The 127,545-nt window shown below is 42.7% G+C and overlaps 4 protein-coding genes and 1 pseudogene across 18 annotated transcripts; 2 read left to right on the top strand and 3 right to left on the bottom strand.

Moving 5' to 3' along the window:
- Nucleotides 1-9,217: 9,217 nt before the first annotated feature.
- NFYA (nuclear transcription factor Y subunit alpha) lies at nucleotides 9,218-46,132 on the bottom strand. 6 transcript variants are annotated; one of them, XM_055144353.1, is made up of 10 exons: nucleotides 45,971-46,132; nucleotides 40,594-40,726; nucleotides 38,871-38,954; nucleotides 35,525-35,671; nucleotides 26,956-27,087; nucleotides 26,680-26,785; nucleotides 25,955-26,121; nucleotides 24,568-24,741; nucleotides 20,854-20,955; nucleotides 9,218-11,855 (listed from the first exon to the last, which is right to left on the bottom strand). In XM_055144353.1, the coding sequence occupies exons 2-10, from the start codon at nucleotides 40,666-40,668 to the stop codon at nucleotides 11,802-11,804; spliced, it is 1,041 nt and encodes a 346-aa protein (XP_055000328.1). In that variant the 5' UTR covers nucleotides 40,669-40,726; nucleotides 45,971-46,132; the 3' UTR covers nucleotides 9,218-11,801. The 6 variants fall into 6 exon arrangements, with proteins under 6 accessions (XP_055000328.1, XP_055000330.1, XP_004621405.1 ...); XM_055144355.1 differs by having other exon boundaries at nucleotides 38,871-38,951; XM_004621348.2 differs by having other exon boundaries at nucleotides 38,868-38,954; nucleotides 45,971-46,130.
- OARD1 (O-acyl-ADP-ribose deacylase 1) lies at nucleotides 45,024-67,041 on the top strand. 10 transcript variants are annotated; one of them, XM_004621351.2, is made up of 6 exons: nucleotides 46,436-46,554; nucleotides 46,923-47,002; nucleotides 47,262-47,406; nucleotides 49,796-49,854; nucleotides 52,992-53,104; nucleotides 56,834-57,452. In XM_004621351.2, exons 2-6 carry the CDS (start codon nucleotides 46,964-46,966, stop codon nucleotides 56,934-56,936), a joined length of 459 nt encoding a protein of 152 aa, XP_004621408.1. In that variant the 5' UTR covers nucleotides 46,436-46,554; nucleotides 46,923-46,963; the 3' UTR covers nucleotides 56,937-57,452. The 10 variants fall into 10 exon arrangements, 8 of the variants coding, with proteins under 8 accessions (XP_055000334.1, XP_055000338.1, XP_004621408.1 ...); XM_055144361.1 differs by having other exon boundaries at nucleotides 46,496-46,554; nucleotides 47,305-47,406; XR_008631021.1 differs by lacking the exon at nucleotides 46,436-46,554 and adding an exon at nucleotides 66,648-67,041 and having other exon boundaries at nucleotides 46,561-47,002; nucleotides 56,834-57,154.
- Nucleotides 59,256-76,521, bottom strand: APOBEC2 (apolipoprotein B mRNA editing enzyme catalytic subunit 2). The gene is made up of 3 exons (XM_004621346.2): nucleotides 76,301-76,521; nucleotides 63,189-63,744; nucleotides 59,256-59,601 (listed from the first exon to the last, which is right to left on the bottom strand). The coding sequence occupies exons 1-2, from the start codon at nucleotides 76,429-76,431 to the stop codon at nucleotides 63,201-63,203; spliced, it is 675 nt and encodes a 224-aa protein (XP_004621403.1). The 5' UTR covers nucleotides 76,432-76,521; the 3' UTR covers nucleotides 59,256-59,601; nucleotides 63,189-63,200.
- On the bottom strand, nucleotides 63,624-86,699 carry TSPO2 (translocator protein 2). Its single transcript, XM_004621350.2, has 4 exons — nucleotides 86,520-86,699; nucleotides 85,744-85,885; nucleotides 85,359-85,567; nucleotides 63,624-63,744 (listed from the first exon to the last, which is right to left on the bottom strand). The coding sequence occupies exons 1-3, from the start codon at nucleotides 86,693-86,695 to the stop codon at nucleotides 85,367-85,369; spliced, it is 519 nt and encodes a 172-aa protein (XP_004621407.2). The 5' UTR covers nucleotides 86,696-86,699; the 3' UTR covers nucleotides 63,624-63,744; nucleotides 85,359-85,366.
- On the top strand, nucleotides 64,907-68,537 carry LOC129406481 (heterogeneous nuclear ribonucleoprotein D-like; annotated as a pseudogene).
- Nucleotides 86,700-127,545: the final 40,846 nt, after the last annotated feature.

Raw genomic sequence — 127,545 nt, 5'->3', positions numbered from 1 at the left:
ACAAATAGCCCAAAATAACAGAATCTAAGAAACAGTCTACAGAAAGTAGACCCCAACGTATCTCAATCTCGGTGATACTTTGTGGAGGCCTGGGGAGGGTTGTGGAGGGGGGCTTGGGGGCGATCAGGTGACAATAGTTGAAAAACACATGACTAGTGGTGTGGGTGTGATGCTGGAATGTTGTATGCATGAAATCCTAAAAACTGTAGCACTGTCTTCCCTTTCATCGATTGCTCGAGTGAGCACCAGTAATGTCTCCATTGTGAGACTTGTTACTGTTTTTGGCATATCGAATACACCATGGGTAGCTTGCCAGGCTCTCCGCGGGGGATGGAGGAATCAAACCCGGGTCAGTCGTGTACAAGGCAAACACACTACCCGCTGTGCTATCACTCCAGCCCAATGTGCTATTGCTCCTAGAATGACAGTATTATAAAATTATAAAGCAGTGACTAAACTAAATTCAAAAAGAGGTTTTCCCTGTGTGGAAGGCCCTCTTTCTTGGTCAGGGCACCTCAGGAGGAAGGACTGGCAAGGACTATAGTCGAGATTCCATGCACAGAAGCCCAGTGATGCCATCTTCAGGAAGCTCTGACAGGATGTAACGGTTTCCTCTGATAGACTTGGTCTGTGGTAATACCTTAATTTACTTCTGTTGTCTGTGGAAGCAGAAACTGCTCACCAAACAGCTAAGTCTTCCTTTCTCTGGGCTAAAATGACCAGACTTTTCCAATAGGGGGGTCTAAGGAGAGGTGGGGAAAGGCAGGCAATGCACAAACCGAAGTCTAAGAAGCACCCCCCCTTTTTTTTGCTTTTTGGGTCACACCCAGCAATGCACAGGGGTGACTCCTGGCTCTGCACTCAGGAATTACCCCTGGCGGTGCTCAGGGGACTATATGGGATGCTGGGAATCGAACCCGAATCGGCCACATGCAAGGCAAATGCCTCACCCACTGCGCTATCACTCCAGCCCCTAAGAAGCCCCTTTTAAAAGGGAAAAGCTGGCCTAGATCTGAATGTATTTTAAGCATTTTAGAACAGAAGTAATGGGATATTTAGCAAAACAAAGGATTGACAAACCACCAAAGAAGACTATCAACTGGATGGTGGAAAAAAAGGAGAAAGGGAAATTAACATATCTAACTATTGTTCCTGTAGAAAGTTTGAAAATCTCACCCAAAATTATACAAGTAACTACTAAAATGAAAATACTGCTCTTATTTTTATCAGAAAAATACAAAAATACAAAGAAAAAATCTGGGCAATGTGATGTAACAATTGCTTCATTTGTCTTGCTTCACAAGAACACGAGATCCAACTACAGCAACCCAACTTTAAAAGTTACCTGCCAGTCAAGGCGGCAGGCCTGGTGAGGTGATGGGACAGGGGGAGTTGGGAACACTGGTGGAGGGACACTGGCATTGATGGTGGGATTGGATCTAGAATGTTATATGTCTAAACTTAGCTTTGTAAATCATGGTTCTTTCATAAAATAACTTTTGTAGTTTAGCTTAAACAAGTTCTCAGGGAAGAATTCACATGCATGTAACAAAAATTAAGTATCGCATTCAACTAATCTTAAAGGAGAAATATGACACCAATACATAAACAAGTTATTTGAAATTATGAGACAAAACATTAGTTAACTTAGTAGAAAGTGCAAAATAAAAAGGGAAGTCAACAGTTACAAATCAATGGGAATAATTAGTATTGTGTGTTCATAATGGTGATGGGTTAAAAATGATTGCAAAGGGCCTAAAAAGCTTTGAGGTTCTTAAAATGTCATCATGATTATGTTACTGCTTAAGAAACACTAGTTTAGAATTTGTCAAACCTATCATTAAAGTAGGTACACTTTATGTTACTTATGTACTTACGTATTTACTTTGGGGCCATAATGTGCTCAGGGATCACTTTTAGTGGTGGATCGTAGGTGGTGTCTGGAATCAAACCTGGACAAACTGTGTACAGCAAGCATGCCATCTGCTATACTATTTCTCCAGTCCCTGTAACTTATATTTTGATGTTTATTTAAAAAAAACCAAAACAAGACATAGGAAATTGTTCAAATAAAGTAGCTATTAATAATTCTAGGTACGTTAAGACATAAAAACAATATATTTTCCCCCATGACTAGAAGAAAAACGAGGGCTGGCGCAGGTAGGGTGCTTGCCTTGCACGCAAGATTCATGTTTGACCCCAGCACTCCATGTGTGTTTCCCAAGCACTCCAGTCAATCTGTAAGTGCAGAGCCAGGAGTCAGCCCTGAGAAATGCTGGGCATGGCCCAAAAATGGGGACTAAAAAGTTGTAATTTATACAAAGACAGGCTTCTGTTCCATATGATCTTTTAAGTCCTTTGTTAATTTTACTAAATCAAAATTAGTAGTGTTAAAATATAACTTTTATGATGATAGCATGAAAGAAGATAGAAAATAAGGCTATACAGAAAGTTTCTGCATATTACTAATATTAAGATGATAGTAATCTGGATCTGTAGCCTCTGGTCCCACAGGAAAGCGTGAAGCTCCCACTTCCCCCAACCTGCTATAAAAGCTACCGATACTCCCTTCTTTCTTACCTTAAGAGAGAACATACTTGAGATTTCTTCCAGTGAACCCAAAGACTCCAGAGTGAGTTAACTGAAATCCCCCAACCACATAATTCTAATAATTTAGGCTTAAGTTCCAATAATCTATTCCCATAAGAACTCACAAAATTAGCCATGGCATTAATAACAATCCTGAATTATAGTTGAGAAGCAGGGCCAATGACATTGTAAATCACCTTGGAATCCTCACACAAAACTCCAAAACAACCAGACACAAGTGGGACCACAGCGGTAGTACGGCAGGTAAGAAGCATGCCTTGCACGCAGCTGACGAAATTCAATCCCTGGAATTGAACCAGATGGACCCCCAAGCACCACTAGGAATGATCACTGAGTGTTGGGTCAGGAGTGAGACCTGAGTACCATCAGAAGTGCCCCCAAAAAGCCCCATTCATCTGAATCCCTAGGAGACAGATCTCCCCGGGTGGAAGGGGGAGAAAGTTCATTTTAAAGACTCACCCCTGGACTGCAATAGAAGTAATGGGGGAGCAGCACAGAACCCCAACAAGCTTAGTGATTGAAGACAGTAGTGTGGAAGACTCAATCAGAATTACCTGTTGGACAAGGATTTTAGAAATAAATTGTTGAGGATTTTTTAATTTAATTTTTTATTTAAATTTTTTTTTGCTTTTTGGGTCACACCTGGCGATGCACAGGGGTTACTCCTGGCTCTGCACTCAGGAATCACCCCTGGCCGTGCTCAGGGGACCATATGGGATGCTGGGATTTGAACCCGGGTCGGCTGCGTGCAAGGCAAACGCCCTACCCGCTGTGCTATCTCTCCAGCCCCGCCCCCCCGCCTTTAAAAAATTTTGTTCATACCCTATGGTGCCAAGGGGGTGGGTTACCCCTGGTTCTGCACTCAGGAATCACTCCTGGTGATGCTTGGAGAAAACACATGGGATGCTGGGACTGAACCCAGGTTGGCCATGTGCAAGGCAAATTCCCTCCCCACTGTACTATTCCTTAGGCCCTGATTTTTAATGAAACCAAAGAACAATGGCATGGGTTTAAAAAAGTGTGAGGTCTTAAATGAGAAAACTACAACTAGAAGTGACAGAACTAAAAGTTTGGTAGGTGAAATAAAAAACTGAATGGAAGGCCATGGCAACAGAGTAATAATCCTTGAGGATAAAGTCAGTGATCTCCAAGATGGGGTGGAGTAAACATCTAGAAAATAACAGACCAGTGTCTCAAAATAAGTTAATAGCACATAAGGAAAGTAAAAGAAACAGCATAAAAATCAAAGGAATCCGTGAGGATGAGAAGATTTTAATGAAGATTCACTTTCCAAAGAAATCATGAGTTGAGTATCCAGATCCAAGATGCCTGAAAGGTCCTAGACAAAAGAGACCCATATAAACATACTCTTAACACTCTAGGACCAGAATGATAAAAGCCAAAGAAAGAATATTGAAAACAGCAAAAATCAAAGGAGCTCGGCAAGAAGTGTTGATGGGACTTCATTAAGAAAAATTTGTAACATGCATAGCTTCTACAGAATGATGGCTCCTTATTAATAATTTCACTCAATGTCAATGGCCTAAATGCACCAATCATGAGACAGTGACATGTAGGAAGAGAAAACTGAACCTAACTTTCTGCTGCCTACAAGATGGACACAATTTAACAGCCAGGGGAAACACAGGCTCAAAGTCAAAGGATGGAAAAAAAAAATGCTTAGGTATATTTTGTTAAAAAGGTTGGGTGGTACAAATTTAAAGAACCAAATTCACAGGGCCGAAAAAATGGTACAGTAGGCAGTACAGTATGCTTACTTTGCATACAGTTAACCCAAGTTCCATGCCTGGCATCCCATACGGTACCCCAAGCACTGTAAAGAGTGATTCCTGAGTGCAGAGCCAGGAGTAAGCCCTGAGCATTGCTGGGTGTGACCCAAAAATCAAACAAAAAGAAGAAATGCACCAACTGAAACACAACAGTACTGAAAGACTTTGACTACTAGATAGGTGAACAGAAAAACACCAGCAAAGATGCAAGAGCCCTAAATGTTAAGTTAGAACTACTAGGATTAGGGACCTGATGCCAGGTTCTGGAGCCAGAGTCCAATGGAGTTAGAGCCCCAGCCCATTGATCCCTCAGTGAGACCTAGAGACCACCACATTACTAGCCCATGCCATGCCGGAGGGCTAGCAGCCTTAGAGCAGCACTACTGTCGCTGTGCACCTGGCCGGGATCCAGGGCCCAGTCGCATGGCTTCACCTGTGCCCCGGTGCTGAGGCCACAGAGCCTGCACACAGGCAGATCTCTTAAACAGTGATCAGGCCATGCCTCTTTGGGATTTAATCCAGTCATCATCAGCCTCAACTTTCAGTTATGGAATCAACAGGTGAGAATGATGTGATGGTAAAGCGAATGAAGAGAACAATGTCCAAGGATAAGTGTTCTAGATCATCACAGAAAGAATGTACCTTCAGCAATGGCACAGTAGAGAAGTAGGTGAGGGTAAAGGATAAAGTTTCCCTGACCAAGAACCCAAAGCTGGATTGCAGTGACTCACAAAGACCAGTAACAACCACCAAAACTCCAACAGACAGATATAATGAAACTATTACACAGCTGAAAGAAGTGAAATCATGCGATTTGCTTCAACGTGAATAGAACTGGAGTATGGCAGAAGGATAAACACAAGATTATCTCACTTACATATGGAATTTAGAATAACTGGATGAGAAAATGAAATTGCTTAAAGAGTGGGTGATGTCTAAATCACCCCTGGCTTGAGTATAAGGAGAAGGAAAGAAACTGAGTGGGAGGAAGAAGAGAAATTAGAACAGGGGTCAAGAGTCAAGGGAATTCAGGTACACTGGCGGTGTCAAGGAATGATAGAGCTAAATAGTCAACAACACTGAAATTCTAAGACAAACAACTGAACTTAAAAAGGTGCCTCTCGGGGCTGGAACGATAGCACAACGGGTAGGGCGTTTGCCTTGCACGCGGCCGACCCGGGTCCGATTCCCAGCATCCCATATGGTCCCCTGAGCACCGCCAGGAGTGACCCCTGTGCACCGCCGGGTGTGACCCAAAAAAGCAAAAAAAAAAAAAAAAAAAAAGGTGCTTCTCAAGATGGTAGCTGGGGGTGGGACGGTAGGAGATGGAACCTAGGAGCACTGGTAGAGGGCAGCTGACAATGGCAGAAAGAGCAGTGTTGAACATTGTGTATATATATTTTTTGTTTTTTGGGTCACACCCAGCGATGCACAGGGGTTACTCATGGCTCTGCACTCAGAAATTACCCCTGGCGGTACTTAACTTTGTAAATCAGTGGGCTTCTTCACCCCCAAAGAGTCAAGTACACATGGAACACTCTCATGGGTAGATCACATACTAGGGCATAACTCAAACAAATACAGAAATAATACAAAGTACACTCTCAGATCATAATACCATGAACATAAAAATCAATCACAAAAAAGGGGGAAACTTCCAACATTTGGAAGCTGAACAAATCACTGCTAAATAACAACTGGGTCACAGATGAAACAGGAATAAAAAGATTTCTTGAAAACAATGAAAATGAAGGGAAATCTACCAGAATCTATGTGATACAGGAAAAGCTGATCTAAGGGGGAAATTCATAGCAATACAGACCTACGTTAAAAAAGAAAAAGCCCAAGTCAACAATCTAAACACCTATTTCAAAAGTCTGGAGAAGAAACAGCAAATTAGCCCGAAAGTACACAGGAAATAATAAAAATTAGAGCAGAAACCATCTACATAGAAACCAAGAAAGCAGTTCAAAGAATAAACCCAGAGGTTGATTCTTCAGAAGAGTAACAAGACAAACCTTTAGCTAGACTCACAAGGAAAAAGAGAGAAAATATCCAGATAAATCAAATCAGAGACAAAAGGGGAGAAATCGCAACAGACCTATGAGAAATCTTTCAATGTTTTGAGAGGTTACTATGAACAACTGTATGCTGTTAAACTGGAGAATCTAGAAAAAAAAAAGGACAGATTCTTAGAATCTCATTCTAAGAATTTCCTCCTCATTCCCAATACTGAATGAGGAAATAGAAATCCTCATCAAAAAATGCTAAGAGGGGCTGGAGCAATAGCATAGTGGGTAGGGCGTTTGCCTTGCATGCGGCCGACCCGGGTCCGATGGTTCCCTGAGCACCTGCCAGGAGTAATTCCTGAGGGCAGAGCCAGGAGTAACCCCTGAGCATCGACAGGTGTGACCCAAAAAGAAAAAAAAGAATAAAAAACGGTAAGAGGAAATGAAGAGATGCTTCTCAGAGTAAGATAGAACATGGTAAGTAGGCACATGGAAAAGTGCTCATCACCACTTAGCATTAGGGAAATACAAATTCAAGACAACAAAGAAGTACCATCCCACACTAGTGAGAACTGACACCTATCAAACATACTTAAAACAATCTGAGCTGGTGGGCATGCAGTGAAAAAGGAACTCTCATCCACTGTTGGTGGGCATGCTGTCTGGTTCAATGCAAGTGGAAAACAGTATGGAGAGTTCTCAGTGAGCTTAGAATTGAGCTGCCATATGACCCAGTAATCACACTTTTGGACATCTATCCCCAGGGCAGAAATGCTCAAAAGGAAACACACCATTATTCATTGAAGCACTTAGTATAATAGCTAAGATGTGGAATCAAGCTAGGTGTCCATTGACGGATGTACAGGTTATGAAGACGTGAGACACAAACACATAATACTATGTAGCTGTAAGGAAAGATGAAACCATGCAATTGGCTGCAATATGGTTGAAACTGAGGTATTATGTTGTGAAGTAAGCCACAAAATAAGACAAACAGGATATCTCACTTACCTGTGTTTAGAATAACTGGATGAAATGTAATGTAGTAAAGGGGAGATGTCTATTATCAGTCTTGAGTATATGAAGGAAAAGGTCTAAGCAGCAAAGAAATCAAGGGGGTAAAAAAGATGAGAAAGGGAAGTATCGAGAAAACACTGACGGGGGGAGGGGGACCTCAGTCACACTGGTGATGTGGGAGAGTGGTAGAGTTCTATGTCCAAAGCACAGACTCAACAGCACTGAAAACATGAGACCTAAACAACAATCATGTGCTACTCAAGATGGCAGGGTGGTGGCAGCAAAAGGCAGCATAGGAACAGGGGTGGGGGAAAGAGGACACTGCTGGTGGGACTGGTGCTGAAATACTCTATGCCTAAAACCTATCAATACTTTTATAAATCACAGTTCTTTAATTAAACAAAAACAACTTATAGTGAGTGGGATGTTTGCCTTGCACATAGTGACCTGGGTTCCATCTCCTGCACACCATATGGTCCCCTGAACAATGCCAAAAGTAAGCCCTGAGTGCAGAGCCAGGAATAAATCCTGAGCACCATCTGGCTATGTGCGCCCCACCCCCCCAAAAGTTGGGGTGGCTAAACAATATAGCAAACAATAGATTTCAAGTTTTAAAACACTGTAAGCAACTGGGATGATCATTTCTTAATAATCAAGGAATATAAACACCACAGAGAACTTATATTGCTATTTATGCATCTGAGTTCATCAAATGATTTAAAGCAACTAGTGACAGACCCGAAGGAAGATAGTAAAAACATCACAATAGTATCTGGAGATCAAGACAACTCTACCACCAGTGGAGAGATCAATTAGACTAAAACCTAACAAGGGAACACTGGATTTGAAGGAAGCTATTTTTATCCTTAAATCACAGAAATGCCAGTCCAGTGTTCTACCTGTATATTCCCATATTCCTACTACTGACCACACAAAATACTGCTCCATTGGTGATATTAATGAAAAGAAGCAACAAGGGTTAAAGTAGGCAGAAACCTCCAAGTGAGGCACAATATATGTTACTCTTTAAAATCAGAGGCTTGGAAAGGAAAGGTTAGAGGCTCCTGTCCATCTGTATCATGGTTCCCCAGCTCTAATTTTCCTTGTGATTTATTAGTAGTTAGACCAACAAACAAAAACACCCCTAAAATCACATTACACCTGTCAGATACTTCATATATCCCTCCCCACCCCCCGTTTTGGACCACACCTAGCAGTGTGAAAAGGAATTACTCCTGGCTCTGCTCTCAGGGAAATCATTCCTCGTGATGCTAAGGTACCAGGGGTTGAACCCAGATCATTTGCATGCAAGGTAATACTACCTACAAAGTTGACTTTGTCCAAAAGTCACAATTTCAAAGGTGGGATTGGGTTCTGCAAAAAGGAACTCAGATAAGCTGTTCCAAGATATCCAGAAAAGGCAATTTCCAATATCTCTGACATGTGGAACTGAAAGACAAGCTCTTATCTCCTCCAATTTTAGAAGTAAGCTCGATTTTCCCTTTAACCTACAGAAAGAGAATCATTCATATGTTTTTTGCTAACCATGTTGCCTGAAAAATTATGGTAACTAACACCCTCCTTGTCCTTGTAATCCTCTTCTTTAAAACCCTGGTATAATCCATTTTTTAATGTATAGTTGTTATTAAATTTTGACCTTTCCTATTACCTATTTGATGTGAATCTGTCCATCCAGTCTCAAAAAAAGAGGGGCAAGGGAATCCCTCTTCCATCCCCAAAGCCCTGAGAAACTATCACACCTAGAACAGAGGCAATGCAAACTCCTCGAAATTCAAATCACTTCTTAATGTTTTTATAAATTTATTTTAAAAAATAACAATTGCAATGACATCAATGATCAATCACTTGTACTCCTCCTATTGCTGGGAAAAACCCTATATAGTTAAGTCCCAAAGGAAAATCAAGACATTATCATCAGGCACTCCAAAGCCAGAAATTGCTGTTGGTCCAGTGGTATGGACACTGGTATGTTCAATGTACCAGTGCAATTAAAATATATACATTTACAATTTTCTTGGAAAAAAAAAAAGCACTCAAGAAGTGAAATAACTATGCTTTTGAACAATTATTCACTTATCCATTCACTCTTCCTTTCTGCATCTAAGAAGTCATCACTACTGTCACTAGAACAAAGGAATAAAGGAACCTCTAGTAACAAAAAAATCCAAACGCCAACCTTCCACTTTCTGGGTCATAATGGTATAGAATGACCACAATAAAAAGTCATGAGTAATCTGAAATGCAGTGGCAAAATTAAAAGGAAGCATTTCATTCCAAACAAAACCCCAAACACACGGGAAAAAACCCTTGGAACAATGAGGTTGGCATTACTATGTACAGACTTACACAAACAAATATTTTAGAATTGTTGGCTTAAGTCCTAGAAATTAGGTTTGAGTAATTTTATTTCTAAATTCTGCATCTTAGACTTCTAAATGAACCAAGGGATACAAATCCCTATAGTATCATCTGAACCTACTGAATAAAATGAGTACATGAAATGCATGCAAGGGCCAGAAATTTCTGAGTCTACCAAAATCACAGCTTCTCCTGACATGGAAACCAGGTTAGAGGACAAGAAACCAGGAAACCAGGTTAGAGGAACAAGAAACATGGAAACCAGGTCAGAGGAGCTAAGGAAAAATTTTCTGCTTCCTCTGCATAGTTCTGCAACTGTATTTCTGCAATTAAAATATCTTCCCTTTGTACTGTTTTCTTCAGAAGGGCTTTTTCCTCTATTAATATAATTATAGATGATACAAAAGAGCCAATCTTATTAGTCAAATAAAATCCAAATGTTCTTCAAAAGAGGTTAGGTTTCCTTTGTATTCCGAGAAGATAGCCTCTTTTATGGAAATACTATCTTTGTTTTCCAGGACACAGCATCTAGAAAAGATGTCTGAGGCACAATCAGTTCTGTAAACTGTGGGCAGAATCTGACTCCGCAGGGATCTCTTTTAGTATACAGTTTATCCCTAGAACATAGACGTGATGTGGAAACCTTTTTAAAAAAAAAAAGACTGTGGAAAAATAGAGAAACACATGGAAACTGGCACCAAAGATTTAGCTGCCATGTTTGCTCCCTGGGCAAGCACAAGAGGGCCACAGGAGTTAAGAAGCCAAAAATCCACCTCAAACTTTACCTGAAATATGTCCAAAAAGGCTTCAACGGTACTTTCCAGAAATTGTAAAGGACTAAATATGACCCTTCTCCCTTTTTGTGCTTATATATAAGGGTTATATAAGAAATGTAAATGATTCCCTTCATTTCATTGATCCAATCCAGGCATCAACTAACTGGGAGAATAATGCTATGACAACATATAGGCATTTATAACTACTCTCTTTTCTAAACTGAACCCATCTAAACCCATGAACCCATCGATTCCCTAATGCTGTCACAGAGTCTGTGATTGAAATCTCTAGTTTGGGTCTCTGTTTAAGAGTTACTACAAATGTGCTCAGCACTTAAACATGGTTTTGCTCTTTACTAATGGTTCAATATCCTCTAAATTTTCTTGAATGTTTCCACAGCAAGAACTATGGTCCAAATGACCTGTTTAGAGACAAGTCACAACTCATCAAAGCTTAAAAAAAAAAAAAAAAAAGGGAGAAAGAAAAAAAAGAGAAAAAAGTGAGATTAAGTGATTTCTATTTTTAGTGCTTGAGTCTTTTATCATTCATTCTCCCCTCAGAGTTAACATATTCTTGGCTGGAGTCCAAAATTACCACCCTATCATCTGGGCAGACAGATTATTATTAGTACCACAGATTAAATGAATATATCTAAGATAATTTATTGTTTTCATGAGATAAATTCCCTTCCCTGGAAGCGATCTCTGAATACAAACTGTCCATTCAGTTCAGTTCAGTTCGTCAGCCTGAGAGCCCCCCCATTGGAGGGACAGATGATGTTTATAGATTCCAAGGGAAGGAGTGGGCTGTATCTTCCCTGATTGCAGGTTAGGCTGAGAAGGTTTATTCCCCGCCCCGACCCCCCCGCCCGCTGAAATGGCTGGCTGGCTTCACCAGTCAATGTAAGTGCTATGTATGGTACTGCTGGCTTGACATGGGTCCCTTTTCATCATCCTAATCCATGAAATGTCAATGTCATCAACACTCTGAAGTAAGTCCTGACTCAAAGAGTGAGACAAAGGCTTGCCAACTTCAATTTGCTAGACATCACTGCAGTTATAATACTTAGCCACTTATTAAAAACTAAGTGTTTTCTGTCCTGTAAAAAAGGGCAGAATGTGATCGTCAATGTTCTGCTGGCAGTCGATCAGTTTCCTGGAACGGTAGGAAGCAGTGTGAGAAACAGGAACTTGATCCGGTTTCATCATGGGCCCCAGGGTTAGGACACTCGGATGATCTGTGTCATTGCTTCTTCATCTGCTTGGTTTGGATCCTAGAGACAAAGAAAATATAAAAATTATAAAATCAACCAGGACCCCCTGCCTCAAATATTTATCTTCAATGGAATACACACAACTTTCCTGAAGGCTATTGACTACGAATCCCTGAATTTAAGTGCAATCAAAATGTAAAAAGAGTCACTTCAAGTTTTAAGTACTACAAGTCTGGCTTAGGACTCTACTACAAATACTCCAAAGCTGATATAGCACACACTTCTTTCCTGAGCATCCATGTTAACCTCTATTCTTAGGTTAAAGGGTATGTATGTAAAGAAAAAGACCCAGAGATCTATCATATCAAGTTGTATTTTTATGCTCTTTTCTGATAATCATATTTAAGTGCTGGAGAAATTAGGAGGATTGGAAAGAATACTGAAAGTTTAATATATCCCTTCGGTATACATACTTGAAGCTTAAATGAACGAAGTGGTTATCAGGACCTACATTCAAAATTTAGCCAAGAATCTATCAAAAACTACTTCTAAACTTCTTGATTCTCACTTACTCTTCTCAATAAAAGCTGCCTACTATCTAACTTAAACTTTGCAGTGTTTCACAACCATCAGTTCTTAGAAACCTTTGAAACACTCCATAATAATCACATTAGTAGTAGTTTTAAATGCCTGAAGCTTAAACTAGTAGGTTTTTGGAAAAAAAAAAAATCCAAAGATTTCAGTCGTTGGTACTAGAGCTAGGTTTTAAATCAACAAACAATGGCATGGAGGGATGGACAAGTACTCCTTTATGGAGGTCCCTGAGGAATCCCAGTCTGTTTGGAGGGCTGGGGAGACAAAGCTCTTTCAAAATCACATGGAAATAGCCTCAGATTTCATACAGGAAAAAATAATGAACTAGCTCTCATTTATGAGTAGGTAACTATCACGTCTAAAACACAGTCATTAGTATTTGGTTCTGGAATGGACACTATGCTAACTGAGTACAATAAATACAGCAGAGCATGCTACAATTTTCTACTTCCTACACAGCATATAGTTGAGTGAAAAGACAATCAGTACATATTTGTACAAATAACACAATTCAATAGTGATTACACTTGATAAAGAAAAAGATGTGACAGACCTGAATCTGTAAGTTATATTGTAAGAAACATAGGTAATACCCTTCATGACAGTGAATCTAGACATTATCTTCAATGATTCAATGCAACTGGCTGAGCAAACAGAAGCAAAAATTCAACAAACTGGACTATATCAAGTTAAAAATTTTGCAACACAAAAGAAACAATGACCAAAATAAAAAGAGAACACACAGACTGGAAGAAAGTATTTGCCCACCACTTATCTGACAAAGGCTAATTAAAAACAAAAACAAAAACACTGGCAAACAACAAAAACAACCAACTTCATCAAAAAATGGGAAAAGAGATGAGCAGAAATTTCCTCAAAGATGTACAGATTACTAGCAGGTATATGAAAAGATGCACACACACACAAAACCAAACAAAAAAACAGTGATTGCATGGGTGTGAGAAAAAGGAACCCTTGCTGGTAGGAATGTTTACCGACTCAATTGTTTTTGAAAACTATATGAACATGTCAAAAAAACTAAAATTTGAGCAATCTCACTTGTGTGCATCTACTCCAATGGCCCCAAAATGAATCAGGAAAGATGTTCATTGGAACATATTCACAATGGAAATAATCCTCATGTGCCCAACAGCAGATGACTAGAAAAAGAAATTCTGAAGAGATACCAGAGGGGTTGCATGGGGTGAAGTGGTTTGATCCCTTGTGCCACAATGGATCCCCTAAGCACCGCCAGGATCATTTTAAGAGTGCAGAGTAAGACCTCAGCAAAGCTAGGTGTGGCCCCAAACCCTAAAGACTTAAAGGTTTATTCTGGATAAGTTGGCCTTAGGGTGGCTTCAAGACCTAAAAGGTCAAAGGGAGAGAATTCTTCAAGCAAACAACTTCCTTAAAAAGGCTGGGTGGCCATATTAACATCAGAGGAAATGAGACTTCAGGCTCAGAAAGGAGACAGCAAGGATCATTTCTTAACGACCAAGCAAGGAATGTGTACAAGAACACTTCTAAACATAAACATATGCACTTAATGAGGGTCTAGCAAAATATTTAAAACAACTGCAAATAGACTTAAAAGACACTGACACCAACACAATAGTAGCCGGAGACTTCAACACTACTCTGCCAGCTCTCAACAGATCAAGTTTGGTAAGGAAATAGTTCTTTGAAGAAATGGAAAAAAAAAAAGGGGGGGTGTCTTAGCATATTTGCGTGTGTGTACATGGCTTTTCATCTGCAAAAAATTATTATACATATTCTTATGCATGTGAACAGGACATTCTCCAAGACAGACCACATACTAGACACAAAACATACCTCCACAAAGTCAAAAGAACAGAAATTACACTATCTTCTCAGACAACAATACACCGAAAATAGAAGTAAATCACAAACAAAAACAAAGAAAACAGCTGAAAATGCTATCAGCATTTCTATTTCTACGTTCATTGTAGCATTATTCACAATAGCCAGAATCTGGAAACAACCCGAGTGTGCCTGAGAACAGAGGACTAGACAAGGAAACTACGGTACACCTACACAACAGAATACTACACAGCCATTAGGTAGAATGTCTTGAAATTTGCTTATAAATGAATGGACATGGAGAATATCATGCTGAATGAAATGAGTCAGGAGAGGGACAGCTATAAAATGACTTTATTCATTTGTGGGATATAAATATAAACATACATAAATATATATACGCACACACACACAAACACACACACATACATAATGAGACTAATATCCAAGACCAGGGTAAACACAGGACAGGACTGGTCAATGAATGGCTGGAAGCTTGCCACAAGAGTGTGTGAGGCAAAGGGCAGTTAGGATAGAGAAGGGACCAACACGACAATAATAATTGGAAATAATCACTTTGGACAGGAACCGAGTGATGAAAGTAGATAAACGGATATACCTGATAACCTTTAATAACCTTTCAGGGAGAGGGGAAGGGGGGAAGGAGAGAGGCGAGGGAGTGGGGGGGGGGGAGAGAAAGAGAGAGAGAGACAGAGGCCGGGTAGGTGGGTGGGAAACTGGGACCACTGGTGGTGGGAAATGTACACTGGTGAAGGAATGGGTGTTGGAATGAACATGACTGAAATCTAATCATGAACAGCTACTTTGTAACTGTATATATCGCTGTGATTCAATAAAAAAACATAATAAATTAAAAAAAAGAGCTAAAAAAAATCTAGCATCTAGGAAATCAGCTTTTAACTAAGAAAGTAAAACACCTATACAAAAAAAAAAACCTACAAAACACTACTTAAAGATAAAACTGTACAAGAGGAAATGGAAACATACCCCCTGCTCTGGGAGGATTAGCATTGTCAAAATGGCAATACTAGATAAGCATTACACAGATTCTATGCAGTGCCTAAAACGATACTTAAAATGTTTTTCAAAGAAATAGATCAAGCACAGGATCCTGATACTCATATGGAACAATACAATCTCCCACCCCCTTAAATAGTCAAAGTTACCCTCAGGAAAAAGATGAAGGAATCACATTCCCCAAATTCAAACTGTACTGCAAAGCAGTAGTAATTAAAACAGCATGGTACCGGAATAAAGACAAACCCTCAAGCATAAAATTAGTTGATCTTCAACAAACCCTACATGCAAAAAAAAAAAAAAAAAAAAGGATGAATTCAGATCCCTAACAACATACAAAAGCCAAATCAAAATGGACTGAAGATCTTGAAATGAGACCTGTATCCATAAGGAACTTTCCATGACATCTAGGCTAAAGGCGCTGTCAAAGATGAAACACCACTGACCAAGTGGAAGCAAAGATAAACAAATGGGACGGCATTAAGCTAAGAAGCTTCTGCACCTCAAAGAAACGGGAAAAATTCTTTACTCAACAATCTGACAGGAAGTTAGTTTACAAGGAGAAAAATCCACCCCCATCGAAAAATGAGATGAACAGAAATTCCCTTCAAGTAATACAAATGGCTACAAAGCACATGAACAAGTACTCTGCATCACTAATCAAGGAAAAGCCTATTGAAACAGTGAGATATCATCCCACATTATGAGGCTGGTACACATCAAAAAGAACAAGCATGGTGTGGAAAGAGGGAGAAAGGGACCCTCATTCACTGCTGGTGGGAATATTGATTAGTCCAGCCTTTCTGGAAAAAAATCTAGGAACTGAACTTCTATTTGACCCAGCAATTCCACTTCTTAGCAAATACTCGAAGGGCCCCAAAACAAAATGGAGAAAAGACGTTTGCACTCCTATGTTCTTTGTAGTGCTATTCATAAAAGCCAAAGTCTGGAAACAACTCTAGTGTCCAAGAAAAAGATGACTAGATAAAGACACTATGGTATTTACACATAGTGTAATAGACTGTTACCTGGCTATAAGATAAAGTCACGATATTTGCTGCTATGTGGAGGGACTTGGAGAGCATCCTGCAGTTAGAGGGAGAAAGACCAATGCAGTATTGCCCTTATAAGTAAGACATAAAAGGAACATAAAGGTGGAAAGTAAGAAATGCCCAAAGGCAATGGAAACAAAGTACATGAGAATTGGTATCCAGTAGGAAACATGCCAGTAGAGGGGGCTGGGGGATGCCACTGTGAAGGGAGAGACAGACACAGAATCACTGCTCCCATATGTGGGGTATAGAGAAATTTAATAGTGGAATAAGGAATGCCCAAAGGCAATGGATACAAAGATCAGGAGAACTGTATACAGTAGGTAACATAACACCTGAGGAGCGTGGTGCATAGGGCAGGGAGCAGGTAAAGCTAGGGTGGAGGAAACATTCAACCAGGAGGAAGAGGTGGGTACTGAAAGGTGAGGAAGTGTTACTTATGAAGGAAACTATAAGCAGTACTAAAATCACAGTGCAAAAATTTAGGATTACAAAAGAACCACTTATAGAAGCAAACTCTTCGGGGAGGGGTGAAACTGGTGGAGCAAAGTGGACACTGGTGAATGGACTGGTGCTGAAACTATATATGCTTGAAACCCAATCATAAATAACTTTGACCTTTGATGGTGACTTACATGATAAAAATAGGATCACAGTAAGATGTAATGTTTCCCAAAGTGGGGAGCTAACATCCCTTGTGGGGTACTGAATCTAGGGGATAGCTTTCTGTTTGTTCACTTTAAAAAAGTACATTTTCTGGGTGGCAATGAAAAAATATTTTTTTTCCCCCCTGAAAAAGGGAATAGGAACCTTTCATGCAGAGAATGGACTAGATGGTAACAGTTATGGAAGAAGAAACGAGAGTACGCTGCAGGTATATTAATCCAAGCAAAATTAGGATTAGGCAAAACTGGCAACAGCATAAGGGATTTTATTTATTTATTTTTTGCCTTTTTTTTTGGGGGGGTCATACTCGGCGTTGCTCAGAAATTAACCCTGGCGGTGCTCGGGGGACCATATGCGATACTGGGGATTAAACCCAGGTCGGCCGTGTGCAAGGCAAACACCATCCCCGCTGTGCTATCGCTCCAGCCCTGGGATTTTATTTTAAAGGAAAAGCCAAGAGAACATCTTTACAGATAGGACAATTTTACAGCAACCTCTTCCATCATCCCAGCAGGGAACCTCCACATCTCAATTGCACAACTCACATGTTGCTCACGCTTATATGTCCTGCCACTGGTTGAAGACAGAGAAGGAAAATATCAACACACTGCTCAATCCCTCCATCTCCCAGGAAATCTGACTACAAGGATTTCATCTTCAGCATAGCAGGCACACCAGCAAACGCAAACGGGAAGATGTGTAGAACCAAGCTTTACTGAGTGAAAAAAGTAACAAAGAAGGGCTCTACCGGAATCAACCAATTCTGAAAGCACTCAGAACTTTAGTGATATCATGTTGGGAAGTTTGATTAGAAAAAAACCAACAAAAACAACAACAAAAGATGGAATAGGGTAGTTAGCAAACATGGGAGCTAATGACAAAACTAAATTCTAAAGTTACAAAAATGAATATGGTGGTGATTAGAACAAACAGAACTCCAACGCAATAGAAGGTCTGAGTAGTAGTAAGAGTGATGCCAGCTGAGGAAAAAGATCAAGAAACTCCAAAATGAGATGCAGTAAATGCTAGAGAACAAACGATGGAAAAAATGTCAAAGAAAATAAACAGCAATAAGGTCAAAATAAGAATTATTGGACTCACAGAGAGCAAGAAGGTAAGTTCAATGAAGAAATACTAAAGAAATAAGGGATAGAAACCGCCCAGAGCAGGGGCTGGAGCGGTAGCACAGCGGGTAAGGGGTTTGCCTTGCACGCAGCCGACCCGGGTTTGATTCCTAGCATCCCATATGGTCCCCTGAGCACCACCAGGGGTGATTTCCTGAGTGCAGAGCCAGGAGTAACCCCTGTGCATTGCCAGGTGTGACCCAAAAAGAAAAAAAAAAAAGAAAAAAGAAAAGAAACTGCCCAGAGCTGAGGAGCGCAAATCTAAGAGGCCCAAAAGGCCTCAGCAAAGTAGATCAAACTGAAACACTGATGAAGGGATTAGTGCTGAAATAAAGTAAGCCTGAAAATCATGAATATCTTTGTAACTTTGTGATTCAGGATGATTCAACTTAAAAAGAGAAAGAAAACTCCAAGGCATATTACAATCAGAATTACAAAAGGCCTGAACTCAGAATAATGAAAGTCGCACGACTGATTAAGAAGCATACACACATGAGAGTGCTGTAAAATCAGTCTCTACAAGCAGGAAGAGAATGGTGAGCTATAGTAAAAAGCAAAAAATCTGAAAACTTAACACTGTAGCATTATCATTCATGTTTGCTGGAATGACACAAGGCAAGTGCCCTGTCTGTTATTCTATCTTCCTGGTCCCCAGTATTTTCTAACATAAAGCCTATCTTCCCTTCTTAGTATAAAATACCTTTATATTTGTATACCCATTCAGAGATGATACCTTAATATTTTATTTTCCCTCTCCTCACTTTGCTACATCTTATATCTGTAGGATTTATCTATTTCGTTAATTTTGAAATGCATTAACAGAATTATTCAAAAACTATATATTTATATACTCACAAAAAGAGAAAGATCGCTTTTTTGGCTGTTTTTCAGGCTTTTGGGCAACACCCAGTGGGTGCTCAAGGATCAGTCCTGGCTGGCTTGAGGGGACCATATAGAGTGCCTGGACCAATCCTGGGTTAGCCACATGCAACACAAGGCCCTACATGCTGTATTGCCAATCCAGTATCTTTTCTAGATTGGTAGAAAGATAGTTTGTAACTTAAAGAAACAAAGTAAGGGAGCAAAGTCATCAGAACTGGAGCTTTTGTCTATAGAACCTAGCTTACATTTAGAAGAAAGGGTTAGATGGTGCTGGCTGGGAGGGGCCCAAGACACTGGTAGAGAGGAAAGCAAGTACTCAGGTGGATAGGTAGATGTGGTACTGGAATTTCTGCATGGAGTTAATGTAAATGGAGGTACTATATTATAACTCTCAACAAAAATGATTTAAAAAAGGAGAGAAAACAGCAATTTTAGCTTTATTAACTAGGTATATGGACATTTGATTAGATGAGCAAAACTGGTTTATACAATAAAAAGAATCAGTTTTTTTCATATATAAACTCAGAAATGCTAAGTGATACAATCAGAAGAATGAGATGTGAAAATTAGTACCATAGAGTTGTAAAAAGCAAGATCTGGAACTATACTGCTAGGGTTTTAATTCTAGTTCCAACAATTTTAATTCTATTTTAATTTAATTTTAATTCTAGTTCCAACAATTTTAATTTTGGTATTTAAACAATTTTAAGTTTATCTTAGACAAACTGCTTGGCTTCCCTAAACCTCGAGCTTCAAAAATGGAAACAGCAATTCTTACCATTATGGGGCTTGAGGTTACTATATAAAGTCAATGAAAATGAAAAGTGTTCAAGAAAGCACAGTGGCTGTGGCTAGAGAGAACACTGGGGGTGAAATCTTGGGTCAATCCCCAGCCCTGTATAATCGTTCCTTGAGCACCACAGGCAGTGCTGGGGACTGACCGGGAGTGACCCATGAACACAAGGCTTGGAGTATGCTCTGAGTACTGCAAGTTCTGGCCTAAAAACAGTAAGAAGAGCGGGGGATTGCGAAGGCGGGTGAGTGGGAAATAGAGTACAGAAGGCACTCAACTTGTATGCAGCCAACCCCAGTTAAATCCTGACAGTCCGTATGGTCTTAGCAATACCAACAATTCTGACCCCAAAACAAAACTAAACAAAATGTACAATGGCTGGTACATACCACCTAATGTTAGCAGTAGCTTCTACAGTAAAATTTGTTCTTTGAAAATCAAGCAAGAATTTTTAACAAGAAATTAACTGTAATAAATAAATAGCAAAGATCAGAAGAAAGACCACTGAATAAGACTATCATTCCTTTAAAATTCAAAGGAATTTAAGAGACAGTTTAATACTGAATTCAGAATGTGATTTGTACCAGGTGTAAAAAGTGTCAAGAGGATGAGAAATACACGTTCCGGGGAAAGGTCAACTCAGAGAAGCGATCACCAACTACATTGTAGTCGAAGGCCATGTGGGGGAAGGGAGTTGCGGGCTGAATGAGGGCTAGAGACTGAGCACAGCGGCCACTCAACACCTTTATTGCAAACCACAACAGCTAATTAGAGAGAGAAAACAGAAGGGAATGCCTTGCCACAGTGGCAGGGTGGGGTGGGGGGGAGATGGGATTGGGGAGGGTGGGAGGGACACTGGGTTTACGGGTGGTGGAGAATGGGCACTGGTGAAGGGATGGGTTCCCAAACTTTGTATGAGGGAAGTATAAGCACAAAAGTGTATAAATCTGTAACTGTACCCTCACGGTGATTCTCTAATTAAAAATAAATAAATTAAAAAAAAAAAAGGAGGATGAGAAATAATAATAATAATAATAATAATAATAATAATAATAATAATAAAGAATGAAAGGTTTAAATATCCTTACCTGCATATGGGGACTATCCTTTTCCTTTGGAGAGAAAAATCTTCCCCCTTCACCACGCTTCCGTGCCATGGCATGACGGTGCCGAGACTCATGTAGGTATTTCTAAAATGAGAGAAATAAAACCATTAACAACTAGGAACCAGTATAATGATCTAAAGCACAAATCCCATCCTCTGAAGTGTAGGACAGGGCTGGGGATATGGTTCAACAAGTAGGCAAACTTCACGATTCTGCTCCCCACAACACAGAAGAGTTATAGCCAGCTATGATCAATATCTACAGGGACAATTATGACAAATTATAGAGAAAGTTTTGTAGAAAACACTAGGCAACAGTTACTCACATAGCATACAGGATATACTCATATACAGCTGCTCAACTAAAACCAAAACAAAAAAGAAGACAGAATCTCTGGTTGCCTGCCTGCTTCCCAGTGGCTTTTCTAGTCCAGCAAGTTTACTGGGAAATGATGCACCTGAGCTGGATTCTTATGGACCAGCCTGGAGCCTCTGAAAATGGAATTGTAGCCTAAAGCCTCAGTCCAGACCCAGCCTCTGAAGTACCTCACTTGCCTCTCTGCTGCTCTGGTGACTCTGTCATTTTTAAAGAAGCTCATTTAATACTTCTTGAAAAATTGGTTTTGAGACTATGAAGTTCCCTAGCCTGTTGCTTACTTGTAAAAATTTGCATCAATCATCAAATCTGAGTGATAACCTATGTGGATAAGTGAGCATTTAATTCAGCTTGTTTATTGTATCCCACCATTATCTTTTGGCTTTACAGTCTCATTCCCCGAATCCTTTTTCTGATCTTGCTGCTTATAATAATGTCTTTATCTCTTGTCATTTTGACTGCAATGTGTCTTGGCAGAACTCTTATGGCCTCTTGAGTACATACATGTACTCCTCAACCCTTGGGAAAATCTTTGACTTCTTGAACTTTTGGTTTTCCATCCAATTCTCCTTCCTGTTCCTTGGGAATGCTAATGATTCTTACATGGTTTTCTCTAATCCATCCCATAGTTCTCTGGCATACAGTTTGCTTCTTTTCAGACTTTCTTTGGTTTCTAGAGGTTTCCTGCACTCCATTTGGAGTGAATAATCGTTTTTACCTTTGCTCTTATATGTTTCAAATGTTGTTGAGACATTCCATTCACATTTTTGTGGACTATCCCCATTGTGTCTGCTGTTCTCTGGTGGGTATTTGTAAATCACAACTGTGTGTGCTCTAAGTGATTCAGTCCCTAGCTTCAATAAATGGTACTCTAGGATTGTTGACTTCTGTGGGAATACTTATGTCTTCAGTGTTAACTTTAAGTAACAGAAGTCACGTGGCCATGCTGTTTAGTATTGCATCAGTGGAGGATGAAGTTAGGGCTCCCTTCTGGTCTGTTAGCTGGTGGGCTGGAGAAGCTGATATATCATACAGGCAAAAACTCAGTAAGGGAACACAAGCCTTGAAGAAAGAAATGGGCCTAAAAGACATATATAGGACTTTCCGCCACTCCAAATTTCAGTAGACATTCTTCTCCAGGGCAAGGGAACACTCACCAAGATAGATCACAAACTGAGACACAAAACATATCATCATAAAATCAAGACAGAAATGGTACCAGCTATCCTCTCATATCATAATGCTCTGAAGATACAAATTAATCATATACGGAAAAGGTAAAAAAATAAAATTACTACAAAAAAAAAAAGTGGGGCCAAAGAGAAAATTAAGACTCCTGGAAATAAATGAGAATGAAGATATAAATTACTATGACATATGGGACACAACAAAAGAAACATTAAAAGGTAAAATTCAGAGCAATGCCAACATTCCATTAGGAAGAAAGGGGAGGGTTATATATAAAAATATGAACTCAGTTAGAATCTCTGTCACACTGCACAAAAGTCAAATCCAAATGGATTGAAGACTTTGATATCAGGGCCAGAGATATAGTACTGTGTATAAGGTGTTTGCCGTGCATGTGGCTAACCTGAGAACTTGCCAGCACCACTGAAGTGGTCCACCTCATCAGGAGTGATCCCAGAACAGTCAGGAATAAGCCCGAAGCACAATTGGTATGGACCAAAGATCTTAGTATCAGATGTGAGTCTATAAATTGTATCGAGGAAGACTTCATTAAACTGAATCTAGAACGATCTTCAATGACTCAACTACTGGCCAGCAAACAGAAGAAAAGATACGGGACTACATCAAATTAATAAGCTTCTGTATCACAAAAGAAATGATGAACAGGGCAGGAGCTATAGTAAAGCAGGTGAGGTGCCTGCCTTGCACACAGATGACCCAGGTTCAAGCTTGGCACAATATGGTCAGTATCTTAAGCCCCACCAAACCAAGACTGATTCCTGGGCAGAGCCAGGCGTGCTCATCCATTCCCATCCCCAACAAAACCAAACCCCAAACAAAAGAGAAATGAGGACCAAATTAAACCTCACTGACAAGGAATAAATGAAATGAAAGGGTATCATGATCAGTGATGTCAGTAAGGAGAAAAGAGATAGAGTAATCTCTCTTATGTAGGACTGAAAGATATACGCAAAGAACAAAGTTCCAAATACAACATAATGGTGAACTAATCTATATAACTGAATTGGTGGTACATGGGGCTTTGGGATCCTCGGGGGAGGGAGATGGATCCACTGGTGATGGGTATAGTATCAGAATTATATGCAAGACAAACCACTGTTAACAGTATTGTAAGCCATAGACTTCATCAACAGATTTTAAAATGGGGGGATGGGGATAGCTCAAGACATAAACAGATACCTCCTCAAAGAAGACCTACAGATGCCAGTAGGTATATGAAAAATGCTGAGTCAGTTATTGTCAAGGGAATGCAAATAAAAACGTGAAATCATCTCATAGCAATGAGTGATACATCACAAAGATAAAATGGAAAGACTCAACTATAAGAAAAGATGAAATCACACAATCTGTTACTATATAGATGAATCTTGAAAGTATCATACTAAATGAAGCAAAATCTCTCTTATAGATGCGATATAAAAAAACACAAAGAGAAAAAAAGTCCAAAGGCAACAGAAACTAAGAACTGGTCTTCAGTAGGAAGCTTACCATAGGTGAAGTTGATGGAGAGGGAAGGAGGATAAGGGAGACACAGGGACAATGGTTGAAGTAAGTGGATATTTTGGTAGAGGGTTTGGTGCTGAAATATTTTATACATGAAATTCTTTCACTAAGAGTATTGTAATTACTGTTTTTAAAGTGAAGTATAAAGGAAGTTACAGCTGCTAGTCATTTGCAAATGGGTAGTTATGCAATTATCTGGCTAATGAGATATATAATATATATGTTCCTGGAATTTTTCCGGAAAGAATGGCACATTTTTTGCTCACCTTTTCTCCTATGCTAGTGGCCAAGGAACTCCTCTGGACTATGGCAAACAGTATTAAAACTGGAAAACAGATCTTAAGGATTGTGCCAATATTATCAGCTCAGGAAATTAAATTTTGTCACTGACTTTTTTGCAGGGGAAAAAAAATGTAGCTTTAAGCTCAGTAGTTTTTGTTAAGAGTTGTAGTGGTATACAACAACAGTAAAGAATGAGAACTTTCACAATTGGTGATGGCTATCTGATTCTGATTGCTGAAACATACTGAAGGAAGCAAACCATTAAAGGTATTTTTAAAAGTAGAACTATGCTGTTCTCTTTCTATATCCATCGAATGCTAGACATACCCTTCTTTCCTTTGGAATTTTTCCTTCTGCCTCTAATTTAGCCCGGGCTTGCCTCCTTTTTAGTATACGGTGGTACTGTTTGGCATTCACATAGAGAGGCTCTTCTTCAAGCATTTCTGCACCAGGTAGAGGGATTCGTTGGATAGCAGGTACTGAGCCAGCACCAGGCACCATCTTTGTGAAGAAAAAAAGCAGACTTTATTAAATAGTGGAATGGAGATACAGAAAGTAACTTTACACTCACCATAAATTTAATTTCCTGGATACTACAGTACCTAGCTTGTATAGGGCAGTTAGTTAAATGCAGATTGCCATAAACATTTACACCAATGATTGATATTTGGAGGTGGGGACATTTTGGGCCATACCTAGCTGTACTCAGGTATACCATACCTGAGGGTATACCATACCTGTGTTGAGGATCAAACCTGAGTTGGCCATTGTGCTATCTTTTCAACATGAAAGCTATGTATATTAAGTATATATTCCAGATGACTCTAGAAGGGGAGTCTCTGTGCATTCAGGGAACAAAATGAAAAATGTCACCCCAGGTTCAAATTCTCCATGTCTCTACTTTCTAGCATGTGCTGCCATCTAATGGTTAGGAAGAGTAATTGTATGACAATAAGTAGTAAGGTCCATAAAATACTACTGACTATAGTTACCTAAATGATTTAAATAATTATGCAATCCAAGACAAATTTTCCTGTGCCCGACCCTCTTCCCAACTTTAAATCTGCTCTGTCTCTTCTGGTAGTGAGGTTCCTCCCTCCCCCTTAGTGCAGATTTCTACCACCCACTGCTGATTTTCTGGTTTTCACTATTGTACAATAGTGAAAATTGTACATCCTTTCTAATTGGATGGTCGTGTTTTGTTTTATGGCAATGCCAAATATCAAATCTAGGCCTTACCACTGAGCTACATCCTTGGCTGACACCATTCTGGAAGTTTAAACTCACACAGCCAACAATCTCCCCTTTATCCAACACATTCAATGTTATACTTTGTTTCTTGATTAATCATAATTTTTCTCATCAACTTATGACTTGCTTTCTCCAGTACTGGAAAAATATCTCCCACTTCCTAACTAGTGGTCTACCCTTCATTACTTGAATTTTAAGAAAGGCCACAGGAAAGCAAATATTATATTCACGTATTTATTCACTACTAAATTCCCAGACCTAAGAATAATTTCAGGCGTTGAAAAACAAATTATGACTTTAATACTGACTGCAAAAGTAGATCTTCTTAAATGCTTTAAGGATCAATTGCAATCCTACTGGGACAATATAAATAAGCTTTATCAGTTTTTTTTAAATTTCAAATATAAAGAAATAAAAAACTTAATTAGTGAGAATAGTGAGCTAAAGAGATAATTTTTCTTACCATGACCATTCCTCCTGAATTGACCACATTGCCTGCTACAGGAAGTGTTACAGTGACAGTCCCTTGTCCACTGCTGGTCGTGTTAGTATTGGCTCCTGTCTGAACAATCTGTGCTCCTGCCAAACTGGCTGCTGGGATGGTGATCATGCCTGAAACAGGGACTGTAACTTTAAGAAAATAAAATATAAAACAAACAAAAAACAGGCACACAGAAAAAAGGGAATACAGTTAGTCCCTCTTCTGTCTGGCACAAATTCATTCACCCTGGAACACAAACAGTGCACGGGGAGAAAAAGCACTCTCCTCTGTAAATAATCCATGTAATAACAACAAAATTCTATTAACTCTTAATTTCATCTCTGAATAAAGCTGTTGTTGAAACTGACACTTCCATTTAGGTGGAGATATTCTAACTATAATTCCCATAAAAATTTTCAGTACGTGACGAGAATCTGGAGGCCTCCCCTTATCGGTTTGTTAGTCTAACTCTAGCTACCAGCATGTTCTAGCACTGCCACTGTAGTTAAATCCTACAAATCTAACCAACTTTGACCATATACTGATAACACCAGAAAGCAATAGTGGAGTCCCAGGGTCAATCAATTCTTTTTCCTTCAACTAAAAAGTATGTCCTATAATAGAGGCCTAAATTTTAGAGCAATCTTCGATTAAAGGATGAAACAGACAGCCCAACAAGTACCACAGAAACGACCGAGCACACTCACCTTGCTGGAGAATGGTGCCGTCTGCATTTACTGGCTGATAGACGATGGTCTGCCCTTCAGCAGTCTGGGCCACTTGTTGCCCCTGCACTGCAATCTGTTGCTGTGTCTGCAGAAAATGAAACATTAGAATATTAATTCAAAGACATCACAAAAAGTGAAATGGATTATACAACCCTGTTGTGAAAACACTTTTGATGATCTCTACTTTCCATTTCTACCACATGTGAAGCTTCCAAATCGGTTAAGCTCCTATGCCAACTGACCCGCCCGAGTTACCTGGGTCTGGCCTGCAGTGACAGCGGTCTGGGGCTGCTGGATGATGATCTGCTGGGTTTGGCCCTGTTGCCCCTGCACCTGCACAGCCTGCCCACCCTGGATTTGGATTTGGCCAGGTGGGACCAACTGGATCTGTGAAGAGAACACAAAGAATACCTTGTGGACACTGACCTCTTTTGGTCAGTGTTATTCTTCTAGAAAGCATAAAATGTTCTAATAAGGAAGATACAGAATGCTCTCTATTATGCTCTCTTATAAGTCATGAAACAACGGGGGAGTTTTGATCACTGCCCAGAAAGTTTAAAATAAAGGATCCAGGTACATCAGTGTTGTTAGGGAATTGTAAAAATCACAAGGGCAGCACAAGCGCGGGAGGGGGAGACACGATGAATGTGTCGTGTCGTTCTGTTGTCCGTGGGCACTCGGGGCAGCTCTCAGGCACGCACCGCTTGCACTCGGTGTTCCCGAGCCACTGTGTAAGAACCAGACTGGGACGGCTCCTCCTTGTTGCTCTGCTCTGTGTGTGCCACTGTGCTCTCTTCTGCCTGTCTCTGCAGTCTCTGCTCTGGTCTCTTCCAACCTCTCTGTCTCTGCTTCTGTGTCTTCTCGTGTGACTGCTTCTCTGTCTCTTCTGTCTACTTCTTCTGTCTCCCCCTGTCTTCTTCTTGTCTCTCGTCAGTGCCCCCTTCTTCTTCTCAGTTTATATAACAAATTACATAGGGTGGTGACACAAAGGTGGGTTTAACATTAACAAATCAACAAAGAAGGGTAAGACCATTTCTCAGAGATTAACAAAATCTCATCTAAGGATTTTGATATTACTAGGAGATCCGCTCAAGGGTGGGGTCCAAACAAGGGTGTGTCAGGGTGTCTCTTTCTTCCTTCCTCAGCTAGTAATCCATTTAGTTATAGTAAATTTACTTCTAATATTTCTAGCAATGTCATTCTGTATGAGCACAGTAAGAGATATATCAGACTTAAAGTTTGGTTCTTCTTGAGGACATTCACTATATATTCCAGACCACAGTCCTCAGGCCAGGTTAGTCTTCCTAACCCCAGCAGGGTCCCAGTCTCGTCGTTACTTTTGGATCATGACAGCATTTGTCTATGACCATGCTCTCAACTTATAGTTGAGTATTGTGGCTCTTTGGCCTGGCCCATTTCGATGCCAGGGTAGCTCACAGCTTGCCCTGGGTCCATTTCGTCCCTCATCGGGACCCTGCTTTTGGGGTGTTAGGAACTAAGGGCAACTGAGTGGAGAAAGCAGATGCCCGGGAGTAAATATTATTGGAGTCCATCAGCTCCCAAGTTACAAAGTGTATTATTAACTGTCTTCCTGTGTCCATACAGAAAGGCCATTGCTCTAAGGTAAACTAAGTTCCCTACAGCAAGGCTAAAAGGACAAACCCCATGTTATCCTACAGGGAACAGTAGAGATAAATATACAAACCAAAGAGCCAACAAACATGAAACCCAAACGTCATTTTTTTTTTTTTTTGGCTTTTTGAGTCATACCCAGTGGTGCTCGGGGACCATATGGGATGCCAGGAATTGAACCTGGGTCTGTTTGTTCAAAGCAAACGCCCTACCTGCTGTACTATTGCTCCGGCCCAACGAGACCCAAACTTTAATGACCAAATTTAAAAGGTGCCTGTCAAGATGATAGGCTGGGGATAAATGGAGGAGAAGGAATCTGTAACACTGGTGGAGGGAATCGGTGATGAACACTGTATCACCAAAAATGCAATGATGAATAACTTTGTAATTCACTGGTGCTTTAATAAAACAAAATCTTAAAAAAGAAAAGATTTTTAAAAAAAATTTTTGTTTTTTGGCCATACCCAGCTCTAAGTTACTCCTGGCTCTATGTTCAGGGATCACTCCTGGAGGGTTCAAGGGACCATATAGGGTGCTTGGGGATTGAATATGGTTCAGGCACATGCAAGGTAAATGCCCTATTTTCACTGTACTATTGCTCTGGCCAATGGGATTTGTTTTCTGCAGCATGCACATTAAAAAAAATCTCAAGATGTTTTAAACAGAAAATGACAAAGAATCATAAATACATACACATGCACACAAAATAATTTTTGAGAAATACAGATTAAACTAGACTGTTTTAAAGCTGGCCAATAGGAATTCATCATACCATTCTCTTTATATTTGTTTGAAGTTTAACACGACACTGAAAAACAATTCTAGTTTTCCTAACTCTATGCGAGCACCCTATAATTGTATAAACAAAATCCTGACACGTACAAACTAAAGATTATAGTATAAATACCCCTCAGCAGTTATATCATACAGATTCAACACATTAACATTCTGCCATATTTGGTTCATGCTTTTAACAATTCCTTACCATTTAAAAGGTCATTCATTATTAATTTGAAAACTGGTGCCCAACTTTCTGGAACATTTTATACATGATGTTCATAGAATTATACAGCACTGCTTTCAAATGTCTACAAAATTCCTATGTGGCAGGATTCTTTTCAACTGACAGTGCTTTGAACTCACAGTCAACTAAAATATAATTAGTTCGTTAATTTTAAGTGGTGCAAAGTATTGCATTAAGTTTCTCTAATTTTCCTCTTGGAAACATAAGTCACTGGATCTGTCTTATAAAAATGTACGAGTTTCTAAAGACCTTAGAATTCCTCTGTTAAAAAAAGTATGTGTAGCAGTCTCTGAAATGTTTCTTACCCTCACCCTTTATATATATAGTCTTCCGCATAATGTATTGGAAAGAGGGACTAACTTGTAACCAACAGAGAATGATTAAGAATAGGTCACAAAAAGACTGTCTTTCATCTCTAGTATTGTCACTGTCCCATCTTCCACCCCTCAGGGAAGAGCCAGCTATCACGTTATGAGTCTCTGTGGAGAGGAGCACAGGATAAGAACTGCTATCTCAACACAATCCAAGAGTTACCAAAATCAAATAAATGAAATGTAATGGGTTCTTCCAACTGAATCTCAAGGCGTATGCTTATATTCCACATAAAGATAATGAAAATTTAAGTTATTTCTTTACTCTCTATATTTTTACCTCTATTTCTGCAACTTCCATATGTGTATGTTGATCATCTACAGATATCCTACTAGTCCCATATATTCTCATTAAAAAAAAATTAAAATACAGTTGTTTCTCAGTTTTTGTCATTTCCACTGACCTATCTTAAAATTCATGATTCTTTTCTCGACCCAAAACTATCTTTAGATATTTCCACTAGAAAATTTATTTTAGCACTTTTTTAAGGTTTTTAAAAAAAACCTTCTTGATCTTATTTTAGTTTTCCCACATCTTTCTAGTTGAGAATAACTTTATGACAATTACTTCAAAGTGCTTTACTAATAATCTTTCTCAAAGCAGTTTGATGTTTTGTTTCTTTCCATTGAATAGGCTGTAATTTCAAAAACTTTACATGCTTTCTTATGCCTTTTTCTGCTGAAAACAGTCATTTATACCTAATAATGTGGTAACTGAAAATTGTATTCTCCAGGATTTGCTATTACTGTTTTTGTTTCCTACCAACCTAAGGAATAAACTTAAGGTGTTCTCAAGTTTTTTCTTAGCCAGATACATTTCCTGGGCATGCACCTTCTTCTAATTTCTAAATTTCTAATTTTCCCCACACATGTAATTACTTTTGAACATGGTAGTTTTTAATGTTTGGTGCCAAAAGGGAATATGAAAGAATAGTAGGGAGAAAAGAATGGAGGCTCTGGTTGAGAGGTAGGAACTTACGCAATGGAAACATACAATTAGAAGCTACAGTAAGCAATTTCCAACATTTGGAGGACAGGGTCTATCTATTATGCCCATCCCTACTCACGCGAGTTAGGTGCAAACTGCTCTAGGAACCATGTGTAGATGTCCGCAGGAGGGGCTTGGGGCAGCACATACTGTGCTAGTAATCATAAAATCCCTCACACATCCTCTCACTTATATTTTTTTTTGGGGGGTCACACCCAGCTCTGCACAGGGGTTACTCCTGGCTCTGCACTCAGGAATTACTCCTGGTGGTGCTCAGGGGACCATATGAGATGCTGGGGATCGAACCCGGGTCAGCCTCGTGCAAGGCAAACGCCCTACCCGCTGTGCTATCGCTCCAGCCTCTCACTTATAATTTCTAAGAACCTGTCAATGACAAGATTTACTGTAGCTGAATCAGAGATTCTGCCATTGCGCCCTATTTTACTATCTTCCCAGAATCCACTGCCTAGGTTTTAACTACTTTGTTATCAAACACTGAATCAGTTATGGCTAGTATATTTTAGTAAATGAATAATCCTGTTTTCCAAATTTATTTCCTGAGTTCAGATAGCTATTGCACATTAGGATTTCATCTTCCATCTCAGATTCTTTAGCCATTTTTCTATCATTATTTTCATAGTAACATACATATCTTTATGTACTCTGGATATATTTCAATATAATGTCAAAGCATATTTTTCCCAGGGCTGAGGTTATAGTACAGTGGGTAGAATGCTTGCCTCGCATGCGGCCAAAATGGATTTAATACCTGAACTCCACAGGCTCTTCTGAGCCAATCAGAAGTGATCCCTGAGCATAGTCAAGAGTAAAACCTGAGCAGAGAGTTTGGCCCAGATCAGAGTAATAGTAAACCTGGGAATAAAAGTCAGGTCACTGCATTCACAGCAAGCTGGTCCTACACCTCTATCACAGTGGTTTCCAACCACCAGTTTATTACAGAGGTTATGAACTTCCAGTCTGTGGACCGGTATCCAGGTTTCAGTTTAATTTGACTGAAAACCTTAATTTAAAAAACTGAAAACCACTATATCATGCTATCTCTATTTACCTCTATTCAAGAACAGGGGAGAAGAATACCTAGGAGGAAATGACAGAAAGTAAATAGCAGCATGAGACATTCGGGCATCCAGCGCAGCTTCTAATAGCAATGCATTGGGACTGTGAACTGGGCTACAACTCCGTACTGCCCAGGGGTGGGGGGGGTGGTGGATCTTCCCTCCCCATCCTGTCTTCCTGCACGGAAAATGGTGGCGGCAGCAGCATCCACATGGCAGGAGCCATCTTCTAAGACTCCTAACCCAGAGGTATACGTTTTTTACACTTGGGGCTCCTGGGGAATCTTGGGAAGTGGGTGTAACCAGCACGCCCTCGGCCCAGATAAATTTGGAGCTACTGAGAGTGAAACGGACCCTCTGCGCCTAAAGACTGTGATTCCAGAGACTTCTTACAGCAATGCACTGGGACTGTGAGCTGGGCTATGCAATTTCTGGCAGAATTTTCCCTGAACTTTATACAGATATCCAAAACCGCGAGGACTTAACATCTATAATTGTCAGCAATGTGAAACGGTTCCTTTTTAACAGGTCTGACTTGGGGGGAATCTCCAAATAATAACAATGGGTTTTTGTTGAAACAATGAAGATTATTAAAGTAGCAGCCACTTCTCTGGACTGTGAACTAAACAAAAGCCCCACGCCAGCCGAGAATAGGAAATATCCCTCTTTCCCGGTTGTTTCCCATTTTCAGGGAGAAACGCAGCGTGGCGTCCACCATACTATAAGGTGCTAGAAGGGGGATGAGGGAAAAAAAAAAAAAAGGAAAAGGAAAAAGGAAACAAAAGAAGAGTTATGTACTTGGAGCAGTGGGGCTACATATCTCTTCATTCTCAGCAATGGAAAACTAATTATCAAATGCTTCCTTGGTAGTAGGACTGTCTTTCTTGGGGGGAAGCTCCAACAACAATAGTGAGTTTTGTGTTGAAATATGGAACGTAATCAAGGTAAAGAGAAAACGAAGTGAAATTCATCAGTTATACAGTTGGGGGCGGGGCGGCAGGGGGTATACTGGGGTTTTTGGTGGTGGAATATGGGCACTGGTGAAGGGATGAGTGTTTGAATATTGTATAACTGAGACATAAACCTGAGAACTTTGTAACTTTCCACATGGTGATTCAATAAAAATTAAAAAAAAAAAAGCAGCATGAAATGAAAGAGCACACACACACTGAAAATATATTAAGTCTCATGCAGAGAAATATGGAAACTATTTTCAATCCTAATTACAACTCTATTTTGGAAAAATGCTCTTACCATTTAAGCAATTCCCCCATTACAAAGAAATTCACCCTAAGATTCTACTGGAAAATAAAAGAATCAAGTTCAAATACATATAGAAAATTTAACAGAAGAAAAAAAAAAAGAAATCCTAGATTTTGTGAACCACTTCAACCTACATTCAATCTGTTCAGAAAATGAGTATCATTATTTTTTCAGTTACAACAATTACAAACACATACTCTTCACCCTCTATTCCAACCTCATAAACATACACATACATATGGAAACTTTGCTGCTCATTACAAAGATAAAAATCACAAAGCACATGTAACTGTTATTTTTCACTAAATCAATTTCAAAACTAGGTATGAGAGAAAGCTCAAAGGGCTGATAATGCATATAAAACACGTAGGGGCCACATTCCAACCCCAAGCATCATTGGGTGTAGTCCTAAAGAACAAACCAAAAACGCTTCAACATTACCACCCACAAATCAACAGTTTTTCCTTTTGAACAGTATCATAAAGCTCCACAGATACAGTATAGCTTATCCTAGTATTTCCTTATTCTTATTAATGAACATTCAGCTCATCACTTTGTTGTTGTTGCCTGTATACTGTAACAAATGTCTTCATACATTTCCCCCTTCCTATTCTTACCAGAAATGAGGTCAAAAGCTTATTATTTAATGAGAAACCTTCCCAAAACAACCTCAGAATTTGAAATTGGAAAACAAAGTTTGCTTTCTTTCACACTACTTCTGGCATTAAAATCACTCTTAATTTTTCACCAACTTAGATTTAGATAAAAATTTCTCTAATTTCATACTGTTGCACCCAACATCCTTACTTCTTTTTATCTCCTATGTCTTTTTTTTATGTATCTTAAACACTTGTTTTGTTTCTGAAAGTCTTACCAGGGGATTTATTGAACTGCTTTGCCTAAAGAATAAATTTTAACTAAACATTGTTCTAAATTTGTTAGTTCTGTACTTCATTAATTTTAACCTTTTTGCTCTTTTTCTAATTTCCTAAGAAATTATAGCTTTATAATTATTTTTAGTTCCTTTAAAATATGTGAAACTGTATTTTCTGTTCTAAGTATAACTTTAGAGACATGCAATGGATTCTGACTAAATGTTCTTTTTTTTTTTTGTTCATCACTTGCAAGGTAGCTCACAATTTAAATTACATGGAAAAAAGGGTAAAAGTTAACATTTCTTACCCAAATTCCAACCTCTAAAACAAACTATATTCTTCCCTAATATTCTATATGTCTCTGCAAAGGACACAGTAACAAAGTATTTTGGTGGTACTGGAGTCTAATATCTTATTTTGTTCACATATCAGAATTGTGCTTAGTATCTCAGTCACACCCAGAGACTGTCCCTGGTGCTGCCATGTAATACCATCAACGGCCAACATCCAGAGATTATAAAACCAAGCTCCCAGTAGAGAGTGATGCGGTCTCTTGCCCTGAGCCCAGCTGTCTTCACTGGGGCCCGAGGGGATGGGTTGTGTCCCCCACCCCCAGCAGAGCCTTGACAGTTGAGGACCTCCAGAACCCAGTCACGGCCATGCTCAGGGCCACTCTCCACAAGTTCAGACGAGCCTCATGCATGGGGGAGCCGGCGGAGGAACCCAAGTGTTCGGGACCTGAACTGAGATCTCCAAGACTGCTCGGATCAGGACTGGGCATCTTCCACCCAGATGTCCCATTTTCTAGTAGCTAGGCAGTCACACCCAGAAACTGGCACACTGCACTCTCCCACTCCCCCCCCCCATCCCATCAACCGTCAACATGCAGAGACTATATATATATAGTAGCTCACAATTTAATATATATATAAAACCATTAATATATAATTAATACAATTTAATATATATATATATATAACAATTTAAATATATATATATAACCAAACTCCCGGAGAACATCTAATAGCCTAAGTTCTCCCTCTTGGAGAAACTGACAAGCTAAAAAGAGTCTTATGTCTTACTGCCCGCTCAGGGAGAGTCTGGCAAGCTCCCTGTGGTGTATTCATATCCAGAATATAGTGTATATATATATACACTATATTCTCGGAGAGCCCAGCAAGCTACAGAGAGTATCCCGCCCACATGGCAGAGCCTAGCAAGCTACCCATGGCATATTCGATATGCCAAAACGGTAACAATAGGTCTCATCTCCCTGACCCTGAAAGAGCCTCCAATCGTTGGGAAAGATGAGTAAGGAGAGACTGCTAAAATCTCAGGGCTGAATGTAATAGGGATGTTACTGGTGCCCACTCGAGTAAATCGACGAACCTCGGGAGGACAGTGATACAGTGATCTCAGTCTGTACTAAAGATGTCCAATTTCTGTACAGTTATTTTCTATTAGTGGTACGGCACAGGTAGAATACTGAGTACAGATACAGAGTAGAAAGCAAAGAAATGTAGCATCAACTATAACAATTATTCTTTAAAAATAGCAAATCTGATATTCTAAGCAAATTTTTTTAGACCACTAACCTGCTGCAAACCCTGTGTCCCAGAGACAGGTACTTGCATGATGGTTTGACCTTGTCCACCAGGAACAGCCTGGACCATGATTGGCTGGCCAGTTGATGTGATTAACTGGCCTCCACTGACCTGTACCATTAATGGCTGACCCTGGACCTAAAATAAAACAAAACAATGAAATAACCGAAACACAAAATGATTTTAACCAAGACAATCTGGAATATTCTGCTGCCTTCCTAGAGGAGAAAAAGGTAAGAGAGACCCTGAAAAAAAAAAAAAAAACACCTCAAAGTCCTCACGCTTAAATTATCTCTTCAAATCTGAGTATCTACAATCTTCAATTAAATGCCATGTGGTATACTAAAATCAAATTTGGTGTTTGGAAGGTAGTAATAAATACAAGTATATTCACAGACTAAATTCATGATAGCATTTAATTAAAATGTCAATGCTATCTGCCCTTTCAGATCAATATCCAGGTACGGTATTTAATAAGGGCTGGATGGAAGGCAAATGGAAGGGTAGCTAGTTCATAGTGGTGATGGCAGTTTGAAAACAAATTATAAATACCCTAGAGGGAGTAAATTCAACCGTATATACAATGACTCCAGGAAGTGGGCAGCAAGCAGCTATGGGAGTTTTTTTTTTTTTTTTGGTCACACCTGGCGATGCACAAGGGTTACTCCTGGCTCTGCACTCAGGAATCACCCCTGGTGGTGCTCAGGGGACCATATGGGATGCTGGGAAACGAACCTGGGTCGGCCGCGTGCAAGGCAAATGCCCTACCTGCTAATAGCTCCCGCCCCACTATGGGAGTTTTTGTAAAAACATTTTCTCAAATAAACTTCTTAAAAAAAAAAAAGACACTTTCTCCTATAGTTTCTCAAGCATAAGTTAAAAACGCACACCTTACTAGAATCCTAAGTTCTTTTTCTTTTTTAAAAAAGAAAAGTCAACTAGTTAAAAAACAACAACAAACAACAAACAACAAACATCCCCATGGAAATATTTTCTAGTCAGTTTGCCACCAATGGTGAAGTTCCTTACACCGTCCTCTACAATAGCCATGCAATTATTTTTTACTTCAACAGGATTGATGACTGGGGACTGGAACAATAGCACAGCGGGTAGGGCGTTTGCCTTGCACTTGGCCAACCCGGGTTTGATTCCCAGCATCCCATATGGTCCCATGAGCACCGCCAGGAGTAACCCTTGAGTATCGCCGGCTGTAACCCCAAAAGCAAAAAACAAAAACAAAAACAACCCCCCCCCCAAACCAAAAAACCAGACCAATACTAAAAACATACAGAGCACTCAAGGAAACTCCCAACACTCAAACTCCTATCTAGAACCCATGGCTTGGCGAGTGCGCTGTAGCACCTTATTTTCCAATATAAAAATACGTCATTCATAAATGCTCCTAAAGAAAAAGAAAAAATAAGCTACTTCAGAAATGAAGAATTTTTAACAAAGTTATGGATACAAAACTTTCATTTTTAGATTTTGTTTTTAAGAATCTTTAATAGAAACTTTTGTAAAATAATTCACGTTTCATACCAGAAAAAAAAATTCTCTTCCAATAACAGTAACTAAGATGAACTCTGTCCTAATAAGTAGGTGATGTATTAAGGGATTTCCCCCCTCACACCACCATCATTGCTACTGGATTTTCCTAAAGATTTTGCGAATCTTTAGGAAAATTGACTTTAGGAAAATCGAAATCTGTTAAAGAACTTCGCAATACAGTTTGACTGACTTCCTTACCTTTCCTTACTTCCCCATCCCATATCAAATTCCCTTTCTACATATACCAAGGCTTTATAAGGGAAGTTTTCAGACTATATATCTGAAACATATATTTTAAATTGAAAATAATGAGATACTTAAGGGAAAGGTTTCCATAAAGTACTTCCATTCTTTCAAATAAAAAGGAGCCCACAATATTTACAACACTATGAACAATTACAAGAAGACATGCATCAGACAAGAAGCCATACAGTTATGAGCAAGTTACACTCCCATTACATAAGTGTTAATTAGAATACTGTTATACACACCAGTAATATGAAGCAAGCATGAAATACATGAATAAGGTTTAAATGTGGTTTAGGAGTTCTTACAATCTCATTCAGCCTAATTTATGTTCGGAACTAGTTATATTTCATCATCAACATTATGTGTAGCAGGTTCAAGGTGGGACTAAAAGAGTAAAGTAAAATGATCACAGTAAGGGGTCAGTTAATAGCAGGACACTTAGGAGCACTAGCTATTGAATTAGATGCCAGTTCCACATTCAAGGTCCTACTTAGAATCACATACAAACAATGGAGGAAAAAGCAGTAGGATACCCAAATCTTGTCAATTTCTTTGAAAAAATGGTCATCTTAAATTTATTCTATTAGACAAGAAAGACTGAATGCTCCTAATCCTATTTACATAGAAACTGGCTAAAGTATAATCCCAATTTAGCACATTTAACTTGGTCATACACTATGTTAGGAAACTGCATTGGACAAATAAAAATTCTAAGAGCAGCTATAATATATAGCTATAATACTTAAAAGGTATGGGATAATCCCTGGAGAGCTAGCAATAATGCAGTTCACGATTTCCCCAGCAAAGGTAGTAAAATGGCAGCATTTAAAGAGATTAATAAGATTCAGCAATTAGAAAAAAATTGTACCAAGTTTGGGATGGAGTGATAGCACAGTGGGTAGGGTGTTTGCCTTGCATGTGGCCAACCCGGGTTCATTCCTCCGCCCGTCTCGGAGAGCCTGGCAAGCTACCCGTGGCGTATTTGATATTCCCAAAACAGTAACAAGTCTCACAGTGGAGACGTTACTGGTGCCCGACGAGTAAATAGATGAACAACGGGATGACAGTGGCAGCACCAGTACCAAGTTCAATGGATGCTTTTCAGCTGAACTGTTCAATTTATAGGGGGAAAACAAAAGGGGAAAGCCCAATATAGTCTACTTAGTGTGTATGTACTTTCTTTATTAATATAGCAAAGTGATAAAGCTTTACCATGAATCTGACTAGACAGCTTGAAATCTAAGTAGGTTCTAATTCTACTTGTAAGAATTTCTTCTTGTCATCTTTATTCCTTTCCTAAGAATTACCAAAGAAACTTACTAGCCAAATGCAGTTTTCCATAGTTTTCAGAAAATTGATACTGAGGCGACACAAAACATCAAGAAACTGGCATCTTACAAACCTCAAAGGAAAGTTAACAGCATCAAAGACATGCAACTGACTTCACCATTCCTCTTTAAGATCCTATCACAACAGCACAGACATGAGGAGAGGGTAAGGTCATGCAGTGCTTACAGAGAATCAGAGAGGGCACCACTACCTGGAGGGTCTGGACTTGCTGGCCTGAGGCCGATGCCACCTGGGCCTCAGTCTGCAACTGGACAGCAGTGACACCACCCTGCTGCTAGAACAGGAACAGGAAGAGCTTGAAATGTGTCAGGAAGAAAATGTTTATATAGTTCAAGACATGAGATCACCTTACCTCTGATGGAAGGGAGTCTTCTCTCAGTTGTCCCACCCTACACAGGACACCCTATGCTAAAGCTGGATTAAAGATAATAGCCTATCTCACCCTGACTCCTCAGCAAAACTGAAAACATACTCCCTATTCTAAAGGAACATTAAAGGTGTCATTCTAATACATATCTTATTTTTGAGTCCTTCCCTCCTAAAAAAGGCATTAGAGACTTCTGCCCATTTTAGTATTCTTTTTAATTCTTCAAATGAATTCACAAGAACAGTTACAATTTTAATGGCCTTGAAAGCAAAAAGAATAAAAATCACCGCAAACTCAAATACTCTTTAGTAGAAGTTCCTATGTACCCCAAATTAAGATGACTCTTATTATGTGAACTACCTTAAAAACAACTACCTTAATCTCTTTCTCTTTTTTTAATGGATCTCCCAACAATGCTCAGGCAGCCTGGGGCTCCTCTGGCAATTCTCAGGCAAATGGGCCATTGGTTCAGCTCAAGGCCCAGAGTATAAAATGCTGCTCAGGTCCCAGAGTACCAAGAATACCAGGGTCTACCCACTGTGCTGGAGGCCTCCCTAGTTACAGCCCAAGGTGCCTGAATCACACCTGTACAGGACACATACCAGGAATAGTACACTCTAAATGTTGCGCTGGCTCTTGGCTGCTCAACTTTATTTTTATACCTTCTGATAATAAGTTGTAACAGAACAAGAATTCATCCACCAAAGTACTGGTGTGAATAGAAAACCTGTGAAACTACCTTTCTAACAAATCCTAAAGGAAGCCACCCAAGTCACAGCACTGTGTGGAGGGAAAGGTCAGGGAAGGAGCTTCAAACAAGAGTAACTCCTTCCTTTGGTCAACAGAACAACTAACAATTAAAATTTCTTTTACCCCCCCCCCCCCCCCCCGTAACTATTTGTCTGTTATCTCAGTTCAATCTTAGAAAAACATTCCCGTTCTCAACATAACAAACAGATGCATAATAAATTTCTTCTAGGGAGAAAAAAGTGTTCTTAAAACAAAGAAAAAAAGATAAAAAAAAATGTACACTGCATAAAGTCAAAAAAGCAATTGATCTTAGGAGTAAACCAGGAGCAGGGAATTCTTTTTTGTCATGTGCTTATCCTATGTGTGGCTGTCTAAATATTCTTATTTCAAACTACAACTTTTAGAATAAGCACTGTGGTACATATTACAGAACAAAGAAACTGACTACTTCTTAGTTTGTCTATTGTGGCCAAAGTCTTAATAGGAAGCTAGCTTAACAAAGATGAGAAACCAAACTGAAAAATACTCCAAATTTCCATCAGTAAAGTCTTGGGTGTTTCCATATTTATTAAGATTAAACCAATCTCCATGAAAAGCAGATTGATTCTAAAGGGTCATAAATGAGACTTCTAAACAGAGAACATGAAAGAAACAAATTCAAATTTCAAACAGATGACAGTTCAGCACAAGTCACCAAGCCTTAATATTATTAGGAGGTGGTACCATCAATAATTCCATAGTTGGGAAATGCTATTATCAGCTCCACTGTTGATATTTAGAAGTTTGTCTTCCTTACCTGTTGCTGAATCTGTCCAGCCTGTACAACAATCTGCTCTGTTGAACTATTGCTGTTTGTTGTATACTGCTCCATAGTCCTTCCAATCTAGAATCCTGTTCACAGTAAGCTTCTCTCTGGAGAACCTAGAAGACTGCAAGATACACTCCAATTACAAGACTCACTCACTGAAATGTGATCATCTTTTCAAATCATGATCAATCTCTGTTTAATATATATCCCATTTACCTTCCACCCATTCTTGGTTAATTTAATGAAAATCCCAGACACTTCATTATTCCAAAAACCCGGACATCCTCCAGCACCTATTTTAAGAGAGTAGACTTTTGCTTTAACATTTCATCAAATAGTAATGTCTCGTGACAACGTAATTTTAGATAGTAAAAAATAACTAAGTCCAGGCTAAGTGATAATGCTTTTCATGTATGAAGTCTTAAATTTGATCTCTAGGACCCTCCCCCCCAAAGTACTTAATATCATCAAAGAATAAGAAAGATACAAAACTAAGTCAAGAACCCTGAATAAAGATTCAATTAAGAAATTTAAATTAGGAGTCAGAGCAATAGTACAGTGGGTAGGGTGGTTGCCCTGTGTGTGGTTAATCTCAATTCAATCCTCAGCATCTCATATGGTCCCCAAACTCTGACAGGAGTAAGCTCTAAGCACAGATGAATATGCCCTCTTCCTCATTATAGAAACTATCAAGTCAGTTCTTGAAGTGATAGAGGTTGTCCAGGTATGTGTGTGCTTATGTATAAAAGTAGTTAAATGTCCTCTCCCTCAATATTCCCCCAGGTCTTCATAAATTCTAAAAATCTGAATGATAGTCATAAAAATTGAGCTGCAAAACTGCATTGAAAGAAAGCACTGGAAGAAAGGCTTTCTTTCACTGCTTTCTCCAGTGGATATGAATCTCGTGTTACAATATTGTAAGAAATGAAAATTTACCTCAAATACGAATTTTAGAAGAAAGCACACTGATGCCTAGAATATACTTTGAAAGACATGAGAAATAATTACTGAATGAACTGTGAGGTTGGATATAAAATTTGAGAAGGTATACATGGTACAATGTCAATGGTAAACATTAGGCACTCGTTCCCATGCCCAAGAGACACTAAACCTTTAAAGGGGTGGTAGTAATCAAGGGCACAATTGGGTGACACTGAATCTTTCTTTTCTCAAAAGTGAGCAGTAAGCTAAAGTGGAAATTTCTGCTTTATGTGACAGGATATATCTACTATAAATTTTTTTCAACCTAACTGTATGTCTGGAAATGCCTATACTAAAATGTTGGAGGATCTAACTAGTAACATTATCAACCCTAATACTCATAACTGGAATGGTAGTTCACATTATGTCTAAAAGCCAAAACTAAATGACAGGGTTACTATGCCCACCCAGCAAAGTACGGACAGCCTGGGGCATATAGGGGCAATATACTGGGACAATCATCCACTACTCTTAAGCCAATGGAATGCTCATTAAACAATATCTGGCTATAGTTTTGGTTTACTTTTCAATCAGCTAACAGTGTAAACATGATCAACAAAACAAGGAGAGAGTTACTGCTCATTGTATACAGACAAACCAGCTTTCTGTTTTTATGCTAATCTTGACTGAACTGGTTGACAGAATCCTGAAAGATTGTGAGTACAGAAAGAAAACAGATTCTCAGCTAGTTTTGTTGCCAGGTAAGTAAACTCTTGTCTTTAACTGCAGCACAACATGATACATTTGTTAATAAAAAGAATTGTGTGACAATGAGAATGTGCTTCTGATATAAAATACCAAAAAGACAGCAATCATCTACAAACAAAGAGCAGATTATTAGTGGTTTCCTAAGAGTGGAGAAAATTGCTAAAAAGGAAAGGTGACTGGAACAGAATAGAGGAACTCTCTGGGGTGATAAAAATACTTTGAACCTTCATTAAGTGGTGGTTGCATAGATATACAGATTAATCAAAATTGATCAATACATATACCAAGGCCATGCTATACTGCATCCAAACACATTAAAATTAATTCATAATTTTTAATTTAATTAAATCAGTGAAATAGTTACAAAGTTGTTTATGATTGGGTTTCAGTCATATAATGTTCCAACCCATCTCCTCACCAGTGCACATTTTCCCCCACCAATGTCCCTAGTTTTCTTCCTATCCCCTCCCCCCAGCAGGTGCACTCTCAACCAACGCCTTCCCCCCTTTGGGCCTTATGGTTTCCAATACAGATACTGAAAGGTTATCAGTATATCCTTTTGCCTACTTTCAACACTCAGTCATGTCTAAAATGATCATTTCCATCTCTTACTGTCAATACTGGTTCCTTCTCTATCCTAACTTAAAAAACATGTCTAAATCTCAACACTCCCCCTGCCCCCCTTCAAATCTCTAGGAAACTTTTTCTGTGATTACTAATATTTAGAAACTTACAACTTGCTGAAAAGCACACGAAAATTACATATACATACGCACACCCACATAGTTTTTCCTTTTGTATCCTGGTAATATAAATACAACAATTTAAAAACATTTAAACCCAAATTCTTTGAAAGGTAAAAACACCAAAGCAGCCTCAACTCAAAGAAGGAACGGATTCAAACATGATGTAAAAATAAATGGCGAATGCTGTATGGAACTGGCTTCAGGTGTATCCCTAAGAGTTTCTCTGCTCAAGATTCTGACGAAATTAAGACAGATTTTGTCTGTCTACCTCTTGCTCTGAAGTAAGTTTTGATTTTCTTTTTCCCCGAGAGAAAATGTGTTTATCTGTAAAAGTTCTCTCCTTTCCCACTTCACACACAGAACCTGAAAAGAATTATCAGGAACTCAATCTATGTGGGTATGTCCACCTTTAAAAGTTGAAGTTTCCAATTAATTACAGGTGCGTGAAAAACCCATCAATTTACCCTCCTTGACAATCACTACCTGGTAAGAACAACTTTCAAACTTTTTTTGGCCATAGTTTCACAATACACGTAACAGTAATGTAAAAGTAACAGAAATCTCACTGTTTTCTATCTTTAAAAACAAAACAAAACAAAACCCACCAGCTAAAATGGCCCACTAAACTAATTTTAAACCCACAGGCAAGACCTGATTTAAAGACTGGAGAACTAAAAAGGGCGGGAGTTGCCTTCCATTCGGTTGACCTAGGTTGAAATCCTGGCAGGCATCCAATCCAATACACACTGATACGTGCACCCCCAGTATCCAGCTAAGAGCCAGGAGTAAACCCTGAGCACTGCCACATGTGGCCCCAGAACCAAAAACCCCACAAACCAATAAGGATCTCCAGCTTCTCCATATTCTTAGAGGTCTCTAGACTGGAATTTTTGTATGTACTCAGTTTTCATGTATGCACCACTGTAGTAGACACTGTACTGGGGGGTTAGCAAGAAAAGAAGTCTGAAGGAAAAACCTCTTCCAGCTGAACATAAAGTAAGGAAAACTTTAGGAAAACGTTGCATCTGAATTGATTTCAAATGTGGCGGCTTACTTATGTGATGTTGTGGGAGGAGATGAAACATCATAACATCAAGAACAGACAAATTTGGCTTATGAGCAGAAGACCATCATAAGACCAAAGTCCCAGGTTTAAAAAAAAAAAATTGGGGGCTGGAGTGATAGCATAGCAGGTAGGGCGTTTGCCTTGGACGCCGCCCAGCATCCCATATGGTCCCCTGAGCGCGGCCAGGAGCCATTCCTGAGTGCAGAGCCAGGAGTAACCCTTGTGCATCGCCAGGTGTGACCCCCCAAAAAGCAAAACAACAACAACAAAAAAGTTTTCTGCCAACAGGGGAAACAATAGAGATGTGTAGCAAAAACAGGATGACCAGCGTACAAACTCCTGTTTATGAAAAAGTCTAATGGAGAGTTTGGTGGTTTCAAATTGGCAAGCCATTTTAAAATCAAGAGTAACACACCTATTCAGGAAGTAATATTGCTTTTTAAAACACAGACACTACCTCATCTAATTTATGTACATATGTAAACTAAAATTAAGGAAAATAATGGAAAAAACTCAATTCAAAAAAAGTGAAAACCAAATCTTCCCACATTTTAAGTACTGAAAAAAACCTCACCTGGTTCAGGATTTTTCTTAAACCTACCTATAAATACTTTAGTAAATACGATGGACACAGAACTATATATACTTAAGCCTATTCTACAAGCAAAGGACCACAGCTGGTACTTCACAAGAGTCAAAATTTCAAGTCCTCCCTGTCTCCAAGCATCTAGCCACTCACAAGTCAGAAATGTTTTTCCAATCTTGGGAAGGGAAAAGAAAAAAGCACTCCTGGGTTGCTCTTATCTGTACCCCACAAAGTACCGCTCTCCGGAGTCCCTTATCTGGACAGGCAAGTGTTTCTGCCGGTTCAGCTCCCCGGCTCGGGCAGGAGAGCCTGGACACGTGCGTCCAGTCCCGGGCAGCGCGGCCGTCGCAGGCGGGGGCTGCTCATCACCGCGCTCCACGGGACTCGCCGCGACCCCCTGCCCCTCGCTCATCGTTCACGAGCCACGCTGCACCTGGCACGGGAGGCTGAGAGACCTCTCCCACGCCCTCCCCCGCACAAAGATCCACGCCTGCTCCCTACAGCCGCCAACGGGCATCCATCCCTCTTCTTCTAACAACGACATACCCACCGCCCCCCAACACCGTGAACATTCGCCGGGCAAGTCTACGGACGGGCACAGCAAGTATTAGCCAAAATTCTTGGGCTCGACGTGGAGGAGCGGAGTCGAGCCCGCCACACCGCAGGGCCGTGCGGTGGCGAGAAGAAAAGGGAAGGTCAGCGCGCACCGAGCGGCTCGGGGAGGGCGGGGGGGCGCCCCGACGGGGCAGCCTGCAGGGCGCCAACTGAGGCAGGGGCGGAGAAAATGACGGGGGCGCAGGGGGGCGCCGGCGCGGGCGGGAGGTGCCCAGTCCGAACCCCGGTGCCAGGGCGGAAAAGTGGAAAGGCGGAAGGACGAGCGGAGGGCCGGTGCCCGGCGCGTGATACCTGGACGGCGCGGCACGCGTGGCAGGCCAGCCCGCCGCCTCCACACCGGGGCCGAGGGCCCGGGCCCCGGCCGTGGGAGCAGGGGCGCTGCGCCCCCCAGCTGGCATGGCCCCCGGAAGGGCCCGGAGCCGGGGACGCCCGCTCCCGGCAGCGCCATTCCCGCGCGGGCGGCCCCCTGCAGGCCTGCGTCGGCAGTGCTCCGGGGCGCCGGCGGGCTCCAGGCCCGGCCGCCGACCACCGCGCTCGGCTAAGCTCAGCTCGACTCCCGGGGCTCCACAGGCGCCTGGGCCTCCTCTGAGTGGTCAGCGGGACCCGCCAATCGGGGCGCTGGGGCCGGCACTGGGCCGCTGGATATTGGCTCCTCACACTCACCGTGCCTCGCTCCCCCGGTTCGCTGCCCGCGCTGATTGGCTCCAGTACCGGACCCCGAAACCCAATCAGAGGCTCCAGCCGCCGCTGCCGCCGCCACTGCCGCTGCCTAGCAAAATGGCGAACTCGAACAAAGGGGAATCGGGCCTCCCTCCAACCGCCTCCGCGCAGGCGCCTCCGAGACCACGCCCCCGGAGTGGCCCCGCCCCCGCACGAGGGCGCACGGCGCAGGCGCCCACCGGGCCACGCCCACGTCCCTGGGTTGGCACCACCCAGCGGAAGGAATAGGCAGGCGCCTTCCGGGCGCGCCAACTCCCTCAACTCCCGCCAAAACACACTACTACGCAGGCGCTAGCTATGTGTTTTGCCCACTTCCCGGGCATTCCCGTTTTGGCGTCCTCGTGAGACACAACCCCCCCCCCGGCGTTAGTGCGCAAGCGCCGCTCTTCTCTCGCGGGTGGCTCTCGCGTCAGCTCGCTCGGAGCTCCCCGCCGGAAGTCGGGTCGTCACCACAGAGTGCGGGCTCGGCGCGTCAGCTAGAGGGGCGCGCTTCCGCCCCGGCCCCGGCTGGCGGGCGGCCATACTCGGTACGTGCGACGCGACTCAGGCCGCTCCGCGTCGGGGATCGCCCGCTGCTCCTCCACCGGCGCCCGTTGCGGGCCCTTTCTTGTGGGCGGGGCCTCTGACGGCCAAAGCCTTTCCTCGCGGCCGGCCCCGGTACTTTGGACCCGGGACACCGCGCTCTCGGCCCCGCGGAGGAGACGGATCGGGAACCCCTGGAATGGCCCCGCCTCGCTGGGCTCGCGGCGCGCTGCGGGAAGCCGTGCTCCGCGCCGCCCAGAGTTTCTGTTGGGCCCTGGACGAGCTCGCTGGCGGGGTCGGGCCGCAGGGCGGGGTCGGGGCGGCGGGAACTCGGCCCCCGCGGGCCGCCTAAGCGGGTGTGCTCCTTCCTCAGAGCCGAAGAAACGCCCCGGCGTGGAGAGAACGGCTTGCGGCATGGCGGGAAACGTTAGCGAAGACCCGGCGGGAAGCCGGGTGCGTAACCGCCGAGCCGCTCCCGAGCACGGACACCTCAGCCGCCCGCCCGCGCCTCAGGCGGCGCGTTTCGGGGGAGGCGGCCCGTCACCACGCTTACACGTGCTCTGGGTGGTTCTCAGTGTCTTCAGTCTGGACGGTCTGGCTTTAAGTCAGGGAGGACACGTGGGGAGAATTCACAATGGGAGACGCGGTAACAGACAAGGGAAAGAGCTCATTTATGTGAAGAGTAACATTTCTCTCACTTTGCACGCTTTAGATCACTTACGTGAAAGGAGATCTTTTTGCATGCCCCCCAACAGACTCTTTAGCCCACTGTATCAGTGAGGATTGTCGAATGGGAGCTGGAATCGCTGTTCTCTTCAAGAAGAAATTTGGAGGGGTACAGGATCTGATAAGTCAGCGTGAGTTTTATCTCCTCCTCTGATTAAAGCATCTTTTGACATCCTGCTATACTTCGTAAACACGTTATGTATGTGCCAAGGGGGGATTTCTAACCACCTACTGTTTCTAGTTTCTCCTTCAGGACATGGACCTTTACTTTGGTCATTTATTATACCAAAGACTTGGTTTATTAAAAAGATACTCCACATATGCAAAAAAGTAAAAAATATTCTCGGATGTCTTTGTCGTAAAACTTTCTTGGTTTTACTACTACTTCATGTCTCTGAGGCCTTTAATTGAATTACTGAAATAGCAGAACGTACAGGCATATCACTTCGGCATTCAGGATCTGCTGTTTCTGTTCTTATCTAAGGAGCCTAGAAACTTACACATCTCTCCCATTACTTTTTTTTTTCACGAGACACATTTTAATAATCAAATTTAAAAGGTGCCTTTAAAGATGGCAGGCCGGAGCTGGGGTGGTGGGGGTGGGTAGGAGAGGGAATCTGGGAACACTGGTAGAGGGAAGTTGACACTGGTGGTGGGATTAATGATGGAATATTGTATGTCAAAAACCAAACCATGAAAAAGTTTATAATTCATGGTGATTTAATAAAATAAAAAGTGAAGAAAAAAAGCATTCATTAACAGAGATTATGCTCAAACGTTTTTTTAAAAATTTTTATTTTATTGAATCACCGTGAAAAAAATTACAAAGCTTTCAGGTTTAAGTCTCAGTCATATACTGATTAAGCCCCCATCCCATCACCAGTGCAAAGGTTCCACCACCAAGAACTCCAATATACTCCCCTCCCACCCACCCCCCACCTAAGTAGCTAATGATCTTCACTTTATTCTTTCTATACTTTGAATACATTCAATATTTTAATAGAGAACTCAATATTATTGTTTGGAATTTTCCCCTAACAATCAGGCCTGCTGAAAAGGCATCATTTAATAATTTATTTTTATTGTGGAGAGTTAAGACTCTGAGTTCATGCAGCCGCAGTAGTGGCCGTGAGGTTTTGGGTTTCTGATATTTTAGCTCAGTTCACAGTCTAGATGCATTTCTGCAAGAAGCCGCTCTGGGTGCCAAGATGGGTTAGAAGACCTCTCGATCATAAGTCTTTAGGAGCAGAGGGTCCGTTTCTTGCGCCTCAGCTCCGGATCTTACCTGGGCGGAAGGCGTGCCGGTAATGTCCCCCCGTTCCAGGACCACCTACAGGCTACATCACTAAAAAGTCCTACCTCTGGGTTGAGGAGTCTTAGAGGGTGGCTCTCGCCACGTGGATGCTGCCGCCGCCGCCATTTTCCCCTCAGAAAAACCGGGCAGAGAGGGAAAGTCCCTCCCCAGGTGGCACAAGGTTGTAGCTCAGTTCACAGTTTAGATGCATTTCTGCAAGAAGCTGCTCTGGGTGCCAAAATAAGTTAGAAGACCTCTCGATCATAGTCTTTAGGAGCAGAGGGTCCCTCCCAGTACTTTTCTAACAATTTTTTTTTTCCATTTTGGGTCACATCCAGTGGTGCTCAGGGGACCATATAGGATGCTAGTAGTCGAACCTGGGTCGGCCGTGTGCAAGGCAAACACCCTACCCGCTGTGCTATTGCTCCAGCTCTAACGTTGATTTTAAACTTGAGATGTGCATTAGTATCTTCACATGGGGCTTTCTTAAAGATGCTCTTTTTGTTACAGCCCAGACTTAACTGAATCAGTCTCCACTGGTGATTTGATACTATCTCTGGATGTTGGCCACTGATGGGATTACACACACCTGGGTTCCTCTGCTGGTACCTTCATGTGTGAGGCCTGTCTGAACGTGTGGAGATGGGCCTCCAGCATGGCTATAGCTAGGTTCTGGTGGTCTTTGGCTGCTGGGAGCTCTGCTCAGGGTGGAGAGAGAAGCTGGAACCCATCCCCTCCGAGGGGCCCCTGGAAAGACAGCCAGGCGTGTGGGCAAGAGACTCTCTGCCCACAAAGTTCATGACCTAATTTTTCCCTAACAGCTGTGTAGTATTCTACTGTGTAGATGTACATAGTTTCTTTATCCATATATCTATTCTTGGGTACCCAGGTTGTTGCCAGATTCTGGCTGTTGTGGATAGTGATGCAATGAACATAGAAGTACAGATGGCAATTCTTTGTGGTTTTTAGAGCCCCCTGCTGGTGAATTTCCAGAAGTGGTATTGCTGGGTCAAATGGGAGCTCAATTTCTACTTTTCAGGGATGTCCATATTTTCCAAAAAGGCTGGACCAGTCCACATTCCCACCAGCAATGAATGTGGGTCCCTTTCTCTGCATGCACATGAAGCAAACTCTTGTTTAGAAGTATTTTAAAACTCCAAGAATGGAAATGAGTGTTTTGAATTTGGTTTTCTTTTTTCTTTACTATTTAATAATTTTTTTACTAGAAAAGAAAACCGGAGAAGTGGCTGTTCTGAAAAGAGATGGGCGATACATATATTACTTGGTAAGACTGACTGAATACACTGCATATGTCTTTGTTGTGGGTGAAAGTGGTGACTCCTAGAAGAAGTTGGGTTTCCTTACTGGGATGGGTTATGTGGTAGAGAGGAGAGGAGGCCAGAGGTAGCCTTGAGAAAGCTCTTTGCAGCTTCCCTCTCTACCCACCTGGGGAAGCCTGGGGAAATCTAGAACTGATGAGAGTCCACTAGTAGCACCTGCATGGTACAGACCTTAACCTCACACCATTCCCATGAGGTGGTCTTCAAACTGCACCTAGGTTCCATTTGTTCTGCCTTGAGTGGGACATGATCCCTGCCACCAGATTTCTCTGAGAGCTGCAGAACCTAGGTTGAAGTGAGGAATTGCTCTTTGCAGGAAAGGAAAGTAGGTCTTAAATCTTACCCAGGCTTGGTAAGCTTACCCAGGCTTGCCAAGTCTCCTTTCTTTACAGAGAAGAATTTCAGTAGAATGATGTAGGTAGGTAGACAGGGAAGGGCCCCTATAGCAATGGAATTCCTTAGGAAGTACTAAAACCAACATAATCCTGAGGCTCTCAGGACCCACTTTTCTTGAATACAGAGACTAAGGCTTGGTAAAATTGAGCACGTTACTCTGTTCTCTTTTTTTCCTTCCCTTTCCTCAAAACCTTCAAGTAAAAACTGTTTTACTACTCGTATATTCCTGAAATTCTTTTCTGTGAGAAAGACAAGGACATGGAAGCCCTGGGTAAGTCCTAGCACTGTCTTTCTTTTCCTGCAAAGGGCCATTCCTCACTCCAGCCTGAGTCCACAGCTCAGGCTATAGGAATTAACTCCCGTGCCAAGAAGACCCAGTGGACGTCAGATTCAGGTGGTGCTTGATGGCTGTCTAGTGGGGCTGGTGGGACTCACCCAGGCCGAGAAGGCTTATATCCGTCTAGACTTTTCAGTCAGTCCCAGGGTGGCAGAGGTGGATTGGGGGAAGTGGCCATTTCTCTTCTCTCCACTTCACGTACGCCACCCACTGGGGGGCCCACAGACTTCAAGATGAATAGTGAAATAAAACAAGTTTATTCAGAAAATGATAGGAGAAAAGGAAAGATCCATGCTCAAGAGAGAACACTAACCTCTCCAGAGTGACTCTTTGATGCAGGTTTTGTATGGTTATTTCTCCATGACCACTTTTGTCCCAAATTATTTATGTGAATAAGAATTAGTGGGTCTTTTCCTGGGGGGGGAAGCATTGAGCTTCTGGCAGTCCATTCTTGTTTTGGGGCTTTTTAGGATGTGGGGGGGTTTGTGTGTGTGTTTCAATTTTTGTATTTGGGTATTTTGTGTATGTGTCTTTTGGGCTGTGGGCTGTTGCACGTTGGATGTTGCTTAGGGCTTACTACTCCTTGGGTCTGTGCTCAGGGATCACTCCTGGTGGTCCTTGGGGTTGGGAGTGGGAGTTGTAAGGAAGATGGGGAGAAGTTCATATCACAGTCTTTGTCTATGCATTCTTGGAGCCTCTCCTCTCTGTGATGTTTCTGCTCCAGGCCCGGAATTCTGCTTCTCAAGGGTTTTATGGGCTCCTTAGATGGGTCTTTTGTCTCCAAGGCCTTCATACCTTTTTGGTTGGTTTAAGTTTCAGACTCCTTCCCATCATACATTTGCCAGGACCCTCTTTCTCTCTGTTTACAGCATACTGATCAATATGTTCTGACAACCACAGATGTCAAAAATCTGATCACAAACCTACTCAGACTTGTTGGTAGTCACTATTTAGGAACAGGAGATTAAAAAGGAGTATGAGGCTATCCCCCACCCAATGGGAAAAGAATTATATCTCTCAAGGGCATGTTACAAGGTTTACAAAAACTAGGGCTGTCTCACACCACACTTCAATTCTTCACTAAATGTGAGATGGAAATAATAGTTCTTAAATTACATGTTGGCCAAAGGAATTTTTTTTTTCTTTTTTGGGTCACACCCCATGATGCACAGGGATTACTCCTGGCTCTGCTCTCAGGAATTACTCCTGGCAGTGCTCGGGGGATTGTATAAGATGCTGGGAATTGAACCCTGGTCGCCGCATGTAAGGCAAATGCCCTACCCGCAGTGCTATCGCTCCAGCCCCCAGTAGTTCACTTATTGATGACTTCATCTGGAGCCAGCAGACCCAGAGAAGGCTAAACTCCAAGAAAAGCTCCTGCAGGAACAAAGACCGGAAAGGAGTTTCAAAGAGGACCATCGATCACTCCTGTTGGATATTAACCCCAAGTGGTTTCAGGCTTCATCAGTGAAATGCCCCTTTCCCTCCCCCTACAGAGAAGCTTACAGTGCTTTTACGAGTACCTCTAATCCCCTGAGTTTCCTTTATGCTTTACTTCTCATTATGTTAGCTACTAGATTCTCTAAGTCGGGCATGGTTACTTACAAAGGCAAACCTTCCTAGTGGGGCTAGCGGGCTCTGACCCGTGCGTCACAGGCTCTTCTGCAGACTTTATCAGTACTACCCTTCCCTACCTGTCCCAACGTAGGAGAGGTAGATCAGGAGAAAGTGGCCATTTCTTTTTTTCTCTGCTTCACATAAGTCACCTGTGGGAGCCCACCAACTTCAAAAACATGGTCTTCAGTTCCAGAAAGAGTGTAGCTTTGTTAAGGATAGTGCTAGGTGCTAACATTTTGTAACTCTGATGTAACTTAGGTTGACTTGCCATCTTATTTGGAAACACTACCAGTTTCTTCTGTTACAGAAAACAAACAAGCAAGCAAGCAAATAAATTAACAGGAAATTTTCAAGCAAGCAAACAATCCTAAATAAATTAACAGGAAATTTTCAGGTAGCATTGGTTCTTCCTTGTTACAAATAAGCACTTTATCTTTTGGAAGTCCAAGTAAGACTCTTCTAACTGGCTTAAAAAAAAATAGGCAATAAGCATCGGTTGCTAATGTTCTGAGCTTCATCTGAAAGGAAAGTTTATTTAGAGAGCAGTGTCTGGGTTTTTCATACCCTATTTTGGTGCGTTTTCCTTGGTGTCTTCCATAGTTGGAAGGGACTATATAGTGTTTCTCTTTAAACTGCTATAAAAATTCACTTTAGTTATCAGTATGCTGTGAGAATATGATGACTTTTCATTGGCTGTCATTTGGAAACTCCCAATTCTTTCTTAATACTCAGATTACAAAGAAAAGGGCTTCACACAAGCCAGCGTATGAAAACCTACAGAAGAGTTTAGAAGCCATGAAGTCTCATTGTCTGCAAAACGGAGTCACAGACCTCTCCATGCCCAGGTAAGGAAACCCAGGATCCTTAATTGTTGGTGGCTTTTGTCATACCCCAAAACACATGATTTAGAACCTTCACCCAAAATGATGACTTAAAGGTAGGTAAATTTTAAAACTTTGTAAGATTACTTTGAATTAGCTGTCAAGTCATGATACACTCATGTGTTTGCTTTGAGTTGAATTGATCAGGATAATTAAAACAGATCTGCTTCTATTTCGGGGGAATCATTGGTCAGTTACATTGCTGAATTCTAGGTATTCTTTGGTAGAAACTTAGCCTTTATTTCTGAGGCTTTAGAAGTTCAAGAACTAAGACAGTGATTGCTTTCCATCAGGACCATCCTGTGCAAAGAAAGTTGGAGGTTTTTATTACCAAGTTTTATGTTCTATTACTTGCTTGTTTTTGGTCAGTATACATGATAACCAGAGAATAATAAATTCTTTTTTTTTTTTTTTTGGCTTTTTTGGGTCACACCTGGCAATGCATAGGGGCCACTCCTGGCTCTGCACTCAGGAATTACCTCTGGCGGTGCTCAGGGGACCATATGGGATGCTGGGAATCGAACCCGGGTCGGCCGCGTACAAGGCAAACGCCCTACCTGCTGTGCTATCTCTCCAGCCCCCAGAGAATAAATTCTTGATGTAATATCTTAGTCATGTTGCAGGCAGAGAGATTGGGCGCCCGTGATAACGTATGTTGGAAAAAGCACTTTAAGAAACCTAAAAGAGGGGCTGGAGCAATAGCACAGCGTGTAGGGCGTTTGCTTTGCACGTGGCCGACCTGTGTTCGATTCCCAGCATCCCATATGGTCTCCCGAGCATTGCCAGGGTGATTCCTGAGTGCAAGAGTCAGGAGTAACACCTGTGCATTGCCGGGTGTGACCCAAAAAGAAAAAGAAAAACCTAAAAGAGCCCAAAGACATGAAGGCCTTTGACAAAAGAATTCTTACGAGCCAGAAATTAATCACTGAGCTTTAGAATTCCAGGCCCCTGTTACCTGTAGTTCACTCAGAGGGGAGGCACCAGGAACGCACAGGCACAGGCCGTAATAGGAACTCAAGAATGGACCACCAGAAGTTGAATGCTTTCCCCCCAGGAAAGACCCATTAATTCTACTCATGTTAAGAATTTGGGACAAAGGTAGTCATGAAAAATAAGCATACATAACTTTTACCAGGAAGTCACTCTGGAGAATCCAGTGTTTTCTCTTTTGAATATGAATCTTTCTCTCTTTCTGCCTTTATTTACTGAATAAACTTAATTTACTTCACTATTCCTTTCCTGACATTCTTCTCTGTAAAGGAAGGAGACAGACTTGGCAACCCTGGGTAAGATTTAAGACCTACTTTCCTTTCCTGCAAAGACCAGTTTCTCACTCCAACCTGGGTTCTGCAGCTCCCTGAGAAATCTGGTGGCAGGGATCATGTCCTACACAAGGCAGAACAAATGGAACCTAGGTGCAGTTTGAAGACCACCTCATGGGGATGGTGTGAGGTAAGGTCTGTACCATGCAGGTGCTTCTAGTGGACTCTCATCAGTTCTAAATTTCCCCAGGCTTCTCCAGGTGACCCAGGATGTGTCAAGGGAAGCTGCAGGCTCCTTTCTCAAGGCTAGTGCTCTGAACTCTTATCCCCACTTCACACAAACCACTTGCGGAACCCTACCCTTCACTGTGGGAATCATGTTGCTTAGGGGCAGCAGTTTTAGCTACTGGGAATTTAAGGGGATGGCATTGAGGATTTAATACGCATATTGTTTCCTTTTCAAATTTGGGTTTAGGGTCACTTACTCAGTCATTCCAGTTTTGAATCAGTTCTAACCAGCATTCTGGTTTATTGTAAAATCCTAGTACTTGTGACTGTTGTTCCAGTGACCCTCATCTAAACTGGTATTTAATATGTTTATGGGTTATGTATGTTTCAGAAATGTTGTTTTTCAAATTAGAGTGTATTTTAGGGACCTAATTATCACCTCTGGGCTGGAGCAATAGCACAGAGGGTAGGGCATTTGCCTTGCACGTGGCTGACCCGGGTTTGGTTCCTCCATCCCTCTCGGAGAGACTGGCAAGCTACCAAGAGTATCCCGCCTGCACGGTAGAGCCTGGCAAGCTACCCTTGGCGTATTCGATATGCCAAAAACAGTAACAACTAAGTCTCACAATGGAGACGTTACAGCTGGTGCCTGCTCGAGGAAATCGATGAACAACGGGATGACAGTGCTACAGTGCTAATTATCACCTCTAAAGTTTGCAGTGTTAGCACCTCTTTTTAATTTAAATTTATTTTTATAAAGTCCACAATTTTTTTTTTTCTTTTTGGGTCACACCTGGCGATGCACAGGGGTTACTCCTGGCTTTGCACTCGGGAATCACTCTGGCGGTGCTCAGGGGACCATATGGGATGCTGGGAATTGAACCCGAGTCGACCGCGTGCAAGGCAAACGCCCTACTCGCTATGCTATCGCTCCAGCCCCCGCAATGGTTTATTACATTGAATATTCCAACACTAATACCACCACCATCACATATTCCCTTCACCATAATTTCCATCTTTTAAAATTTTTTTTCCACTTTTCCCAACCACCACCTAAGCTCTTGTATAAGAGATTACTAACATGTTTTTTATAAGCTAAGCCTCTCACTTCTTCAAACAGCAGTACAGCATCTTGAAGGAAAGATGCCAGGGAGGCAGTTGTGTGAGTTGAGGCTTTATCTGATTTCTATCAGTTTGCCATTTTCCAATATTCCACCTTTACTTCCAGAATTCTTTTTGTCTTTTTCATAAATTGTTATTTTAAAATATAATCTTTCCCCATCCTCCCACAAAAGTAGTAAGTTTCCTATGTCTTGGCAGAGTTAAAGGTTTCTATGTATATTCTGAGATAATTGAGAAACAGTATCTTTTTAGGCTAAAAAGATAAGAGCTATCAATGCAGAATAAGTGACCATTCTCACATTCTTCTCTATTTTAAAAAATGAAAATATTGAGTAATGCAGATGCCTAGGCTCAGAAAACACAAAAGTTTATTGAGAAGTAGAGGGAAAAAAACCTCCACAGAAGGGGAGGAACTTAGTATAAAACAAAGTATGGTTTGTTCTATGCAGTTTTTATAGGAAAACTTTAGGTCTTTAGGTTGCTTATTAAACAAAGTATCAGAGGATTCCCATTTGTTTCCCAGAGATGTCTTATTAAATTAGGGTCCATTTGTGTTGCTAAAATAAGATTAACATCTTGCATTTTCACTTAGGCTGGTGGAGATTGTCTGTTTATTTAAGACCTTCTGAGGTTATATATTTCATCAATATGCCCAGGTGTGGCACCAGTGTCCCTTAGTCTCCTGTTGAGCCTAAAGTCTGGGTCAGAGTCTATGGTGTTGGAAAATTGTAAACTTCCCTATCTTAGAAAGAGCCCTGGAATTTGCAGGAATGTTTAAAATGTATGACGGGTACACCTAAAATGCTTGTAGCAACCTGCACAGAAGAAACCAAGGCTTCTTAAAAGTCTTAGGTGTCAAACAAAAAAACAAAAACCAAAAAGAAACCAAAAAAAAGAAAAAACTCCCCCAGAAAGGTCTTAGGTAACTGAGTAGGAATTAAGTTCTGTACCCTCACCTTTCCTGCTTATAGGTCTTAGGCCAGATACTTCGTCCTTTGTTTTGGGTGGTTACAACTGAACGAAAGGAGTGATTTCCTAGATACCTTCATTACAAACAACAGATGTTTTGTTTTTTTTTCAGGATTGGATGTGGTCTTGATGGTCTTCAGTGGGAAAATGTATCTGTGATGATTGAGGAGGTATTTGAGGCAACAGACATCAGAATTACTGTGTACGCACTCTGAACAGATGAGCTTTTGGATGTGTTCACATTCTCTTGTGTTATCGCTTCTGGACTGTAGAACTGGGACAAACTGATCTTAAAATAGCCAGAGGAAAAATTACATTTCATATGAAGTAGTCCATGTGACATGCCAGACTTGGGATAATAAGTGGACTGGGACTCTGGAGGAGAGATTCTTGAGATATCTTGCTCTGAGTTTTGGGTTATTCCTGCAAAAAGGTATGTATGGAGTAGGTAGCCTTTATTAGGTAGGGAAACTGTTGGGCCTATGATTTATTTTGCTCCAGGATATATTATGTGATTCCTCTGACTTGCCACTAGGTGGCAGAATTGTTTTTTTTTCTATTTGAGAATTTTCTGGAAGGATGAACATTTAAGTAATTTACATATTTTGTCATTTGTTTACTTGGTACTATTTTGTGTCATCAAATTCATCCTAAGGTGTAAGTTATAAAATTAAACTTTTTGACAAATTTGTAAGGATGGGGAAAAAATAAATTTTTTTCTTGAGATTCAATGAAGTTGTGTTCATGTCTATTGTTCTATTGTAGCTATGTGCCTTAATTTCAAAGAGGGTCCAGTGGGAGGGATGTCAAGGTAATAAATAAGGGACTAGGATTGTGAGTCAACATACTAGAAAGGCAGATTTTATAATGTATGGTCAATTTTTCCTCTCACTGTTATATAAAAGACATCTTTCTGAGATGTCTCTATACTGTTATAGTTTACATGATTGAATCAGTTTGATGCAGTCATGAAATAAATGTATGGTATTCTGGTATGCAAACAAATGGGATTAAGAAATGAGTATTAGTCTTTTTCTGCCTAAGATGAGAGCATGCCACTTTATTTTCATTATGGAAAAATAAAGTTCATAGGTTTTACTAATGGTTTAGTATCAGAAGAGTTGAAAAAGCGAGGAGTCCCCTGAACTCCATCCTTACTGTGGGGTTGATTTTAAAATAAAATCAAATTTATGATTTGCTTTTTTCCTAGACTGAGATCTGGGTCTGCCAGTGTACTTGCTGCTTTTCTCTGTTAAAAGAACTGGGTATTAGAGGAAGCTTGTTGAAATACCAGGAAACCACTGGTTAAATAGAATCTTTGTACTTTAGACTTTATTATCACATTTCACTGATATGAAGCAGCAAATTCAAAAAGTATTTTACTCCTTTTGTGTATGAAAACAGGCAAATTCTCCATGTTGTTGGGGTAAGTAAGGTGTGGAGACAAAGTTTATATTCAGTCATGTAGACCAAAATTTTTTGAAGCTCTGCTTCTGTCCAAATAAATAAAGTTGGAGGCAGGGAAGAGGAAGTGGAAAAAAAGAATTAGAGTGGAGTTAGGAAACTTAGCACTAATTTTCTTTACTATGCAAATGAATATAAGGACTGGCTCAAAACTATTGATATTCTTGGCTTCCTCTACGTTTGCTCTGTTTGGGAGTTGGGGGACAGCATACTCCAGTGCTCAGGAGCTTTCTATTCAGGGGTGGTTGTCAGTAGTGCGAAAGGAAGTGTGAGCTGCTGGGGATCAAACCTTGACCTCCTGCATGCAGTGCATGTGCTCCAGCTTTTGAGCCTCTCCTCAACCCATTGTTTTTTTTTAAACATTTAGAGGTGTTCGAGTTAATTTTTTTCCATGATGAGCTTTGATGATTTTTTAAACAAAATCTAGTCTTGTGAAGGACTCCAAAAAATCTAGTCTTGTGAAATAAGTGGAATTCTGGACGTAATCCTGGGATCATGCTCCAATGACCATTCATACTTGATCCCTGGGGAAAGGAGTCATGACCTCATCATCAGTCTGGACACATTCCTCGAAAATGATCAGAAATTCCTGCTTTCACAAAGAACTCAGCTCATTCTTAAGAAATGGGACTTTGACGTCAGCCTGCCATTACCATAATGTAGTACTATATATTTATTGCCAAATGTGTATCTGAACAAATTTCTCATTCATTTGCTTCTCCTTCTGTCGTATCCCTTATTTTCAGAGAAAAGATAAAGGCACTCACCTAAGTAATCTCAAAAATCTCTGAAGAAGGTCAGGAATGGGGTGAATTTTACGTGGGAGAGTTAGTATCTTACGCTGTTCAGACAGGTTCTGGCTAAAGCCTCCCTTTCACTTTATGTCTGGGCTTTTTTTGTGAAGTTCACAGCTGGAATGGCCCTATTTTTGGCATTGATTTATTTAATGTGTGTGGTGGATTTTAAGTGACCAAATTCTTTATTTAAAAAAAGTCACAGGAAACCCACATTCAACATCATTTCTTTTATTAATGTCACTGTTTTTCTTAAAAAATTCAACCAACTGGACATAAAATGCGTTTGTAGACACACACTGCACAGACTTGGATCGGAGACTCTTTTCCTTAAATGGCGCATTTGAGGAAATTCGGACCTTCAGTTCCAGGGATGCCTGGCGCCTGTTATATATGGGTGCCATTTTTATCCTTGCAGCCTACTTTTCTCTTTCCCAAGAGAAGCTTCAGAGAGAAGGGTAAGCATAAATAACTTAGAATGTGAAGTAGTTTGATCCTCTGTGATTTGAGTCCTCTGAGGGTGGAGTGGTATCAAATGCTGTCCATTTCCAAGTGTCAGAAGTCAAGACTGTCCCAGATGGCCAAACACATCACTGCTGTCTCTCGGTAGCAGCAGGCAGACCTGGTGGGAAATAAAGCATGTTACTAAACATGTACGCATGCTGCCCCCAAAGAATGAAAAGTTTTCTTTCTAAGCCAGGGTTTCATAAAGCAATTGTGTGCCTTCAACTTTTGCCCCACAGTTGGCTCATGGTTTCAGGTTTTCCCAGGATTAGATTTATTTCATTCATGTTTTTTAATTAGTATATATTTTTTGTCTGTGGACAAGGTGGTGATTTGGGCCACACCTGGCAGTGCTCGGGTTATTCCTGGCTTTGCACTCAAGAATCACTCTTGGTGGTGGTGCTCAGGGATCACATGGGATGATGGGAATTGGACCCAGGTCCAGCCTCGTACAAGGCAAGCCCCTTACCTGCTATACTATTTATCCCACCCCTCATTTGTGTTTTAGTGTGGTTCACACAAAGCCTAAGAAGAAATCAGAAATCTGCCGCCTTAACCCTATTCTCTTGAGTTAAAATCCTTAAGTCCATTTAGATAAAATAAGAAATGGGAAAAAATTTTCTTAGGAATATTTTTATTTTATTTTATTATTATTATTTTTTTTGCTTTTTGGGTCACACCCGGCGATGCACAGGGGTTACTCCTGGTTCTACACTCGGGAATTACTCCTGGCGGTGCTCAGGGGACCATATGAGATTCTGGGATTCGAACCCGGGTTGGCCGCATGCAAGGCAAACGCCCTACCCGCTGTGCTATCGCTCCAGCCCCAGGAACATTTTTATAAAGCGGAGTTGTTCTTTTGGACTTTTATATTGTAACTATTTCATGTCAATTTTTAAAGCTTACATATTTTAACCTTTCTCTAATGGGAAATAAGCAACCGAAATACAGAAAAAGGAGCATGTTAATGGTGACAGACAATAAGTGGAAGGTGGTTTATAATGTGAAACATGTTCAGTAATATTTAAAAATAATTTGATTTAAAAATGGACTTTTCAGGGCTGCAGCAATAGCACAGCGGGTAGGGCTTTTGCCTTGCACGCGGCCGACTTTGGTTCAATTCCCAGCATCCCATATGGTTCCCCGAGCTCTGCCAGGAGTAATTCCTGAGTCTATGAGCCAGGAACATTGCCGGATGTGACCCAAGAAAGAAAAAAAAAAATTTAAAAAATGGACTTTTCCCTCAAATCAGTTTATCTATTTTACTTCCATTCAGTTTGTATAAAAGACAATCTTCAGTTATTCAAAATTAAAAGCCCTATTTAATCCCTCTTGCAGTGCTTAATTTTCATAGCAGATTTAACTACCTAATTATCTGACTTAGTGTAGGAAAAAGGCGCAAACACAAATCCTTGAGGACCTACTAGTTAGGCATCGGAAGAAGAGGCCCATGATCCTGTAAGATATTTAAAAAGTAAACTGGAGTAAAAATTATGGTATCTATCATCATATTGCAAAATCTATGTAGAATAATTACAATGATAGTATGTACACTAATAAAAATATTAAAGAGGTTCAAAAGTTAATTTTTATCTTCAGAGTTCACATTTAGAAATCTGTTTTTATAACCAACACCCAGATCAGTATTTTACTTCATCTTCGCCAAGTAATGTGGCATTCTGTACTGTTTTCTCAACGAGTATAATGAATTGGTCTTGCTTCCCCCCCCCCCCCCCGAGTTTTGGGTCACACCCAGCTATGCACAGGGGTTACTCCTGACTCATGCATTCAGGAATTACTCCTGGTGGTGCTTGGGATGCTAGGAATTGAACCCAGGTTGGTCGCATGCAAGGCAAATGCCCTACCTGCTGTGATATCTCTTCAGCCCCGGTCTTGCTTTTTAAAAAAGAAAAAAGCTTTTTTGTGGTGTGTGGGCCACACCCAGCTGTGTTCAGGGCTTACTCCTGATTTTCGTGTTTAAGAATTGGGTCACACATGGTGGGTTCAGGGACCATGTGAAATGCTGGAGACGGGATCTAACCAGGATTGGCTGCTTGCACAGCAAATGCCCTACTCACTGTACTATCTCTGTGGCCCCATGGGACTTGATTTTTGAAAGAAGTGGATCAAAATCTTGTCTTCATGTGTTAATGGATGCTCAGTTTGAGAATTACCAAGCACCTTATGTGCAAATCTTAACAGAAAACAACTGATGTGTCCAAGTTGTGTCTAGGAAGCAGCAGGTGTTTTTAGCATTGTATCATTGTCCTCCTGTTCATTGATTTGCTCGAGCGGGCACCAGTAACATCTCCATTGTGAGACTTGTTGTTACTGTTTTGGCATATCGAATATGCCAGGGGTAGCTCGCCAGGCTAGCTATGAGAGATACCACAATAAAATGGAATATTTTATGGACGCATACTGCTTGATGTCTTATTGATATGTGAGGTATTCTAGAGTTAAAGATGGGTAAGAGGGTAGTGAAGACCTGTTCCTAAGTTTCTGGAGAACTTTGATCAGTAAATGTCTTTTATAGGTACTTACAGAATTTGGAGCAAACCAAATTCACACCATCTACACAAGAAAGATAAGGAATCCTTTACTCTCTTTCCTGAGGGTAATTGGCCTCTTTCTGTAGAAGTCTAATTTACCCTCAGCAAGAGGCCAAATTGGCCTTAATTGTGTTCTAATTATTTGCTTAAATAGCTAATCTTTATTTCTAGTTCTCCTATCACATCTTGGTATCTGTAGGTTGCTACTTCTGAGCTGCTGCCGAATTCCCACGCATTTTATTAACCTTTTAAACTACTGCATAGAAACGTGTTTTACATTCTTCCTGTAATAATCTGACATTATTCTTCGGGTCTTCTCAATGTAAGAAAAATGTGTTTGCATTTACACTTGCTCAGTAATCATCAGTCTTCCCATTTGTTTGAAAACATGTAAGCACAACAATTTGAAGATACGGAAGCAGCTACTCTCCCCACCCGCCACCTGCCCCACCCTCTTCCCCCACACCCTCCCTCTTGAACTCCTCCCAATAAATATTTTTGGGGACTCCTCTAAATACTTTTTTTTGCTCCTGAAGAAATGAGAAAATCCATATTAGAGAACACTGGAAGGGGGGAAGATTATGAATGGGAGTGGGGTTAGGGGCATCTAGAGAGTGGCCAGGGTATGAACCCATAAATCAACTTAAATCTCTGCTCTTGTTCAGTATCTGGTCCTTATATCATCTGAGTCTTACTCCTGAATGTTGTTCTGTCTCATTCAACCATTCTTTTCTTTTTGGGTCACACCCGGCAACGCACAGAGAGGTTACTCCTGATTTTACTTTCAGGAATTATTCCTGGCGGTGCTCAGGGGACCATAAGGGATGCTGGGAATCGAGCCTGGGTCAGCCACATGCAAGGTAAATGCCCTATCTGCTGTACTCTCGCTCTAGCTTCTCATTCAACCTTTTAAATTCCTGTCAACCCTGAGTATTCCAAGCTCTAGAGAGCTTTTGTTATAAAAGGGTCAGAGAAAAAGGTTGAGGGAGAGGAATTGACAAAACCAAGGAGATGGATCTTCTCTAATGCTTTTACAACCAACCTAAAGAGAAATGAAGACCTCCCCAATAAAAATCAAATAGATCCATTCCAGCGGCCCTCCAACCTGCCACCCGAATTGACCATTTATATAGAGACTGGTGCTGAGACTCACGTGCAGCAGTGCCTACTTGAGGATGTCTGCCAATTTCTCCTCATAGTATAGGAAGTTTTCCTGAATGTCCTCCCAGGGCTGAAAGGCCTTGGATTCGCCTTCCTCTTGCTCTACAAAATTCTGCCAGATGTACTCGAAGTCCTGGGGCTTCATGATGCGGAGCCTGCAGCCAGCCTCCTTCAGCTTCTTCAGGGCTGCCTGGATCTCAGGCTCTTCCCACATAAAGAGGCGCCCCACCAGGATAAGCAGGCGTAGGTTCTTGGTCTGGCCAAGGGTTCGGATGATGCGGTCAGCGCAGGCTGCACAGGGGCTAGAGGAGACATACCAGGTGACATTGTACTGCAAGGCTGGGTCAAAAGCTGGCAGGATGGTGTTAAAGAAGGCTTCCTCTGCGTGAGCGGTGGCATGCTCATCCTCCAGGTAGCCCCGAGACGCCTGAACTTGGCCTCCCTTGCTCTGCACTTCCACCACATAGCAAAGGAAGGTCTTGTTCCGTCCAGAACTGTACTCTACGTTCCGGAACTGAAACTTGAAGTAGTTGACAGGCAACCTTTCCCTGTGGACCAAGGAGACAGAGGGATGGGGAAAAGATGAATGCATTCTAGTTTCTGTCACTAACCTCAAGGAGGCAGTGACTACTGAGAACAGTAATTCAGAGACATATTCATATTCTTGTTAAAGCAGGCTTGGCCCACACAGCAGTGACAAAAAGGCATGATGGGCTCAGAGAGTATAGGGGTTAAAAGAGCCTTAAATACTGCTGGTGTGACCCAGAAAGACAAAACATGACAGACTTCAGAAGTTTCATCTGAAATAATGAATCTGGATTGAGGAGTGTATTCTGATCATCCAGTCTTTTAAAACAGGTCCACAAAACACTTGACTCCACCATATCTCTTGCATATGACATATGCCTGCAGTTCTAATTTAGTGAATATATAACCTGTCTTTATATAAAAGGATCACCTTGAGGTCTCGTCAAACATCAGTGTCTGGATTCACATAAAATCAATGGGATGGATGGGAAGTGAAGTGGGCAGGCATAATATTTTTTGTTTGTTTGTGGGCCACATTGGTGGTGCTCTGGGATTACTCCTGGTTCTTCTGTCAGATCTTGGTCCTAGTGATGCTCAGGGACCATATGTGGTTTTGGGGATCAAACAAATGTCTGTTAGGTTCGAGGAAATCAGCTAAATCCCTATACCATCTCTGACTCAGGCTGATAATCATCAAAACCAGGGCTTCAAATATACCAGATAAATAAATCCTCTACCATTGAACTTTTTCCTGAGTTCTGGCATACTTTATTTTTGAAGTTAGTTGAGGGGTCAGGTACCAGCTTGGGTTCAATCCTGTACTATATGGCCTCCTGAACACCAATGGAGGAGCTCTTTTGGCTCCTGGCTCTCGCTGCACTGAATCACTGGCCTGGACAAAGAGTAAGTCCACCTGAGAAGTGTCCCCACTCAGGATGAAGGGTCTTCCATCAGGAGCCTTGCTTCAGGAGTCAGAGAATTGACAGGCTTTTGAGTATAGAAGGCAATAATATGCACAAGGGACTATGACTCAGAAATTAGAAAAGAGAAAATCTTGCCTTTTGCCACAACATGGATGGACCTGGAGAGAATCAAATCATGAAAAACAAGTCAAAAGGAAAAAGACAAATACTGGATGATTTCACTCAACTGTAGCATCAAAAAAAAGCATAGTACTAGAAAATGACCTATGAAAACCCTTTGATTCTTACAGAATACAAAGAGGTCCAAGAGAATGAACAGATTAGGCTGTCATCGAGGGAGATTGGCACTGTGGTGGTAGACTTATGCCGTAAAACACATTGACACTTTGTCAATCCATGTTACTCCATAAAAGGAAAAAAGATTCAGAAAGAATTGTCCATGAGAGACAAGTGTAATGTCTTTGGGCAAAGTGATGCTGAGGATAAAAGCCTTAGGTATCTAAGGACAGGGCTTCTTTTAAGCTTTTTCCATTCCTCACCCATTTGTGTCCAAGAAATTTTTATGTGACTCCAGATTTACAGTGCTATAAAATAGGTATATGGATCAGCATTTATTGCAAATAAATAATATATTTTAAAATAAATGTTTAGGATTTTTCATAGTCCCCACATTCAGTGACATGCCCCCATAGGAGAGGTTTAAGAAGCTAGGTCTGCAAGTCCCAGACGACACCACATCACCAGAGATCTCTCTGGGCCCGTACTAAGCCAATTTCACCGGGGCACCCCAGATGGAGCAAATACACTCTCCTTGCCTGCTCCAGATGGAATCCTGGCTACCATGAGCTTCCACAAGTAAGGTCTGGGTATGCAGGTTCCAGGACTAAGTCTCCAGGCCACACAGCGGCAGCAGAGGAGTCGGGCTGTCCCTCCTTAGCTCCCCGCCTGCTCGGCATCCTGGCTGTCACAGTCTGCCTTTGGGCACCACCTTAGTGCACCAATAGCCCTGGTCCAGAGATTCCCAATCGAATCCCAAAATGGATTAGTGCCCTACAGAGATGTCTCTGGAACCCAGCCATTTGCAATCTTAGAATTCCAGAAGTATGTGGCCGCTTTTGTGGCCGTGTGACCTCTCATGATATTCAAAGTGAGCAATGGAAAATAAATTACCTAGCGTCTGCCCCTGACAGGCAGGCTTGAATGGTGGTGGGAAAATTCGAGCAAACTATAATGCCCAAAAGTAGAGTGAAAGTACTGGGAAAATTGTCTGCTATAGAGGCAGGATGAGGATGTGTGTGTGTGGTGGTGGGGATACTGGGGACACTGGTGGAGAGATAGTTGTTCAATCATTGTATGGCTGAATCTCAAACATGAAAGCTTTGTAACTTTATCTCTTGGTGATTCAATAAAAAAAAAGAAAGAAAAGCATCTAGGTCTGAACCAAAAAGATAACACAGCAAGTGATACTGGGCTGACCTGGATAGATCCCTGGCACCACAAATGGTCTCCTAAGCACAGAGCCAGGAGGAAGACCTGAGCACAGACAGGTGTGGCCCAAACTCTCAGCCCCCTCCCCTCTTCCCATACCCTGCCAAAGAAAAATGCAAAACAACAGTAAAGAATCTAGGTCTTATGAAACCAGGCTTGGTGATGACTGTGTTCAGGGACTTCAAGGAGATAAAAGATTTAGGAAGTGAAGGCCGAAACAGGCCAGGTTTGGGAAAAATTGGGTAGTAATGAGAGAACAAAAAGAGAGCTAAAGAGGGAATCTGAGTTGAAGGCTTTTTTTTTACATATATGTATTTATCTATAGAGATGATTTGTGAAAATTTGTAGTAATGAGAGAACAAAAGAGAGCTAAAGAGGGAATCTGAGTTGAAGGCTTTTTTTACATGTATGTATTTATGTATCTATAGCGATGATGTTATAATAGGAGAGAGAGAAGAATGTCAAGTAGGATGAATACAGATTTAATGTTTTGTTTTGTTTTGTTTTTTCAGAAGATACAATCTAGAGCCCAGGTTTGGCTCAGTGGTAGAGCACCAACCTTACAGATTATGAGGCCTTGAATTCAGTCCCCAGCACCAGCCCTCAAGTCAAGTGTGATCCTTCGACACTCTGATTTGGGATCCCTGCTAAAACAAGCCTTTGATCTCTAGTGATCCCTAACATGCAAACAAGTGTGTTAGGACACCACAACTCATGTGTTTGAGGACCACAACAAAGTCCCTGACTTCTAGTCTTAAGAACTGCAATGAAATGGTGGGGGTATAAGGATTATTGTTAGTGTATAGGTAAAACATTAAGGCTGTTGCCCTTTGACCTGACTGCCAACAATCACTGGCTGACCATTCCACCACCATGGAGGACATGAACAAGTACAGCAAATAGAGTAATTCACAGAGGGACCGGGAATCAGCAGGCTGATGTTAAAGTGTTTATTGGAGGCTTGAGCTGGGATACAAGCAAGAGATATCTGACTGAATATTTGTCTCAATTTGGGGAATTTAGAGACTGTACAATTAATACAGATCCAGTCCTTGGAAGATCAAGAGGAATTGGATTTGTGTTTTTCAAAGATGCTGCTATATTGATAAAGTTTGGAACTCAAGCACAAATTGGATGTTTGTGTTCAAGTTCCAGTTTGGATGTTAATGTTAAAGTTCAAACTGGGTATTGATGTTAAAGTTCAAGAACACAGATTGGATGGAAAATTGAAAGACCCTCCAGAATGTCACAGCTTTAAAGGAAAAAGAGCTCTCCCAAAAGGTTTTTGTGGGTAAGTTGAGCCCAGATACTTCTAAAGAATAAATTAAAGAATATTTTGCACCTTTGGAAAGATTGAAAATATTGAGCTTCCCATGGATACAAAAACGAGTGAACACCCCAGGTGCGAAAAGGTCCATCCTACCACCTGTTCCCCCTGGTGGCTTGGTAGCTGCCATCTTCCAGAGGCCAATGGACAGTCAGGTATGGGTCCGCAGTGATGAGACATGCAGGACCTCTCGGGATGGGGGTGGAGCGGCCCTTTCCTCCCCTGTCCCAACAAGAACCCGAGTTGCTGCCCACAAACGGCCTCTCTGGCTTCTGATCAAGCTGCTTAACAGCCATGATCCCAGACACTCAGAAACAAATCTCAGAACCCAGCGACTTTTGGCAGAAATCCCTCCAATTTTATTATTAAAATTTCAGAATTCCAAAATTGTGTGACCACTTGACATCATATGCTATTCATAATCAGCAATAGAAAACAAACTTTTCTATTTTCTATGTTGCTTTTTCAGCAGATCTGAGTTTTGGGGTAAAGTCCCAAATAATAATAATAGTGGATCTGGTGTAGAAATATTGAATGTAATCAAAGTAGAGAGAGAGTAATGTGGAAATCATCTGCCACACAGGAATGGGGAGGGTGTGGGATGGGGGGGATACTGGGGTTTTTGGTGATAGAAAATGTGCACTGGTGAAGGGACGGGTGTTTCATCATTGTATGACCGAGACTTAAACCTGAAAGCTTTGTAACTGCTCTCACAATGATTTAAAAAAATAAATTTATATAAAAAAATGAGTGAAAAGGATTTTGTTGTATCACATACACAAATGAAGGATTAGTTAAGAAATTATTAGTGGACACCATAAAATTGGATCTGGGAAGTATGAAATCAAAGTTCTACAACCCACAGAGGTATTTCGGCAGCAACAGCAACAACAAAAGGGCATACTGTAGCTGGTGAGTGAAGTGGCACGAGGCCTTCCTGCTGAGGTCCAAAACCAAGGATTTAATAATTATTGATCAATGATATGGAAATTACAGTAGTGCGATGATGGGGATCAAAAACTATAGTGGCTCTTCTAGACCCCAAAGTCATCTCAACTTGTATCACCATATTTAAAATTTTTGAATCCTTGGAGCTATTTCATACTCTACTCCACTGATGTAGCTTGTGAGTGAGCACTGTTAGAACCAAAGTATAGTTATTTTCGGCGTGAACTAAAGTGCAGCCATTTTGGTTGTTAGTAGCCATTTTGCTAGTCTGTATATCTGTATAATATGTAACTGACAGCTGAACTGGACAGAACCCAAGACCACATCTTGGGAAAGGGAACAGAACAAAATTTACAATGTTTGCAGATAGTGCCAGCCAATCAGTAAAAAGAAGGAATCTAGTGGTTGGCCAGGAATGGCATAGGGGCACCCACAGGTGGCACTAACCAGTTTACAGGTGAGTTATGGAGAAAGAACAATGTGGTTTTAGGGTACTTAAACCCTTCCCTGTTGGAGGGGTTTGTAACATTTCTCAATGCAGTGCAGCCCTGACCTGTAATCTCTCTCCCTCTTTCTCTCCCTCTCTCCTTCTCTCTCTCTCCCCCACCCCCTCTCTCTCTCTGTCTCTCCTAACAGCACTACCAGGCATGTGTGTGACAGAGCAGGAACAACAAAGGGCAGGGAAGGGGGGGAAAAACTCAAATGTAATCTCTTTGTGCTAGAAATCAAGATGAACTCTCTGAACTCTGTTCTCCTCCCTCCCTCCCTCCCTCCCTCCCTCCCTCCCTCCCTCCCTCCCTCCCTTCCTTCCTTCCTTCCTTCCTTCCTTCCTTCCTTCCTTCCTTCCTTCCTTCCTTCCTTCCTTCCTTCCTTCCTTCCTTCCTTCCTTCTTCCTTTTCTTCCCCTCCCTCCCTCCTTCCCTTCCTCCCTTCCTTCCTTCCTTCCTTCCTTCCTTCCTTCCTTCCTTCCTTCCTTCCTTCCTTCCTTCCTTCCTTCCTTCCTTCCTCCCTCCCTCCCTCCCTCCCTCCCTTCCTTCCTTCCTTCCTTCCTTCCTTCCTTCCTTCCTTCCTTCCTTCCTTCCTTCCTTCCTTCCTTCCTTCCTTCCTTCCTTCCTTCCTTCCTTTCCTCTGCCTCTTCCTTCCTTCCTTCTTTCTTTCTTTCTTTCTTTCTTTCTTTCTTTCTTTCTTTCTTTCTTTCTTTCTTTCTTTCTTTCTTTCTTTCTTTCTTTCTTTCTTCTTCTCTCTTTCTCTCTTTCTTTCTCTCTTCCTTTCTCTCTTCCTTTCTCTTTCTCTCTTTCTCTCTTTCTCTCTTTTTCTTTCTCTTTCTCTCTCTTTCTTTCTTTCTTTCTTTCTTTCTTTCTTTCTTTCTTTCTTTCTTTCTTTCTTTCTTTCTTTCTTTCTTTCTTTCTTCCTTCCTTCCTTCCTTCCTTCCTTCCTTTCTTTCTTTCTTTCTCTTTCTTTCATTATTTACTAACAACTATCCCAAATCCCACCACCAGTGTGACCACTATCCCTACTTTCCCTCCCCTCCACAAGCCTGCCCCCTTAGCCGGCACAAAATTCTTTATTTTATATTGCTTGTTACAACAAAATGCTTAATGGAATTATAAAAAAAAAAGTAAAATAAAATCTGTGAATATTGTCATATCTCATCATGGTTAGACCTATTTCTTACTAATACTTCAGGAGACTGGGATGGAAGGCCTGGCAATTGTCCTCTTCTTTCAATTCCTGCTGAAATACTCCTCCCTAATTAAATTTACCCACCAGACCCTTCTGAACTCTGCAGATCAGATTGCTAAATAGTATTTTTACTTCTGAGAGAGACTTTCCCCCCTGCAAAGCACAGAGCTTACCCACTTTAGCTTTAGTCTTTTTCTTTAATCAAAACCCTCTTTGGCTCTTCAAGGTGTGTTTTTTCCCCCAGAACCCTTCTCTCCCCCACCACCCCACCCCACTCCACCCCCCAAATCTAATACAGAGTCCCCTGTGTGGTGGACTCTCAGGTGAAACGGTTATTCAAAGCTGACTTAGGAGTGTCAAGCTACCTCTATATGCTCCCTTGGGTTTCTGTCTGAAGTCCCCTGAATGTAACTTCAGCGTTGTTCATGACAGCCCGATTGAGAGTATGATCTCAGCTTAGCTTGGGCTCAGTCAGCTGAATGGGCTGGGCTTGCTGCTTCTCTGAACTGCACATAAGCTTTTTTTTTTTTTTAATTTTTATTATATCACCATGTGGAAAGATACACAGTTTTCAGGTTTATGTCTCAGTTATACAATATTCAAACACCATCCCTTCACCAGTGCCCATATTCCACCACCAGAATCCCCAGTATACCCCCCCGCCCCCCACCCCCCACTGTATAACTGATGAATTTCACTTCATTTTCTCTTTACCTTGATTACGTTCCATATTGCAAAACAAAACTCACTATTGTTGTTGGAGTTTCCCCCCAAGAAAGACAGCCTTACTAAGGAAGCATTTGATAATTGGTTTTCCATTAAAAGATTGCACATAAGCTTTGACTTTTGTTCCTCCTCCTAACAAGAAGAGAAGATCCGGGGAAAGAGGAAGGAAGTTCAACTCTGTGAATAACAATTTCCAGAACCTCTCACCAGCAGCCCCACTGTCGGTTCTGCCCCTCAGCAAGGATATAGAAATGAGGCGCCTGTGGAAGGGGAATGGGAAGTTGGGGAAGGTCTGGACTACCAGACCCACAGTTGGGCTTGGCAGTCAGAGGGTTTCTTGGTCTTCTAGAAAGCACTATGAGGGGCCAGAGTGATAATACAGTGGGGAAGGTGTTTGCCTTGCACGCGGCTGACCCTGATTCGATTCCCAGCATATGGTCCTCCGAGCACCACCAGGAGTAGTTCCTGAGTGCAAAGCCAGGAGTAACCCCAGCATCGCCGGGTGGGACCCAAAAGGGGAAAACAAAAAACACTATGAGGTCAAATGAGGTTCTCTGGGTTTCCTACTGACTAAAATGACCAGGCTCTGGAGGAAAATCTGCAGGAAATCAGAGGCACAGAGGTGGTAGAAGTCTGAATTTTCCCAGGGAGCCAAACACAGCCACCTTGTGTGATATTACAGAATCTCAGATACGTCTACAGAGCTATGCCCACTGTGGAAAGGGCACATTTCTCAGATAACCACAATGCCTTTTTCTCCTTTCTAGTAGCATGTGGTTGATGACTACATTGGCTCTTTTACTTTGTCTCAACAGATATCCCGTGGCTGAAGTGGGATGTGTGGGGATAATCAGAAGAGCGACGCTAATGGTAAATTTCATCATCAGGACTCATATAAATCAGCAGCATTTTTCTGGCATCTCCCTTCAGACTCAGAGAACATCTCTTTAAACCTTACTTCCTCATCCTTTTCAGGCATGCATACTTCATCTGCTTGACTCAACTTACTTGTCATGACTATCCTTTAAGCAGGGAAGTAAGAACCCCACTATCTAAAAAAACATGGAAAATGGTCTGCTTGATGGAGGCAGACACATGTCAAATAAGAAGTCAAATAAGTGCCAGTTACATGTTTTTCTCACGTTTGCATTGGGAATCATTGGCATTTCCTAGGAATAAAGCTACTCAGTAGAAAGAAGCAATTTGGAGGGAAAGACGTTAATCTGAGATGAAACACTTGCTTCAACATAATCAGGGACTGGAAAATCCACTCACAGCTAATTGGTGATGCTTTTGCTCCATCTTTCAGGGATGTGCTTCAAAGTAGCGAAATTACCATGTTCCTTTTTCAGATCACTTTCAAAGTGAGTGCTGTGGAGTGAGAATGGTTGAGAGGAGAGAGAAGTGGAGTCCTGCAGCCTGACTTCCTGACCTGGGGCAAGGTTAGCTTCTAGACCAGCTTCTGTGCCAGATGAACCCAAGTGGAACCTGCCCCTTTGCCCTTGGAGGTGCCATCTTTCCATGGTGAAGGTTTTTTCCTTTCACCAACCTCCAGTGGAGGCCAAGGTAGCTGGAATCTCTTTTTTTTTTTAATGCAATAAAACATCCCCTATTCTCCCCATCCAAAGGGAGGCCAGGAGGGACTTCTGCCGTCTGTGTCAAAGGCACCTCATTCCTTGTCCATTCTTCTTTGAACACTACCTCTCCTCTCTCTCTTCCTCATCTGACAAGGAAAATACTCCTAGTAACTAAAGAATGCACTGAAAGGAGAATCCCTGTCTGTGCCAACCCCTTTGACAGCAGGGCCAGCTTTATGCAAGCACAGATGCTACATAACTGGATGCCAGGGACAGTCCTGCAGTGAGGAGTTCTGCATGGGAGACAGCCATCTCCAGGGTCCACGGCTTCCCTCTAACAGGAGCCCTCTCAGACTAGCATAATGGGGTCTTCATAGATTTTTTTTTTTTTTTTTGCTCATGCATGCCAGACATGCACTCTACCACTAAGCCACGTCCGCACACCATTTAATAAAGTTTGAATTTCTCTCCTCAAGAAACCCTTCCTGCAAATAGTTCCCAGTCCTACTGTGGGGCAGAGAGCATCGTCTATGTTCATTCACTCGGTTACCAATTCATTTGCAAGTGTTTGCGTATCCTATTAAGACTCTGAGAGGCTGGAGCGATAGCACTGTGGGTTGGGCGTTTGCCTTGCACAAGGCTGACCTGGGTTCAATTCCCAGCATCCCATATGGTCCCCTGAGCACCGCCAGGAGTAATTCCTGAGTGCAGAGCCAGGAGTAACCCCTGAGCATTGCCGTGTGTGGCCGGAAAAAGCTAAAAAATAGACAAAGAAAAAAAAAGACTCTGAAAGGACTTCCTTAATGGATTTTATATATGTAAGGTAACAACTTGGAGTCTGTGCATCTGATGCTCACATCGTACTCCAGTTCCTCACTTTAGGTCAATCACTCATCCTTCTTAGGCTTAGTTTCCTTATCTGGAAAGGGGTAGAATAATCAAACCCATCAGATTTTAGAAAACAACAAACAAAAAGCCAAACCTGGATAATTACTTCTCTGGGCCTCAAATATATCCCCTCAGAGTTTAATCCCAAAGCAGTACCAAAGTTGGTCCCTTTTATGTTCTTTCTCTCCTTTCCAGTGATTTTCTCTTTTGGTAGTGTACTGGCTTAACATCCAATTTTCTAAAAAAAAAAAAAATGCCATGATTTCTCCTTTTAATTTTTGTGGAACCAACAGTTAAACTCAGGACTTCACTCAGCTACAAAGCTACCTCTCTGACCACAGAAAAGCCCTATTTTCTAAAACTTACTTGATTTCTATAAACATTCCCCATGTGATGATTTCAAAAAAAGCATTGTAAAGTCCCTGAATACAGAGTTTAAAGGTATGTGAGCTGCGGTATTAAATCATTTTCAACATTTTCCACCCTGCTTTTTTTTTTTTTTTTTTTTTTTTGTGAATGTTAGGTTCGCTTTCTGTCCTCATGCCCCATTGAATCCAGAATTATGAAAAGCAGGGGATCTCTTTCCTTATTCCTACCATGAAATCCCTCTTTATTTCTTTGTCTCTAAAAAGCAATTCTACAAGCTCGCAGGCCAAATTTAAGGAGTAGTATAGATTATTCCATCTTTTGGTGGTAGTGCAAGCCAGGAGAGAACTGTTTTATAAACTCCTTTGACTCCAGTGCATTGGAAAGGAGGAAGCTCTTCCCCTGCCCTGTCCCTGTATGGACACTGTCGCACCTCTGGGCTATTTTAAGCCCTCTGTTTATTAAGAGGTGTCTAGGAGACAGATTGTCACAGCTGTTATTTGTGGCCAGGAAAGTCAGAGCTCTTAGAGTGACCCACTGTGTCTCTATTTCTGAGTCTCACTATCTAATAGATGGAGCCAGGAGGAGCTCAGCTTGGGAAATCTGGGGCCCAAGAATGCATGAGATCAGTGGAAGGATGACCCTTGGCTGGAATCCAAAGAGCTGCAACTCATTGGTTCTGTGATCTTTGGCAGTTCTAATATGACCCTGACTCTCAGTTTCCCCATTTGTGGACATGATAAATCTCTCTGAGTATGGAGCTGAGGGTTCAATGAACCCATGCTTGTGAAAGTAGAAGGTGATGATTCAGCTCTGGATCCTAAGGCAAACTCAGTTCAATAAATACAGTCTTATTTTGTTCGGAATGTCCCCTGCCCCTGGGCTGCATAGATCACAGCACACAGAGAGTGGAGTGTACATACATGCCTCTGTAGGAGACTGGGACAGCAGGAGCCCCGTGGCTGAAGTGTTAGAGAAAGGCTCTCCTTTCATCCTACAGAACTGCAGGAACCTCACCTCCCCAGCCTGTCGGCCGGGGCGCTTCCCATGTTATTATGAATCTTATGCCCTGCTTCTTTTTAAATTCTAGGATGAGGGTGACCTTAGTTTGTTGGGCAAGTTCAGAGGTTCTTTTCTGAACTCTTGCCTCAGGAACTAGGATGCATTTCCCCATAGATTCTTCAAGATAATATATGAGCTGGAAGGAATCTTTATCAACTAAGGTCATGCCCTCATCTTGCCACTGAAAACTCTGAGGTCAGGATTGGAAAATCACTTGCCAAGTTTCAAACAACAATTTCAAATTGCTGTCCATGGCTCCATCAAACACCCCCTAGTATTGAGGCCTGCCTGACTCCTTATTCCCCAAATTGCTCCTGGTGTGACCCTTGTGCTGCCTGCAGGCATTGTTGAAGATGAATGGAGTCTCAGGGCGTGGGGAGGAAATGTAGCCTATGTCTTCTTCTTCTTCTTCTTCTTCTTCTTCTTTTTTTTTTTTGCTGGGGCATTTACCAGGGAATAGAGAGGTAACCAGCTATATGGATCAGTGGTAGAGCACTTGTCCTGCATGTGTGAGGCCCTAGATTTAATCCCTGATACCGCCCTAGTGAATAAATAAAAGAACAGAGAAGAAAAAAGAAAGTGTGCTTCGTTTTTTTTTTTTTTTAATTTTTAAATTTTGCTTGGTTTTATCCCTGGAAATGGCATAATTGGGATCAGACAGAGGCACACTGCATGTGGCCCTTTGCAGGTTTCAAACACTTGCTCTGGGTCCTAGCTGTTCTAGGCTGAGGCTGGGAAAGTCAGAATACCATCTCTGTTCAGAAACTCCAGTTTGACCTGTGTTACTTGCAGGGGGATTTCTCTATCTTGGAGAAAATGTAGACAGTCGCTGGAAAATCTCAGGAAAGATGCAAGAAAAATGTTTCTCTCTCAGGTGCTGGAGCAATAGCACAGCGGGGAGGGCATTTGCCTTGCACGCGGCTGACCCGGGTTTGATTCCCAGCATCCCATATGGTCCCCTGAGCACCGCCAGGAGAATTCCTGAGTACATGAGCCAGGAGTAACCCCTCTGCATCGCCAGGTGTGACCCAAAAAGCCAAAAAAAAAAAAAAAAAGCAAAAGCTTCTCTCTCAGTGTGGGGAAAAGATGGCTATGTCTTCACTGTCCTAAGAAAATCTCTGAAGAGAGAGAGCATAGACATGCAGTTGGAGGAGAGGCCTGACCAAGAACCCAGGAGGAAGTACCGGGCTGGGAGCAAACAGAAATATGCCAAGGTCATCTGGGCCTTCAGTAAATTTCCTGAGGCTGGACAACCTCTCTCCAGACACAGCATTGTCCTAACCATGTGCTGAGGGATTTTTTCAGTCTCTGGACCCTTGCTTCCAAGACATCAACCTGAGGAAACAAAGAGACTTGCTCCAAGTCCCCTCTAGCCCCCTCTGTACACTCCTGCGTGATTGTAGCCAACCTGTGCCCCATCACCACCCCAGTGTGCATGTGTGCGCGCGCACACACACACAAACACACAAACACACACACACACACACACATACACACACACATTCTAACGTCTTTAGTATTTCCTGTGCCTGTCCCAGCCCTTTCCTCTTACAGGAAGAAGAAGCCCATCTGTTACCCCCACCTCTCACCCTGTGACGATCTCAAAGGGTGGCAACTCGATCAGCTCCTTCAGCTTCTCAGGATCCTCCAGGTTCTCCAACTCCTCTCCATTCTGGGAGGCTGGTGCGGCAGCCTGAGCGGCCTCTTCTTTCTGGGCCATGGAGGGCTATGGTTGGGGCGTTACTGAGAACAGAGATGGCAGGTCCAGCCAGGCCCGACGGCAGGGCCCCAGGCAGCTGTCAGCAGCTAAATCCGGCTGGTGATGACGAGCAGGCCAGGCTTAATGTTCTCAGCCCTAGGCCCCTGGCTTTATAACCAGAGCCCTCCTGCCCCGCCCACAGGCCCTTGCCTTCTATCTTTTTTTAATTGAGTGACAGATGGTGGTGGGGTGGGGGTAGGGGGAAATGGAAAATCTGGTCATTAGTATCCCCTATTTATCAGTAGGCAAAGACAGGAAGCTGGCAGTGGGCATGGTTTGTCCTGCTCTCTTGTTCCTCCATTGTCTCACACATATACTCATATTCTCTCTGTGTCTCCCCTCTTCTCTTACCTCATGCACTTTCCTGTTTCCCATCAACTTTTTCATTCCACTAGGGGTGACTGTGGAAGGGATCCCCACATGGGCAGCCTGAGATTCCTGAGAAAAGCTCTAGGGGGTTTCAGCCCAAATGGGGGATGACAGAGACACTAGGGGATTCATCTGGGGAAATGTAGAAGCAGGAAAGCAGAGGGTGGGTAAGGTGGGATTAAAACTGCCAATTGGAAAGAAACTGAGTAGTTTCTTGTGGACTCAGACCATTGCAAATCAACTAGGTGTGGATTCCAGGAGCAAATCACTCTCCTCTAGATCATACTGAGAAGGATGAAGAAGAGGCTTTGTATCTAGTACTAGTTCATACCATTTACTCAGGCATACTTATGGCTCCTGCCCTTTCACTCTCCCAAGTGTCCAGTGCAGATAACAAGAAATCCTGTCACTGTACCCATTAGATTAACTGCCAGAACCACTTTTAAATATTTTTTTTCTTTTTTTGGGGGGGTTACACCTAGCAATGCTCAGGGGTTACTCCTGGCTCTGCACTCAGGAATTACTTGTGGCAATGCTCGGGGGAACGTATGGAATGCTGGGGATTAAACTCGGATCAGACGTGTGGAAGGCAAATGCCCTACCTGCTGTACTATTGCTTCGGCCCCCAGAACCACTTTTATGCAGGCATTGTTTTTCTCAGACATTTCTCCAGGGGAGACAAAGTGTAGGGTAGTAGCAATAATGTCTATGCCCACATTCACCAAGGGGACAGTAATAACTGATGCATATCACACACAACATCATGTATCATCACATGAGCACACAACCTTTGCATCAAAGCATTTCTTTCATTTATTTGACTAACAGTTGAAAAGAACTCTAATGTGCTAGGCAGTGAAGTGAATACCAAAAAATCAGATGAATGACTCTCACAAGGAGCTCCCAGGCATTATTTTAATTTAATTTTTTGGGGAGGGTTGCGGACCACACCAGGCAATGTTCAGGCCACACCAGGCAATACTCTTGGCTCTCTTCCCAGCAGACTCGGAAAACTGTATATCCACTCCCCCCAACTTTATTTAAATGTTTTTTGGTTTTAAAAGTTGGTCCTGATGATTTGTTACAGGCACTCATTACTCCATCCCCAAGTCCACCACACTGTCACCTTCCTGCCACCACTGTCACCTTCTAGCCACTCTTCAAACCTACCCCAAATTGTTGTCGTGGCCCACAATAATTTATATTATACTGCTCATTAAAACTGAATGGCTAACAATGATCAAAAAATATTTCCGTGGGAAAAGATTTTATGAAAATTATTGTAGCTCACCATGGACACATGAAGTACTTGTCTGAGAGTTGACTAAGCTTGTCGTTGCAAGTTAAACTTTCTGTGCTAAAGTTTTTGTTAATTTAGATGCTGCATCCGCATCCAATCTGGTGTGCTGCTACTGGGATGTCAGTATCGTGTAGTTTGGGAGATGTGGCTTTAGAAAATCCAGAATATTTAACTGGGCAGTGGGAAATCTTATTTCCCACTAAGGTCTCGGGGCAGCTTTGAGGTGTAACTGTGGCTTCTGAGGTTTTGGTAGGGTGAAAACTGGCCCACCTTCTCCCAAGATCACAGACCTCTCAGCCTGGAACAGGCGTCCAAGAAATTTTTCAGCCAGCTGATCTCTTTTGAGATTTATTTCAGTCTCTGAAACAAGGCCAGTAGATGAGCTTACATGGTGGCAGCAGTGGGTTGTGGGTCTTGGGGAACTATATTTATTTATTTAGGCTCTTTTGGGTCACACCTGATAGTGCTCAGGGGTTACTCCTGGCTCTGCACTCAGGAATTACTTCTGTGGTACTCAGGGGGCCATATGGGATGCTGGGGATCGAACCCAGATTAGCTACGTGCAAAGCAAATGCCCTCCCCACTATACTATCACTCCAGCCCTATATTTAATATTTTTAAATAGAGGTCAAACACACTGAGTACCCCTGGGAAGCTGAAATCTGGGAGTCACTCCTGGCAACCTTCTGACTCGACTGTGCTCAGAAGTGCTTGGGGACCAACAGGGATACACAGTGGGTTGGGGGAGCTCCCAACTTTTATGGCATTTGATACTGTTCAGGAATTCAAATATTCTTTCACTGTTTCCTCATAGGTGTTGCCTGCGTATTACTGGCTTCTGGTATTGCACACTAGGGACCTGCAGATAAAAAAAAGGTGAAATAGTGGGCCCAAGTGTATATAGGGACATGAGTTCAGGTTTTTTGAGCTTAACTTCTTGTTTCCCACTAGCTCTGGTGAGCAGATCTCTGTAGCATTTTCAGTGTTTGTCCCTCTCACATGAGCTTCAGTGATGTGCTTGGATTAGCCCAAGAGTTCTCCCAGAGAATCAGATCAGAAGGGATTCTTTCACTCGTGTTTCCCCGTGGGGAAGGTTTCTTCCTTTGGGCTTGCTTTGTGTTTGGGCTGTAGGTGTAACCCTGAACCAGGAGGGGGAATCCCTCATATCCCCTTTCAAAGTGGGATCTTGGCCGAACTCCCCTCAGCCTGCTCCCAGCACCTCTGGATCTCAGTGTTCCTGTAACACAAGCTGAGTGGTTCCTCTCAGCCCAGCTTGGCCAAATGGATGAAAACGAGGCAGCAGAACTGGCTGGTGAACACGTCCAGGGTAGAGTGGAGCCATGGGGCAGAAGGATCCTGTCTCTGACTGACTTCGGCAGATGGTGCAGACGTGGTTGCCCAAGCCGATTCTCACTGAAGCGGCAACCCCTTGCGCCCACCACCTCCATCTCTGCTCTTCGCTTTGGCGCTGTCTGCGGTGATGACAGACAGTTTCCTTTCCCGTTTCTATTCCTTCTTCCCTGCACTGCCCCCACTCCCACCTGCCATCCCTGGAGGCTCTCCGACTGGCTGGTGCTGGCTATTTATGGCACCTCCTGGGGGCCTGAATTCCTTCCTGGTCCCTGGCTCTCCCTCCTTTCCAAGTATCCACTGCAGGCCCCAGAGTGCAGCAGTTAATCTGGGGGATCAGGAGCCTGAAGTCTACCTCTTAAGCTGTGCTCTTAAGGCTGACATTCCCTGGACCCTAGAGCAACACTATTGTGCAACTTTCTCCCCTGACACAGAGAAGGAAACTAAGAAATAGTAATGTGGCTCAAGGTAGCATGAGGAGTATGTGGGGGTGCAGGATCTGGAACCCAGGTCTCTCAGCCTCCCGGCTGCATGGGAGGCTTCAGAGTTACTATGCGTATTGCCCTGACCAAGTCCAGACCTGCTCTCTACGAAGTTTGTGTAAATAAACTCACACTTTACAAGGAAATCGGAGCATCTTCTATTACTGTCTACTTCTCATGTAGACTTGCCCAACCTTCCAGTGCTGGTGTGAGCAGAGCTCGGTGCTCCTGGAGGTCAGCCCCTCACTGCTTCTCGTTTAGTCCCTCCTGCTGCCAGGACTTCTGACATCAGACTTTGAGGTACAAGATGGAAAAAAGGAGCTTAGGGTGAGACATATTTTCAGGGAGCTAGCACTCTGGAAACAATGGGCATATGATGCAAGCGCATGTGCACTTGTGCATTTCTCTGTGTGTGTGTGTGTGTGTGTGTGCGCGCCCACATGTGTGAGTCTGTGCATGTGTAGGGGATTTGGGCGTAAAGCAATCAGACAACAGTAAGTTGGGATGGAAAGGGAAGTGTCCCAGTATGTGTCATGCGGATTCATCCAGTCCCTGGGACCTGGTAGTGGCCAGTGGCTTGAAGGAGCTGATTCAGGCCCAGGATAAACATGAGCCTGTCTTTCCCTGCCCCATTTTCCACAGTCGTTTTAGAAAAGATCAGAGGTTCTTGGAGGTAGCTGAAGAAGAGGGCACAGGGTCAGGCCCGGTGATTCCTTGTCTCTGGGCCAGATGCAGAGGTGCCCTCAGCAGGATGAGTGGGCTGTTAGAAAGTAAAACCTCACTAGGGGAAGGTTTAAATTCTCACTCTGTGAAAGAAGACACCTCAGAGCATGCTGATGGAGGAGGGACAAAGTGATTTCTGCCGGGACAGGTGGGACCCCAACAGTGTGTTGCCCCAGAGACCCAGCCTGCTTGGTCACTACTGAGACAAGATACACAAACAACAGGCCATGGGCTCCTGGCCCAGGGCTCCCCCCAGGCGGTAGAAACCTGCCCACTCTGGCAACTACTCTGTTGACATAAACACAGCATGTTTAGGACCTTGACCCGGTGAGGAGAGGTGGCCAAGGTTCTCCCAGAGTCTGAGGCTCGGATTGGCAAGGGAACAAGAATTTCAGGGCTTGTCAGAGCTTCCAAGAGCCTCTGGTGCGGGACATAACATTTACTTGACTGGTCCTACGGAACATATTGCCCAGGGAAAGCAGTGATATGAGACTTTAGTCCTGGTCACCATGGTTCTCCATGCCAGCAGCCACTCCCGGCCATGCGTCTGGTACTTGGAATCTTTGAGGAAAATGATCTGATGAGAATCATGCACATGAAGGTGATTAAAGGTGTTCCTCTTTAGAGGGGTTTTGCAGGGTCAAAGGACATACTAGAGAAAGAGAAAACCGTAGTGATTGGCTGCAGAGGGGAGATTTTTAGCTCTTAGGACAAGAAATGCATGGCAGCAGTGTAAGTAGTAAGGGCAGGGGCTTTCCTGGTGTTGGGGGAATGTTCCTTTGGCCATCTTGCTTCTCTGTGGTTTAGACATTGACTGAAGGATGGGGCTGAAGCATAGGGAGTCCTGCTTGATCAAATGGGGTATTTCAAGGCATGAGACCTGGAAGAGAAGGCCTATGGGGTGAAACATCCTGGAAAACATGTAGGGATGGGGAGAAGGGACTGGGTATGCTCCACCTGGGAAGAAAAAGATTCATATATGAGGCTCCCAGAGGAAGGTCTGTTTGGTCTGGGTAGTGCACCCCTAGCAAGAATCAGTAATAAATCAAACAAAGGGCACTGAGCTTATTTTCTAGAACGATAAGAAATGGGAACTCTGAGAAAGACTCTGAAACTGGACTTGAGTGCTGGGGAACCATCGCCAAGGAAGAGACTCTGACAGTTCATTTATTAAACACTATATGAGGCAAGAAACAAACACCTCAGGGGGACTTCCATAACACACGTGCACAGAGGGAAGCAGGCTGTTGTGGTCCTTCGTTCTTTTTGGGCTGGGTTCCATTTTCTCAACTGTCCCCCACACTGTTCTGCTGAGGTCACATTTATCTGAGGGACCTTCGCTGGGAAGCCAAAAAGGGGAGCTTTGGGGAAGGGCCACTGACCCCTCCTCCCTTTCGGGTATGTCTCAGCCCAATGCTCACCCCTAGCTGTCCCCAGCTGTGCCTCACAACGTGTCCCATGGATACTCTCTGCACTGGATCCAGGAACACAAGTGGATGTGTTGGCGTGCTACCTGCTTGGTTGTGGAACATGCCCTTTGTGGTGAAGAGGTAAGTAGGTCCCCCTCTCACTGGCTCTCTCTCTCTTTTTTGTGGGGGTCACACCAAGCGATGTACAGGGGTTACTCCTGGCTCTGCACTCAGGAATTACTGCTGGTGGTGTTCGGGGAACCATATGGGATGCTGGGAATTGAACCTGGGTCGGCCACATGCAAAGCAAATGCCATACCCGCTGTGCTATCACTCCAGCCCCTCACTGGCTCTCTCTTGAAGAGCTCACGAAAGTTTGAATGAAGGAATCTTCTGGTTTCTCCACTGTGAAGTTTTGGTTACCCCTGCCGCTAATAGGGTAGAGTTGTTTCCGATCTTAGAATTCATGCGTAGAACCACAGGTTTTAAAAATGAAAAGATGCTGAGAGACTATCTGTGCCCTCAAATGTTATCAGACAGCTGACATACTGAAAGCTGCCAGGTCTAAAGATGTTTGGAGTCCATTGGTTCATAGACCTCGGGGAATCCCTAGGAAAATGACTCTCAGGCATGGTTCTCAGACAGAAAGCCTGGGGAATTCTGTTGAGGGCTTGATTTATTTTTAATTTATTTTCATTTTTGGTAGTGTTTGTGGGCTACTCATAGCTCAGTGCGTGGGGGTCACTCCCAGCAGTGCTCAGTGGACCCCGTGCTGCCAGGTATTGAGTCTGAGACTCCTGCATGCAAAGCGTGTGCTTAATATGTTGAGCTAGCATCTATCCCACCACAGAGAGTTTTAAAGATACTTCTGCTTAGGTCTGTACCTTAAGAGTCTGGTCAAAAAAGTTTTTCCCCTTCTCTTAGGAAAGTGGAGGTGGTAAAATGAAAGCTTTATGTCCCAGGGGGCCTTCTCTCTAGAGATCTACATATATGGGATGGAAATGTTCACTTTGGCTCATATAGACTGCTCTGGGTTTAATAGTCTCACACTTGCCGGGCAGTTCTCTAAGCCCGCAGCAACTCTGTGACTCTATGAGCAGTAACTGCAAGCCCTAACTACCAGACCACCTCGTTAGCACTGGAGGAGGCAGTCCCAAGCAGGGCAAGTACTTTTTTATTTATTTTGCTTTTTGGGTCACACCTGGTGATGCTCAGGGGTTATTACTCCTGGCTCTGCACTCAGGAACCACTCCTGGCGGTGCTCAGAGGACCAAATGGGATGCTGGGAATCAAACCCAGGTCAGACGCATGCAAGACAAATGCCCTACCCACTGTGCTATCGCTCCAGCCCCAGGGCAATTACATTTTTGCTGGCCTCAAGGCTTTAGAACAAAAGAAGTAAAGAAAAGTGATGAGACTTAACAAAACAAAACAAACTTGTGAAGAGGGAACTGTCTGGACAAAGATCTCTTGCTGTTATCTCTACATCTCACGAACAACTTGCACATCACTGCACACACTTATACCTTCCACAGCAGGGAGAAATCTAGCAGGGAAGGAGAAGAGTCACACTCAACCTAATCCCTAATCATATTAATCATATACAATATTACTTATAAATATAATTCACTAAGAGACTCCAAGTGAAGCTAAGTACAAAGATCCACCCTCAAGGGACATAGCAAACACAACGGGAAACCGCATAGAAGCCAACAGACATCAATGAGTGAAAATAACATAGAAAGGTCCATTGGTACCAATAAGCTCTTCTGAGTTTATAGTGAATTTATTGACATACTTGGGTTGTTTAATGAGCTCAAAGAAACAATGGCACAAGAAAGTAGAGTAAAAATGAAGAAAATATAATCAGAAGTGACAAATTAAAGAAAGGTAGGTGATATAAAAACCTCAATAGAAGGTCTGAGCAACGGAATAACAACCGCTGAAGAAAATATCAGTGAGCTCCAAGATGACATGCAAAAATATATCTTATAAAACTATAGAAGATGGAAAAAAGCCTGGAAAGAAATGAATAGCACACCAGAGAACTATGGGATGAGTTCAAGAGGAACAATATAAGAATCATCTGAGTCCCTGAAGGCAAGTGTGACAAAGAGACGCCAGCTAAGGAAACCCTAGTTTATCAGACTTGAGCTTTTGTCTCCATAGCTGAGCTTACCTGAGAGGTTGTTGGGTTCCTGGGATATGGTGGGGGGACGTGGAGGGTGGCGATGGGTGTGGTGTTGGAATGCCATGTGCATGGAAGGAGTCGTAAACAGTATTCTAAGAACAAGAGTCTTCTTAAAAAGAAGCTCTTGCTGAATTCACTGTCAGCACCCTGGGTGTTTTAACGTCTAAGTTTCAACATTTTCCTTATCCTCATAGTAATAATGTTTGGTATAATAAATTAATAGTTTAAGGCTACATGAAAGCAAAAATGAAAACTAATTTTATTCATCAGACTACCACATAAAATCTTAGCACAACCTAAATACTGCATAATGTGATACGTATATTTATTAATCTAATTGAGATAGCCAGTTATTAGTAATTATTTTTATTTGTATCCTTATTTATATAATGTATTCAAATATAAATGTACAAGTATGTATTTGCATAATGATTTGGTGATTAATAATGATAATTAGCTTAGCATATCTCCTACAATATAACTGATTAATCATATACAATGTTGTTTATAAATATAATGCACATATGGTGTGTAATAAATATACCTAGTCTATATAGTGTATTTTTTTACTTCTGCTTTGTTTTGGTAGCTTTTCAAAAATATTTTATTCTTCGGAAAATTAAGAACCTAAGTTGCATATATCTGGGACATGTGTGGGAGGGCTCCTGGGTGCCCACTGCCTCCAGTTCCCGAGCTGTCTCCGTTATTCTTGTGTGCACACTAAGTCATAGAGATGAGTTCCTCATTCCCCTGGCAGCCCTGGACGTGGCACTCACATTCGCCTTCCAGGAGGCCCTCAGGGGGGTTCTGTTCATGGACAGAGTGAATTGAAGGTTTACTAGAGTAGGATTTAACAGTTTAAAAGACTCCCTCCTCTTTCCCATTCATCTGAATTTGGAGTAAAACTGGGCCTAGGAGACCAGGACAAGTGGTTCCATTGAATCAGGTCTCCCTTGACGCTCTTCAGTCCTTGGCTCCTTCCCTGCTCACCCCTTTTCCCCACCTTCGACTGCTTGGCTGGTGGTTTCCTGCACCCCTGCCTTCCCCCATTCTCAGTGCCATACCTGGTGCCTCAGTGGGCCCTTTGCCCCATAGGCGAAGACTGCTGCTTGGGACAAAGGCTGTCCTTCCACAGGTGGTAGGTGATGGAGGTTGACACAGTGAGCCAGGCCAGGTAGGGCAGCAGGAGCAGAGCCGCCAGCTTGTTGATGGGGTGCCAGATGAATGCGGTGCTCAGAACCAGCCCGTAGAGCAACAGCAGGTGCAGTAGCGCCTAGATGGTGACCAAGGGAGGTCAGGCAGGTGGCTGTCCACCTCTCGCAGCACCCTGAACTCTTGGTGTCCAGGCTCTCACCAGGTGCAGAGCAGCCTGCCTATTCCCTTGTCCCCTGACCAGCCTGTACTTCAGGGGCTTGGGCTCACCTCCCTCCTCCAAGCCCTCTGTCTTACCAGACCAGTGTTTTGGGCTGCAAATAAGAAAATCAGGGCGGTCCAGCTGATAGCAAGCTGAGTGGCATAGAGGCCGAGAGGCAGGGCCAGGGGCCGGCCAAAGCCCCCTCCAAGGTCCTTCCACACCAGGTAGGAAGCATAGCTGTGGGGAGATGGTGAGAATACCTCAGAGGAATACCGGTGGTCACCAAGGGGGCACCCCTGTGGGTTAAAATGGGAGCTTAGGTCTGGGCCTGTCGTTTTCAGCTTCCGTAGGCCTCCATGATATAAAAACCAAGAACTACTTTGTAGACTGCTAAGGGAGCACTATAATAGAGATCTTTGTACATAGGTAGTAGTGCCATGATCCAGAAGTACAGTATCACTGTATCACTTCATCCCATTGTTTGTCGATTTACTCAAGTGGGCACCAGTAACATCTCTATTACACTCAGCCCTGAGATTTTAGCAGCCATATATATATATGTAGCAGCAGTACCATATATAACATTATATTTTGAAGGTGACAGGAAATTTCCTAAAATGGGAAGGGTGGATGACAGCCACTGTCCAGGAATCACTTGAAGGATGGTGTGAAAGTGAGGGAGGAGTCAGGCACAGTGAGATGGGGACAAAGTGGGGAGACACAGAGAGGCTCAAAGGAGAGGGATGAGAGGGTCAGCACTGGGCCAAGGGGCCACCCTCTGGAGAGCTGTGTCTCAGTAGCCCAGGTACAGGAGACTGGTTCCCCCCCTCCCTGTGGGTACCTTGGTCGTAACTTAAAAAGGGATGCTCACCCCATGACGGAGTAGATAGTTGTCCACACAAGTAACAAGACTTTTTGGTGTGGGCACCAGGGCAGCTTCCTCGGGTTGTCACACCAGGCAGACATTCCGCGGCGGCCCGTGAGCAGCCAGACCAGGATGGGCCCAAGGTGGGGCAGGGCCACAAACATGGCTCCTTGCGGCCACATTCTCCAAGAGGAAACAAGATCTGGGGAGGCAGAGATGGGGAATTCCCCTCAGTTCTGTCCCGCTCACCTTACCCACCTCCTCTCTAACCCCATTCCCTGGTTTGATCCAAGGAAGCTCACTCACAGTGGGCAATCCCCTTCCTTGGACTGGTGTGCATGTGGCTCATAAGGGCCCTTCCTAGCCTCTTTCCTGGCTCCTATGGACCTATTTTCTCCACAGCCTGGTCCTCTGGCACCAGGATCTTCCTGGAAAGGTGCCTTCCTCTGAAGAGCCTCTGCTCTTGCATGCCTCCCTCTCCTGGAGATGCATCAGGCACAGATGTCTTCTTGTTTCCAGGTGGTATGGGACAGGTACACAGCAAGCCCCAGGTAAGGACATAGCTTAAACCGAACACCACCAAACTGACAAACCACTCAGACAGAAAACTGTGCTCTACAGGCAAAAGGCAGAGATGCGTGGGGCAGAGGTGGGTGTTTCTAACCCAGAAAGAACCAACCTGTTTACCCAGGGCTTATCTCACTCTTCCAGACAACGAACTTAAAGGTCCCTGCCCCCCATTGGGAACTCCCGCTCAAATTCAGACTCAGCTGGCAGTTTAATATTTGAAGCATTGTGTTACCCCTCTGGGACTTGGGGATGGCCTCACCATTCCTGCTTGTAGCAGTGTGGAGTGACAAGCTGCTGGGGACTGATGACTCGGCTTTGGACAGAAAGCAGCTGTGCTACTATGCATAGTTCTAGCATGTCATTAGCATGTGGGATGTGATGCAGATCCTTCTCCAGCCTGAGGTAACCTCTGAGTTCCTTCTTCTCCTTTGTACCTTCAATTTTATTCTCCTGCCTCACCATGGGTTGGTCAGGATAGAAAGGAGAAGTTTGATCAGAGAGTCCAAGAGTGATCTTTCTCATTCCATTCCTTCCTTTTCCCTGTCCTGGAAGTTCTGTGGGCAGGGCTGGCCCTTCCCGTTTCCTTCCCCTTCCTGTGCACATACACAGCTCTATCTTCCTGCCTTCTAGCTCCATTTTCTAGTTTCCTATCCAGAATGCTGTTTCCACCCCCCATTCTCTACACACCCACCTCCCTTCTCTCCTCTCCCCCCCCCCCAGGACCTTCTGTCCCATCTGTGCTCCCCTTACCTCAGGCAGCACACCTCGCAGACTGTGTGGCGGTGCATCAAGATGGTGGGAATGCAGAGGAGAGTGGAGACGGGGCAAGGGTGGAGCAGGACTGGTCTGCCTTTCTCCAATGATAAAGAACATGGCACTGTTTGGGGAGAGTGATTGGCTACATGCATGGTGAGAGGAACGCTTCTATTACTCTCACCAGGGATGTGATTGACCAGGTTCTAGAGGACCCTGTAATAGCTGCCTGAGGAACTGGCAAGGTGTGACCTGGACTTCCAGAAAAGTCAGCCTGAAATGTGCCAGCGCAAAAAGTTCCAGACACCTGTGTGTGAAGACCATGGGGACAGTAGGGCACATATGATTTTCCTAGAATCTTGCTGAAACTTGAATGCCCCTAAGTGAGAAACTACCCAGGTGCATTGGTACCTAAACATTTTCTGGTTTTAGACTGCAAGTTGGCATGGCTCTTGCTGGCTTACAACATAAACACATTTAAACACATTTAAAATATCATGTCTCAATGAGAAGTCAGTCTATAAGGTGACTCAGAGCAAAGGCACATGTCTACCCTCTGCCCCTTCAGGTCCTGAGCCCTTCTTCCTTGCTGGTCCTAGTGGCCTTGAAGTATGTTTCCCTGGGATGTGCTTGCCTGTGCCTTTGCTGCGTATCTTGGCTTGGGGACCCAGGCTTCCCTGAGAGGTGTTAATCTCATTTTTCTCACCCCCACCTCAGGGGAAAAAACCAAGGGGAAAGGATTGAAATCCAAGAGGGACAAGAGGCTGGAGAATCATGAATGGGTTGATAGCCGGGGTAGGTTCTTTCTATGGGAGATGAAAATTGAGCTACTAGGGAAGTTCTCCATAGGCCCCACCCATAAGAGGCTGGAAAAGTCTCCTCAGGGGTGAACAAGAGTGGTGGGAATCCATCAAGTGTTATCATGTGGTGAACAGAGTGGCCATTGCTCACCAGCTACTGTGTTTGGCAGATGAAGGAAGGGAGGGCCAGAGGAGTTGAGTATCTTGCCTCAATCTATATCTCACCAACAAGTGACTGTCCTGGGATCCATGCTGACAGTCTGGATCCCTCATGTCTTTTCTTTTCTCTCATTCACTTTACACTGTGTTTATTGAGCACCTACTAAGTCCCAGACTGCAAAGTACACAGGATGCAGCTCACCAAACAGCAGACCTATAAAATCTCTCTTTCAGAGAGATTCCATCTCTTGGCACCCAATTTTCTTTGAGAGATTTCTAAGAATGTGATGGAGAAACAACCCTAAAGTGCATCTCTCCCCCAAGTGGCAGGATTCCTGGAAGTTCTGAGTATAGGCAGTGGAGAGAGAGCATGGGGGTGAGCAGACATGCACCCATATGATTCCCTGAACTTGACCAAGAGTGATCCCTCTGCACAGAGCCAGGAGTAATCCCTGCCAGGTATGGACCCTAAACAAACTAACTTCCTTAAAAATATGGAATCTCTGGCTGCACCCCAGACCTAGAAATAATAACCCATATTCTATTTTATTTTTATTTAATTTTTTTATTTGAAACTGTGATTTACAATACTGTTTCACGCAGATAAAATACTGCACCATCCACCAAAGTGTCTGCTTCCCTCCAACATTGTCTCAGAAGCCCTTCCTATCCACTTCCTGCCCTTGGTAAGCTTAGTTCTGTAGACCAGTTCTCAAGGAATCTACATTGAAAACATTATGGTTTAGGTCACATGGTTACAATAGTGTTAATGTTTAAGGTTTTATGTAAAGGTAATGCACTTCATCACAACCCATGTACCCAAATGCACCATTGTCCTTAGCTTCTAGTCCAAGGTTTTGTCATTATTTGATACTATTTCCTGGTCTGTCTATTTCCTGGTCTGTCTCTATGCCACAGATGAGTGAGATCATTCAGTAATTGTCCTTCTTGCTCTAACTTATTTCCCTTATCCTGGTGCTTTTAGTTCCAAAAACATTGCAGTAAACTGCACAATTCCATCTTTTCTTACAGTGACGTAGAATTCCATTGTTCTTATATTCCACAGCTTCTTCATCCATTCATCTCTCATTGGATGATTTGAGGAACCTGTGTTTTGACAGTTTCTCCCCATGATTGTGTGCTTTGTATAATTTGAGGTGTTCTGATTGGGGTTCTCTTTTACCCCTGCCATGTCAGTGGCCTGTGGTTTGGATGGTCACTTACTGGAGGAGGGCCCTGGAGAGAGCGCTGTCACCTGTATCCAGGGCTGCCCCTGTACCAGCTTCTCCCTGGCTCCAACCATTGATAAGTTGCTTAACTTCTGGTATCTTCAGCTGCCTCCCAGACTTGGGTGGACTTTGTCAATGGAATAGGACAGAGTCTCTCACCCCTTGAGGACAGCCTGTCACACTACCACTGCAAGGAGGGGCCTGGCCTTGCCTGCCTGGATTCCTCTCCCACCTGCATCTGTCCAGCTGACTTCGTTTCTCAGGGAAGAGTCTGCTATTCTCAAACAAGCCAGAATCGCTGGGCCAGAAGCCCAGCCACAGGCAGAGAAAGTGGCAGAGCTTTGTGCTCCGGCTTCTGATGTCCCTCACACTTGCTCTCTCTACTCCAGGACACTTTCCTTCTCACTTACCCTTCTTGCCTCTATGTGCCACCAACAATGAGGACTGCACAGACCAATGAGATCATTGCTACCATGCACATGCTCCAGGACATGAGTTGCAACTGGTGCTCTGTAAAGGCAGGACCTGGGGGGAAGCACTGCACAAAGGGGTCCAGAGGGCTGGGGTCCAGTAAATAAGGCCCTGAGAAATGGCAGTGACAACGTCCTACCAGGACATAGGTCACCTGGCCTCTAGGTAAATGTTTCCCCTACTCGCCCTGATACAGTTGTCCTTGAACCCAGCAGGAGAACAAAAGAACAAACCCTGGAGGAAGCCTTTCTCCTGGCGGAGAGGAACCAGGATGTCAGTGGAGAGTGATGTCTCTCTAGGTTGGTTGTTCACATCTAGGGCATGATGTTCTTACTTCAGTGTGACCACGTGGCAAGGAAGGGATTCTCAAGTAGAAGGTAGATAGGCCACTCCGAAGGGAAGATCAAAGAATTCAGAGTCAAGGGTCTGAATTTGAGGAAACATCATGCTTTCTTACTGAGGTCTATTTACAACACCTCAGAGTGCCATGTTGAGACAAGGAACCCAGGGCAGGAGGAATAGAGAGAGGAAGGATTGAATACTTGCCTGGACTCAGAAATGCTATTTTTTGGGGAGTCTTCCCAAGTGGTGCCCAGGAGATCTTGAAAGCCCTCCCTGAGTTTCTTTATTAACTGGATACTGATCTAAGGATGTGGTGATATGGTGCTAGGGATTTGCTGGTAATCCTGGTAGAGCTTAGGGAGTTTCAGAGCTATTCCTGGTGATGTTAGGGGGACCAATGGTCTCATGGATTGAGTGGGAGTCAGCTGAGTGCCAGTCATGTGCCTTATTCCCTGCAGTGATACTATTATAGGATTCCCTCCTTTTTCCTTATGACCACCCTAAATGTCTCCCCATGTTTAGGTTTCCTTGTGTGTGTTAAAAAAAAAAATGAGGGGCTGGAGCAATAGCACAGCGGGTAGGGCGTTTGCCTTGCACGCGGCCGACCCGGGTTCTAATCCCAGCATCCCATATGGTCCCCTGAGCACCGCCAGAGGTAATTCCTGAGTGAAGAGCCAGGAGTAACCCCTGTGCATCGCCAGGTGTGACCCAAAAACCAAAAAAAAAAAAAAAAAAAAAAAATAAAAAAAAATGAGTGAAGGTGACGTGTTCTCTCTCTCCCATTAAGCATTTGGTGGCCATGAGCTGCTTCCCGCCCCCCCCCCCCACCCATGAGGGAGGGAGCAGGGCCGCCAGGCTGGTTGGTGATCTGTTGCTGTTTACTCCATTTTCCCCATGCTCCTGTTCCAGTCTTACTAAGCTCCCCATTCCAGTCTCACACAGCCCCTCATTCCTGTCTCCTGCCCCCAAGCTACTTTCCCCTCTCCCCATGCTTTGTCTCTCCACCTTAGTCTAGACCCCAACCTCCAAGCATTCTGGGTAGCAACTACCCCTAGGTGAGATAGCACAATCAACATATGAAAGCCCTTCCCTTCCTTCTGGGAAAGCACTTCTAAGACAAAGACCCCTGCTAAGAGATCCACTCAAGGGCAGAATTTCATCTAGGGGTGTGGTTCTTCTTTCCTTAGACCAACAACCATTTAAACATTCATCTTAATTCTACTTCTTAATATTAGTCATTTTGAATGGACAAGGTAAGAGATACTGAAGAGGAGGGCAAGTTAAGAGTCAAGAACTGAAGGGCAGGTTAAGGGTTAACCGCTGAAGTTGCCCTTTGTAACTACTTAGTTACTGCTTTGAAAGATGTCTTCAGGACCTTCCGCTGGGCAGGACTCTGTCACCAAATGGGCCAACAAACTGCCCCGAGGAACTGTAAACAAACATTTGCTCGGAATGGTCAACAAATGTTGAAATTAGCATATTAAGTGAAATAGGTGTGGTTTTCCCTTTTGTATGGTTTTCCTATGGTTTTCCTATTGATCCAATACCTGTGATTTTCTTTGATATGTATGATTCTCCTTTGATTCAATACATGTAATTTTCCCCCAATATGTGTGATCCCCTTTGATATATAGATGTGATTCCCTTTGATATGTGAGATTTTCATTTGTCAACAAATGTTTAGATATGCAAATTAAGTGACCTATGTGATTCCCTTTGATATGTGAGATTTTCATTTCTCCCCCAAAAGGGTATAAATACAGCCTGCTTTTTGGAGGTCGGGGCCTTCAGTTATGCCACGCTATTGAGGCACAATTGAAGGTCCCAATATAGCTATATTGGCTTAAATAAACCCCATGCATTTGCAGAAAGAGTTGTCTTGGTTTTGTTCTTTTGTCTCTCCGAGCCTCCCCCGGGCAGAGATCTGCCGCCCCTAACAATACATTAAGCTTATAGGGTGGCTCTCCTGGGGACATCTCGCTACAGATCCCAGACTACAGTGCTCAGGCCAGATGATTCCTTCCTAACCCTAAGCAGGGTCCTTGTCTAGTTGTTTCTCTTTGGGTCGTGGCACAATTTGTCCATGACCGTGCTCTTAACTTATAGTTAAGTATTATGGCATTTGGCCTGGCCGGTTTGTTTGTTTGTTTGTTTGTCTTTTTAATTAGTGAATCACCGTGAGGTACAGGAACAGACTCACAAACTTTCGTGCTGTGTTTCAGTCATAAAATGATCTAGTACCTACCCCTCCACTAGTGTCCATTTTTCACCACCAATTGTCCCAGCATCCCTCCCACTACCTCACCCCATTTCTCCCACCCCACCCCACCTCTGTGGCAGGGCATTCCCTTTGGTTCTTTCTCTCTTTTGGGTGTTGTGGTTTGCAATAGAGACATTGTATAGACATTGAGTGGCCATTGTATTTGATCTATAGTCTACATTCAACATGCGTCTCCCAACCTGAGCGGGTCCTCCAAGTACCCTTTACTTGGTGTTCCCTTCTCTGAGCTGCCTTTTCCCTCAGCATGTTAAGGCCGGCTTCCAAGCCATAGGGCAAACCTCTTGGTCCTTATCTCTACTACTCTTGGGTGTCAGTCTTCTATTCTGTCACTTTATATTCCACAGATGAGTGCAATCTTTCTATGTCTATCCCTCTCTTTCTGACTCATTTTACTTAACATGATACTCTCCATGTTGATTGTTGGTATGATGGATTATGTTGGTTGATTTCCGAATGTTAAGCCATCCTTGCATCCCTGGGATGAATCCTACTTGATCATGGTGTGTGATCTTTTTGATGGATCCTATGCTAGTTGGATCCTATTTGGTAGTATTTTGTTGAGGATCTTCACGTCGGTGTTCATCAGGGATATTGGTCTATAGTTTTCTTTGTTAGTGGTGTCTTTGCTGTCCTCCTGTTGGCTCAAGAATTGGAGACCAAGTGCATGAAAGTCCTATTCTGGGAATCTGAGGAAAAATCCTGGGCTGTGCAACCGTCTGTCTCTAAACACCCCTATGTAGTTGATGAGATGAGGAAGAGGGTGGCTGCTTTCTAGGGATGTTTGGGACTCTCCCACTCGTGCCTGCAGGTGATGCAATATTTGAGAGTCTTGTCTGCAACAGACTGGGTCTCTTTTGTTCTTATCTCTGAAATCTCCCTCTCCCTCACCTCAGACTGCCCACCTCTGCCCCCCTCCCCAACCTCCCAACCCCATGCTGTTTGAGCAGCTGTAGAGCTGTAGAAGTTATTGGAGCCAAGTAGCGTCACGGGCAATGACTGGGACTCTGGTATGAAGATCCAGTAAGGGGTCTGCTGAGGGCATAGGCGATCACCCAGAAAGACTGTGACAAGGGCTATAGGGACCGCCTGAAGATTAAACCTCAATATGGGGAAACCTCGGCTCTCTTGGTCCTGCGTAGGGGAAATACCAGCTCTTCCCTTCTGTCTCTCCCCTTGCTGTCCTTGACTGTCTTGCAGAGCACTTCACTTCTTTTTTACTGTTTAAAGTAATATCTTACTTTATTTAAAATACATTTTTCCCAAGTTACATTTTTTTTTTTAGAAAAAGATAGACCCCTACAAAGCTGTTCATGATTAGATTTCAGTCATACACTATTCCAAAACCCATCCCTCCACCAGGGTACATTTCCTACCACCAATGAATGCATTAATGTCTCCAGTTTCCCTCCCATCATCACCACCCCCCACCCCTTGCCTGCCTCTATGGAAGGCACTTTTCCTCTCTCTCTCTCCCCCCCTCTCTCGCTCTCTCTCTCTCTCTCCCTCTCTCTCTCTCTCTCTCTCCCCCCACCCCCGCTCTCTCTCTCTGTTTCTCTCTCACTCCCTCCTTTTGGGCATTGACTTCACTTCTTTAAAAAAAATTTTTTTAACTGAATCACCATGAGATACACAGTTACAAAGTTGTTCATGTTTTAGGTTTCAGTCATACAATGTTCTAACAGTGCAAATTTCCCACCACCATTGTCCCCAATTTCCCTTATGCTTTCCCCTTCCTTCCCCTCCTGTCCTCCCCACCATACACACACAGCCTGCCTCAATGGCAGGCACTTTTCTTCACACACCCTCCTTTTGGGTATTATGGTTTATAATACAGGTACTGAAAGATTATCATGTATATCCCTTTACCACTTCACTTTTGACATTGCTGGGCACCAGATTTGGGAGGTGCTTCCCACAGCAAATATTTCTCTGGGACACCAGCCTGGGTTGCTGCCCATGAGCTCGATACTGACCTTTTCTACCTAGAGTTCCCTTAGATCCCCCAGGTTGAGGACCAAAGACTGCCCTGTTCACTTGCCTGCAACTTGTACTTCTGAACTTCTGGCTAAGATTGAAGGACCCTATGGCTCTTTGGGTTTGATAAATTTGCCATGGCATCTCACAGAACTCAGGTAAGTAAATTATAAATTTAATTTATAATTAAAAATTAAAAAACCATGATTTCAATTCCGTCTCTGTGGATCAGTCTTCAGGGGTAAGAAGGCTGAGAACCTGCCGCCAGACCCTGCTCTGGGCTGTTTTACTCGGGGCGCCCAGAGGGGGGCGGGTGAGACCCTTCCCTGCCCCAAGGGACCCAGCCCCAGCAGCTGAAAATCTCTCCCGCTATGCTCACAGGCACTCTCCACACACTCGGGCTGAGATCTTTCGCCTGCATCCCCCTGTCTCCGGCAACTCAGCAGTCATGCCCATGGCAGTCACCTCTGGCTGGTGCCTGATAATCTCATCTTGGGCCACCATCAGATTGCGTGTACTTCTCTTCTGGAAGGGAGCATAACATGATACCCGCCATAACCATGCCACTGGACCCCGCATCAGGATGTTTCACTCGGGGTGCCCCAGAGGGGGGTAGGTGAGAGCCCTCCCCGACCCAAGGGACCCAGGCCCGGCAAGTCAAAAATCTCCAGAACTCATCCACTGCCATGATCACAACTGCTCTCCACATGCTCAGGCAGACTCTCACACATGAGTGTTTGCTATTCCAGGACTGTGTGGAATTCGACAATTCATAGGATACACCCTACCCATATTCCAAGAGTACCACACCACATTTGATGGGGTTCAAAGTAGGAGGCAACCAAACTTAGATGGAAATATTATCTTTTTTTTTACAGATAACGAATCATGAAAAATCACGAAAATCCCATTAATCACCGATTTCTCGGGCAGGCTCAGTAACCTCTCATTTCGTCCTTTCCTGAGATCTTAGAAGGCTATCTTGACTCGGCCCTCCCAACGATGTCGGATGGGGGCTCTTTCAGGGTCAGGAAAATGAGATCCAGCTTGTTACTGGATTTAGCATATGAATACACCATGGGAAACAAGCAAGGCTGTCCCATGTGGGCAGGAAACTCTCAGAAGATTGCCAGTTTATCCCAGAGAAAGAAGCAGGCTACATGATATCGCACTGCCACAAAGCGGCTGCATGCTTCTGAGAGCTGGCTTTTAAGTCTCTCTCTGGATGTTGGCCACTGATCGGATTACATACACCTGGATTCCTCTGCTGGTACCTTCATGCATGAGGCCTGTCCGAACGTGTGGAGAGGGGCCTCCAGCATGGCTGCAGCTAGGTTCCGATGGTATTTGGCAACTGGGAGCTCTGCTCGTGGTGGGGAGGGAAGCTGGAGCCCATCCCCACAGAGGAGCCCCGGGGAAGACAGCCAGGCGTGCGGGCGTGCGGGCAAGAAGAAATAGAGCAATCTTTACACTCCTCTATGGATACTTATTTGTAGTATTTTCAGCTGTTTTTCATCACAAACAATACAAAATATATTGTTTTGGTTCTGCTTTGGGGCAGGGTTTGGGGTTCAGGATGGAAACATTTGAAATATGGTTGTGGAAAGGTGGTGGGATTGGTGTTTGAACATGTATCAAAATTGGTGTTTGAAATGTAATCAAGTATTGTGAACTACTTTATGAAATAAAATAAATAAATAAATAGAAGGTTGAAAACCACTGTTCTAGAGGAAACAGTTAAACAAGCAGGTGAAGAAGGTGACAAGGCAAGGTCCTAAGGAAGGGTGTGGCCCTTCCATGCCTGCTACAGGAACACCCCAACCTGTCTCAATATTGGCACGTGCTTGCCTGCTGGAGCTGCAATCCTCTACGACCTGCCTTTTATAAGAAATTCAAGTTGGCATGGTCATTATCCCTACTTTCTTACTTCTCCTTTCAGAGCAGAATGGGGCTTAGTGGGGTTGAAAATGCCAACTTCTCACCAAGCTGGTGACCAACCCCCACCTTGAAACCTCCAGGAATGCATCCAGTGTCCCTCAGTAGAATGAAAGACCCTCCTATTATTCAGAAATCAAGAGTTTCAGGAGACCTGTGTCAGAAACCAAGTACTGGGGTCAAAAACCAAGTATTGAAACACAAGATGCTCTGAACACCCTGTTAGAAAATCCCAAGTGCTTTAGGAACTCAGTGCCAGAACTGGGGGCAGAGTCCAGCAAATGTATTTCCTAATAATAATAACATCACAGGGGCCAGAGAGATAGTACAGCGGGCAGGGGCAGAGATAGTACAGCATTTGTCTTCAACACGACTGACCCCGGTTTGATCCTCAGCAGTCCATATGGCCCTTGGGGTTCACCAGAAGTGATCACTAAGCACAGAGCAGGAATAAACTCTGAGTACTGCCAGGTGTGGCTCCAAAACAAACAAACAAACAAACAAACAAATAAACAGGTAAACAGGCAAACTTGCAGCATCACAAACCAGGAAAGAATGGGAATGACATAAAAGAAGAGAAATGCCTCTAGCCTTGTTCCTAGAATAATGCCTGGGGCACAGTAGGGCTCAATAAGTAACTGGAAATGAATCAGTAAATCAGCTGACATATTGAAATCTGACCTGTGTGTCCTGGGGTTAGAAGTGCTGACCCTAGATAGTCTGCATCAACTGTATAGCTGTGTGATATATTTGTTCAATAGGCATCAGCAAGAATAGGGTCAGACAGCCTGGGTTCATTGAGAGAAATCTAGGTGAACAATTCTAAGCTAAGGCCCTCAACCCAGGCTATGAGCATTGTTCAGTGCAAATTTGAGATTTTGAGTTGTATTCTGGAAACAGAAGTGGATTTTAAGATCACCTTTACTAAGCATTGATCAAGAATTTCTATCGTATTATGGCAAAGCTGTGCTAGCATTGGGGTGCAAGCGCAAGAGAGTGTGGTTCACACCCAGGTGCTCAGTGTCCTGTGAAGGAGACAGTGTACAAAGTAAAGACAGGTATTCTCTGGAAAGCAGTGTTTGGAGCCAGAATTTCACAGAAAGTGGGAAGCAGAAACGCAGGAGAGCTGAAGCAAGAACAATAAGAAATTGGGGAAGCCCTTAGAACTTCATTTTGAAAGGAGATTACAGGACGATCTCTCTCATCAAGGATGTGGGATTAGAAAGGGATTTGAGGGAGTAGGAGAGGATGGGGTCATTTCTGTTGGGGGGAGTAGCAAGGGCAGTTGTAGGAGGGTAGTGTGCCAAGTGGGGAGGCGGAGGTCCGAGGAAGGAAGGTTCAGAATGGAAGGAAGGTTCAGAGCTCTGAGCACCTGCCACCAGAGCCCTGGGTACTGGGATACTGTAGGGTGTGCCTCAAAACCAAAGAACATAGCAATATGCCTTGACCTGCCCAGTGTTCTTATCAGAATCCTCAGAAGGATATCTGTGGTCACCAATGACGAGGTCCAGTTAGGACCACCCTGGTGACGGGTTTATCCTACATGTCAAACCGCTTTTGGCTGGCAGGGGGCGCAGGAGCCCACGAGATGGTCACAGCCTGCCCAGCGTCTGGGAAGTTATAGACTCTTAGGTGTCCCAAGGCACTCTGGGCGTGGGTGAGAATACAAACATTCATGGAGCACTTAGAAAGGCCCAGAAGACAGCTAGGTCTCACAGAGAACGCAGGAGTGTGTGAGGTTGGATCTGGAGATTCCACAACTCTTGGGAGTGAGGGGCCTTCGTAGGAGTTGAAGGGGACCCCTGAAAGGGACTCGACCTAGTAGTTAGGGACTGGGGGTGAGGTGATAAATGTGCACATAGTGGGTGGAGAGGGAGGAAGCTGGTGGGAGCTGGCGGAGGATTTGGTCATGTCGAGTGGTTTGGAGAACTCTGGATCGGGAGGGAACATGGGAGCTAGGGTCGGGTCTGGCCAGGGTGCAGGCTAATCTAAGGACAAACAAATCTGGCTAGTCTCTCCAGTTTCCTTTTATTTCTTCTAGTTTATTTTCTTGCCCTTACTTCGCCAGATTCTCATCTTTTCTCTCAAGCTGAGATTTAAGTCACTCTTTCTCTTCATTCCTGATTCAGAGTCTCTGATACTCTTAGTACCTTTTTGTCTCTTCCCACCTCCTGTGCATCATTTTTTTTTTCTTTTTGGATCATACCCAGAGATGCACAGGGGTTACTCCTGGCTCTGCACTCAGGAATTACTCCTGGCTGTGCTCGGAGGAACACAAGGGATGCTGGGAATCAAACCCAGGTGGGCCGTGTGCAAGGCCCTACACACTGTGCTATTGCTCCAATCCCTGTGTATGGATTTTTATTTCTTCCTGAAACCCAAAGTCATTCCTTCTGCATGACCTCTAAACCCAGTTTCTCTATCAAAGGTGACTGGTAGAGTTTGAATTGAAATAGAATGAAGAATGTGTAGGTGGGATTTCCCTTCAGGAATCAAGATCCAGTTGGAAACCAGAAAACACAGATGTGGGATTAGAGAACACCTCGTTCAGTCCATAAGTGTTTACTTAGCACCTAGTATTTAGAAAAAGAGAACTAGTATTTAGAAAAAGAGGTTGAGGCCATAGAGAGAACAGGGTGTGACTCAATTTCAGTGTTTTGTTGGCAGACAGGTGTCAGTATCTTCAAAAGCAAACTCTGGCAACTCTAACAATGCATAGTTCAATTTAAATAAAAAATGTTAAATCTTCTCTTGAAGGACATTTACCCCTCTGTTCAGGTCTGAGCTGTCCAATAGAAATGCAGTGAAAGCCACAGTCTACATTTGGTAGTTATATCAAGCAGCATAAAAAGAAACAAGTCAAATCAGCTTTCTTTGGCATATTTTATTTATATTTTTTTAACCTAATATATCCAAAAATAGTATTAATTTTACATGCAATCCATATAAAAATTGTTAATGGTACATTTGACATTCTTGTTGCCGCAAAGCATTTTGGATTTGGTATTTTACAATTATAGCACATACAAAATGTGATAAATTTTCATTGGAAATACTTGATCTATATTTAGCGTTCATAAAATTTAAGTATATTTGGGGCTGGAAGCTAGCCCAAAGGATGAGTGCACATGCTTTGCATGCAGAAGGCCTTAGTTGGAACATAGTGGGATTCCTTCCCCCTCAGCACATCCAAGAGCAGCCCCTGAGCACCTAGCCCCTGAGCGCCATTGAGTGTGTCCCCGCCAAAGAACAACAGAAAACATAATATTTGCATGCATAAATCAAGCTATAAAGTTTTCCAAAAGTGAAATTGCGTATCAGGATATGGGGTGTTCGGGGACTGCCAGTTGCAGGAATGGCTCTCGCTGCAGCCTGATGGGGAGCCAGCAAGCCCCTCAGGATGATACTCTCCCTCTCTCTTTCCTTTTGTACATTATACTTTGCAATACAGGTGCTGAAATTTATATCCCTTTACCTACTTTCATCATTCAGTTCTTACCCACTCTTGGCAAAAACACGCAAGAACCAATTGCAAAATTGCAAAGTTGACAATGGCAAAGCAACACAAAAACCCACCCTCCTTGCATCCCTGGGATGAAATCTACTTAGTCATGGTATATGATCTTTTTGGTGAGTTGTTGGATTCTATTTTCTAGAAATTTCTTGAGAATCTTTGCATCCATATTCATCATGGATATTGGCAATATAATTCCCTCTCTTTTTTGTGGTGTCTCTGTCTGACACTTCTTTGAATTTCTGTGGTTACTGTTGTGCTGTCTCTTCTTTAGTGTCTGCTCTTTTGTTCCTTTTTTTAATTTAAAATTTAAAAAAGTTTTCTTAACACAGCAGATAGGGCGTTTGCCTTGCATGTGGCCAACCCAGGTTTGATTCCTCCGCCCCTCTTGGAGAGCCCATCAAACTACTGAGAGTATCCAGCCTGCAGGGCAGAGCCTGGCAAGCTCACTGTAGCGTATTTGATATGTCAAAAACAGTAACAAAAAGTCTCACAATGGAGATATTACTGGTGCCTGCTCAAGAAAATCGATTAACAATGGGATGACAGTGCTACAGGCAGTGCTAATTTTTTAATCGTTTATTTTTATAAAGTTGTTCATGATTATTTATCAATATTTATTCCAGCATCAATCCCACCACCATTGTACTTTCCTGTCACCATTATTTCCAATTTTCCCAACCTCTACTCAAGCCTTCCCAAATAGCAGCTCCTAAATAATTTATTTTATATTACGTGTTATGAATAATTTGCTAAAAATGATCAAAAAAGGTTTCCTTAGAAGAAAGTGTTTGAAGATTGTTGTTTCTCACCTGGAGCCATTAAGTTCTTGTATAAGAGATTACTAAGATGTTACAGGTTAGGGGCTGGAGCAATAGCACAGCAGGTAGGGTGTTTGCGTTGCACAAGGCTGACCTGGGTTTGATTCCCAGCATCCCATATGGTCCCCTGAGCAACGCCAGGGGTAATTCCTGAGTCCCTAGGGTATATTCCCAGAAGTGGTATTCCTGGGTCATATGGAAGTTCAATTTCTAGTGTTTTGAGGAATCCTCATATTTTCCAAAACAGCCAGACCAGTTGGCCTTTCTACCAACAATGAATGAGAGTCCTTTCTCCCTACATCCTTGTCAGCACTGGTTGCTCTTGTTCTTTTTGATGTGTGCCAGTCTCTGTGGTATAAGATGATACCTCCTTGTTGTTTTGATTTGCATCTCCCTCATGATTAGTAATGTAGAGCATTTTTTCCTGTCCCTTATATATCTTTGATTTTAACCCTTATTGGAAGGGTATTGGTCTTTCCCATTCTGTAGACTGACTTTGTATCTTGGTCACTGTTCTTTTGAGGTGCACTAGCTTAATGTAGTTCCATTTGTTTATCTTTGTTTCCACTTGCTTATTGAGTGGTGTTTTATCTTTGAAGATGCCTTTAGTTTCAACGTCATGGAGGGTTCTGTATACATTTTCCTCTCATACCTTATGGATTCAGGTCTGATATTGAAGTCTTTAATCCATTATGATCTGATTTTTGTGCTTGGGAGGGGACACTTGACTGTGGTGAAGGGCGGAGGAGGCATAAAGAGGGAGCGTGGGGAGGCTTATAAGGGTGTTGACCCTGTTATATTATATTATTTTTATTTATGTATAGTCACTTTCTCAAGATTCTGGAAGGTGGCGTTGACTTTCAGTCATACTGAAAGTTTGGTGCTCATGCTTACAATACAATGTTGTTTGGGTCTGGCAGTGGGTAGGGGCGAGCACATGATGCTTGGGATTGACCTTTGAGCCTCATGCATGTGATGCATGTGCCTTACTCCTAAGAGATATATCTGACCCTAATATCTCATTTAAAATATAGGGATTACAATCTCTTGCTCTATTTTTTTTTTGAAAAAATATTTACCATCTCCAGTTATGCTCAGAGACCTGAGGTCATTCCCAGCAGCATTTGAGGTGTCAGAATGTCAGAACAGTGGTGTCAGGACAGAGCTCAGGGCCAAGCATTTGCTTCACTGCTTGGGTTATCTCCCTAGTGACTCTCCTAGGCCTATTCATTATCTTTTGAAAGGAAAGTAATAGTGTTGATAGTCTTATAAAAATATTCTCAATTGCTGATTGGACATTGTATATCTCAACTTTGAACAGAATGGGAGACTAACACCTAAGGATAGTAGGGATAAGGACCAGGAGGATTGCTCTACGGCTTAGAAATCGGCTTCACATGCTGGGGGAAAGGGCAGCTCATATAGAGAAGGGACAACCAAGTAAAGGACACTTGGAGGGCCTGCTTGGGATGGGAGATATGTGCTGAAAGTAAACTATAAACTGAACATGAAGGCCACTTAATAGCAGCATTGCAGACCACAACACCCAAAGGGAGAGAGAGAGAGAAAGCTAAAGGGAACGCACCTGCCACAGAGGCAGGGGGCAGGGGATGAAGTGGAGGTTGTGGGAGGAATACTGGGAACATTCCTGGTGGAGAATAGGCACTGGTGGAAGGATGGGTACTCAATCATTGTATGACTGAAAGTAAGCACAAAAGTTTCTAAGTCTGTAACTGTACCTCACGGTAATTCTGGGGCTGGAGCAATAGCACAGTAGGTAGGGCGTTTGCCTTGCATGCTGCCTACCCGAGTTTGATTCCCAGCATCCCATATGGTCCCCTGAGCACCGCCAGGGGTAATTCCTGAGTGCAGAGCCAGGAGTAACCCCTGTGCATCGCCAGGTGTGATCCAAAAAGCAAAAAAAAAAAAAAAAAAAAAAAAAAAAAAACCTCTGCAATTATAAGTTTATAAGTATCATTCAGGATGCATATGTTCAGTATTTCTCCTAAAATTACATAAACAAATGAAATAGAAAGACTCTGAGTTGAAATTATATAATAATACAACACTCCATCAAAAAGCATGTAAAATTACAAGAATGCAAAAAAAATAATAAAACCCAACTTTGTAAATCATGTGTTTTTACAAAATATAAAGAAGGAAAATAATGATTATTATATTTTTTGCTTTTTGGGTCACACCCATGGATGCTCAGAGGTTACTTCTGGTGGTGCTTGGGGGGACCACATGGGAAGCCAGGGATTAAACCCGGGTCAGCTGTGTGTAATGGCAAATGCCCTAACCGGTCTACTATCGCTCCAGCCCCAGAAAATATTTATTTAAAAAATGTTCTTAGTTGGAAAAATAAAACGGAATCATATTATATTGATTTTTCTTTGCCCAATTAAAAATTAACAAATTCATTCGTCTTTGAAATTAGAAAGGCTGGAAATGATTTTTTAAAATGAGGTCTCTTTTTTTAAAAAAGTTTTTATTGAAACACTATGATTTCAAAGTTGTTCATAATACAATTGTTTTAGGCATTTAGTGTTCCTAAATTACCAGGGTGACCTTCCTTCCACCAATGTCCCAGTTTTCCTACCAATCCCAATCCATCCCATTAGTCATGAAACAAATTTCCCTATATAGCATGTTCCAAAAAAAAAAAATCTTAAATGGCAAATAGACTGATCAGAAAATAAATCAGTAGGAGCCAATTTGTGATTGCTATATGATACTGACCTATGTAAATGAGGAAAGGTAATCATTTCATATAATATAGTAAAATGCCTATTCTCATTTACGTAAGTTTTTGAACTCTGACTATGAGCTGCCGTTGTATATAGCAGGAAATAATCATACTTGGGTAACTAGAGCCATCCATATAATTTTTTATTACAATTCACTCCCTTTTACTAAAACTGTGATTTGCTCACTCACCTCTGGCTGTGGTTTCTACTCTATCCACCATGCCCCATTCCAATTAATGGCCAATAGAGTCATAAGAAGACACCAATTGAATCCTTTCGTGGTAGAGAACATACAAGTGAGTTGATAACTACAAGCATTGACAGGTATGAGAATAAATGATAATTACCCCATACATCAAAGCGGTGCTTTGTTTCTCTCCTGAAATGGGCTCTCGAACATTGTATGAGGGAAACGCAAGCATGAAAATGTGTAAATCTGTAACTCTACCCTCGTGGTGACAGACTAATCTGGATCAAGGCTGGTAGGTGAGCTTATATGACACCGGAGATGGTTTGGTTCCCTTTAAAAAATACAAGTATATTTAAATATAAGTATATACAAGTATATTTATTCTGCTCAGCATATACTTGACTACTTATTATGTGCTTAGATTCAATATGCTAACTCATTTACTTTCTTTTCTATTTAGGTAATTATTTTCATGCTGGATTTATTTTAGCCTTGCTAATTTCTTGCTAGTAGAGATTTTATGACTCTTGGATAGCAAAAAACTAACATTATTACTAGCTGGTTATGTTATTTTGTCATCAAGACATTATACTGTGGAGAGGACTGGGCTATTTATTAGCTATCTATCTCTTGTGGAAATACATTTATTTTGCAAACAAGTAAAGAATTATCAGAAAAATTTAAATTATATTTTGGTAATGTTGCATTAGTAAAGGTGGGATTTTATGAGTTTCTTTGTTGGGTAAACAGTGGAGACAGTGTTGGCCTGCGATGATCTGGCTATCCTCTCCCTGGTTATGCCAGAAAAAAACTCAGAAAAACACAAGGAGAGTGAGTGACAGAGAGGAACCCAGTGGACTTGATTGTCTGAGGGAGCCCAAACCTTCACTTCTAGCTTTGGTTCATTGAAATTCACCTTCCTCAAAGTTGAAATACTTGATTTTGGCTAAAACGCCCATTTGTGTCGAGTGGCAGATGTGGACCACTCTCAGTTCATATGTTCTGAGGCCAAGAGATGCATAATTTTTGAAGCTTCCTGTGGATTTGGGTTGTGCTTTTGACTCAAGCGTACATTCCTGTGCCCACTGTGAACAGCCCCACACCTCTTCCTTACTTAATAATTTTACCTCTCCCTTAAGGTACTATTTTTAATAGATTTGATTTCATAACAGCAGAATGTAGTTATATTACCTTGAGCTATAATCTTGGAAGTTTGTTAATATGGGATAAGCAAGGATTTTTGGAATCCCAGAACTTAAAATCTAGCTCAACCAACCTCCTAGAAAGACTGTTGTGAGGACAGTCAGTGAATACCAAGTGCTCAGCCTTTGCACAGATTCCGTTTCAAGACAATTAACTGAGAGCTTCTCCAGACAGTGACCCCTAAGGACATTTAAGAATTTCACCTCTGAGTATCTCTTTCCTTCTTTCTAGTAACACCCAAAGTTTCTTCCAGGAGTCGTCTTTCCCCATTGGGAACTGTCTCAGTGGAAAATAATACCAAAGGGTATTTTGTCCCTTGCCCTTGATGTTCCCAGGCTACTGGGATATGCCAGATTGCTGTCAATCTAAACACTGAATGCTGAGAGAGTAGATTGAGAATCTTCCATGAACATGTATTCCCCTAAAATGCAAACACAGAAATCTGAAGCACCAATGAGATGATATAAGGTGGTGGGGTTTCTAGGATAATTAGGTTATGAATCAGATCATGGCTTTATCAGAGATTCTCAGAGAGCCTGCTTCCCTGAGGTCTTCTCTGCTCTCAAAGCTACAGACCTGTGCTGGAAGAGGGGCTGCTCTTTTTAAGAAACCAGGTGCTAGGAGTCCCTTCCTATAAAATGTGCCTAATTATAGCATACATTTGCTATAATACGTTTCTCTCTTTGCATGGAACGAGTAACACTGGTTGACCCCTTAACTTTATACTTGTCATACTATAATCTATACATTTCGAATTGGTTATGTGTAAAAAAAATTACCTCCAAACTTGGGAGATTATAGAAACAAGTACTTTTTTTAGCTCTCACTGTTTGTGTGGGCTACAAATTCAGGGGTTTGCTTGAATTTGCATCATTTGGACGTTTCACTGTGGCTGGAGAATCCATTTCTCTGGTGACCAAGGTGGTTATATTTTTGGTATGGTGTTCTACAAGTTCTAATCACATGGGACTCTCTAAGAACTGAAAATATTTACCCCATAGCATTTTCGTTGCTGGTCCCTTGAATGTTCTGAGAAGAGTAAGGGATCAAAATAACTGTGACGTTTCAGGTTTGAACCTTTCTCTGCCAGGAAAGTCAACAATATTCTTTTTTCTGACTTCCAAATGAAAGGGACTTAGTTTCCTGTTTGCTCTCCAGCTGCCTAAAGTAGGGTCATCTCAGCAAAACTCAAATTAATGTGGTCTAATCCTCTTCTCCTAAAGCTTTGTAAGTCAATGATACTTGTTGGCTTTCATTTCGCAGTGTATTCTCCAACAAACACTTTTGGACAGGCAGAACTAGATATGGAGACATGAGATAAAGGGGTCCCTGGCCAACATGTATTAGTTAAGCACACTGTTTAAGGTCGGTGTTAGGAATCATATAAACCTGAGTTTTACACATAAGTCTACCTTTTACTACTGGGGGACCTTGAATGAACTGCTTACTATTTACTTGCCTCTGATTCTGCTTCCCTTAAAAGTGCCTCACAGCACTGCAATAGTAGTTGTGTCAGTTTGCATAGGGATTAGGTTGAATGAGACAGTCTATATAAATACCCAGCATGGTACCTGACATTTAATAAGCGCTCAGCAAATGTGAGTGTTGTCAAGAATATTAGCTTAGACATGACAGATTATGTATGTGAGTAATTTACCAATGGCGCTTGTTTTTTTCTAATTGGTGAGCACATTTATGGATGCTTGGAAATAAGGACAGCCCAGCATCTTCCACTTCCAGCCCATATTCTTTGCTTCCTTATGCTCTAGTGTTTAATCTTCTTCCTCCTTCCTCCTTCCTCCTTTCTTTCTTATTCATAGTTATCTCTTATGATATTCGATTATTTGAAGATTTCCACATTTAAGATTTATAGGATTGTTGGATAGCATCCAATTTATTACAGACTCAGGTAACTATGTTAAATAAGTACTTGTTACCTCTTTCAAAATTCATGTCATCCATGTAGATAAATGACTAGCTGCCCAGTATGCTTGTGTAAACAAGCAGGCCTTTGGAGATCTCCCTATACTAAGCCCAGAACTTGGAAAAAGTCATGCATTACCTTCCCAAAGACAGCTTTATTTATGTGTTTATTTTTTAAAAAATTATGATTGTTTAACTTTTTAATTATAGTTAAAATAATGTGTTTACAATAATGTTAATATTTATGGTCTCAAAAACAGCTTTGGGATGTACAGTTCCCCTCAGACCAAAAATAACTTGTACATGTTACCATCTCTACCAGTTTCACTGGTAAATGTTACATCCATTATTTTCCTGAACTCTTTCTTCTCTGAGAAACAAGGCTAAGAGGCTCAGTGATTTTCCTCAGTGAAAGCCTCAAATCCAAGCCTCGTGTTTCTAAACCTGGATTATGTGCCTCTCATTCAGAATGGCTTCTCAGGTCCCCATCCTGTTAGAATACTGCTCCTTGGTTAATTTCAATTGGATATCTGTTAATACATATCAAAAACACATAATCGCATCTGAAATAGCAACCCTACCACCATGGCTATAACCTACATACTGGGTTGCGCATGATCCATAAGATCAATAGCAAGGTAACTGTGAGGGAGTTCGGGAAGAGAGATATGTCCATCAAAACACATTTAACTTCTTTATTGTTGTAAAAGAATGGTTTAGACCTTATTTTCACATCATTTCCTGAGAAAGGTGAAACCATATCATAAAGTCATATTTAGGGAGTTGTTTAGGTCACAGTGGTGTTCAGGGTTTACTTCTGGTTTGTGTTCACGGAATAGCTCCTGGAGGGGCTCTGACACCATAAGTAAGAAGTGCTAGGGATTTAAACCAGGTTATCCTTCATACAAGGAAACACCTTGACCTGCTACTGTCCCTTGAACCTCTTGTGCTGAAGTTCTTTCTAGAAAAAGTGTTATGGGAGTGAAGTAAGTGGCTTTCCTGACAAGGCCTATGGGCAACTGTTGTCCTCTCTGTTCCCTTTCTCCCTCCCAATGTCTGCAGACAAATATGGTTATGGACCACAGAAGAAAAAGCATGGACACCCAATATGGTCCCCTGAGCACTGGCAGGAGTGATCCCTGAGAGCAGAGCCAGAAATAATCCTTGAGTATAGCCAGGTGTGGCCCAAAGCAAACACACAAAAGCCAATTAGAAAAAAATCACTGTAGCACTATCATCAATTTTCTCAAGCAGGCACCAGTAACCTCTCCATTGTGAGACTTATTACTGTTTTTGGCATATCGAATATACCACGGGTTGGCTTGCCGGGCTCTACCGTGCAGGATTAAAAATAAATTAATTAAAAAAAACACTCTCGGGGCTGGAGCAATAACACAGCGGGTAGGGCGTTTGCCTTGCATGCGGCCGACCCGGGTTCGATTCCCAGCATCCCATATGGTCCCCTGAGCACTGCCAGGAGTAACTCCTGAGTGCAAAGCCAGAAGGTAACCCCTGTGCATTGCTGGGTGTGACCCAAAAGCAAAAAAAGAAATATCATTCTCACTGTCATCCCATTGCTCATCGATTTACTTGAGCGGGCACCTGTAATGTCTCCATTATTTTAAAATACTTGTTGTTACTGTTTTTGGCATATTGAATAACTCATGGGTAGCTTGCCAGGCTCTGCCATGCGGGCAAGATACTTTCGGTATCAAATGCCCTACCGCTGTGCTATTGCTAAACAAATATGTGATGACCCAGCTTAGACGTGAAGATGAACACCACGGTTTAGAGACTAGCAGAGATACAAGGTGGCAGAAGTTCTTAACTCAACCGGATTTCAAACTGCCAGGTCCCTGGAAAAACACCATCAGAGATTGCCTGAGAGATAAATATCTTTCTAACTTCTTTCATTCTGGCTTCTTGTGGGTCTCTGTGCCAACAGCCTACCTGTCTGTCAGCACAAGATAAATTTACGCACATGAGCTACTTGGCAGGGGGTGTGGCAAATCACATACTAAGTGTTTGAGAATTTGGCATGCATTTCTCGATCCCAAATCGAGGATTCAGGAAAAGTTTTCTTAAGGATTTGGTTGAACAAACACTGCCATCCTCTGTTGCTCAGGCATGGCCTAGGGCAGTCTCTACTCTGTAAAACACCCGTGTCTGTTGACATCAGGAGGCCGCTTGTGGCCAGTGACCTCCACACCTAGCTGGATAGCACCCTGGGGTGTCTGAAGTCAGAAGGAATTTGCAGGTTTGGGGAGTAGCTATAGAAAACACAGAGGGTGACTTGCACGTGCAAACTCCAGAGGTCTACAAATAAGCGGGTGAAATTCGGAGTGGAGTGGAAGCTCTGTAATGTCCCCAAAGTAGGAAAATATTCGAAGATGTAGTTCAGCCATAGGGTGGTTGCTGACCATGTGTGGGGCTCCAGGTTTGACCTCCAACATTGCCAAACAAAAAAAAAACCAAGCCAAAAACACCACTGGTTTTATCCCTGGTGAAACATGAGGCACATCTCTAAATCTGATCCCATCATAGACAGATAGAACTGGAAAAATCGGGTCACTGTAAATGAAGTTACACTAAAATAAAAGGGTATTTAAGGGACAGCTCTGAGAGTTTGAATTCTTTCCTCTTTCTTATTTTGGGAGCGGGGGTCTTTTTGGGTCACACCCAGTGAATTCATAGGGGTTACACCTGGCTCAGGCACTCAGAAATTACTCCTGGCAGTGCTTGGGGGACCATGTAGGATGCTGGGAACGGAATCCAGGTTGGCAAACTCCCTACTCGCTGTGCTATTGCTTCAGCCCTCTCTTTTGTTTTAAATGTTATGATCACTGATCACACTTATTCTTACCTGTGGTACTCACACACTTGTCTGTATTGCTTGCTGTAAGCTGTACCTCCGGCACACTTACTTGACCACAGTGCTTGATGGGAAATCAACTTTTTTTCTTTTTGCTTTTTGGGTCACACCCGGCGATGCACAGAGATTGATTACTCCTGGCTCTGCACTCAGGAATTACTCCTGGCGGTGCTCAGGAGACCATATGGAATCGAGTCTGGGTCGGCCTTGTGCAAGGCAAAAGCCCTAACTCCAGACCCCAGATCCCTCTTTTTTTAAAAAAAAATATTAGCATAGGTGTTTACCAGGGATTGAAGACAGTTGCCAGAGATCACATAACGGTGTGCCATCCTGGTGGTGCCAGAGGTACCAAATAGCATATCTGCTAGTACCATGTAATTGCCAGAACCATGCTTGGTTCATGTGACAAGAATGCCTTATGCTTGCCGTTTCTGCTACTGAGTCATCACAAAGCTCCCTCTTTTATTTTTATTTATTTTTTGGGGGTCACACCTGGCAATGCACAGGAGTCATTCCTGGCTCATGCACTCAGGAATCATTCCCGGCGGTGGTCAAGGGACCATATGGGATGCTGGGATTCGAACCCAGGTCGGCCGCGTGCAAGGCAAATGCCCTACCCACTGTGCTATCACTCCAACCCCAGCTCCCTCTTTTATATTTATTAAAAAAAACCTTTATTGAGGCACAGTAATTTATAATACTGTTAAGGATAGTTTTATGTATACATCATTCCAACATTACATCTGCCATCAGAGTACTGACTTCCCTTCACCAAGGTTCCAACAGCTCTTCTCACTGAACCCACTTTATCTTTCTTAACTCAGAATAAAGTCAACTATTGTATGGTTCAATGGTCCTGTGCTGTACTTTACGCACAAAGAATTATGTAGAATGTCACACCACTCAGCTGGCCCTTTTATTTCAACAGAATTCTTTGAAATGATATTCTCTCTTTGTCTTTCGCTTTGAACAAATTTTATAAAATATTAGAGTCCAGAGAGCACCAATAGTCTCATCCACACTCCACAATCCTGACACCTTACTAATGATAGTGCAACATCGCTGTATCACTGTCGTTGTTACTGTTTTTGGCATATTGAATATGCCATGGGCAGCTTGCCAGGCTGTGCCATGCTGGCAGGATGCTCTCGGTGGCTTGCCAGGCTCTCTGAGAAGGATGGCGGCTTTGGGGGAGGCCTCTAATCACCTTTACAAGTGTTCCCAGTCTACTGAACGTAAGCTTTTGGTCAACTGGCATGTTGTAATGATTGCACACTGACAAACACGCGCCTGCCTTCTTCTCTGGGCAGCACTGGTCTCCTTGAGGTTGATAGTAGTGCACCTAGAGGTTGTTGAGCAGCTGGCAGAGCAGAACCTTATTGTTGAAGGTCTGTGCCAGGTAGAAGACCTGCGACAAATATCGGGTCACTCGGGGGTTGGCTGAAAGCAACCCACAGTGGATGAGCCTCTGCACGCACTACCACCATGGCTCTATGACGGTGCTGTGACTCGACTGGCTGGGGCAGGCAGCGACACTGTGGTTACTAATATATCTAATATATCTAATATTAGTAACTTATATCTAATTTTTTGAGAAAAGTCCAAATTGTTTTCCAGAAGGGCTGAACCAGTCGGCATTCCCACCAGCAGTGAAGAAGGGTCCCTTTCTCCCCACATCCTCTCCAACAGCGGTTGCTTTTGTTCTTTGGGATGTGTGCTAGTCTCTGTGGTGTGAGGTGGTATCTCATGGTTGTTTTGATCTGCATCTCTCTGATGATTAGTGATGCAGAGCACTTTTTCATGTGCCTTTTGGCCATTCGTATTTCTTCCTTGGTAAAGTTTCTGTTCATTTCTTCGCCCCATTTTTTGATGGGGTTGGATGTTTTCTTCTTGTAGAGTTCAACCAGTGCTTTATATACCATTGATATCAACCCCTTATCTGATGGGTATTGTGTAAATATCCTTTCCCATTCTGTGGATAGTCTTTGTATTCTGGTCACTGTATCTCTTGCGGTGCAGAAGCTTTTTAGTTTAATGTAGTCCCATTTGTTGATCTCTAAACAGCTAAAATTTATTGATACACTGGTCCCCATGGTGAAAACTCTGGGTGCCCTCGGGAGGTGGGCAGGGCGAGGACCTGTCCTGCAAAATCCCTGGCAGCCACAGTCACACCCCACAGCCACATCAAGGACTTAACTCCACTGATTCACAAATATTCTCTCAAGAGGTTCCAAACGGCAAATAATTTTGGATATCCCAGTACCCAGGCTGGTATTTTTCAGAGTTGGGATGGGAATCCTCTCCACAAACCCACATACTTCAGAAGCCCCAGCAGCTAGGCCTGTAGGATAACATTGGGTTGTCCTTTCAGCCTTGCTGTAGGGAACTCAGTTTACCTTAAAGCAATGCCCTTTCTGCATGGACTCAGGAAGACAGTTAATATTATGCATTGTAACTTGGGAGCTGATTCACTCCAATAAGATTTACTCCCAGGCATCTGCTTTCTCAACTCAGTTGCCCATAGTTCCTAGCACCCCAAAAGCAGGGTCTTGACGAGGGATCGAATGGACCCAGGGCAAGCTTTGAGCTATCCTTGCATCAAAATGGGCTAGGACAAAGAGCCACAATACTCAACTATAAGTTGAGAAGCATGGTTATAGACAAATGCTGTCATGTTCCAAAATTAAGGACGAGACTAGGACACTGCTGGAGTTAGGAAGACTAACCTGGCCTGAGGACTGTGATCTGGAATGTATAGTGAATGTCCTCAAGAAGAACCAAACTTTTTTTTTATTTTATTGAATCACCGTGAGATAGTTACAAGCTTTCATGTTTGGGTTACAATCTCACAATGATCAAACACCCATCCCTCCACCAGTGCACATTTCCCACCACCAATATCCCAGTTATACCTCCCCATTCCAACCCTCTCTCTGCCTCTATGGCAGACAATATTCCCCGTACTCTGATCCCTTCTCTATTCCATCTGCCTTCGCCCCTCTGCTCACGAAGCAGTCTTCCAGCTATGGGGCAATCTCCCTGGCCCTTGCTTGTTAGGTCATGTGATGCTACTTTGGGTGTCAGGTCATATGATGCTACCCTACACTCCACAAATGAGTGCAGTCCTGTATAAAAATAAAAAGAAAAGGCGCGGGCGAGGGAAGGGACGCCTCACCGCACCGAGCCAGGCACAGGGCCTAGGGCAGCAGCTGTCTCTCCCGCCACCCAAGCTCGGTAGCCTCCAGCCACTTCCCCCACCCCGGGGAGGTTGATGGCGAAGATGTGGCAGGCGAAGGAAGGAACGGAGCCATGATGGTTGGTCTCACTTGCAGTTTATTCCAGTCTTCCCTCTATACACTCTCCATCCTCTCTACACCTGTCCGCCCTCTATACACTTTCCGCCCCTATCCACTTTTCCACCCCCTCCCCTTCTCTCCAACCCCTTTTATTCCTCATGGCCCTTCCAAAGGGCGCAATACATTGACGTCACAAAAAGCACCAAAAGATCTTACAGGAAGAACATTGAGGCAACATAATTCTCTTGTATCTGCAGGCCGCTAATCTAGGCCCCCCGGAAAGAAGATACAAAAACAAAACCAAAGCCTTCTTTGGGCTGAAAGCACTCGGATTTACATCCCAAAGGCCAGGCTGGGCTGCAGCCTGGAATCTACAATGTCAAATCAAAGCCTGGCTAGCACCTTAGATCTGCGGGGTCAAAGATCAGCTAGGTTTCTGTGACAAAACTCCAGAAGGCAGCTGGAAAAGGGGAAATATTCCAACATCTCCCCCCTTTTTGTTTAGAACAGATTTTAACCATAAAATAAAATGCTAGGCACAAAAAGTTCAATAATACTAGCAGAACACCTATTCTCTAGGACAGATACTCTTTCAGCAGGACCCATCCAAGGATGAAATCCCAATGGTTGTGTTTCTCCTCTCCTTGTCTGACAAACATATAAGCATTCACAATATTAATCATTTTGTATGGGCATAGCAAGAGATGCATTAAACTTTTAGAATTGCTCTCCGGGAGTCACCTCGATCTCAGACTACAGCACTCAGGCCAGATTAGTCTTTCCTAGCCCTAGCAGGGCCCTGTCTCGTCGTTGCTTTTGGATCATGACATGACACCCCATGACCAAGCTCTTAACATATAGTTAAGCATTAGGCGCTTTGGCCAGGCCCATCTCGATGCCAGGGTAGCACACAACTTACCGCTTGCCCTGGGTCCTTCTTCGTCCCATGTTGGGACCCTGCCTTTTAGAGGACTAGGAACTGAGGGCAGCCAAGGCTAGAGTCAAGAAAGCAGATGCCCGGGAATTAATAATATTCAAAGCCAATTAAATCCCAATTGCAAAGGCATAATATTAAATGTCTTCCTTTGTCCATACAAAAAGACATGGCTATAAACTAAACTATTCAAAAGACAAGAAGAGAGGAGAAAGACAACATCTCACTCATACATATAAAATCATAGATTTAACTCATCAAAAATACTTTGCCACATAACTGAAAACCCAATACCAGAAGGATAGTTATTATAGGTACTATGAATTTACAAATCCATTATTCTAACTGCTCATATATATATATATTATACGCTAACAAATGATTCTTACTTAACATTATCCCATAAAAATTCAGTCAAATTTTACAACATGAGTGTTATACAAAATAAAGCATAATTCTAATCTACAGGAAATCAAAAGGGCGCACAAGCTAAAACAAAGAGTTAAATTTCTGTTAAAATACATCAGGTTAAAAATCCAAATTAAAATGATGCAGAAAGAAAAAAACCTATAGTATCCATATACTGATTATCTTTAAATTGCCATACTAGGCTTATTTCTACTCTTTTGTCTGTATGAACATAACTTTGATGGGCGTGGCCAATATACCTAAGCTCCTAGTGGCAAGGGGAGAAAGGACAAACCAATGATATCCAACAACTCCCCCTTTTCTGTTTACAAAATTACAAAAATTTGAAATAGAAAGAGGAACAATTCCAAACACAATACAGTCTTATAAATTGTAGTAAAATTTCAGTCCGACCCTTGGCCAGAGCAGTGCTTGTAATAAAGCGTCCAATTGTCCTACACTGTCCAAGGGTGAGGAAAGTCACCAATGATGAGAGTCAGTCAGTCCCATTCTGAAGAAATGAAGTGTCTGGATCAGAATTGAAGAGTTGTTTCCGCAACAGCAGCAGTAGTGGTCACAGCAATGAGTCCTAGAGGAGCAGCTATAGGAGTCTGATGAACTTCATGAAATACTGGATCAGGCAGGGAGCACTGGAACAGGAGCATCACAACTTCTGTCAGGAGTCCTTCAGCAGGGGAATGCAGCCATTCTCTGGTCAGGTTCACTGGCAGTCATATCTGTGTAACCTAGCTTATGTTTGGAAAAAACTTTAAAGTTATTAGAGGCTTCGATCATTGGGGTTTAGTATGTCTCCATGCCTAGGGGTAGAGAAAGAGACAGGGGGAACTCCAACACGAACAGTTATTCTAGAAAGAAATTAAAAGGTTTTCCTATTAAAAGTCATTCCTTCCTCCTTCAGAAACTGAGGCACCTGTGAATTCCAAGGAAAGGGTAAAAGGAAGGAATTGTTAATCCAAAATATGGGGTCCCGGTGTTTTCCATTCTACAACCTGTGAAAGAAAGATACAAGGAATGCTCTTAATGTGACCTCATGATATGTTAGAGGAGTTAGAGGCCTTTGCTGCAGGCTCCCTGATGCAAACTCCTCCTCTGGTTTTCTTGTGGCTGCCAGCTGAAATCAGTTTGGCGGTGGCTTGTGGCTGGAATTTGGAGGGTTGTAAAACTGCAAAGTTCTGAAAGTTAAAGCGGGCAGATGAATTCGGCTCCTGACGGAATGCAAAACGGGACCCAAAGTTTCTTGGTGGAGATATCTGTTGAAAGAAAAACATAGCCTTTTCCTCGAATGAGGAGTCTCCCTGCTATCCAATTTTTGTCAATTTTAATCCAAATAGGAGAATTAGTAGTTTCTTGAGCCTGTGCACCTTCCTGGAAATGCCTTTCAGCTGTTGTAAATGGCTCTCCTTGAGGTAAATTCAAAAATTTTAAAGAAAACAATGTCAAGGACAAGGAGTCAAACGGGGCATACCTCCTTTTTTTTTTTTTTTAAACTGTGCTCAAGTCATAGATCCAGTAAGATCAGCATGAGATCTGATAAGAGTAATAAAGGAAAAGAAAAAAAATTCAAAGCACTTTTGTAAAACAGCTTGTAGCTGCTGAAGCAATTTTTGAATTATAGTGTTTGATGCATTTAGAGACACAGTCATGATACCAGGGAAGAAACCAACAACATAAACTGAGTTTGAGATTATATTAGCCAGCCCTGGCACATGGGCAATGAAGAAACCAATGTGGCAAGTTATAGCCCTCATTGGAAGCTCTTTTCTGATATCCAGAATAACCTGCTTCATAACTATGCACACACACACACACAAGCAGAAGTATCCTAGTGACAATGCCTTCTGTCCCTCACCAGACTCAGCATCTGTAGTGGCTGAGTGGGTGAGCACCCAGGAACGAGGCGTCTCTGTGCCTCCTGGGTCAATAAGCAATTGCCGAGTGGGAGAATAACCACGTACCCACTGGCCCTGAAGCCATTTTTCCAGAGGTGGCATCTCATGAACTAGAAGTGGGAGTTCACTTCCCCAAAAATAAAACTGTACCAGCCTGAATCTTTGAATAACCTTCCTTGGAACTGGCACATCACCACAGGTTCTGATAAAAAACCTGAGATTTGGTTGTCCAGACTGAGTTCCTGGCAGATGATCTTGGGAATTGAGACTAGAAACTAGACAAGGCTTTCTCCACCTCTGGCCTGACTGAGGCCTCTCAGGGTAGCTGAGCCCTTTTACACAGAGTTCTGCTCCGTTAGCCAGTGCAAATTCACCAACAGACATAACTCTTTGATTCCAAAGTTCCTTGCTTTTATCCTGGCTCAAAACCTGTTGCCCATTAGGTATAGAACTCAGCTCCGCATGTCCCATACACGGGATAGCTTCCTGTTCCCTGAACTCAGCCGCTTGTTGCGGAGATTCTAGATGCACTCCATGAGTGGCGTCAGAGATTGGCGACGCCTTTACCTTCACTGTCAGGAAATCCTCCAGACAACCATGAAAACCTGATGTGCTGCTTGCAAGGTTCACTTGAGCAAGCTCCCTTTCTACCTGGGGGCTCAAATCTTGTCCCTTTACTTCAGAATTTAATGTGTCGGGACTCTGGGTGAGGCAGATGGTAACTGTATCAGGGCAGGGAATATCCAAGGCATTGCTCCCTGCCGTGGCTGGTTGCAGTGAATCTACGGACTGGAGCTCTGAAGCTCCACACTGGGGAGAAGGGCTGCAGCTGGGAATATCCCCTGATTTTGCGGGGCCTGGGGCTGGCCCCACTGCAAGTTTCCCGAATTGGGGTCAGCAGCCACACCAAGATTGGAGGGACAATCTCTGGCCCAATGGTTTCCCTTACGGCATCGTGGACAAGGTCCAGGTGGCGCTCTCACAGTGGCACGGTTTGGAGGTGCCCTGCAGTCCTTACGGAAATGGCCTGATCTCCCACAATTAAAACATTTACCCTTATCTTGCCTCTGAATGGCATAGACCTCAACAGCATTAATACGTGCTTGATGTTTGATAGAACCAACATTCCTACATGCCTTCAAGTATCCCATAATATCCTCCTTCTCCTTAATGGGGCGCAAAATGGCCTGGCAATCCTCATTAGCATTTTCAAAGGCCAATTGTTTGGACAAAAGCTCCTGAGTTTCCTTTCCCTTCACCTGCTTTTCTATGGCTTCCATCAACCTCCCTATGAAGTCTGCATAAGGTTCTGAGACTCCCTGAATAATCTTTGTATAGCTTCCCTTGAATTCAGCGTCTGCATCAATCCTCTCCCAGGCCCACAAGGCGATATCACGGACGTGGGCAAACACAGCACGAGGCAAGGTGACTTGCTTTTTAGGGTCGTGCCATTTCCCTTCACCTATTAACATCTCATAAGTCAATTTAATCCCTGAAAATTTTCGTCCAGCGTGGCCTAGGCTCTGTAGTTTTGCCTTGGCCTCATCACTGAACCACATCCTCCACTGCATATACTGAGAAGGGCTTAAGCACGTCTTAGCAACCACGTGAAAATCTTGAGGTACCCAATGAGCCTTTTTGCTCCAGCCTGTAAGATACTCTTTACAGTACGGAGATGTAGGTCCGTACAAGGCACAGGCCTTTTTAAAATTACTGAGTGAATCCATTCCTAACCCTTCATAAGATGGAGGCTGATTTTCCTCCAGCTGGATGGGAAAAAAGAGATGGAGCTCATGGGGTCTGGGTGGAATTGACCATTTACGGTCGAGAGGTCTCAGCTGTAAGCTTCTGTCGGGAGCGTGTCCCGAGCGACCTGGAGGCCGCTTGGTTGAAGGGCGGCGGCTCCTGTGAGAAGCCTCCTCTACCATGCCGCTCTCAGACTCAGGATCTGAGGAAGTGGTAGCTGGCTCATCATACCCATCACTTTCTTCTGATTCACTAGAAGTGGGGTCATACAAGGGAGGTGGTGGTCTCTCTGGCCTAACATCAGTAGAGAACGTTAATTCATCAGTGGCAGAGCGATTTTTGCTCTGAGAACGTGTCTGCACTGGAAATGCCTTGAGCTGCTTTCGGGGTTTGGGTACGGGAGCAGCCACGCATTGAGCAGCAGGCTTCTTTCTAGGCTTGGGTATGGGAGGAGCTGAGGGTAAGGCTCTCTCCGTAGTAGAAACTTTCTTTACTTCATCCTCAAATTTAAAATCCTCTCTGTTTAATTCCTGAGGAAAGCCTCCCATAGCATATCTAACTTCCTCCTCCTCGGAGGTATCTTCCAAAGCCTTGAGAATGGAACTAACGATTTCCCAAGTTAACCAGAATTGTTTGGGGATTTTAGCCCCTCCTTTAAATTCCTTAAAGACATTATCCTTAATTTTTTCCCAAACCTTAGGCTCTAAAGTACCCTTATCTGAAAACCAGGGATGAAACTTATAGACAATTTTTAGGCAGGACCGGAGTTGGTCCCGAGAGACACGATGCCCAGTTCTCTTTGCAAAATGCTTAATTAATTCAATAAAAAACTTGCCACGTTCAGTTTGGCGCGAAAAATTTTGAGTGGACTTCTCGCGGCACTGTTTTTGTCCCATCTTACTGGGGCAGTAAGTCTAGTATTTTAATTCACTGCACCACAAAATTCTGTTCTCCCACCAAACTTTTCTAGAGTGGAGTTCTACCGAACGCTATTCTTACCTTTAGTTGCACACCGGTTGGAGGTTCGTGCACGCACAGGGACGCCAGTTGTATAAAAATAAAAAGAAAAGGCGCGGGCGAGGGAAGGGACGCCTCACCGCACCGAGCCAGGCACAGGGCCTAGGGCAGCAGCTGTCTCTCCTGCCACCCAAGCTCGGTAGCCTCCAGCCACTTCCCCCACCCCGGGGAGGTTGATGGCGAAGATGTGGCAGGCGAAGGAAGGAACGGAGCCATGATGGTTGGTCTCACTTGCAGTTTATTCCAGTCTTCCCTCTATACACTCTCCATCCTCTCTACACCTGTCCGCCCTCTATACACTTTCCGCCCCTATCCACTTTTCCACCCCCTCCCCTTCTCTCCAACCCCTTTTATTCCTCATGGCCCTTCCAAAGGGCGCAATACATTGACGTCACAAAAAGCACCAAAAGATCTTACAGGAAGAACATTGAGGCAACATAATTCTCTTGTATCTGCAGGCCGCTAATCTAGGCCCCCCGGAAAGAAGATACAAAAACAAAACCAAAGCCTTCTTTGGGCTGAAAGCACTCGGATTTACATCCCAAAGGCCAGGCTGGGCTGCAGCCTGGAATCTACAATGTCAAATCAAAGCCTGGCTAGCACCTTAGATCTGCGGGGTCAAAGATCAGCTAGGTTTCTGTGACAAAACTCCAGAAGGCAGCTGGAAAAGGGGAAATATTCCAACACAGTCCCTCTATGTCTGTCCCTCTCTTTCTGACTCATTTCACTTAGCATGATACTCTCCATGATTATTTCATGACTTCATCTCTCCTAACAGCTGCATTAAATATTCCATTGTGTAGATGTACTGAAGTTTCTTTAATCAGTCATCTGTTTTAGGCCACTCGGGTTGTTTCCAGATTTTGGCTGTTGTGACCAGTGCTGCAATGAATATAGGTACAGATGTCATTTCTACTGTGATTTTTTGCATCCTCAGGATATATTCCCAGAAGTGGTATTGTGGGATCATATGTAGACTAAATTTCTAGTTTTTGAAGGACTGTCCATATTGAAGAACCAAACTTTAAGTTTGAAATATCTCTTACTGTGCTCGTACAGAATGACATTGCTATAACAGAAGACACAGGAGAATACACAGAAGCAGAGAGAGAAGACACAGAAGCAGAGACAGAGAGAGATCGGAAAAAGCCAGAGCAGAGAACAGAGACAGAGATAGAGAGACAGAGAGAAGAGAGCACAGCGGCACACACAGAAGTAGAGCATAAGAAGGAGCCATCCCATGTTTGAGCATTGTATAACTGAGACTTAAACCTGAAAGCTTTGTAACTTTCCACAGGGTGATTCAATAAAAGAATTAAAAAAAAAAAAAGAAGGAGCCATCCCGATCCAGTGCATACACAGCGGCTCGAGAGCACTGAACTCGAGCGGTGAGAGAGCGCTGCCCGAGAGCCCTTGAACAACACAACACAGAACACATCTCCCACCTCAGCCCCCGCCATCGCCCTTCACCCCACCCCAGGTGAATTTTTTTACACCTTCCATAGCTGCTATTGGCCCAGAACATAGATCCTGAAGTCCTGGACTGCATGGCAATTATATCTACAGTTTTGTCCACATTATAATTAATGAAACGTTTAAAAACTAAAACAGTTATAGTTATGCACGACTCCCTGAGATCTCAACTTAGAATTTTATTGATTCATATTTATTTATTATTTTGTTTTCAGGCCATGGCCCGTAATACTCAGAGCTTTCTATTGGCTCAGGGATCACTTCTGATTGTGTCCACGGGACCCGATGGTGTGCCAGGGATCAAATCCAGGTCAACCAATTAGACCATATGCAAGGCAAGTGCCCTACTCACTAGATGGCAACCCACTCCCAGCAAATTCTTCTTTGTCTCTGCATGCTCCCTCCTCTTCCCATTCAAACATCTACCATTCGAGTCCGCAGGCATTTATGACCACCTTGATTATGAGGACACACTGCTTTTCTGTTTCCGACCTCTCTCTCTTTCAACTGCAGTTCCATCAGTTTAGCTCTTCCTCCTACCCTCCATGTTCTATCTGTCATCCTTGGAAGTGTATGCTGTTGTCTCTCTCTTTACTCAGATAACAATGTTTATTCATGGGGACAAAAATTGTTCAATTTTCCAATGCCTAGAGCGTAAGTTTTGAAAAGTGTCAGGCACACTATTCCCATTTTAGAAAAGAAAAAAAACCCCAATTAGTGTTCATGGGGGCACAATATTCCCCAACGTGCCCAAATATGTTGTATACCGGTTCGGGCAGATGTGGGGCGGAGGATGACAGGTGCGCAGAGAAACACCCTCCAGGAGCAGCGATGGCTGTTCATGTCACTGCCAAATACACACATATTTTTATAGAGGGTCTCGGCTTGCAAGAAGGTCCAATAATGTAACGTTCAGCATTATTGGCCTATCACCTTTTCTTTTTTGCTTTGCCCTGGTCCAATCCCAATCAAGGCTAGATGCTGCAGTTAGAATGAGCTGCTAAGCATATGTGACAGTTTCTGTGTCTTTGGCACATGTGACTAGGAGGTTGATTGAGGTTCAAGGCCGAACACCCCATGCTGAACCTGTTCTTGCCAACTTTGCTCTCTTGCAAGTTTCACTTCTGGGCCTCTTTGCAAGGTCGGGTCTTATTTATTTGCTCCAGTGCCTATCACCATGCTCCAAAAGTATATAGCTCCAAAATAATCTTCTTTATTATAAATCATTAATTAATTATGTTTTATTGGATTATTGTGACTTACAGAGGCATAAAGTTATTCATTATTAAGTTTCAAGCATACTATATTTCAGTGTCATTCCCTCCACCGGTTTCTTTCTTGCCCCTAGCCTGCCTTATGACAGGCACTTTTCCTCTCCACCATTGTCCTAATATTCCTTTTTCTAATTTATCCCACTCCCCATTCCCCAGTGGTAAGCTTCTAAATCAAGACCATTTCTCCTGCTCTTCATTTCTTTTCTTTTTCCCTTTTTTTTTTTTTTTTTTTTTGCTTTTTGGGTCACACCTGGTGACCTGGCTCTCCACTCAGGAACTACTCCTGGTGGTTCTCAGGGGACCATATGGGATTCTGGAATCTAACCTGTGTTAGTCGCATGGAAGACAAACACTCTACCCTCTGTGCTATCACTCCACCCACCTTCTCCTCATTTCTACTGCTTTGGGTATTTGATATTCCCCTACAGAGTTTCTGTCTATCCTGCACATGAGAGATAGTTCCGTGTCTGTGACCAACTTCATTCAACATGATACTTTCCAAATCCATCCACCTAGTAGCAAATTGCACGGCTTCATCATTTCTTATGACCCAGACGCATTCCACTGTGTATATCTACCATAGTTTGCTGTGTCCAATAGAAGCTGGTTTTTCCTGGAATGCCCATATTGTCTTCTAGAAAAGCTGGACCATAGACATTCCCACTAGCAGTGATTGAGGGCCTGCTTTTCCACACATCCTTACCAACACTGGTTGTTGTTTTAATGTGCAATCATAACTCCAGTGTGAAGTGACATCTCATTGTTTTTTTGATATGCGTTTCCCAAATTATTAGTGATAGCATTTTTTCATATGATCTTTGGTCAGTTGTATTTCATTTTAGAGAAAAAAATGTTATTTGTGTCCCCTCCCCCATTTTTTTGTAAGGTTGAATGTTTTTCTTTCTAGTAGAATTTGAACAGTGCTTTGTGGATATTAATGCTGTATATGATGTGATGAGTGGTGGGAAAATAATGTCTCCCAACCTTTTGACTATATATTCTGGTCATTGTTTTCTTTGAGGTGCAGAAGTTTCTTAATTTGATGTAGTCCAATTGTTTATCTAAGCTTCTGTTTTCTTATTTAGGGATATTTAATCTACTTTCATGTCCTGAGAATTCTGCCTATGTTTTCTTGTATGTAGCTTATGGATTCAAGTATGACATCAAGGTCTTTAATTCATTTTGACTTGACTTTTGTGCATGGCATTAGAAAGAGGTATTAGTTCATTTATTATTATTATTATTTTGCATGTGGCTCACTAGGTTTTCTAACACCTCATGCTGAAGGACTTTCCTTGTTCCAATTTATATTTTTTGCTCTTTTATTAAAGATTAACCATAAACTTGAGTTACCTCTGGATTTTTGATCTGGGTCTGTCTTTATTCTAGTACCACACTATTTTATTTACTATTGCTTTGTTTGAAGTTGGGGCAAGTGGTACCTTCCAACTTTTTTTCCCACGTGTTTTGTTGGCTATTTGGGGGCTTTTATTCCTCCATAAGAATTTCAGGAGTGTTTGATCTACTTATTGAAAAATGTCATAGGTATCCTTATAAGGACTGCATTGAATCGATATAATGCTTTGACTAGTTATGCCATTTTGATGATATTATCCTCCCAATTTATAAGCAGGGAATGTATCCTCATGTCCTCATGTCCTCTCTTATTTCTTTAAGTTGTGTTTTCTATGTTTTTTTTTTGTATAGGTATTTCACTTCTTAAGTAAGGCAATACCTGAATACTTAGTTTCTGGTGTACAATTGTGAATATATTTGTTTTAAAAATATCTATCTCTCCTATTTCATTGTTTGTAAATAGAAAACCATGAACTTTTGCATATTAATTTTGTAGTATGCTATTTTACTTGAAAAATATTGGTTGCTTTTTCTTCTTGGATTTTTTTGGGGTTTTAGATATATCATGTCATCAGCAAATAGTGAGATCTTGACTTCTTCATTTCTTATCTGGATGTCCTTAATATATTTTTCTTGTATAATTGCTATAGCTCTAACACTATATTGAATTAAAATGGTGAGCGTGGGCAGCCTCAGCCTGATCTTAGAGGGAAGGCTTTCAGTTTTCCTCATTGGGTATGTTTTCTGGGGGCTAATCGTAAATGGCTTTGACTACGTAGACAGTTCATTCAGTTTCTAATTTATTGAGGGTTTGTACCATGAATGGCTGTTGGATCTTGTCAAATGTTTTCTCTACATCTATTTATATGACGATATGGTTTTAGCTTTCTCTTGTATAGGTATGGTGTATTATTTTGATTGAATTACATATGTAAAACAATTCCTGCATTCCAAGAATGAACCCCACTAGATGATAGTAATAATCATTTTGAAGAGTCGTTGAATTTGATTTGCTAGTATTTTGCTTAGAATCTTTGCATCTATGTTTACTAGGAATTATTCTATAATTCGTTCTCATTGTATCTCTGCTTTTGGTATAAGGGTGATGTTTGTTTCATAGAAAGTGTCTGGGAATGTTTATGTTTCTTAGATATCCTGAAGGACCCTGAAATAAGTTGGCCATAGTTCTTCTTTAATGGTCTGGAACAACTCACCATCAGGGCTTGGGCTTTTGTTAAGGAGAAAATTTTTTTAATTACTATTTCTATTTCCTCGGCAGTGTTAGGACTGTTCAACTCTGTTCTATATCTAGAAGATGGTTCTGTATTGGGAGGTTATATGAGTGCAGGAATTCATCCATTTCTTTTAGGCATTCTTTCATGTCATAAAGATTTTCAAAGTAATCCCTGACAATCTTTTGAATTTCTGTGGTATCTTTTGTGATGAGTCCCGTTTCATTTTTTATGTTATTATTATTATTTTTTAATTTTTATTTTATCACCATGTCCACATGAAGTTACAAAGTTCTCAGGTTTATGTCTCAGTTATACAATATTCAAACACCATCCCTTCACCAGTGCCCATATTCCACCACCAAAATCCCCAGTATACCCCCATCCCCCGCCCCCTAGCCCCAACTGTATAACTGATGAATTTCACTTTATTTTCTCTTTACCTCAATTACGTTCCATATTTAAACACAAAAATGACTATTGTTGGGGGAGTTTCCCCCCAAAAAAGACAGCCCTACTAAGGAAGCATTTGATAATTAGTTTTCCATTAAAAGATTGTATGTTTTCAATTTTTAGAAAAGGTCGTGCGGCCGCCACATGGTTCGGATGTGTCCCAGTCCCGCATCCCGGAGTCGTGTTAGTTGCTGCTAGGTGTCGCCAGGGCTCCATCTGGAGAAGGTGTGGTGGCTGCACCTCTTCCGTCCGAATCCCCGGTGTTGCTGGCCCCGATTCGGGTCTGGAGCATTGTCCGGCCGCGTTGCTCACCAGAATGCCTGGCTGCTTCTCTGTTGAATGTGGCAAGATGGCCTCATTTTTTATTTTATTAACTAAGATGTTCTCTATCTCTTGAGTCTTGCTGGTGGTTTATCAATTTTGTTTATTTTTCAAAGAATCAGCTCTTGGTTTCGTTAATCTTTTGATTATTATTTTTAGATTCCAGTGAGTTAATTTCTGATCTTAGTTCTACTATTTCTTTCCTACTTGTCTGCTCTGGGATCCATTTGTTGATCATCTTCCAGTTTAACCTATGCTGTTAGGTATTTATGTTGACCCCTTCCTTCCTGATGAGTGCTTGCACAGCTATAAAATTTGCTCTTAGCATTGCTTTTGCTGTGTCCCACAACGTCTGGTACATTGTGTTCTCATTCTCATTTTTGCCCTTTGATTTCCTTTCTGGTACATTTGTTTTTATTTTTTTTAATTTATTTTTTTTTCTGTTTACAACATGATTTAGTGAATATTTTAAACCTAGTAGTGAGATCTATGAAACAGAACATTGAAAACGTACCTAGTTACCCAAGAACTCTGATCGGGAGGTACAACAGATTGACGTTTGGATTCCTATAACTACACAACATCGGTTCCGCAGTCCATAGATCAAATACCAAATTCAACTTTCAAGTTTTACTACTTAAGTGGATTTCTTTTTTTTTTTTTTACAGTTACAGATTTATACATTTTTGTGCTCATGTTTCTCCCTTACAAAGTTTGATAACCCATCCCTTCATCAGTGCCCATTCTCTACCAAATGTAAACCCAACATCCCTCCTCCCCTCCCCAGTCCTGTCTCCCCCCACCCCACACTGCCACTATGGCAGGGCATTCCCTTTTGTTCTCTCTTTCTGATTAGGTGTTGTGGTTTGCAATAAAGGTGTTGAGTGGCCATTGTGTTCAGTCTCTAGTCTATATTGGGCCCGCATCATCTTTCCCCCACATGACCTCCAATCACATTTTATTTGGTGTTCCCTTCTCTGAGTTGCCCAGAATGAGAGACCAGCCTCCAAGCCATGGAGACAACCTCCTGGTACTTATTTCTACTATTCTTGGGTGTTAGTCTTATAGTCTGTTATTCTATAGTCCACAGATGAGTGCAATCTTCCTATGTCTGTCTCTCTCTTTCTGACTCATTTCACTTAGCATAATACTTTCCATGCTGATCCACTTATATGCAAACGTCATGACCTCGTTCTTTCTAACAGCTGCATAGTATTCCATTGTATAGATGTACCAGAGTTTCTTCAACCAGTCATCTGTTCTAGGGCACTCGGGTTTTTTCCAGATTCTGGCTATTGTAAACAGTGCTGCGATGAACATATAAGTGCAGATGTCATTTCGACTATACTTTTTGGCTTTTCTGGGATATATTCCCAGCAGTGGTATTGCTGGGTCAAATGGGAGCTCAACCTCTAGTTTTTTGAGAATCGTCCATATTGTTTTCCAAAAGGGCTCAACTAGCCGACATTCCCACCAGCAGGTACATTTGTTTTTAATAGTGAGCTGTTTCATATCCAGGTGTTTGAGTTGTTGTTACATTTATGTTTGTGATTAACTTATATTTTCAGTGCATAATGGTCTGATAAGATAATTTGATTTCTATCCTCTTGAGTTTTTGAAAGAATGTTTTGTTGTCCAACATGTGGTCTATCTTTGAGAATGTCCCATGTGCATTGAAGAAATGTTTTGGGGATAAAAATGTATACACACACACACACACACACACACGTGTGTGTGTGGGGGGCACTGTAGATCTGTCATCTCATTGTTCATAGATTTGCTTGAGCTGGCACCAGTAACTTCTCTATTGTGAGACTTATTTTTA

This window comes from Sorex araneus, chromosome 7 (genome assembly GCF_027595985.1).
Source record: "Sorex araneus isolate mSorAra2 chromosome 7, mSorAra2.pri, whole genome shotgun sequence".
NCBI classification, from domain to species: domain Eukaryota; kingdom Metazoa; phylum Chordata; class Mammalia; order Eulipotyphla; family Soricidae; genus Sorex; species Sorex araneus.
The sequence above is the reverse complement of the archived record's forward strand: the minus strand, read 5'-3'. Positions and strand labels throughout refer to the sequence as shown.

Excerpts from the sequence above, each read along its gene's own strand:
- NFYA (XM_004621348.2), bottom strand. The coding sequence starts at position 40,668 with ATGGAGCAGTATACAACAAACAGCAATAGTTCAACAGAGCAGATTGTT. Across the intron at positions 35,672-38,867 it reads AAGTCCAGACCCTCCAGGTA|GTCCAGGGTCAGCCATTAAT; the intron begins GTGGTGCCCTCT and ends GTTTTATTTTAG. Across the intron at positions 20,956-24,567 it reads AAATTCCAAAGGAAAGAAGG|AAATACCTACATGAGTCTCG; the intron begins GTATGTCTAGCA and ends CTCTCATTTTAG.
- OARD1 (XM_004621351.2), top strand. The coding sequence starts at position 46,964 with ATGGCGGGAAACGTTAGCGAAGACCCGGCGGGAAGCCGG. Across the intron at positions 47,003-47,261 it reads AAGACCCGGCGGGAAGCCGG|ATCACTTACGTGAAAGGAGA; the intron begins GTGCGTAACCGC and ends TGCACGCTTTAG. Across the intron at positions 47,407-49,795 it reads ACAGGATCTGATAAGTCAGC|AAAAGAAAACCGGAGAAGTG; the intron begins GTGAGTTTTATC and ends TTTTTTTACTAG.
- APOBEC2 (XM_004621346.2), bottom strand. The coding sequence starts at position 76,431 with ATGGCCCAGAAAGAAGAGGCCGCTCAGGCTGCCGCACCAGCCTCCCAG. Across the intron at positions 63,745-76,300 it reads CCCTTTGAGATCGTCACAGG|GGAAAGGTTGCCTGTCAACT; the intron begins GTGAGAGGTGGG and ends CTTGGTCCACAG.
- TSPO2 (XM_004621350.2), bottom strand. The coding sequence starts at position 86,695 with ATGTGGCCGCAAGGAGCCATGTTTGTGGCCCTGCCCCACCTTGGGCCC. Across the intron at positions 85,886-86,519 it reads ACTATCTACTCCGTCATGGG|CTATGCTTCCTACCTGGTGT; the intron begins GTGAGCATCCCT and ends ATCTCCCCACAG. Across the intron at positions 85,568-85,743 it reads CAGCCCAAAACACTGGTCTG|GCGCTACTGCACCTGCTGTT; the intron begins GTAAGACAGAGG and ends GTCACCATCTAG.